This window comes from Pseudophryne corroboree, chromosome 9 (assembly GCF_028390025.1).
Source record: "Pseudophryne corroboree isolate aPseCor3 chromosome 9, aPseCor3.hap2, whole genome shotgun sequence".
Lineage (NCBI taxonomy): Eukaryota > Metazoa > Chordata > Amphibia > Anura > Myobatrachidae > Pseudophryne > Pseudophryne corroboree.
In genome coordinates this window covers 242,108,630-242,252,808 of record NC_086452.1, presented here as the reverse complement: position 1 = coordinate 242,252,808, position 144,179 = coordinate 242,108,630, and positions in this window count along the sequence as shown.

Sequence of the window (144,179 nt, the reverse complement as noted above, 5' to 3'; positions counted from 1 at the left end):
AAGTAGGCACGTCACACAATCCGTACTTATACTGGCAGGAAAAAGAGGCAATTTGGAGGCCCTTGCACAAACTGGCTTTATTCTACCTAAGTTGCCCTCCCACAAGTGTGTACTCCGAAAGAGTGTTTAGTGCCGCCGCTCACCTTGTCAGCAATCGGCGTACGAGGTTACATCCAGAAAATGTGGAGAAGATGATGTTCATTAAAATGAATTATAATCAATTCCTCCGCGGAGACATTAACCAGCAGCAATTGCCTCCACAAAGTACACAGGGAGCTGAGATGGTGGATTCCAGTGGGGACGAATTGATAATCTGTGAGGAGGGGGATGTACACGGTGATATATCGGAGGATGATGATGAGGTGGACATCTTGCCTCTGTAGAGCCAGTTTGTGCAAGGAGAGATTAATTGCTTCTTTTTTGGGGGGGGTCCAAACCAACCCGTCATATCAGTCACAGTCGTGTGGCAGACCCTGTCACTGAAATGATGGGTTGGTTAAAGTGTGCATGTCCTGTTTTGTTTATACAACATAAGGGTGGGTGGGAGGGCCCAAGGACAATTCCATCTTGCACCTCTTTTTTCTTTTATTTTTCTTTGCGTCATGTGCTGTTTGGGGAGGGTTTTTTGGAAGGGCCATCCTACGTGACACTGCAGTGCCACTCCTAGATGGGCCCGGTGTTTGTGTCGGCCACTAGGGTCGCTTATCTTACTCACACAGTCAGCTACCTCATTGCGCCTCTTTTTTTCTTTGCGTCATGTGCTGTTTGGGGAGGGTTTTTTGGAAGGGACATCATGCGTGACACTGCAGTGCCACTCCTAGATGGGCCCGGTGTTTGTGTCGGCCACTAGGGTCGCTAATCTTACTCACACAGCTACCTCATTGCGCCTCTTTTTTTCTTTGCGTCATGTGCTGTTTGGGGAGGGTTTTTTGGAAGGGACATCCTGCGTGACACTGCACTGCCACTCCTAGATGGGCCCGGTGTTTGTGTCGGCCACTAGGGTCGCTTATCTTACTCACACAGTCAGCCACCTCATTGCGCCTCTTTTTTTCTTTGCGTCATGTGCTGTTTGGGGAGGGTTTTTTGGAAGGGACATCCTGCGTGACACTGCAGTGCCACTCCTAAATGGGCCCGGTGTTTGTGTCGGCCACTAGGGTCGCTAATCTTACTCACACAGCTACCTCATTGCGCCTCTTAATTTCTTTGCGTCATGTGCTGTTTGGGGAGGGTTTTTTGGAAGGGACATCCTGCGTGACACTGCAGTGACACTCCTAAATGGGCCCGGTGTTTGTGTCGGCCACTAGGGTCGCTAATCTTACTCACACAGCTACCTCATTGCGCCTCTTATTTTCTTTGCGTCATGTGCTGTTTGGGGAGGGTTTTTTGGAAGGGACATCCTGCGTGACACTGCAGTGACACTCCTAAATGGGCCCGGTGTTTGTGTCGGCCACTAGGGTCGCTAATCTTACTCACACAGCTACCTCATTGCGCCTCTTTTTTTCTTTGCGTCATGTGCTGTTTGGGGAGGGATTTTTGGAAGGGACATCCTGCGTGACACTGCAGTGCCACTCCTAGATGGGCCCGGTGTTTGTGTCGGCCACTAGGGTCGCTAATCTTACTCACACAGCTACCTCATTGCGCCTCTTATTTTCTTTGCGTCATGTGCTGTTTGGGGAGGGTTTTTTGGAAGGGACATCCTGCGTGACACTGCAGTGACACTCCTAAATGGGCCCGGTGTTTGTGTCGGCCACTAGGGTCGCTTATCTTACTCACACAGTCAGCTACCTCATTGCGCCTCTTTTTTTCTTTGCGTCATGTGCTGTTTGGGGAGGGTTTTTTGGAAGGGCCATCCTGCGTGACACTGCAGTGCCACTCCTAGATGGGCCCGGTGTTTGTGTCGGCCACTAGGGTCGCTAATCTTACTCACACAGCTACCTCATTGCGCCTCTTATTTTCTTTGCGTCATGTGCTGTTTGGGGAGGGTTTTTTGGAAGGGACATCCTGCGTGACACTGCAGTGACACTCCTAAATGGGCCCGGTGTTTGTGTCGGCCACTAGGGTCGCTTATCTTACTCACACAGTCAGCTACCTCATTGCGCCTCTTTTTTTCTTTGCGTCATGTGCTGTTTGGGGAGGGTTTTTTGGAAGGGCCATCCTGCGTGACACTGCAGTGCCACTCCTAGATGGGCCCGGTGTTTGTGTCGGCCACTAGGGTCGCTTATCTTACTCACATAGTCAGCTACCTCATTGCGCCTCTTTTTTTCTTTGCGTCATGTGCTGTTTGGGGAGGGTTTGTTGGAAGGGACATCCTGCGTGACACTGCAGTGCCACTCCTAGATGGGCCAGGTGTTTGTGTCGGCCACTAGGGTCGCTTAGCTTAGTCATCCAGCGACCTCGGTGCAAATTTTAGGACTAAAAATAATATTGTGAGGTGTGAGGTATTCAGAATAGACTGAAAATGAGTGGAAATTATGGTTTTTGAGGTTAATAATAATATGGGATCAAAATGACCCCCAAATTCTATGATTTAAGCTGTTTTTTAGGGTTTTTTGAAAAAAACACCCGAATCCAAAACACACCCGAATCCGACAAAAAAAATTCGGTGAGGTTTTGCCAAAACGCGGTCGAACCCAAAACACGGCCGCGGAACCGAACCCAAAACCAAAACACAAAACCCGAAAAATTTCAGGCGCTCATCTCTAGTTTGTGCAAGGGCCTCCAAATTGCCTCTTTTTCCTGCCAGTATACGTACGGACTGTCTGACGTGCCTGCTTGGATGCTGTCACTCATATAATCCTCCACCATTCTTTCAATGGTGACAGAATCATATGCAGTGACAGTTGACAACATGTCAGTAATCGTTGGCAGGTCCTTCAGTCCGGATCAGATGTCAATTTTTGCTTCTGACTGCACTGCATCACCGCCAGCAGTTGGTTTTGGAAATCTGATCCTTTTCCTGGCAGCTCCAGTGGTGGTAGAAAATGATGGAGAAGCTGTTGGCGGGCACGTTCCGCTTGACTTGACAAGTGTCTCACCAGCAGGTCTTTGAACATGTGCTGACTTGTGTCTGCCAGAAAGAGAGATACAACGTAGGCTTTAAACCTAGGATCGAGCACGGTGGCCAAAATGTAGTGCTCTGATTTCAACAGATTGACCACCCGTGAATCCTGGTTAAGTGAATGAAGGGCTCCAGCCACAAGTCCCACATGCCTAGCGTAATTGCTCCGTTTTAGCTCCTCCTTCATCTCTCCAGCTGCTTCTGCAAAAGCCTGATGAGGTGAATGACCTGACTCAGGCTGGCAGTGTCTGAACTGACTTCACATGTGGCAAGTTCAAAGGGTTGCAGAACCTTGCACAACGTTGAAATCATTCTCCACTGCGCTTGAGTCAGGTGCATTCCGCCTCCTTTGCCTATATCGTAGGCAGATGTATAGGCTTGAATGGCCTTTTGCTGCTCCTCCATCCTCTGAAGCATATAGAGGGTTGAATTCCACCTCGTTACCACCTCTTGCTTCAGCAGATGGCGGGGCAGGTTCAGGAGTGTTTGCTGGCGCTCCAGTCTTCGGCATGCGGTGGCTGAATGCCGAAAGTGGCCCGCAATTCTTCTAGCCACCGACAGCATCTCTTGCACGCCACTGTTGTTTTTTTAAAAATTTTGCTCCACCAAATTCATTGCATGTGCAAAACATGGGACGTGCTGGAATTTGCCCACATGTAATGCACACACAATATTGGTGGTGTTGTCCGATGTCACAAATCCCCAGGAGAGTCCAATTGGGGTTAGCCAATCTGTGATGATGTTCCTCATTTTCCGTAAGAGGTTGTCAGCTGGGTGCCTCTTATGAAAAGCGGTGATACAAAGCGTAGCCTGTCTAGGAATGAGTTGGTGTTTGCGAGATGCTGCTACTAGTGCTGCCACTGCTGTTGTTGCTGCGGGAGGCCATACATCTACCCAGTAGGCTGTAACAGTCATATAGTCCTTAGTCTGCCCTGCTCCACTTGTCCACATGTCTGTGGTTAAGTGGACATTGGGTACAATTGCATTTTTTAAGACACTGGTTACTCTTTTTCTGACGTCTGTGTACATTCTCGGTATCGCCTGCCTAGAGAAGTGGAACCTAGATGGTTTGGTACCGGGGACACACTACCTTAATTCCCTGTGAACTAACAGCGGATACCAGACGCATGTCTAACACCAACACAGCTACCAAGGCCTGAGTTATCCGCTTTGCAACAGGATGACTGCTGTGATATTTCATCTTCCTTGCAAAGGACTGTTGTACAGTCAATTGCTTACTGGAAGTAGTACAAGTGGTCTTCCGACTTCCCCTCTGGGATGATGATCGACTTCCAGCAGCAACAACAGCAGAGCCAGGAGCAGTAGGCGTTACACTCAAGGATCCATCGGAGGAATCCCAGGCAGGAGAGGACTCGTCAGACTTGCCAGTGACATGGCCTGCAGGACTATTGGCTTTCCTGTCTAAGGAGGAAATTGACACTGAGGGAGTTGGTGCTGTGGTTTGCAGGATCTTGGGTACAAGAGGAAGAAGGGATTTAGCTGTCAGTGGACTGCTTCCGCTGTCACCCAAAGTTTTTGAACTTGTCAATGACTTCTGATGAATGCGCTCCAGGTGACGTATAAGGGAGGATGTTCCTAAGTGGTTAACATCCTTACCCCTACTTATTACAGCTTGACAAAGGCAACACATGGCTTGACACCAGTTATCCATGTTTCTGTTGAAACAATTTCACACCAAAGAGGTGATTTTTTTGGTATTTTGACCAGGCATGTCAATGGCCATATTCATCCCACGGACAACAGGTGTCTCCCCGGGTGCCTGACTTAAACAAACCACCTCTCCATCAGATTCCTCCTTGTCAATTTCCTCCTCAGTGCCAGCAATACCCATATCCTCATCCTGGTGTACTTCAACAGTGACATCTTCAATTTGAATATCAGGTACTGGACTGTGGGTGCTCCTTCCAGCACTTGCAGGGGGTGTGCAAATGGTCGAAGGAGCCACCTCTTCCCGTCCAGTGTTGGGAAGTTCAGGCATCACAACTGACACAATTGGACTCTCCTTGGGGATTTGTATATTTAGAAGAACGCACAGTTCTTTGCTGTGCTTTTGCCAGCTTAACTCATATAATTTTTCTAGCGGGAGGATGAGTGCTTCCATCCTTATGTGAAGCTGAACCACTAGCCATGAAAATAGGCCAGAGCCTCAGCCGTTCCTTGCAACTTCATGTTGTAATTGGCATATTGGCAAGTTTACGCTTCTCCTCAGACGCTTTTAATTTAGATTTTTGGGTCAATTTACTGAACTTTTGTTTTTTGGATTTTACATGCTCTTTACTATGACATTGGGCATCGGCCTTGGCAGACGACGTTGATAGCATTGAATCGTCTCTGTCATGAATAGTGGCAGCAGCTTCAGCACGAGGTGGAAGTGGATCTTGATCTTTCCCTATTTTACCCTCCACATTTTTGTTCTCCATTTTTTAATGTGTGGAATTATATGCCAGTAATATTATTATATCAATAGCAATGGCCTACTGTACTGTACTACTATATACTGGTGGTCACCACAATGCTGCACTGTACTACTATATACTGCTAACAACAATGCAGCACAGATATGGATACTAGAAGTGACAAAGAGCTGCAAGATACAGCAATGGCCTACTTTATTTTACTACTATATAGTGGTGATCACCAAAATGCTGCACTGTACTACTATATACTGGTCACAACAATGCAGCACAGATATGGATACTAGAAGTGACACAGAGCTGCAAGATACAGCAATGGCCTACTGTACTGTAGTACTATATACTGTATACTGGTGGTCACCAAAATGCTGCACTGTACTACTATATACTGATCACAACAATGCAGCACAGATATGGATACTTGAAGTGACATGGAGCTGCAAGATACAGCAATGGCCTACTGTACTGTACCACTATAATATACTGGTGGTCACCACAATGCAGCACACTGAGCACAGATATTGAGCTTTTCATGCAGAGAACGTAGCCACATCCTCTCCGCTCAATCTACAATGCACAAGTGAAAATGGCAGTGATGCACGGTTCTTTATATGGAATACGAATCTCGCGAGAATCCGACAGTGGGATGATGACGTTCGGCCTCGTTCAGGTTAAACGAGCAAGGCAGGAAGATCCGAGGCTGCCTCGGACCTGTGTAAAACACGTGAAGTTCGGGGGGGTTAGAATCTCGACTAACCAAACCCGCTCATCTCTATTTAATAGGGAATGTAGTTACATGACTGGAGGTCAGAATACCACCGGTCACAATACCGATCCTGACATCCCTTCGGCCCTCAATCCTAACAGGTGGCATGCCGACTAACAGGGACTATTCCCACTCTTGGGTGTCCACGACACCCATAGGGGTATATTCACTTAAAGTCAGAACCATTCCGACATGTATTTGTCAGAATGGATCCGACAACTTCTATTCAATCCCATCTAAAATTCGACTCTTTCAAGTCGAATTTAGATGGGACCCAGAGGAGGCGAGGGGGGCGAGCAGCGGGGGGACAGCCGGTGGCATCCAGAGGAGATCAGCGCTATGGAGTAGTGCTGCAGCAGGGTTTCACTCAGCCACCCGACCTCACGGCAGCTTCCACCCGGCTCCAGCAGCATGCTGGAGCCGGGTGGAAGCTGCCATGTGGTCGGGCGGGTGAGCGACATCCAGCTGCAGGTGAGTGACATCCAGGCCGACTGTCGGATTTGGTCACGTTTTCGACATCAACACGTGGATTGGCAGCTATTCCACCGATCCACGTGCTTTTTGACAAGTCGAATGCCTCGACTCTTCGAAATGCTTTGAATAGGTCGAATCAGGATTCGACCTTAAAAAGTCGAAAACTGCCGTCTTTTCGACAGATGGCAGTTTTCGACTGCAATTGAATATACCCCATAGAGTGGGAATAGAAACTGTGGCGAGTGCAGCGCAGCTTCATTGCACTCGCTCCCCAACCGGCATTTTGTGGCCAAGATCCCAACTCCAGTTGGGATGCCGACCACCAGGATCCCAGCCGCCGGTACCCCATACCCAACCCATTAATAGATATAGTTTCTGTCTGCTGTCTTTAACTCTGTGCAATCTAAAGAATCTAGTTCCACCAGGAACAATAATGGTGTCAGCAGGATTACAAGGGGTTAAAAAGAGGAAAAATCATTTTGGACTGTTTTTGCCTGCTATGTTTAACTCATTGTTAGGGGTTAAAAGTGGTTTTAGCTATTTTGAAGAAAGTGTTTAATGGTTCTGATGGTTACCTATAAATATCCTGATTGGTTTGATAACTCTGGACTTTGTCAGACCATTATGGTGAAGTATATTCATCCTATAAAATGTGACAATGCTTGTAAAGCAATGCAGAGTTTTGATTTGTCTGTATATTGTAGAAGCCAGCTTCAGTCAGCTGCGGCCATTCTCAGTATCGCGAATCAATGTGTCAGACAGTTTGAACTACAGATTCTGCAAATGACAGAGGAAGTTGAAGAAGTTGACATACTCAGGGGACAGAATGCTGTACTGTACTCAAGTGTAAAAAGTCAAGAGACTGATAATGAGAAACTGCAGCAGTAATTTTAATCATACAGTATGTTGTTTAAACCATGAACAGAAAACAAAGACGTAGAAAAGTAAAAAAAGTAAAAGTGCATACTTTTATTGTTAAACAATACAGCAGGTTTAGACAATGTTGACAATACATCAGAGGAACTATGAAGGGATTTGAGATTAATTATACCAAAACATTTTACCAGAGATACAGTATAATGGAAAGAGCTACGTCAAGGACAGGCAGGGGGTGTGGGTCCTAGTAGAGTCATAGCCCATGTCTGGACAGATTTTTTTCTCAATGACAGACCCCAGTATGGAGAATCTGGTTCAAGATGGTTTGGGAAAGCGTATTTGGAACAGAAAAATGTTCATTTAATCTAGAGGTGTGCGGCAGGAACTTTTCGGGTTTTGTATTTTTGTTTTGGATCTGTATCCCCACTCGTGTTTTGGATTTGGATTGATTTTGCCAAAACTATCCTTTTGGGTTTTGGATCTGGATGATTTTTGGAAAAAAAAACACAAAAACAGCTAAAATCACAGAATTTGGGGGTCATTTTGATCCTACGGTATTATTAACCTCAATAACATTCATTTGCACTCATTTCCAGTCTATTCTGAACACCTCACAATATTTTTTTTAGGCAAAAAGGTTGCACCGAGGTCACTAGATGACTAAGCTAAGCAACCCAAGTGGGTGGCACAAACACCTGGCCCTTCTAGGAGCGGCACTGCAGTGTCAGACAGGATGGCAGTTTTAAAAACGAAGTCCCAAACAGCACATAATGCAAAGAAGAAAAAGAGGTGCAAGATAGAATTGTCCTTGGGCCCTCCCACCCATGCTTATGGTGTATAAAAAGAACATGCACACTTTAACAAACCAATCATTTCAACAACAGGGTCTGCCACATGACTGTGGCTGAAATGATTGGTTTGTTTTGGCCCCCACCAAAAAAAGAAGCAATTAATCTCTCCTTGCACAAACTGGCTCTACAGTGGCAATATGTCGTCCTCATCCTTAGATTCCACCCCCACTCTTCAGTGTTTACATCCTCATCCTCACAGAGAAATAATATTCAAACAAACAAAACCACATCATTTAGGTGTCAGTCGACTGCTTACTTTATTACCCAAAGTCTCTAAACTTGACAATGACTTATGATGAATGCGCTGCAGGTGACGTATAAGAGAGGATGTTCCAAGGTGGTTAACATCCTTACCCCTACTTCTTATGGATTGAGAAAGGTAACAAATGGCTTGACACCTGTTGTCCGGATTTGTGAAGAAATAATTCCACACTGAAGAGGAGGCTTTTGTGGTATTTCGACCAGGCATGAAAATGGGCTTTTTCATCCCATAGCCAACAACTGTCTCCACGGGTTCCTTATTCAAACAAACCACATCACCATCAGAATCCTCATCATCAACTTCCTCTGCAGCGCCAGCTACACCCATATCCTCCTCATCCTGGTGTACTTCTACAGTGACATCCTAAATCTCAATATTAGCAACTGGACTGGCGGTGCTCCTCCCAGCACTTCCAGGGGGCATGCAAATGGTGTTAGGAGCCTCCTCGTTCCATACAGTGTTGTGAAGGTCAGGCCTAGACATTGCAACTGCGGACAGTGCCAGCATCCCTGTATTTTCACAACACCCCTGTAATTTTACAGCATACAAGACCGGGCCAGTGTACATTGATTTTCACTGCACACTAGAATTATTACAGCATACAAGACAGGGCCAATGTACATTGATCGTGTAGAGCCAAAATGCATCTACATTGACTAGGCACTGTGACACTTTTTTGCTCCCAAAGAAATAGAGACTAAGGTAACCCATTACCATTTGCTTTGTTGGTTATCTGGATAATTGTATGCTGGATATTCGTATATTTTAATGAACTTGGATATACCTTGATTAACTCAGATTTTTTTACTGGGATTTTTAATATACTTGTACCCTTTGTTGTCTTTTTTTGTGCATTCCACACCCCAATTATGGGTCTTCTGTGAATAAATTATCCTTTTTTATTGACGTGGATTGTTTTTAATTGCCCATTATTTCTGAATGGATGTGGAAATATACTGACTGGACATTTAGAAATACGGTGGATCACAAAGAAACCCAGATAGGGGTCTACTATTTAATAAATCTGTGAGTGTGGTAGGCACATTATCTTAAAACTATCTGTATAAAGAGAAAAGATACCTTTATGTGTTTCATCTATGTACCTTTATAGTGAGTCTGACATGCACTTTCACAGCTTTTTTCGGTGAAGACCACAAAGGGAGGTTTAGAAGACATAAAGATACCTTTACACACGTTATTATTGGGGTTCCACTGTGAGTTGAGGTACGCTCCTCTATGGCTGCATGTGTACTTATACAGTCTTAAAACATTAAGAAGATGTGTGTGATTTGAAAATTGTTTTAAAAGACTTTATTTTAAACAATACTACACATTGTTGTTTTGTTTAACTATTCTTTTACATGTCAATTGAAATTGAAATACATCATATCAAGATTCTGAACAAACAAAATAATTAAGGAATCGAGGAAGAACTACCTCCATTCACACAAGGGATGTATAATATGTAATTTTTCTTGATTTTTTTGTTATCATTGGGCAAATACTCTATACAGATATCAATCCCCGATCAACTTTAAGTCACATTTTTATTATATCTACATTCTACCCTGCTCTTGAAAAAGGAGAAATAAAACAAATTATTACAGTGCCCTAGATAAATGAACTTGTACAGCTGCACTACAAAGCTGCTCAGTGTTGTAACTGCTGCAGCCATGGTTATACGGTATACCTCTGGTGCTATCCATGTGAAGTAACATCTACAAATTTTTCCAGGGCCACTTTTAGTTCCCAAATCTGCCCATGTTCAACTTTGAAAGAAGTGCAATGGAAAATGCTAGCACTACATAAATGTTAATAAATAAATAGATGTTTAAGACAAGAATTATAAAACCTCTTGGTGTCACTGGGCCTTTCAAACAGCAGTGGAAACAAGTAGTAATACCAAATGCTCTATTGTACATTTATTTTTATTTTTCTTGTGGGGGCCAATTTGTTTTGATGTTTTCTGTGGGGTCCAATGTGTTTTATTTTCTTCTTGTGCAATATTTTCCATTCACACATGCATGTACCACAATGGTGTCCATACAGAGGTGTAGTACAGAGTTGAGTCAGACACACGCACACCAAGAAGTGTATTAGAAATGTATTGGACATTCTTGTGTGGTTACAGAAGGTTGTCTAAGCAAACTCAGATGTAACATAGTGTGGTCATGTTGTTGAAAGCAGTTGCATATAGAGATGTTGAATTGTTCCCTCTGGAGGCCATACTCAGGTAAATGATCTGCACTTAGCATAGGGCTGATGAAAGCGTCAATGGTGAGACCATTTGTGGCATCTGAAGATATATGTGTGCTATTCAGCATTTGTCTGTGTATTCTCCTTTCTTGAAGCTGGCGTAAATCTGTCCCCAGGCAGATTTTATAAACATATGATTCATGGCGCAAATATATGCTACATCTGTGGGTATGGTATGTTATGTCTACATTCAGAATGCCAATACCAGAATATAGACATGGTCTAAACATCAGCATTCAAAATGTTGACATGGTCATAATGTTTTCATTGAAGGATTGTTAGAAGAATGATCAAACACAGACTTTGTTGTTTTTTTCAAAAAGACGTTACTGCTATCCTTTAGTATTTTTTAAACGTAGGCTTCTTGTGAATCGTTATTCATCTACATTCCATTTGAAGGGATCATAGTGATTGGTGGGTATGAATGATAATCCTTTATTTAAAACCCATTTTTCCACTTCTATAAATGTACCTGGTGAGAGGTTGAAATTTGTGTCCTCCGTTTGTTTCCACCTGCCGATGATCTTCCAGATCCTTTTATTTTGACATCCCCCCCCCATCATGTTGTATAGCATCTTGATTTTCCAGCTGAGCTTTGGGTAGTGACCCTTTGAACTGAACCAGGGGGTACTTGGTTCATCTGAGTCATTGCTGTTAAAATCACTGTCACTGTTAGAGTAGATTCCTGGAATTTCTTGCTCTCCTGTCTCTCCATCTTTGACATTTTCTTAGATTCCATGAAGTGATGGTATCTGTATCTTATAACCAATGGTACACCCTGTTCTCTTCGAAATCCAAATTTATGGTGTGTAATTTAGATTTTTTTTTAAATGTATCAATTGTTGCTTTTAAGGAGTAAACTTGTGTTTCCAGTGTGTTCCATAATGTCGTATGTTTAGCATCATCAAGGACCTTTTTATTCTCCATTTTATATGTAATGATGTTGTTCCTGAACTTGTATAGATCCATTCCAGCCTTGTCTATCACAAGCAACGTTAAATTCATACTGCATTTATTTAAGATAAGAATCCATCGGTAGCAAAAGTTGGGGTTGTGACGACCTAATTTGGGTATATTCCTCACCCTGAAACCTCTGGGTATCCTCTTTGCTCTGTAGTAATCCGAAAGGGATGTCCTGTATAATAGGAAATCTGTTTCCTTTTTGGCTATTCTGAGTAAATCTCCTTTGGTGAAATGTTTTCCTGAATTGTAACAGTGTTATCCTGGAATAGGATGGTTTCTACATCCGCACCGTAACAATACGTGTAATTTAAGGCTGCAGCTATATCCATAGTGGCCGTTGTTTTCTTGATGGCAGATGTCGTATTGGTGCTGCATATTATTAGTCCAGTATATGTAACAGTTGTATGTACTGTAGTTTAGAAAGCCAATGAAATAAAATAATTCTGTCCTCTAAAGTTCAGTAAGCCTAATCAATCCAATAAATAAATAGCTGCACTGCCACAAATCTTCAGCCTGTATGTGCAGTCCCTTAAATGTATTTAAATTGGTAATAGGCACTCAGGTAACAAAGCAACAACTGTTTTGCCCTCCTTTTCTATAATAATAAAGGCCAGGATTCCCTAAGGAAGCTGTGCATGTCCCTCCATATCGATTAGGAACCAGGTGGCACTCATCAGATTTGTGAAAAAATCAAACTGTAATAATATTTAAACAGTTACAGTGCAAGCATAGTCCAATGTTTCAATTATTAGCAATGGTTAGATTTGGAAAAAAAAGTAGAACAGGGAATAACTCATAATGCATGCAGGGGCAGTACGGATGGTGTAATGGTTAGCATTACTGCCTCACAGCACTGGGTCATGGGTTCAATTCCCACCATGGCCCTAACTGTGTGGAGTTTGTATATTCTCCCCATACTTTCATGGGTTTCCTCCGGGTACTCCGGTTTCCTCCCACAATCCAAAAATATACTGGTAGGTTAATTGGCTTCCAACTAAATTAACCCTAGCATGAATGTGTGTGCGTCTACATTTGATAGGGAAGATAGATTGTAAGCTCCACTGGGGCAGGGACTGATGTGAATGGCTAAATATTCTCTGTAAAGCGCTGCGGAATATGTGTGCGCTATATAAATAACTGGTAGTAATAATAATAATAATCTTCATTTAAAATATGGGATATTGCCACATTAAGAAAAACAAAACAGTTTTTAAATATAAATACACTTGTGTGCCCATATCACACAATAGAGGTATAAAGAGTGACCAGTGTCAGATATTAATCTGTGCAGTGGACCAGGCTCCCAGTGCAGACTGCTAAAATGTTTCAACTAAGCAAACTATTTTTTAAAATATAGTAGACTAGAACCCTCACTTTTCCTTTTCCTTATATTCCTTCTAGGAGGAAAGGAAGAAAGAGAAACAAAATAAGAGTCACCTTTTCTGTTAAAGGAATTTCAAACAAAATTTGAAATATATTAAGTAGAAAGAAAAGCAAAAGAGGAAAAAGGGAAGGTGTACTGAAATTTATAAATAAGGAAAATAAAAGAAAGATTCAGGGAAATTATATACCATAATAGAGCCCCATAATGGATCACATTCATTTGATTATTTTACTGAGAATATAAAAAAAATTAAGTTCTCATGTATTAAGCAAAGAGGAAGTTAGTGTCCTGCCTCTTTGACCCTACTAATTATATAAATCGGTTTGGTGTATTCCAGGATATGTACAAATTCCTGAGGAATTTATCCATTAAAAAGTTCTTCCAGAATTAATTTTAAAATTGATTCCAGGAAATAAATACAATCCCCCATATTTAAGACCAAATTCATCTTCATCCATACACCCAATAGAGGCTTCATTTGTGACTTTAGAAAATTAATTTTGAATGAGATGGATGAAATATTTAATCAAAACAAATATAAAATTAGGTCCAATCTTACAAGAAAATAAAATTGTCCCTTTAGACACTACAAAAAAAAGATAATCAAGATAAGGGTAAGGGTTGGGGTGTAGTGTTGACAAAGGTAATTACAGGTTGAGTATCCCTTATCCAAAATTCAAAATCCCACATTTTTGGGTCCCCTACTGAGATAATGACATATATATTATATATTATTTGTCATTATCTCAGTAGGGGAACCAGAAATGTGTGATTTTGAATTTTGGATAAGGGATATTCGACCTGTATTTAAAATTTTAAAATATTTAAATATCAGAACTTCTTGTCCTTCCAAAGTTGAAGTTCCCCTAGAACAGGAACCCACTACTTGACTTAAAAAATCAAGTCTTGATTGATTACCATCTTCAACAATTAGTGGTGGAAAATAAATCACATTGAAAAGATACAATCTATATTATTTAACATTTATTTCATGTACAGAGGATAATTTATTGTTTTTGGTAATATCGGATGCTAAAGTGCTTTATACCACTATTTCACTTAACAAAGAGATCAATGGAATGTCAAAGGCTCTCGAGAAAAGTCATTTCCACCATCATCATCAGTGGTTACTCTTGGAAGGGGTGGAATTTATTGTGAAAGATAAATTTTTCTATTTTAATTGTATTTATTATATCAAGCAAATAGGGATGGCAATGGGGATAAAACTGTCCAGTTATTCCAGTATTTTTATGGTGGACTGGGAGAAAAAAGTATATAAAGGGCATCCATACTCGTAAATTTAATCTTTTAGAAAAGATGTATCAATTATATTTTGTTTGTTTGTTACGGGGAAGAAGAGGATCATAAAGAATATTGAAGTAACTTGAATAACAGTACTTTGGGGTTTAAAATCACAGTTGAGATTAGTAAACAAAAAGTAAATTTCCGGGAACTAACTTTGCTTATTAATGGAATTAACATACATACATAGTAACATAGTATCTAAGGTTGAAAAAAGACAATTGTCCATCGAGTTCAACCTATTTGTGGTCTCCTATGCACGATTATTTTGTAGAAAATTTTGACTGAAGTTGATGACTGTCGTTACGTTTTACCCCTCTTTTTTATAATAAACATAGTGCGTGACTATGCCCCGTAACCCTGGATATCCTTATCCATTAGGAATTTATCTAACCCATTCTTAAAGGTGTTGACTGAGTCCGCCATTACAACTCCCTCAGGCAGGGAATTCCAAACACGTATTGTCCTTACCGTAAAAAAGCCTTTACACCGTATTGTGCAGAATCTCCTCTCCTCTAACCTGAGCGAGTGGCCACGCGTTCGCTGTGTTGATCTAACCAAAAACAGGTCCTGTGCAAGATCTGTATAATGTCCCTTTATATATTTGTAAATGCTGATCATGTCCCCTCTTAATCTCCTCTTTTCCAGTGTAAACATGCCTAGTCTTGCAAGCCTTTTCTCATATTCCAGCGTCTCCATACCCTTAATTAGTTTGGTCGCCTGCCTTTGAACCTTTTCTAGCTCAAGGATATCCTTTTTGTAGAAAGGTGCCCAGAATTGTACACAGTATTCAAGGTGTGGCCTCACAAATGATTTATATAATGGGAGTATTATACTCTCGTCCCTAGCATCAATTCCCCGTTTTATGCATGCTAATATCTTATTAGCCTTCTTTGCTGCAGTCCTACTTTGGGTACTACTGCTTAGTTTGCTATCTATGAGGACACCTAAGTCCTTTTCCAGTACAGAATCCCCTAATTTTACCCCATTTAGTAGGTAGGTGTTATTTTTGTTCTTGTTACCACAGTGCATTACCTTACACTTGTCTGTATTGAAGCTCATTCTCCATTTCACTGCCCAAGCTTCTATTTTAACTAAGTCGTTCTGAAGCGACTCAGCATCCCCCTCCGCATTTATAACTTTACACAATTTGGTATCATCTGCAAAAATTGACACCATACTCTCTAGACCTTCTGTTAGGTCGTTAATGAAAATATTGAACAATAGCGGTCCTAATACTGAGCCTTGCGGCACACCATTTAGCACTTCAGTCCAAGTTGAAAAAGATCCATAAACCACAACACGCTGCTCCCTTTTATCTAACCAGTTTTTGACCCAAGTGCATATTGTGCTTCCTAGCCCTGATTCTTGTTTCTTGTAGATAAGTCTCATGTGTGGTACAGTGTCGAATGCTTTTGCAAAATCTAAAAAGATTACATCCACCTCTTTACCCTGATCTAGGTTTGCACTTACTGTTTCATAAAAGCCAAGTAAATTGGTTTGACAGGATCTGTCCTTCATAAACCCATGTTGATTCCTTTTAATGACCTTATTGACTTCAAGGAACTTCTGAATACTATCTCTTAGAATACTTTCCAATACTTTCCCCACTATAGATGTAAGACTAGCTGGTCTATAATTACCTGGTTCAGCTTTACTTCCCTTTTTGAATATAGGCACTACTTCTGCTATACGCCAGTCTTTGGGAACCATACCTGATATTACTGAAACCTTAAAGATCAAAAATAGCGGTTTTGCAAGTTCAGAGTGAAGCTCCATTAGAACCCTTGGGTGAATACCATCAGGACCTGGTGACTTATTAATCTTTAAATGTTTTAATCGGTCACAGACTACTTCCTCGCATAAATACGTACCTATCAGTGGGATATTCTCATTATTGAGATTATGTGTTAGTCCCTGAATTGGGTCCTCTCTAGTAAATACTGTTGAAAAAAACTAATTTAGTGTGTCCGCTATGTCATTATCATTTTTGCTTAAGACTCCCAACTTGTATTTTAAAGGGCCTATACTCTCCTTCTTTAATCTCTTGCTATTAATGTATTTAAAGATTTTTTTGGGATTCACTTTGCTTTCCTTTGCTACTAGTTTTTCAGTTTCTACTTTAGCTGCTTATTTCCTTTTTGCATATTTTGTTACATTCCTTATATTGCTGAAATGACTCTGCTTCCCCGTCAGATTTGTATTTTTTTAAATGCTCTCCTTTTCTTGCCCATAAGTTCCTTTATCTTTTTGTTAAGCCACATCAGTTTATGATTTTTATTCCTTTTTTTACTGCTCGTAGGATTAAATTTGAGTGTATTTTTAGCTAGCAGGAATTTTAGTACCTCCCATTTCTCCGTAGTATTTTTTCCTAAAAACAAAGTCAATATCCCTGAAAAATACCCTCATCTTTTCAAAATCCACTTTGCTAAAGTTTAGAGTCCTAGTTGAGCCAGTATAGGGCTGTTTATGAAAACTGATATTGAATGTGACCATATTGTGGTCACTGTTTCCTATGGGTTCCCCTACTATAATACCTGATACCAAATCCCCATTGTTTGTTAATACTATTAACATCTACACTAAAACCTAGAGGAAACATTTGGATTCTAATTCCTACATTTCAATTAGCATCACCATAAATTACTTGAAAATATTCCATCAGGGCAATTCAGAATTATAAAAGGAATTGCACTGAAGAAGAAATTTGTATTGGCCAAATTAATATATTAAGTGAGATGTTTGTTAAAAAGAGCTATGAATCAATGGTGATTGAAAATGGAAAAAAAATAGAAAATCAAGATCAGAAGTTGGGTAAAATTGTTACAATATAAAGATGAAAACATCTGCCGCACTTAAAACAGTCTGATATACTGTAGATATAGAAAAAGACTATAGAGAGAATTAGGGGATATTTATCAATTAACCATATTAAAATGTATTTACTCCCAACACACCAATTCACATTCAGTAGAGTCCCTAATTTAAAAGAGAAATTGGATTCATATACTTTACAGAACACCAGATAAATACGAGCTCAAACAACATCAAGGGCTTCCACAGAAAGCAATTTACTGTATAAGGAAATAACAGTAAATGTACAAGCTTTAGGGTAAAAGAGTACAGGATTAATCAGTTAATTTGAAGCAATAACAATGTTATTGTATAATGCCTTCGGAATGTGGATGTAAAATAACCTATATTGGACGCACCTCCAGATTGATAGAAAATAGTGCTGGAGAACACTTCATGTACATTAAGAAAGACCTGGAAACAAATTTAGACTCTTTATACTTTAAAGAGATGTTTAAGGGTAATACAAAATCCATAAGGAGTATCATAAGGATGGATAAACTTACAATATGGAGAGAAAGAGACGTTTGCTCGCTCCTTGCAAGAAAATAAATGGAATGAACATATAAACTAAAGACATTGAACCCAAAGGTATTAAATATAGATTATGAGCTGAATTGGATCATGACTGAAGATTAACATAATGGAAAGGCTCCTGTGGATTTAAATATTGTCTTTCTATGTAATATTTTATCTTGGGATTTTATATTGTTTTAGTTGTGTTGTTACAAAGGTGTATACAATATAAATTTTACCATATCAAATACATTTCTCTCTTAGTGTCCAGGAGATAAATCTGTAGGCTTAACTAATAGATAATAACCATTTAGTAAACATATTTGTCCGACATATTTTGCTTTTGGGATGTATAGTATGCTATGATTTATATTTACAGTATATATTTTAGTTTTTAAGTGTTTAATTATGTAGATAAAGGATCCCTGGATTTCTTAAACTTAATACTTTTTTCTACCTGAGAAGGAATATAAGGGGAAGTGATCTACAGTATTAGCCCACTATACCTTGAAGAAGACCTCACAGTGTTTAAACGTGATGTATTTTGCATTTTGGTGGTCAGGATGTCGGCGGTCGGTGCCAGGCCATCGACAGCCGACATCCTGAAGGTAAGTATTTGTGTGGGTATTATGGTAAGGGCCTTGTGGAAGTAGGGTTAGGACTAGGCATTAGGGGGGGGGTTAGTGTTTGGCACTAGGCGGTTGGTTAGCCATAACCACCACCACCCCAAAATTTAGCCCAAACTACCACCCTATATTTAGCCTTAACCACCAGAGGAGGCTTAAGGTAGGAGGGAACAAGGGATAGCCTACTTACACCAAAAAATGTGTCTGGATTCTCTGGTTCAGAATGCCAGGGTCGGTCATGTGACCACCGGCAACCCCAAACTTCGGGATATTGTACCCGTTCAAACCCATTGGCAGTTTGTAATGGAAGCCCACAGTACAAAAACAGCAAGCCGGCTGTCCCTTCTCTGACATTTTCATACACAGAAACCCAGGTTCACTGTGGTATCTGGTCGAATGGTCGACAGTAACTAAGTTGACATTCATAAAGTTGACACACAATGTAGACCACATAACATCAGAATAGTTAAAACTGTTAACAGGCTCTAGGTCAACATCTTCAAACTGTCAACAGATTTACAGTGTCAACATCTGAAATGTCAACATGTGAAATGTCAACAGTTTCAGGATGCCAATGGTTAGGGTTCAGGCAACGCTGGGAGGCTTAGTGTTAGGAAATTATATATTTCAACACTGCAAAACATATTAGGATTTTGTTACTCTAGTGCCCAGTGGATGTGTGAATAATACATTTGGTTTGTTTATCTAGCACAATTTACCAAAGTGTGCAAAATTAGGCAAGAAGGAAAATTAGAACACCAGTATAAAGAATGTTGATCAGAAGAAAAGAAAGCATATGAGGCTGAAGAGCCTGAGGATTACTTCTGCTTACTGGAGTATGAGAGAGACCACAATGAACCCTAGATCAGAGAGCATCCCTGGGTCCAGTTGTATGGAATGAGAGTGCAGATGCTCCTCACTTAACAACCTACCCGTTTAACAACTACTCGGACTTACAACCAGCTCTTTGACCAGCTGGAAACGGCACTTTAATAATTTTATAATTTTCAGTGATTGTATTTTTATGTTCTGTAATACTGTACATTATGTAAGAGTTTTGCAAAGTAAAAAAAAAATGATCAAGCTGAAATTTCATTTAAACATTTTGTTTATTCATAATAAATAAAAATGGTTACCTGTATTAAGTATGGGCTCCTCGCTTAACAACCAATTTGTGTAACTACCAAGTCATACAAACGGAACTTGGTCGTTAAATGAAGTGCATCTGTATAGGTATTTGCTGTCAATGAGGGTATAACAGGAAAAAAACCACTGTGTTTAATCAGAGTAGAATGTTACTCCATCCCTAGACTTAGTGTACTTGAACTAACATAGAATGTTAAGTTTATAAGCCATAGGAGATAAGTAACCAGGTTGTATAACTTTATTGTGAATGCCAGATTGTTGATCGCAAAGACTGTGATAGGTACAAACCCTATTTGCACACAACAGGGGAGCCTGATACAGAGGGATAGACAAGCAGGGGTGCCGACAGCTCCGCCGGGCCAAGGTAATGGGAGGGGAAAGGCCAACGGGAGAGATGTGGCCAGCCCCCTCCTTACAAAGAAGAGAAAATACTTTCAATGTGTGTGCACGAAGCGGCCGTGCGTGATGGCAGGCAATGCCTACATTAAGATTTGGTGGGTGGCAGGGGACAGGAGCACAGCAGGGGGCATGTGTGATCACCTCCCCACCACCCATCGAAGATAGGCTGACTGCTGCTGCTGCCTCTCTCCCTAGCTCAGCATACAGTAGTGTGTGCTGTGCTGAGGGAGAGAGGCTGCTGACGCAGCAGCAGTTAGTCCTCTCCCCTTGCCGGCCCGCTGTCTGCAAAGGTGAAAGGGAGGGGCCAAGGGACCCAGGGACCCTCAAACAGATCCAGGCCCACGGTAAAGAGTACCCCTTCCTCTGAGCCACTGCAGATAAGAGAGGAGGGGACCTGTGCATGCTCCATGTGGGTCCCCTCCTCTCTGTTAGCAGCCACAGCGATGTAAACTCTGACTTTGTGCAAGAGTCTATTGTGCATGCCCAGGTCTCCAGGAAATGGTGCCTGTGCCTTTTCCCAGGGACATATCTACTGCACAGGAGCAAACCACCAGGAAAATGGCCACCACACCAGTTTCCCAGTGATTCATTTGACCAGCACCAGTTGACACAGGACTCCAGAGAGGTAAGTATAATGATATGGGTGCAGGGTATGCAGTATGAGACCTCCTGGACCCAGGGGCCCCTAATCCCTGCACACTGTGCACCCTATATCAATGCTATGATGATGTTAGGAGTGATTAGTAACAATTCTACTATCCCCTAGCCCCTAATTGTCTCTTCAGAATAAACAATAATATGTGTTAAAATAATCAGCTCTATTGTTTTCTGTTGCTAGTGTAATAAATTGTACCAAAAATAAATACATTAAGTTTTATGTATCATTTATGTATCATTTTCTGAGATAAATTAGCATCAGGTCTTTTCTCCCCTATAATAATGCAAAGAGCATAGTGCTTTAGTTTACAGTATACTGATGGGTTATACAATAATGTTCTACTTTCAAAGCAAGATATGAAATAGTCAAATAAATGCCATTCCCCCCAGTAGGTCTGTGTAGTTTGACCGATACTGCATGGTTGATGAAATAATCAATAGATGTTGCCTCTCCTGGTCTCTGCTTGCAGTTGTATAACAGAGAAATGTGCAGCGAAAAAGACACTGGGGGTAATTCAGACTGGATCGCTGCAGCGGCAGCAATCGTAGTCTGAAGCCCTTTGTGGAGTGTGCATGCATAGCGGCCGCACTGTGCATGCGCATCCCGGGAGGCCCAGTGAGATGCTTAAAGCATCTCATGGCAGCAATTGGCAGGCAGAGGAGGTTGTGGGGCAGGAGCAGGTGTGCAATGGCATTAGAACGCTGATGACGGGGTGAGGTACAGACAATACAGGCGTGTCCAGACAATTGCAGGGGCAGGCCATGGTGGCTGAGTGAAATCACACACAGCCACTGGGACCCGGGACGCGGCAGCTAGCCGCCTGCCAGCACAGCTAGGATTCCCAGGCAGGGAACTACTAATTTGGTGCAAAAGCATCGCTGGTGTAATGCTTTTGCACCCTTGTGGGGGGGTGGGGGTGGGAGGGCCTGACATGTGGGGCGGAATAGCTCTGTGCTGACCCCCACATGTTAAAGAATCTGATCATAGATGTGCTAAATTTAGCACATCAATGATTAAATCTGAATTACCCCCATTGGGCCTGATTCAGACCTGATCATAGCAGCAAATTTGTTAGCTAATGGGCAAAAGAATGTGCACTGCAGGGAGGGCAGATATAACATGTGCAGAGAGAGTTAGATTTGGGTGGGGTGTGTTCAAACTGAAATCTAAATTGCAGTGTAAAAATAAAGCAGCCAGTATTTACCCTGCACAGAAACAAAATAACCCACCCAAATCTCTCTCTCTCTGCACATGTTATATCTGCTACACCTGCAGTGCACATGGGAGGTCATTCCGAGTCGTTCGCTCAGAAAATTTCTTCGCATCGCAGCGTTTTTCCGCTTAGTGCGCATGCGCAATGTCCGCACTGCGACTGCGCCAAGTAAATTTGCTATGAAGTTTGGATTTTTACTCACGGCTTTTTCTTCGCTCAGGCGATCGTAGTGTGATTGACAGGAAATGGGTGTTACTGGGCGGAAACAGGCCGTTTTATGGGCGTGTGGGAAAAAACGCTACCGTTTCCGGAAAAAACGCCGGAGTGGCTGGAGAAACGGAGGAGTGTCTGGGCGAACGCTGGATGTGTTTGTGACGTCAAACCAGAACGATAAGCACTGAACTGATCGCAGATGCCGAGTAAGTCTGAAGCTACTCTGAAACTGCTACGAGATGTGTAATCGCAATATTGCGAATCTTTCGTTCGCAATTTTAAGAAGCTAAGATTCACTCCCAGTAGGCGGCGGCTAAGCGTGTGCAATACTGCTAAAATCGCCTTGCGAGCGAACAACTCGGAATGAGGGCCATGGTTTTGACCATTAATTAACAAATTTTGCTGCTGCAATCAGGTCTTTATTAGGCCCATTGTTTTGATGAAACACATCAGTTGAAAAAGAAGACAAACTGGTATTTTCCTTAGTGATTATTTTTCTCCATTGGAGGCTTGCTTTCCAGCTTTGGACAAACGTATTTCCACATTGTGTGTACCTCAAAATTATGTATATTCACACATATGCAGAGTTGTTTGAATCTTGTGGTGTGCCCACCAAATATATATATATACATATATATATGTGAGCAATTGGTATAAGGGTTCTGGCGACCAACGGTGTATTGAAATATGTATCCGTCCACGTATAAAAATATATAACAATTTATTTGGTACAGATAAAGTACAATGGAGTAATAGTAAAAAAAAGTTTAAATACTGTAAAAAGATTTTTAAACTCTTAAAAAAGTAGGGAGAGGGGATGGATTGTACTTTAAAACCACATGAACATGGTTCTAAAACCAGAAAAGTTAATAATAATCAAAAATGTTAAAGTATCTAAAATGAATAAAGGAGAGTCTTAACTTGTAGGTAGAGGGTCACAGACGGAGAGACCAACGCGTTTCGTCCTATCGACTTGATTTTATGCTAGTTATTAATGTCAATGCACAACTTCATCAGCGCTCAAGGGCAAATGCAGTAATTCCAGAATGGGGTTTCTGTATGTGTAGTTATGAAGAAATTTTAACATTAAAACAAGGCAGATCCGAAGAAGCCGGGTTGGGGGGGTGGGAGGGGGGCTCATATAACACTTCTTGCCTGTCTATTACCACTGGCCACTGTATAGCAGTGAAGCAGCAGCACAGCTGACAGGGAGAGAGAGGAGACAACAGCCCTCCATCCCCTGCCCCCTACCCAGCCCATACTAATATATTCTGGGCTGTAGATGGTCCAGGTCCCTCAGCACATCGTGGCAGCCAGGAAGATGGCAGCCAGGAAGAGAGAGCAGCCAGGAAGACGGCAAGTATGATTATACAGTCACTATTTTATACTTCTTCTATACACAATAGCACAAACACCAATACATGCTACTTTCACACAATAAAAACAATGACATAGTGTACTACTGCTAAATACAGTATACTTACTGTACAACTGCATGCTGTAAGGTACACACCAATTCAGTCACATACTACTACTCACACCAGAACCTGAGAGAGATATATTTAAAATCACAGATACCGCAAAGGTGGGATTATGTATCAAAAGGGTTAGGAAAAGCACCAGGAAAAGGAAGCCAGTGTGGTTCACAAAAGAAGTATCAACTAGTGTGTGTTAGGGTCTCCTGCTCTGTGCTGCCACGTTGTCATGGCAACCGGGAGACAAGTGCTAGCGGAGTAACCTGAGCGTAGCTGATACTCTGGTTCGGGTCTTTTGCTGTGCAGTGGTTACAGGCTCTGTGCACGGCAGGGGATCCGGTGCTGGTTTTTGTGCTCACAGTCTGTGAGGTCTGAGTGGGGCATGGACAGCACCTGCTATATAAACCCTCTTCTCAGGTTAGGCAGATGCTGCTGAATCTTTGTTGGTTAGTCAGTTCCTGAAAGCTAGCTAGTACTGTGTAAACTTTGTATTTGTTTGTTGCTTACTGCAAATAGGCCTTGGGATTTGGTATTACACTCTGCCAATCCAGACCTAGCAGTAAGACTGGAGTCAGTCGTTTAACCTGCTGGGGTTCTTTTGCTACTCTGTGAACCTAGCAAGTTTGCGGCTGTATTCTCAGACTTGCCTGCCAAAATCCTTTCTCACTGTGCAAGGTGTTCAGGTGTCAGTTTAGTGGCAGTAAGCTGAACCAGTGCACTGCAAGTGAGGACTAGGATTGTGGAGACTCTCCTTGTGTCTATTATTCCATCTCTGACCAAGGAGTTTACTGCCACACCCATTGGTAACCCTTTAAGGTTTTGCTGTTGCCCTTAGCAACAGCATCTCGTGTTCTCTACGTATTAAATCACTACATCTCGCTTCTTTCCATCTGAGCATTCCTAATACTAGGGAGACACCCAGTTTCTTAGCCTTTGGGCTTCTCTGTTCACTTTGTGTTTATTTTGTTACCCTATCACCTTCTGTGTATGTAATGTCATATTCCCCAGTCTGTATGTGAGTTAATTTGTTTTGCATCCCTCACCGTTCAGACACCAGTACATTCCTGCTGGCACTGGTGTGCATAACATATTCAGCAGCCTAATACTCCTGTTGAAATTTTGTGGGAAAATACTTTGCAACAGGTGGTCGATCAGGTGCAGGTCCTGACTCGACAATTTAATGATTTGTCCACTAAAATGCACACCTCCCAGGCCGCTGGCGGAGCTCCCGCAGCAGCAGTACCTTCAGGGGTTAAGGAGCCGAAAGTAAATCTCCCGGATCGTTTTTCTGGAGATCGCTCGCAGTTCTTTTGTTTCAAGGAGAGCTGCAAGCTATATTTCCAGCTTAGGCCTCAGTCTTCTGGGTCAGAGATTCAGCGGGTGGGCATAGTGATTTCCTTGCTACAAGGAGACCCACAGGTCTGGGCATATGGGTTGCAGCCTGACTGTCCGTCGCTTAAAAGTGTTGATGTTTTTTTTACGGCACTGGGCATGTTGTATGATGACCCTAGCAAGACGGCCTCAGCCGAGGCTCAGATTTCGATCCTTAAGCAAGGGCGAAGGCCAGTTGAGGTTTATTGTACGGAGTTTCGGAGGTTGGCCCATGATACCCAGTGGAATGACCCAGCCCTGAGACACCAGTACCGAAGAGGTCTTTCTAACCAGTTAAAAGACCAACTGGTACAATATCCCTTGCCTGATAGCTTGGATCAGCTCATGCAGTTATCCATTCGGGTGGATAGACGGCTGAGAGAGCGCAGGCTTGAAAGGGAGACCGAGGTTTCCTTCTTTCCCAAGGGAACCTCAGACTCTGAGGAATTTTCCGAGGAGCCTATGCAGGTTGGGGCTACCCGCTTCTCCTCGCGTGAGAAGACGCGGAGGAGACAGCAGGGGTTATGTTTGTACTGTGGGAATAAAGGTCATGTGGTAGTATCATGCCCAGAAAAGCCGGAAAACTTCAGGGCCTGAGGGTGATGGGAAACATCCTGTCAGGCCAGAAGTCAGAATTTCCCAAGAAGACTTTTATCATTCCGGTGACCTTGAAGATCCTCGGTCAAACTGTCAAGACTGAGGCCTTTGTGGACAGTGGGGCCGACGGGGTTTTTATGGACCGCCAATTCGCCCTGAAACACTCTGTTCCCTTAGTACCCTTGGCATCGGAAATTGAGATTTGTGGGTTAAACGGGGAACCATTATCCCAGGGTAAAATTACCTCTTGCACTTGCCAGATTTCTTTGTTTATTGGAGCCACACACTCTGAAAAATTGTCCTTTTATGTGACTGTCTGTACTTTTGCCCCATTTGTGTTGGGGTTACCCTGGTTAAGGGCCCACAATCCTCAATTTGACTGGGTCTCTGGGGAGATTCTTAGTTGGGGTACTGATTGTTTTAGGAGTTGCTTGAGCCTTCCAGTCAGGCTTTCGCAGCTAAGTTTGCCAGGATTGCCAGGATGTTATGCAGATTTTGCGGACGTGTTCTCCAAAAGGGTTGCAGAGGTACTACCTCCCCATCGCCCCTATGACTGTGCCATTGATTTGTTGCCGAATGCTAAGCTTCCCAAGAGCAGGTTGTACTCCCTGTCACGTCCTGAGACTCAGGCTATGGCAGAGTACATTCAGGAGAACTTGGCTAAGGGATTTATCAGACCTTCACAGTCTCCAGTTGGGTCGGGGTTCTTCTTCGTGCTTAAAAAGGACGGTTCGTTGCAACCCTGCATCGACTTCAGGGAATTGAACCGTATCACTATTAAAAACTCATACCCACTGCCTCTCATTTCGGTCTTGTTTGACCAGCTTCGTACTGCCACCATTTTTTCTAAGATTGACCTACGCGGTGCGTACAATCTAATCCGAATAAGAGAGGGGGATGAATGGAAGACTGCCTTTAATACCCACTCAGGGCATTATGAATATTTGGTGATGCCTTTTGGGCTCTGTAATGCCCCGGCAGTCTTCCAGGACTTCATGAACGATGTGCTCAGGGAATATTTGGATAGATTCTTAGTTGTATACTTAGATGACATCCTAATCTTCTCCCATTCCCTGGAGGAACATCGAAAGCATGTACGCTTAGTCCTCCAGAAACTCAGAGACCACCGGCTTGGGGCGAAGCTGGAGAAGTGTGAATTTGAAGTTCAGCAAATCGCATTTCTAGGATATATTTTCTCCCCAGAAGGTTTCCAAATGGAGGGTTCCAAGGTACAGGCAGTCCTGGATTGGGTGCAGCCCACTAGTTTGAAGGTGCTTCAGCGTTTTCTGGGCTTTGCAAATTTTTATAGACGATTTATCGCTGGATTTTCGTCTATAGTGGCGCCCTTGGTGGCACTCACTAAGAAAGGGGCGGATGTTGCTCACTGGTCTTGTGAGGCCAAAGCGGCTTTTGCCCCTCTCAAAAGGGCATTTGTCTCGGCCAAGGTGCTGCGACACCCAGATCCAGAGCGTCCTTTTGTGGTAGAGGTGGATGCCTCTGAGATGGGTATTGGGGCAGTGCTCTCTCAGATGGGGGTGTCTGATAATCGCCTTCATCCCTGTGCTTACTTTTCCCGTAAATTTTCGCCTGCCGAGATGAATTATGACGTGGGTAACCGGGAATTGTTGGCTATTAAGTATGCACTCGAGGAGTGGAGACACTGGCTTCAGGGGGCTAAGTTTGTGGTCTCAATTCTCACCGACCATAAGAATTTGGCATATTTAGAGTCAGCGAAGCGCATCAATGCCAGGCAGGCACGATGGGCTTTGTTTTTTGCTCGCTTTAATTTTTTGATATCATATCGCCCTGGGTCAAAAAACATCAAGGCTGATGCACTCTCGCAGAGTTTTGCTCCAATCCAGGAGACCACCGAGGAGCCATTGCCCATTGTGTCCCCATCATGTATTAAAGTGGGCATTACCCAGGACCTCTTGTCATTAGTCCTTAGAGCACAGGAGCAGGCTCCTCCAGACCTTCCGGTAGGTCTTTTGTTTGTGCCTCCTAGGTTAAGACAGCGAGTGTTCCTGGAATTCCATGCCAAGAAGTCGGCAGGTCACCCGGGTATTGCCAGAACTCGGGAGTTGTTATCTAGGGCGGTGTGGTGGCCCTCGGTGGCTAGGGATGTGGATCAGTGGGTTCAGGCATGTGACATCTGTGCCCGAAATAAGACTCCTAGAGGGGTTCCTGTTGGCCCATTACATCCACTCTCTATTCCATCTAAGCCATTGACCCACATTTCAATGGATTTTGTGGTGGACTTGCCCAAATCCTCGGGGATGACAGCCATCTGGGTTGTCGTTGACAGGTTTTCGAAGATGGCGCACTTCATTCCATTGGTTGGGCTGCCATCGGCCAGACGCCTCTCTGAATTATTTATGCTGCATGTTGTGCGCCTCCACGGGTTGCCACTTGATGTGGTCTCTGACCGCGGATCCCAGTTTGTGGCCAAATTCTGGAGGGAATTTTGTTCCGATCTCCAGATTTCTGTCAGCTTGTCGTCAGACTACCATCCGCAGTCTAATGGGCAGACTGAAAGGGTGAACCAGTCCTTGGAGCAGTTCCTCAGGTGTTATGCCTCCAAGTGTCAGACTGACTTGGTTGCTCATCTGTCCATGGCGGAGTTTGCCTATAACAACGCGGCTCACTCTGCTACAGGGATCTCTCCCTTCCTTTGTGTGTATGGGCATCATCCTAAGACCAATTCTTTTGACCCCCTGGACTCCACGCCTGGTGGTTCCTCTGTGGTTTCGGTCATTAGAGGTATTTGGAGGAAAGTGAAGAAAGCCCTTGTGTCTGTGTCATTAGTGACCAAAAGGGTTTTTGATAAGCGGAAAAGACCCTGCAGCTTCAAATTAGGAGACTTCGTCTGGTTGTCTACCAAGAATTTGAAGTTGAGACAGCCATCTCATAAGTTAGGCCCCCGGTTCATCGGTCCTTATAAGATCACTAGGGTTATCAATCCGGTGGCATTTCAGTTAGATCTACCCCGTTCTTTGGGTATCAATAAAACATTTCATTGTTCCCTTTTAAAACGGGCGATTAGTAATCCTTCTTCCAGTGTAAGACCTTCCCCTCTTCTGATACGTGGCCAGAGGGAGTTTGTTGTTGAAAGGATTCTTGACTCCAAGATGGTTCGGGGTCGGCTGTCATTTTTGGTGCACTGGAAGGGGTATGGCCCGGAGGAGCAGTTGTGGGTGCGCAGTTGTGATCTTCATGCCCCCATACTGATACGCTCTTTCTTCTCGCAGTTCCCCGATAAACCCGGTGGTAGGGGTTCTTTGACCCCTCGTCAGAGGGGGAGTACTGTTAGGGTCTCCTGCTCTGTGCTGCCACGTCGTCATGGCAACCGGGAGACAAGTGCTAGCGGAGTAACCTGAGCGTAGCTGATACTCCGGTTCGGGTCTTTTGCTGTGCAGTGGTTACAGGCTCTGTACACGGCAGGGGATCCGGTGCTGGTTTTTGTGCTCACAGTCTGTGAGGTCTGAGTGGGGCGTGGACAGCACCTGCTATATAAACCCTCTTCTCAGGTTAGGCAGATGCTGCTGAATCTTTGTTGGTTAGTCAGTTCCTGAAAGCTAGCTAGTACTGTGTAAACTTTGTATTTGTTTGTTGCTTACTGCAAATAGGCCTTGGGATTTGGTATTACACTCTGCCAATCCAGACCTAGCAGTAAGACTGGAGTCAGTCGTTTAACCTGCTGGGGTTCTTTTGCTACTCTGTGAACCTAGCAAGTTTGCGGCTGTATTCTCAGACTTGCCTGCCAAAATCCTTTCTCACTGTGCAAGGTGTTCAGGTGTCAGTTTAGTGGCAGTAAGCTGAACCAGTGCACTGCAAGTGAGGACTAGGATTGTGGAGACTCTCCTTGTGTCTATTATTCCATCTCTGACCAAGGAGTTTACTGCCACACCCGTTGGTAACCCTTTAAGGTTTTGCTGTTGCCCTTAGCAACAGCATTTCGTGTTCTCTACGTATTAAATCACTACATCTCGCTTCTTTCCATCTGAGCATTCCTAATACTAGGGAGACACCCAGTTTCTTAGCCTTTGGGCTTCTCTGTTCACTTTGTGTTTATTTTGTTACCCTATCACCTTCTGTGTATGTAATGTCATATTCCCCAGTGTGTCTGTGAGTTCATTTGTTTTGCATCCCTCACCGTTCAGACACCAGGACATTCCTGCTGGCACTCGTGTGCATAACAGTGTGAAAGCAAAAAAGATGGCTTTTAGGAAATACAAACAGACTCAAAATACTAATGACAAAGAGGTGTATCTTGACAGACGGAAGGATGCTAAGAAAGTGATCAGACGTGCAAAGGCAGAAGCTGAGGAGAAAATGGCCCAGCCAGTAGATAAAGGGGGCAAAACTTTTTTTAAGTATATAAATGAAAGGAGAAAATCGAATGGAGGAATAATAAGACTTAAGACAGAGAGTGAGAATTTGGTGGAGGGAGACAAGACAATAGCAGATCACCTAAATAATTATTTTTGCTCAGTATTTACTACAGAAGGAGAAGGGAAGGGGCCCCAGTTATGTTGCAAGGACATTCATAAAAATAAGGTAGATGTAAGTACATTTACAGAGGAGAAGGTCCTAACTGAACTTTCAAAACTAAAAGTGGGTAAATCAATGGGGCCAGATGGGATACACCCAAGGATACTAAAAGAGCTAAAAGATGTGCTGGTGGCACCATTAACATAATTATTTAATCAGTCACTAAATACAGGTGCCATTCCAGAGGACTGGAAAAGAGCAAATGTATTTCCATTGTACAAAAGTGGAAGCAAGGAAGAAGCAAGTAACGGAAAAACTATTAAAAGAAAGAGTTGTGGAATATCTTAAATCAAACAACTTACAGGATCCAAAACAGCATGGATTTACTGGTGGGAGATCATGCCAAACAAATCTTATTGACTTTTTTGACTCTGTGATGAAAATAATAGATCAAGGGGGAGCTGTAGATGTAGCATATCTAGACTTTAGTAAGGCATTTGACACTGTCCCACATCGCAGACTGCTAAATAAACTTGAAAGTGTGGGGGTGGATTATAAAATAGTTAAATGGATAAGAACCTGGTTGCAGGATAGTAAACAGACAGTTATATTAAATGGAGTGCAATCTATGGAGGGAAATGTTACCAGTGGAGTACCCCAGGGATCTGTACTCGGACCAGTTCTCTTTAATATCTTTGTTGGTGACATTGCAAATGGTATTGAAGGGAAAGTATGCCTTTTTGCAGATGATACAAAGATATGCAACAGGGTAGACACACCAGGAGGGTAAAACAAATGATTGATGACCTAGCTAGGCTTCAAAAATGGTCAAGAACATGGCAACTACAGTTTAATGCTAAAAAATGCTAAATCATGCACTTGGGTCTCAAAAACCCAAAGGCTAAATATAGTATCAAGGGTACTATAATGGAAACTACTGAGGAGGAAAGGAATTTAGGAGTCAATATTTCAAGTGACTTAAAGGCAGGAAAGCAATGCAACAAAGCAATGTGAAAGGCAAGTCAGATGCTTGGTTGCATAGGGAGAGGAATCAGTAGCAGGAAAAGAGAAGTAATAATGCCACTGTATAGGTCATTGGTGCGGCCTCATCTGGAATACTGTGTCCAGTTCTGGAGACCATATCTCCAGAAGGATATAAATACATTAGAGAGTGTACAAAGAAGGGCAACTAAAATGGTGCATGGCCTACATCACAAATCTTACCCAGAAAGGCTAAAAGATCTTAACATGTATAGTATGGAGGAGAGAAGGGAAAGGGGAGACATGATAGAAACTTTCAAATATACCAAAGGTTTTAACAAAGATCAGGAGGGAAACATTCTTCAAAGGAAGAGAAGTATTAGAACTCGAGGACATACACTGAAACTGGAGGGAGGCAGGTTCAGGGGAAATTTAAGGAAAAATTATTTCACAGAAAGGGTAGTGGATAAGTGGAATAGCCTCCCATCAGAGGTGGTAGAGGCTAAGATTGTAGAGCAATATAAACATGCTTGGGATAGGCATATGAATATCCTTGCAAATAATTAAGGTACAAAAAGGGTTGCGATTACCTAAAGGATAAAAAAAATGGGCAGACTAGATGGGCCAAGTGGTTCTTATCTGCCATCAAATTCTATGTTTCTATGTTTCTATTATTAAATTACCAATGTTACTAATTTTAAAACTGATTCCATTTGGTGAATATTACTGTGCTATCCACATATTATGCACTAGTGCATTACATCTTTCAGCTACTGTAGATAATATTTATTGTTCTTAGTGTTACAATTGAGTGATAACAAAGCATTTCACTATAGTCTAAATTAGAGATGAGCGGGTTTGGTTCTCCGAGATCCGACCCCCCCGAACTTCACCTATTTGACACGGTTCCGAGGCAGCCTCGGATCTTCCCGCCTTGCTCGGTTAACCCGAACGCGCCCGAACTTCATCATCCAACTGTCGGATTCTCGCGAGATTCGTATTCTATATAAAGAGCCACGCGTCGCCGCCATTTTCACTCGTGCATTGGAGATTGAACGGAGAGGACGTGGCTGCGGTCTCTCCCTGAAAAGCTCTGTAATCTGTGCTCAGTGTGCTGCAAATATCTGTGCTCAGTGTGCTGCAAATATCTGTGCTCAGTGTGCTGAAAATATCTATGTTCTCTGCCTGAAAACGCTCCATAGCTGTGCTCAGTGTGCTGCAAATATCTGTGCTCAGTGTGCTTTATTGTGGGGACTGGGGACCACCAGTATATAATTATAGTAGTACAGTACAGTAGGCCATTGCTGTATATTGCAGCTCTGTGTCACTGCAAGTATCCATTCCATATCTGTGCTGCATTTTTGTGAGCAGTATATATAGCATTACAGTGCAGCATTTTGGTGACCAACAGTATAAAGTTGTACAGTAGGCCATTGCTGTATCTTGCAGCTATGTGTCACTGCAAGTATCCATTCCATATCTGTGCTGCATTTTTGTGAGCAGTATATATAGTATTACAGTGCAGCATTTTGGTGACCAACAGTATATAGTTGTACAGTAGACCATTGCTGTATCTTGCAGCTCTGTGTCACTGCAAGTATCCATTCCATATCTGTGCTGCATTTTTGTGAGCAGTATATATAGTATTACAGTGCAGCATTTTGGTGACCAACAGTGTATAGTTGTACAGTAGGCCATTGCTGCATCTTGCAGCTCTGTGTCACTGCAAGTATCCATTCCATATCTGTGCTGCTTTTTTGTGAGCAGTATATATAGTATTACAGTGCAGCATTTTGGTGACCAACAGTATATAGTTATACAGTAGGCCATTGCTGTATCTTGCAGCTCTGTGTCACTGCAAGTATCCATTCCATATCTGTGCTGCATTGTTGTGAGCAGTATATATAGTATTACAGTGCAGCATTTTGGTGACCAACAGTATATAGTTGTACAGTAGGCCATTGCTGTATCTTGCAGCTCTGTGTCACTGCAAGTATCCATTCCATATCTGTGCTGCATTTTTGTGAGCAGTATATATAGTATTACAGAACAGCATTTTGGTGACCAACAGTATACATATATAGTACAGTACAGTAGGCCATTGCTATTGATATATTACTGGCATATAATTCCACACATTAAAAAATGGAGAACAAAAATGTGGAGGGTAAAATAGGGAAAGATCAAGATCCACTTTCACCTCGTGCTGAAGCTGCTGCCACTAGTCATGACAGAGACGATTCAATGCCATCAACGTCGTCTGCCAAGGCCGATGCCCAATGTCATAGTAAAGAGCATGTAAAATCCAAAAAACAAAAGTTCAGTAAATTGACCCAAAAATCTAAATTAAAAGCGTCTGAGGAGAAGCGTAAACTTGCCAATATGCCATTTACAACATGAAGTTGCAAGGAACGGCTGAGGCTCTGGCCTATGTTCATGGCTAGTAGTTCAGCTTCACATGAGGATGGAAGCACTCATCCTCCTGCTAGAAAAATTAGATGAGTTAAGCTGGCAAAAGCACAGCAAAGAACTGTGCGTTCTTCTAAATATACAAATCCCCAAGGAGAGTCCAATTGTATCAGTAGTGATGCCTGAACTTCCCAACACTGGACGGGAAGAGGTGGCTCCTTCCACCATTTGCACACTCCCTGCAAGTGCTGGAAGGAGCACCCACAGTCCAGTTCCTGATATTCAAATTGAAGATGTCACTGTTGAAGTACACCAGGATGAGGATATGGGTATTGCTGGCACTGAGGAGGAAATTGACAAGGAGGAATCTGATGGAGAGGTGGTTTGTTTAAGTCAGGCAACCGGGGAGACACCTGTTGTCCGTGGGATGAATATGGCCATTGACATGCCTGGTCAATTACAAAAAAAATCATGGTCGAGAGGATGAAATGCCATCAACGTCGTCTGCCAAGGCTGATGCCCAATGTCATAGTAGAGAGCATGTAAAATCCAAAAAACTAAAGTTCAGTAAAATGACCCAAAAATCTAAATTAAAAGCATCTGAGGAGAAGCGTAAACTTGCCAATATGCCATTTACGACACGGAGTGGCAAGGAATGGCTGAGGCCCTGGCCTATGTTCATGGCTAGTGGTTCAGCTTCACATGAGGATGGAAGCACTCATCCTTCCGCTAGAAAACTGAAAATAGTTAAGATGGCAAAAGCACAGCAAAGAACTGTGCATTCTTCTAAATCACAAATCCCCAAGGAGAGTCCAATTGTGTCGGTTGCGATGCCTGAACTTCCCAACACTGGACGGGAAGAGGTGGCACCTTCCACCATTTGCACGCCGCCTGCAAGTGCTGGAAGGAGCACCCACAGTACAGTTCCTGATAGTCAAATTGAAGATGTCACTGATGAAGTACACCAGGATGAGGATATGGGTGTTGCTGGCACTGAGGAGGAAATTGACAAGGAGGATTCTAATGGTGTGGTGGTTTGTTTAAGTCAGACAACCGGGGAGACACCTGTTGTCCGTGGGATGAATATGGCCATTGACATGCCTGGTCAATTACAAAAAAAATCACCTCTTCGGTGTGGAATTATTTTAACAGAAATGTGGACAACAGGTGTCAAGCCGTGTGTTGCCTTTGTCAAGCTGTAATAAGTAGGGGTAAGGACATTTACCACCTAGGAACATCCTCCCTTATAAGTCACCTGGAGCGCATTCATCAGAAGTCATTGACAAGTTCAAAAACTTTGGGTGACAGCGGAAGCAGTCCACTGACAACTAAATCCCTGCCTCTTGTACCCAAGCTCCTGCAAACCACACCTCTAACTCCCTCAGTGTCAATTTCCTCCTTAGACAGGAACACCAATAGTCCTGCAGGCCATGTCACTGGCAAGTCTGACGAGTCCTCTCCTAACTGAGATTCCTCCAATAGATCATTGAGTGTAACGCCTACTGCTGCTGGCGCTGCTGTTGTTGCTGCTGGGAGTCGATCGTCATCCCAGAGGGGAAGTTGGAAGACCATTTGTACTACTTCCAGTAAGCAATTGACTGTCCAACAGACCTTTGCGAGGATGATTAAATATCACAGCAGTCATCCTGCTGCAAAGCAGATAACTCAGGTCTTGGCAGCTGTTTTGGTGTTAAAAGTGTCTGGTATCCACTGTTAACTCACAGGGAATAAGAGAATTGCTTGAGGTACTGTGTCCCCTGTACCAAATACCATCTAGGTTCCACTTCTCTAGGCAGGCGATACCGAGAATGTACACAGACATCAGAAAAAGAGTCACCAGTGTCCTAAAAAATGCAGTTGTACCCAATGTCCACTTAACCACGGACATTTGGACAAGTGGAGCAGGGCAGACTCAGGACTATATAACTGTGACAGCCCACTGGGTAGATGTATTGCCTTCCGCAGCAACAACAGCAGCGGCGGCACCAGTAGCAGCATCTCGCAAACGCCAACTCATTTCTAGGCAGGCTACTCTTTGTATCACCACTTTCCATAAGAGGCACACAGCTGACAACAGTACAGAGTTAGGTGCGCCAAATGGACAAGTTCTAATTGTTTATGAGGGATGATGTGGTTTTAATGATACTCAGACTAAATGTTATAGCTAACAAAAAATGTTTCTTTATTTAAACCAAAAATGGGGGGGTGAGGGGGATTTGGATACTGAAGGGAGAGGGGAGTGAAAAGGATCGTCAGTATCGGATTAGTAAAAATGTTTTTGTTGCTGTGACTTTTTGGAGGCACTCAGGTCGGTGGCGTCCCACCTCTGTAGTGCCTTGAATCTCGTTGTACTGTCCAGAGCCTAATACAGGTATTTGTATTTTGTAAAAAAAAAAAAGTGAAATAAGTAGAAACAAAAATGGTGGGGGTCCCCCCGGAGGGTCGGTGCGGCAAGGGATCCTAGTGGTCGCTAAATTGTCAGGTAATGAGGGCTCCGGACATACCGTCCTCCCCTGGGCTCTGACAGTACGCGGTGTCGTTCTTCTGAGCGCACCGTGACTGTCTGTGCCGATTGGGGAAGCGGTCACCGTCTTGGAGAGGGAGAAAGACAACTGCTTCTAGCCCTGCTGGGCTATCCGCCGTGTCTTTTCCTCTCCTACAGAGTCCCTTACCTTGTCCTCGTAGCTCCGTCTCGTCCCCACTTGCCGGCGGCCTGCTCCGGTCTCCTTCGGCGGCGTTGTCCTCCTCTTGCTTCCGGGTTGTCCTGATCACGTGATCGGGTTGTGAGGTCGCGATGTTCTTGATCCGTGAAGCGGCGGCTCCCCCTCGTCCTTCTTTGCTCCTCTGTTTCTTAAGGCTCTGTTTGAGAGTTAAAGTCAATGGTTGTAGTAGGTAGAAATTGGTGGTGTACTTCCAACGCGTATCGGCCAGTGCTGGCCTTCGTCAGGGAATCTTGTTCAGCCATGTTTGTTGTGGGCTATTTAGCCCATCTTAGGAAACTGTCTCTCTTTCTCATTGGTCCTATTTGGGGGCGGTGTTGGGGGCTGATTAAACTACTGAGAATGCATGGAGAATAGGGATAATAAGTTGCAGGGGAATGATGAGTAGGCATATAGATGTAATAGGGGATTTAAAAGGAGCACAGGATTGAACAATGTAGGAAAAATTCATTGAATAAGATTAATAAAAATTAATAAGGAAAGTAAATAGAGAAAATGATAATAAGGACTAAAAGAGGAAATAAAAAATATATATAGACATAATAGTCATAAAAATTATAAATGAAATAAAGGATAAATGATAAATGTGCGACTGACTATTATCCTGCAATGTATGGAGGACGAAAATCTAACATACTCTATCATTGGTTTTGGTTGTTCAGATTTGTTTGACATATAATGATCAATAGTGAGTAAGGGTTAGTGTGAATGAATGGATGAAACAAATAAATAGATAATAATAAAAAATATTAAATAAATAAATAAATGAATAAATAAATCAATCAACGAGGGTTATTTTCTCAGTGGATGGATAGATGAATGGAAATTTGTTATCTTTTGACATTGAAATGGGTGGAGCTTGTACTGTTTTTGCACTGGTATACCTATATACGTGCATAGTGTTGGCTGTGTATAATCCTGTTTTACCGTTTGCCCTTACTAATATGGTGAGGGGTTGTGTTTAAAAATGTTTCAGGTGCCTAATTGTTTGAGGTAAAAAACAGAATATTTCCAAAGATTTTTTTAAAATTATAGTTGCTGTTTCAAGGTCAAACTCCCATAATCACAGATCTTACTTCGTTATCTATATTGAGCCCATGTGGTTTCAGTGTTTTAAGTGTGAATATCCATTTGAGTTCTTCTTTGTTTATTTTCTTAATAAAGTCTCCTCCCCGCCAATTTTGTGTTACTGTTTTTATTCCTAGTACTCTCATCCCTGTAGGGTCTTGTTTATGTTTCTCCCAAAAATGGTCCGAGAGACTGTGTGTCTCTACACCCTTTCTTATGTTCCTTATGTGCTCTGCTATTCTGATCTTGAGGGGTCTTATTGTTCTTCCTATGTACTGTAAATGGCATTTGTGGTGAATACTAGATTGTTTTTGTTTGAATTGATATGGTTAAGGAAGCTAAGGAGCTGGTCCTCACTTCCTTTCTATATGAAAATTACGTTGTCTATGTAACGCAGCCAGAGGACTAGGTTCTCCCCAAAATCATGTCCGTCCCAAATTTGGGTACCCTCCCATCTACTCATGAATAAATTAGCATAACTTGGGGCGAACCTAGTCCCCATGGCGGTGCCGGTGATTTGTCTGTAATATGCATCCTGAAACCAGAAATAATTGTGCTGTAAGATGAAGTTCACACAGTCTAAAATGAAATCGGTTTGTGTGTTTGTCATTGTTTTGTCCTGGTCCAAAAAATATCGTAATGAGTCTAACCCTTGAGATTGATCTATGATTGTGTATAGTGAAGTCACGTCACTAGTGCATATCCAGTATTCTTCTGACCATTTGATGTCATCTAGTGTCTTTATAATGTCAGTTGTGTCCCTAATGTATGATTTCTGTTTCTGTACATAGGGTTGTAAAAAGCTGTCAATGTACTGAGACAAGTTTGCTGTAAGTGATCCTATCCCAGATATTATAGGGCGTCCCGGTGGGTTGGTTCTGTTTTTGTGTATCTTTGGCAGATAATAAAAGACTGGTATGATGGGATGTGTGTTGTCTATGTAGGAGTGTTCTTTCTTGGTTAGAATGCCCTGTCCTAGGCCTTGTTTGAGTAAGTTTTCTAACTTCTTTTTGTATTTTGTGGTGGGGTCTTCTTTTAGAATCTCATATGTGTTGGTGTCGCCTAATATTCTCAGTGACTCTTTTACGTAGTCACCTTTGTCTAGAATTACGATCCCCCCTCCCTTGTCTGCTGGTTTTACCACTATGTCCTTGTTCTCTATTAGGTCCTTTAGTGCCTCCTTTTCTTTAAGGCTCAGATTGAAGTTTTTAGTTTTATTGTCTAGTTTCTCAAGATCTCGCGTCACTAGTTGTTCGAATGTGCCTATTAGTGGTCCTCTCATATGTTGGGGATAAAAAGTGGACGTTGGTCTTAGGTTTGAATGTCTAAAGTGGTCTCCCGTCTGGCTCTGTTCTATTTCCCTCCCGGTGTTGTTGTAATATTTTGCGAGTGTGAGTTTACGGGTAAATCTGTGTAAGTCCTGATATGTCTCAAATTTGTTTAATTTTTTTGTGGGGGCAAACTTCATACCTTTGTTCAGTAGTGCTGAGTGTTCTGGTTTTAAGACTGTTTTGCTGAGATTGAAAATCCCTGTCTGACTTACTTCTGCGAGTGGTGCCGTTTCTGTCTGCTTGCCTCCTCTTCCTCTTCCTCCTCGTCTAGTTCGTCTAGTTTTCGTTTGTTCTGTGTTTTTGAGGTCTGGTTGCAGGTTCTCAGTCCTGCTACCTCCTCTAAAAAAAAACCTGCACATGTTGTCTGTTTTTCTCCTAAATCAAGGGATGGTGTAGCTTCCTCTAGATTGATGGAGACCTGAAAACCTTTCTCAAGTGAGACACGAGCTAGGTTTTCATAAACAAAATCCTCATCAATACTGTAAGTAGAGAAGTTGGTTTCTTGTGTCGTGTCGCAGTCACCTGTGGATCCTACCTTCCTAGATTCTATTCTCTCCTCGGACTCTAATATTTCTTTCTCTTTTCTTCCTTTATTATGTAGTTGTGTCATATATTGCTGATAGGTTAAGCTTAGTTTCTTATATATGGGTATGTTATTCTTTTCTAAGTGGTGTGGAGTGTTCTTTATTAATGTTTTCTTGTTGGTTTTCGTTTTTTTTGTTGTAGCCGTTAGTGTCTTTTTCCTATCTGTCCTATGTCTTCCCTCCTTCCCTATCTTGTCCCTTAGTATTTTTGATTTTTTTGTTGCCACAATTTCTTCCTCGATCTTCGAGTAGATGGGAGGGTACCCAAATTTGGGACGGACATGATTTTGGGGAGAACCTAGTCCTCTGGCGGCGTTACATAGACAACGTAATTTTCATATGGAAAGGAAGTGAGGACCAGCTCCTTAGCTTACTTAACCATATCAATTCAAACAAAAACAATCTAGTATTCACCACAAATTACAGTAGAACCTCGGTTAACTTTTTGGACATTACCATCTTTATAGAGGAGACGAAAATATGCACAAAAATATACCAGAAAAGCGTGGATAGCTATATCTTAACGAATAGTGGACACCACCCTAACTGGTTAAGAAATGTACCGGCAGGTCAATTCAAAAGAGTCAGAAGAAACTGTACGAGAATAGAAGACTACCATTCACAGGCAAAAGAAATGAAAAAACAATTCATGGATAGAGGATACAAAGAGGAACTCTTAGACAAGGACTTACAAGAAATTGCAGAGGTAGAAAGAAAAACACTCCTAACATATAAAAATAAAAAAGAACAGATAAAAGACCCAAAAGACTGGAAGATCACATTCCAAACCCAGTACAGCTGCAAAAAACGAAAAATAGAGAAGATCATACGCGATCACTGGCACATCCTTTTAGAAGATGAAGTACTAGGGACCCTTTTACCTAGACAACCAAGAATGATATATAGGAAGGCACCAGACATAAAATCCAGGGTGACCCACAGCTATCTAGAAAGAAAAGGAGTAGCACAAACCACCTTAACAGGTAACAAACTGAACAAAGGCTTTTTCCACTGTAACTGTTGCAAATACTGCAAGTCCACACATACCACGACAAAAGGCACACACAAATTTCAGTCGAATAACACAAAGGAATCATTTATCATTCAGGATCATATTACATGCCATACCAAGGGTGTAATCTACCTAGTAGAATGCCCCTGCCATTTACAGTACATAGGAATAACAATAAGACCCCTCAAGATCAGAATAGCAGAGCACATAAGGAACATAAGAAAGGGTGTAGAGACACACAGTCTCTCGGACCATTTTCGGGAGAAACATAAACAAGACCCTACAGGGATGAGAGTACTAGGAATAAAAACAGTAACACAAAATTGGCGGGGAGGAGACTTTATTAAGAAAATAAACAAAGAAGAACTCAAATGGATATTCACACTTAAAACACTGAAACCACATGGGCTCAATATAGATAATGAAGTAAGATCTGTGATTATGGGAGTTTGACCTTGAAACAGCAACTATAATTTTAAAAAAATCTTTGGAAATATTCTGTTTTTTACCTCAAACAATTAGGCACCTGAAACATTTTTAAACACAACCCCTCACCATATTAGTAAGGGCAAACTGTAAAACAGGATTATACACAGCCAACACTATGCACGTATATAGGTATACCAGTGCAAAAACAGTACAAGCTCCACCCATTTCAATGTCAAAAGATAACAAATTTCCATTCATCTATCCATCCACTGAGAAAATAACCCTCGTTGATTGATTTATTTATTCATTTATTTATTTATTTAATATTTTTTATTATTATCTATTTATTTGTTTCATCCATTCATTCACACTAACCCTTACTCACTATTGATCGTTATATGTCAAACAAATATGAACAACCAAAACCAATGATAGAGTATGTTAGATTTTCGTCCTCCATACATTGCAGGATAATAGTCAGTCGCACATTTATCATTTATCCTTTATTTCATTTATAATTTTTATGACTATTATGTCTATATATATTTTTTATTTCCTCTTTTAGTCCTTATTATCATTTTCTCTATTTACTTTCCTTATTAATTTTTATTAATCTTATTCAATGAATTTTTCCTACATTGTTCAATCCTGTGCTCCTTTTAAATCCCCTATTACATCTATATGCCTACTCATCATTCCCCTGCAACTTATTATCCCTATTCTCCATGCATTCTCAGTAGTTTAATCAGCCCCCGACACCGCCCCCAAATAGGACCAATGAGAAAGAGAGACAGTTTCCTAAGATGGGCTAAATAGCCCACAACAAACATGGCTGAACAAGATTCCCTGACGAAGGCCAGCACTGGCCGATACACGTTGGAAGTACACCACCAATTTCTACCTACTACAACCATTGACTTTAACTCTCAAACAGAGCCTTAAGAAACAGAGGAGCAAAGAAGGATGAGGGGGAACCGCCGCTTCACGGATCAAGAACGTCGCGACCTCACAACCCGATCACGTGATCAGGACAACCCGGAAGCAAGAGGAGGACAACGCCGCCGAAGGAGACCGGAGCAGGCCGCCGGCAAGTGGGGACGAGACGGAGCTACGAGGACAAGGTAAGGGACTCTGTAGGAGAGGAAAAGACACGGCAGATAGCCCAGCAGGGCTAGAAGCAGCTGTCTTTCTCCCTCTCCAAGACGGTGACTGCTTCCCCAATCGGCACAGACAGTCACGGTGCGCTCAGAAGAACGACACCGCGTACTGTCAGAGCCCAGGGGAGGACGGTATGTCCGGAGCCCTCATTACCTGACAAATTAGCGACCACTAGGATCCCTTGCCGCACCGACCCTCCGGGGGGACCCCCACCATTTTTGTTTCTACTTATTTCACATTTTTTTTTTTACAAAATACAAATACCTGTATTAGGCTCTGGACAGTACAACGAGATTCAAGGCACTACAGAGGTGGGACGCCACCGATCTGAGTGCCTCCAAAAAAGTAACAGCAACAAAAACATTTTTACTAATCCGATACTGACGGATAATCCCTTATATACATAAAGTATATATTCCTTTTCACTCCCCTCTCCCTTCAGTATCCAAATCCCCCTCACCCCCCCATTTTTGGTTTAAATAAAGAAACATTTTTTGTTAGCTATAACATTTAGTCTGAGTATCATTAAAACCACATCATCCCTCATAAACAATTAGAACTTGTCCATTTGGCGCACCTAACTCTGTACTGTATTATATCCCTATAGAAGTTTGAGGCACTTCTGAAAATAGGTAGCAGCCTTAGGACAATTTAAATACGCAAGTACATGAGCACTGGATTACCTTCTTTCTAAAAACACAGCTGACAACCTCTTACGGAAACTGAGGAACATCATCGCAGAATGGCTTACCCCAATTGGACTCTCCAGGGGATTTGTGACATCGGACAATGCCACCAATATTGTGTATGCATTACATGTGGGCAAATTCCAGCACGTCCCATGTTTTGCACATACATTGAATTTGTTGGTGCAGACTTTTTTAAAAAACGACAGGGGCATGCAAGAGATGCTGTCGGTGGCCCGAAGAATTGCGGGCCACTTTCGGCATTCAGCCACCGCGTGCCGAAGACTGGAGCACCAGCAAACACTCCTGAACCTGCCCCGCTATCATCTGAAGCAAGAGATGGTAACGAGGTGGAATTCAACCCTCTATATGCTTCAGAGGATGGAGGAGCAGCAAAAGGCCATTTAAGCCTATACATCTGCCTACGATATAGGCAAAGGAGGGGAATGCACCTGACTCAAGCGCAGTGGAGAAAGATTTCAACATTGTGCAAGGTTCTGCAACCCTTTGAACTTGCCACACGTGAAGTTAGTTCAGACACTGCCAGCCTGAGTCAGGTCATTCCCCTCATCGGTCTATTGCAGAAGCAGCTGGAGAGATTGAAGGAGGAGCTAAAATGGAGCGATTCCACTAGGCATGTGGGACTTGTGGATGGAGTCCTTAATTCGCTTAATTTACAGGTGGTCAATCTGTTGAAATCAGAGCACTACATTTTGGCCACTGTGCTCGATCCTAGGTTTAAAACCTATGTTGTATCTCTCTTTCCTTCAGACACAAGTCTGCACATGTTCAAAGACCTGCTGGTGAGACACTTGTCAAGTCAAGCGGAACGTGACCCATCAACAGCTCTTCCTTCACATTCTCCCACAACTGGGGCTGCGAGGAAAAGGATAAGAATTCCGAGCCCACCCACTGGCGGTGATGCAGGGCAGTCTGGAGCGAGTGCTGACATCTGGTCCGGACTGAAGGACCTGCCAACGATTACTGACATGTCGTCTACTGTCACTGCATATGATTCTGTCACCATTGAAAGAATGGTGGAGGATTATATGAGTGACCACATCCAAGTAGGCACGTCAGACAGTCCGTACGTATACTTGCAGAAAAAAAGAGGCAATTTGGAGGCCCTTCCACAAACTGGCTTTATTTTACCTAAGTTGCCCCCCTTCCAGTGTGTACTCCGAAAGAGTGTTTAGTGCAGCCAGTCACCTTGTCGGCAATCTGCGTACGAGGTTACTTCCAGAAAATGTGGAGAAGATGATGTTCATCAAAATGAATTATAATCAATTCCTCCTTGGAGGCATTCACCAGCAATTGCCTCCAGAAAGTACACAGGGACCTGAGATGGTGGATTCCAGTGGGGACGAATTAATACTCTGTGAGGAGGGGGATGTACACAGTGAAAGAGGTGATGAATCGGACGATGAGGAGGAGGTGGACATCTTGCCTCTGTAGAGCCAGTTTGTGCAAGGAAAGATTGCTTCTTTTTTGGAGGGGGCACAAACCAACCAGTCATTTCAGCCACAGTCATGTGGCAGACCCTTTGGCTGAAATGATGGGTTTGTTAAAGTGTGCATGTCCTGTTTATACAACATAAGGGTGGGTGGGAGGGCCCAAGGACAATTCCATCTTGCACCTCTTTTTTTAAATTTATCTCTGCATCATGTGATGTTTGGGGCTAACTTTTTAAGTGCCATCCTGTCTGACACTGCAGTGCCACTCCTAGATGGGCCAGGTGTTTGTGCCGCCCACTTGGGTCGCTTAGCTTAGTCATCCAGCGACCTCGGTGCAAATTTTAGGACTAAAATAATATTGTGAGGTGTGAGGTGTTCAGATAAGACTGTAAATGAGTGTAAATTATGGTTATTGAGGTTAACAATACTATGGGATCAAAATGACCCCCAAATTCTATAATTTAGGCTGTTTTTGAGTTTTTTTTTAAATACCCGAATCCAAAAAACACCCGAATCCACCCAAAAAAATTTCAGGGAGCTTTTGCCAAAATGCGTCCGAATCCAAAACACGGCCGTGGAGCCGAATCCAAAACCAAAACACAAAACTCGAAAAATTTCCAGTGCACATCTCTAGTAAATTTAGCTGGATTATTTTATTATTTGACACTCAGCAGGGACAAAAGTCACAAAAATTTGCTTTAACAAATACAGCCTACTGCAGCACAAGAGAGTAGTCAACTGCACTAAAATAAAGAGCTAAGGCCCTCATTCCGAATTGATCGCTCGCTATCTGCTTTTAGAAGCAGTGCACACGCTAAGCCGCCGCCCTCTGGGAGTGTATCTTAGCTTAGCAGAAGTGCGAATGAAAGATTAGCAGAATTGCGCGTGAAAAATTTCATGCCGTTTCTGAGTAGCTCCAGACCTACTCCTATCTTGCGATGAATGCAGTCTGTTTATTTCCTGGTTTGACATCACAAACACGCCCTGCGTTCGGCCAGCCACTCCCCCGTTTCTCCAACCACTCCTGCGTTTTTGCCTGGCACGCCTGCGTTTTTTAGCACACTCCCTAAAATCGCAGAGTTGCCGCCCAGAAACACCCACTTCCTGTCAATCATACTACGATCACTCGAGCGACGGAAAAACGTCACTCGAGCTTGGGTAAAACTACAAAGTTTTGTGTGAGAGTACTTAGCGCATGCGCGCTGCCTACCATGCGCAGAATTGCCGTTTTTTCATTTGATCGCTGCGCTGTGAAAATCGGCAGCGAGCGATCAGCTCGGAATGAGGGCCTAAAATTTCTGCTTTCATTTAAAACCTACAGTAACCTAAAAATCTGCTGTTTCAACAATTGTATTAAATATCACAAATGGTGAAGCTCATCCAGCTTCTTTAACCTAATATAACTTTTATGTGTTTACATATTTATTTTTTATGAATACCAAAACTTACAGTGCTACTACAAAATATAGGCATTATATTTAGTCATTTAATATAAACTACTGTACAGTACAAAAAATGAATATTGCACAATACATTAATGTTCTATAGTAATCTGTTTCAAGGCAGACATAAACTTCATATTAGAAGCAATTTGGAATATACAGCTTCCCATTATTGAGGAAACACAATGACGTTAGCAACCATGAAGAACATTCTCATTTGATTGGTATGTTTCTTTTAGTTGCTTAATGTGCTGTGACAAAGGGATTGAGCAGCATGTCTAATAATGATCAGTTCAAGTCTGAAAATATATACTTTTTTTTTTAGTCTACTGATTCAATGAATATTTCTACTGTTTTCAAGCAGCAGGGGAACTGACTCATTTGAACATTACTACAGTAAAAGTGAATTAAATATAAGGTGCACAGGAAAAATATGAAATGTACTAGCATTTTAAAAGCATTCCACTACCAATAGAAGATAATTTATTATTATAATTTTTTTTTTCTGAATAATAGCCCAATTTAAAGAAGTTGCTTAACTAGCATAAAATACTAGAATAAAATACTAATAGAAAAATAACGTATTCATAGACCTAAGAGTACAGCTTTTGTTTAAAGCATAGCTAATTTTATCACTTTCAAAATAGACTTTGCAGTGTACTACTGATTCTGTCTGTCTGTCTATCTATCATCCCTTAGCTAGCACTAGTTAACAATCTACATGGCATGGTGCCCCCTGGTGAGCTCACGTACAAATCACATCCTTAGTATACAGCAGCACTTATTTGTCTTTTTAAAAATAAATTCACTTGAGAACCGTGTATATCAGTTTGACGTTTCAGTTGGAGGACCTTTATCAATTGCAATTTTTTGAGAAAAGTCTATCTGACCAAAACGTTGAACTGAGACTGAACTACACGGTTGTCCAGTAAATTTCTTCTTATATGTGTGTGTGTATATGTATATATATATATATATATATATATATACATATAGTGGTAGGGGGTACTGGCGGCACTCAAGCAGTCTCAGCAGCAGAGATGGTATAAAGTGAATTTATTAGACCAACATGTTTTGGGGACAGAACCCCATCCTCAGGGCCAGACGGGGTTCTGTCCCCGAAACATGTTGGTCTAATAAATTCACTTTATACCATCTCTGCTGCTGAGAATTGAGTGCCACCATTAGCTCTAACACTGCATTTTGGAATTTGCTATATCCACCGGGAGGGAACCGCAGCTGTTACTTTTGAAGTGAGGAGTAACTTTGAGATGTCTTAATGTAAGTAAATATTAATCCATGTATTTTGGCGTTACCCGAGGAGCACACATAGCAGATATGGTAAAAAGTGACAGGGCCATTTTTGTAGTTTATTTAATTGTACACATTGGAGGTGTTATCTCATTTTTTTTTCCAATTGTCCATTAGGGCGTTATTGTTCACACAACGCAAGCCACACATCGGTAATGTCGTCATCATGTCAACCCCCTTTTCATCCCCTTAGGGGAGGTTTATTTAAATTAAAATTACATAGTTTTCCTGTATCCCACCTGCAGAATACCTATGTTAACTTTCATCTTCCTAGCGTATCGACAAGTAAGAGAATTAGTTATGAGTCAGTCAGTGAATGAGTGATGGCTTTCAAATTTTTGTAGTTAAATTCTACACACTGGAGGTGCAAACCTAATTTTGATCCGATTGTCCATTAGGGCATTATGTGCATCTAAATTTATTATCTATTTAATTATTTGGCATGTGGCAAAGGGTATGTAGGCAAGACTATGAGGACAATGGGAGAACGAATGGCACTGCATCAATCAGCAATCATTATAAATACTGTGATTTGCCCCCCATGTCACAATCACGGGAAATATAGTGATGGAGTCTGTGATAGAATAACCCAGCATGTATCTCTGATGCTCCCTACTAAATTTTACATTCCTGTTATGTGTATCTTGAGTATTAGAGGTGGCGGGGTCTATAATTTTTTAACAACACTTTTCTATCACCTGCAGCCCCAGCCCGTGTGCAATACCCAGTGTCTGCTGCTCCCATGGTAACCGGACGTGGAGCATGCTGGAGCTGTGTGATGTCAGACGCCAGGGATCCCGGAAGCAGCGGGACCTGGACTGAGATGGCGGCGCCGGGCTGCACAATCTAGGCGGGATACTTCACCTGTACTTAAGGTAAGCACTATTTTATTTTCATTGTACACCTTGATAAAGGAGCTACGGGCCCCGAAACGTCAGAATGCTTTTGTGTCCTATTTCAATACAGTTTCTGTTTTAATGAAAGCCGCGGAGTGCCGCTGTCTCTTTGTTCTATATCTCCCTACACCACAGAAGTCACCTGGGAAGCAATTGCTTTGTTTGGGGAGTGCTGGACCTCCCAAGGACTTGGAAAACCAATGTGGTGGCTGCCCACACATTTTCTGGAGACTGGCCTCACCCCTAAATATGGGTCCCTACCACTGTGTTCCCCCAGTGTGCCCTTCATGCCCCAATCCGACACTGCAGACAAGAGAGAACCATATACTGTATAATTGAATATACTTCATGCTTTTAGATTTCTTAGATTTTAACATTTGACTATTAAATCTTTAGAGTTAAGATCCTAACACAGCAGACAAGTGTCAGAGAACATATATGAGGGATGAGATGGGCTGACTGTTATGCTCCTAATTATTAGTTACAGTAAATTCAATTCTGCACCTTATTTTTGAAGCAGGAATTACATCACTCAACAGCATCCTGTATAGCAGCTGTATCCTACTAAATAACCACAAAGAGAACATCAGCTGTTTTTTAAATTTGGTCATCATTTTATTGATAACAATATAATTATAGATTGTATGGTTGCAAGCAGATCGGACTTCTCTCTGAGACCCTGCAATCCAACGGCGGCCTCCCATACACCCAGTGGTGCAAATAATAGTTTTCTGCCTAATGCAGATGTATCCTATTACATCCTTGCTGTGGGTGATAGTGTGTCACAGCACTGCTGCGTTCATTCGCATCATGGCATAGCGCAATCTCCCGCAGCCAGCAGTTCTCCCATTAACTGGACAATCCAGAAAACCTATACCTGCTTTTAATCCCGTGTTCATCTGTTCCTGTTGCTACTGTAACTGTTTAATAAACTTTCACCTCATTAAGTCATCAGCAATGTGGACAAAACACAATTTGCACACTGCTTCCGCCTACCATTGTAATATCTGCCAATAGTTTTGGGGGCGGATATCATCGGTGTCCCCAGACTGTCAGCATGTAAAGGACAGCAACACCAAGAAAAAGGTTACAACAACAGTATGATCTGAGTGAGTACAGAAAATTCTTTATTCACATACTGCAGGTGAAAATACACAGTGCAGGGGCAATTATGAGCTTCGTTAAATTAGCAATGTTGAGAATTTAGTTCTGCTGTCAAAGAGTGCAAAACCTAAACAGCCACAGTACAAATGTATCAAGTATAGCAAGTTGGGGCATAAGTTCAGAGTGTAAATAAAGTGAGCTAAGTTTTATTTCATCACATAATAAGCATGAGAGAAGGGATGTTAGTGGTGAATGTAGAAAAAGATCAGGACTGCTTATACATGGACTCAACATCACAAAGAGTTGGTTCAATTTACTAAAACCATGTAAACCTGAAAACATCGGGGAAATAGGAAATAAGGTCCTAATTGCCATGAAAATGAGGACAATTTCCATATGCTTAAGAAATTAAAAACAAAACAGTTGTCACAGACTTAGAAGATGTACTATTTTTGCTTGCTCTAGGAACCAATCTGATTGCCATTAGTGTACTAGAGAAGAAGGGGTTCACTACGGCTGGCCGGCGGTCGGGCTCCCGGCGACCAGCATCCCGGCGCCGGGAGCCCGACCGATGGCTTACCGACAGCGCGGCGAGCGCAAATGAGCCCCTTGCGGGCTCGCTGCGCTCGCCACGCTACGGGCACGGTGGCGCGCTACGCGCGCCACACTATTTTATTCTCCCTCTATGGGGGTCGTGGACCCCCACGAGGGAAAATAAGTGTCGGTATGCCGGCTGTCGGGCTCCCGGCGCTGGTATACTGAGCGCCGGGAGCCCGACCGCCGGCATACAGAAGACCACCCGAGAAGAAGGGATATTGGGAGTAATTCAGGCCTGAGTGCAGCAGCAAAATTGTTCTTTAAAGGGCAAAACCATGTCCACTGCAAGTGAGCAAATATAACATATGCAGAGAGCGTTAGATTTAGGTAGGTTTTATTGTTTTTGTGCAGGGTAAATACTGGCTACGTTATTTTTACACTGCAATTTAGATTTCAGTTTGAACACACCCCACCCAAATCTAACTCTCACTGCACATGTTACATCTGTTCTACCTGCAGTACACATGGTTTTGCCCATAAGAAGAGATGCCGGTGAACAATCCTGAAAGACAAGAGTGTAACATTTGTATAAAAGGCAGGCAAATATGTTACATCTCACCCAAGTCAGCATCCAGAGCTAGAGCACAATTGGAATTAGTGCATATAGATGTATGTGGACCAGTGGAAGTGGAATCCATGTGTGGGAACCAGTATTTCATGGCAGTCATCAATGATGCTATGAGGATAACACACATTTACTTCATGAGAAACAAAAGTGAAGTTACAAGAAAGACTGTAAAGAGCCTGATAAAAAAAATAAGACTGATCTGAAGATAAAAGTAATAAAGTATGATTATGCCAGAGAATATGAAATGAAAGATCTAGCCATCTAACTCAAGAGATATGGCATTTTGTTTCCCCCAGCACACTGAATGATAACAGTACCCAAATGTAAATGCCACACAATATTAGAATTCAGAGATCTCGGTTACATATATTTGCGCAAATGTATGAATAAGCCCTAGAGCTTCATCAAGGCATCTCTGTATATTTGGGGTCTCTAGCGCTATATCTAGGTGCAGGGTGTGGCACCCCAAAACACTAGCATACGCCAGAAAGCCCAGGGCAGCATACCAGTGAAAAAAACTATCTCTCTCACAGCTGCCGCTCGAGGTCTCGCTTGCTGGAGCCAGGTGGATGCTGCTGCGAGCAACGGCTGTGAGATCCTCCAGCGCTGCTCACCCCATCCCCACCTCGGCTCTCCCCATCCCTGCCTCGGCTCTCCCCTTCTCTGGTGCTGCTCTCCACATCTCACTCGACTTTTCTGCCAATCCACGTGCTTTTCGACAAGTCGAATTCATCGACTTGTCAAAAATGTTGAGGTTATATTGAATAGGTCGAATCAATATAACCTCAAAATGTCAAAAACTGACGTATTTTTTTGACAGACGGCAGCTTTCGACTTCAATTGAATATACCCCTAAGTCTCATTGCTATGCGAACAGGATGCTCAAACAATTGATGCTGATTAAAATTATACACAGAAATATAATATATATATATATATATATATATATATATATACACACATATATATATATATATATATATATATACATATATATACACCTGGCGCCGTCACCAATCAAATGTTTATGCTAATACACCCCTTAAATTGCAGTTTCAAACTATAATGGCTTTAAAATACTTTTTTCATATCCATGATCAGAAAGTTCAACTTAAGGTTCTTGACAATCCCCTACGAATGACAACTTCACACCTCTGGCATTCTCTACATGACAAATCTTGCTTTAATGCCCATAAATTGATCCACCGCCTGTTCTTGTGTAATTTGAGGGGTGTCCTATCTTTTGGAGGGGTGGCCTTTCCTTTTACAGTGTGGAGGGGTACACAGTTTAAGTTACCTACTTGACTTCACTGCAAAGTGACCCCTGACAATCCTTGAGGCAACTGCTAAATTTGAGATGTTGCAGGCTTATCCCCTAGCTTACTATTAAGGCACAACATTACATGCCTCCCTTGTGCTGGCATTCTCAGATGCCTATTTGGATAATCTGTTAGAACAATGTATTTCTAGATATAGAAGGGAATTTAATTGCACTAAATAATTTGAGCAGCTCAATAATGTTATTAATATTAAAGTAGAAAATGAGCGCTAATTGGTATGACGTGGCACCTGTTGAGAAAAATATTTGGTTAAAAATGTTTACAAATACATTGGGAGAATTTGTGGTGGGGAGTGAATGATGTTTCCTGTCCCTACCTCTAAGAGGATTCGTCGGTGAGTCCAGTAAGCAGTCTGGGATCAGTTGATCAAGGCAGAAGTTCAGGAATTCTTTTTAGATGTTTGGGATCAGAGAAAGGCAGATTATGTGTGTTGAAAATTTATTGGATTATATTCAAACAGCGTCTTTGCACCCGTCATTGCCGATTGCAGCCTGTCGAGGTGACATCACCAGCCGGAAGAGCTGTCGCCAGACGCGGCGGCAGCTTCACATGCAGCGGGAGCCAGACACTACAACTGATCCCGTACTGCTTACTGGACTCACCAACTAATCTTCTTAGAGGTAGGGACAGGAAAAGCATATGAACTGTGCAAAATTCTGGAAACATCATTCACCCCCCACCACAAATTCTCCCAAAGTAGTTGTAAACATTTTTAACTAAATATTTTTCTCAACAGGTGCCACATCATACCAATTAGCGCTAGTTTTCTACTTTAATGTATTTCTAGAGCAATACCCTCCTATAAGGCCATTTCTATCTATTATTGATTCCAAAGTGAGGACCTGCAGGTCAATGTTGTCAATGTTGGATAGCAACAATGGAACTGATTCTTCATCTGTCTCAAATTGGCCACATGTGCGGATTGCTGTGGAAGCCAGAGTCATTACCTTATACCAGTGTTTCCCAATCACAATCCTTAAGGTACACTAATAGTGCAGCTTATGAGGATATCCATGCTTGAACACAGATGGTTGAATCATATTAACTGAGGTACTAATTAAGTCACCTGTGCTCAAGTATAGCTATACTTAAAAACTGAACTGTCAGTGTGCAATGAGGACTGAGGTTGAGAAACATTGCCTTATGCAGTGGAAGAATCCATATTGTCATACAACATGTGTTTTTGTGTCTGCAGGCATCATCATTAATATAGGAATCTACTGTACTATGTTGATGAACTATAAGGAGCAGGCATCCCTTTGTCATATGCATGCCTCAACATAGAAGGAAGTTTGGCTATATGCCCATGACACTCCCATGAAATAGTTCTCTTGGGCACATTCACATGATAGCCACCCATTTGACACCAAGAAATTCCCATTTATTGGACAGAAAGAAGCAGCAACATATGAAGCCTCCATCAAAGTGCAAATGCATGCATGTATATCTTGTGTTGTGTATGAATAGTTTGCTAAACATCACAAGATGTACAGTATGAGAGTTGCATCCAGCTCAGAACCAAGCCCAATCATTAAATAATATGCTGAGCAAGTTTACTATTTTATTCTGCAGACATCACTGATCAAAACATTGTACCTAGGCAGACACTAATGCCAATGTAGCTAATGTGCATGTTTGGCTTGTACAGTCTTTGTTGAAGTTGATGGGACAGGTAGTAGGACATGTTTTATTTGACCAGTGGATGAGGCTGTATTTGAGGTCAGTCCTCTGTATTTAACTGTATTAATTACAATAACCATTTAGATTAGGGTGGAATCAATGCATATTTTACTATATTATATTGCAAAGGGAGTGGAGAATTCCATATTTCAGACCTTTGTACATGTGACTTGTTTGTGCATTCATTACATTTTTTGGGACTGTGTATGGCTAGCTGTAGCAATAAGAGGAGCAGGTTAAGGTTGGTATGTACAGTATAATAGATAGAGTAGCAGACTGTGTGGTATGCAGCCTTTCATAATGTACAGGGGACACATAGGGCCTCATTCAGATGTGGTTGGAGGTGTACTCAGTGGTGCAAAGTCCTGATTTTCAGTACTTTGTGCATGCGCAAGACCCGTTCTGCATGTGAGCAATTGGATTCTGCAACATGTCAGTGATTGACATTCTGCCGCCATCTGGGGAGCTGCGAGGGGGTGGTCACGGCCTACATTTGTGAAAATGGTGGTTTTCCATTACCATTTAGGCGTGGGAAGAGGTCAGGGATCTCTGTCATAGAATGGAGATTTCCTGGACTCTGTGATTGGTGGGTTTAATGGCACCAAGGAATCCTTATACTAACTGATGGTGACTGAGTAATGCGATGCTGCTTCCTAGGACTCAGCTTAGATTATTACTGTGGCAGGAGGCATCTGCATGTAATAGATGCCTCCTGTTGCATCATGATACAGTGCTATCACTGCTGATTTCAAAGAAGCAGCAGTGGTAACACCTCCAACCACATCTAAATTAGGTCCATAGTCCTCCTGTAGAATGACACCTGTTTCATCTGCTGCTAGTGCTGCTATGGAGCAAAAAACATTTGTGTAAGCATTACAGTTATGGACAATATCTAGATTAGAAGACCTGAAAACAAATAAATTAACAGCACACTGACATCACTAGCTTTCCTCTTAATTATCAGCAGAACCAGGAGCCAGAATGTGAGCAGGACAGTATGCAGCACGGGCAGAGACACAGGAATATCATGTTTCATGAGCTACCAATAGAGCTTTTGGACCAGAGGAGAGATAGGAGGGTGGACAGAGCTGATAGTGACACAGGGATCCTAGCTTTTCCTCCTCCCTGCCTGGGTGTCTGAGTCCTGTGTAAACTGTTATGCAACTAAACCACTTGGGTCTAGAGATAGAGACACACAGAGTCCTCCTGAGTCCTGTCCCAGTTTGTAAGTAGTACAGAGGCTACTGCTATTCTTGCATGTGACAAGATAAATTATTTTATTTTTCTATGTGTATTTTAAGGTTAAGTTGTCTTTGTTACAGTACAAGAAATGTTTATAAAATAGATGTCTTTCAATTAGGAGGCACTGTAAACAGTACCCAGGTATTATTAAACTATTAGTTAAACCTAATCTACACCATTGGTTTAAATCCATACCTACCACCATGACCCATTTCAGGAGGGAAAAAATGCTCTCTACCTGGACTTCCTTCTTAATTTAAGATTGCAATCACCTGTGTTGAAGTACCTTTCTTATCAAATAAAGGTTCAACACAGGTGATGCCAATCATATATTAAGTGGGAAGTCCATGTAGAGAGCATTTTGTCCCTCTTGGAATGGGACATTTTGAGAGGTATGCACAATTAAATATGCATCCCCCACCTTCCATCGGGGCCCCCCTGTCTTAAGTGCCCCGGGCACCACCAAGGCTTAATCCAGCCCGGATGTTACATGTGCAGAGAGAGTTAGATTTGGGTGGGGTATTTTCAAACTGAAATGTAAATTGCAGTCTAAAAATAAAGCAGCCAGAATTTACCCTGCACCGAAACAAACTAACCCACCCAAATCTTACTCTCTCTGCACATGTTATATCTGCCTCTCCTGCAATGCAGCTTGGTTTTTTCCATTTGCCTGCTTATTTGGTTTGCAAATAAACCTGAAAAAGGCCCTGCAGGGGAGATGTGCTAAGCCTTGAAAAGTGATAAAGTGGAGAGTGATAAAGTACCAGCCAATCAGCTCCTAACTGCTATGTCAATGGATGTGTTTGAAAAATTACAGTTAGGAACATCCACTTTATATATGTATATTAAATCTTTATCATTTGATTACTGCAATATCCTTATTATATTAATTTGATACTACCAGTGCTGTATCTTCTTCTGTTTTCTTTGTACTGTGTTTGATAAACACATAAACGTGATTGTTTGGTATAACATAAAAACATAAATACAGCAAAAATGAATAGACTTCATGAATCAGAAACCAATTTTGTCACACATGGTTTAAGAAGGGAGAATGACATCATAATGACATCAGTTAGCAAATTGATCTAGTATTAAAACACGTCTTTAAATAATAATGCTAATAAAACAATATCAAATAAACTACTCAAATAACTTCTATTATTGAGGTATACTGTATATGTAATATGGTGAAAATACATATCTTTGTTTTTGGCAGAAATGCTGGCATTTTCTTGAAAATCATCTGTCATAGCTTGAGTATAATTTAATATTTTTTTTCTTATTAAAAAGATACCAATCAAATCTGACCTTTTTCACAGCAGTTACAATTCACGAATAAGCAAGTCTATCAATGCAGACAAATCATTTTTGATGAAGGTTTGTTTTCATTATTATTTGAAACAGTACTTATCTTAATATCCCCCTATCAGTCTGCTGTACAGTATGTGTTTGCCTAACCACAACCTAAAACCTGTGGTTGATGTATTACATTGTAACTCTTGGAGCACCGAGAACATAGCATTATATTTAAATTAAATCAGATCTACAGTATAAATACAAAGAATAATCTTGACCCTATAGATGCCAAGTCATGAAGCAACGTTAACAAACCCCATTATAGCATATTCCTAATTTATTGTATATTTTATCTTTTTTTACTGATCGTTATAGTAACATATTTTGTATCAAAAAGGTACACTATAAAGGAAGAGTTACAAATGTCTGTAAAATAACTATTGTATGCTTCAACTATAAATGTTTGGTCCACTTAGCATTCATTATTCCTTTGTCATTTCCTAATAATTCCCTTTTTAATCCTTAAACTTTAGAAACTGATACTGAGGTGCAAATTTACTAAGAATTATGTCTTACTTCTAAACCAAAACACTGGACATTACTTTCAGTTTGGAGAGTCTAAATGCAGTATTTACTAACCATCGTTTTTGAATGTCTATAGAATTTTTATGCTGTTACCCATTTTTTACTGTCTAGTTTGTGCAGTCAAATAGTCTGAAATGAAACCGCTGAAAATTGATAAAAAACAACAGAAATCAACAAATATTTTTTAATCTTTTTGCTATTGGTAGAAGCAAGGGGTATAGCCAGAACTTTGTGGGCCCCATTGCAACATTTTGGAGGGGACCCCATCCCAATGCTTCTAGAGAGACACTTCTCTGTAGCAGTTGTTAATTTTACTCCCTATAATAGTGCCCTAGTTCATTTTCTGAACCATAGTAGAGCATTATTTAATGTTATGCCTCAAAGTAGTGCCCTAGTTTATTTTCTGAATCGTAGTAGTGCTTAAGCTCACCCTATGTCACATTTCAGAGCTGCCAGTACACAATATGCTGCACAGTACCCCCAATTCACATTATGATATACTGTATAGTGCTCCCCATTCATATTGTGCCTCACTGCAGTGCCTCGGTTCATGTTATATAATATTAAAATGCCCTCCAGTTCATTTTATCCACACTACAATGAGCAGTTCCAGGGTTATACCTAGATATATTGCAGAACACAAGGAAAAAGTTTGAAATTACCCCTACGTACCACCTAATGGCTAAAAATGGATATAACACATTTAACTTTGACAGGGAAGGTGGGCCCCTCACAGCTCTGGGCCCCATAGCAGATGCACTGCCTGCACCTATGGTAGCTACGCCCTTGGTAGAAGCATCACATGCAACTGTGTCACCACAAAGCCCTTACAAAATCTCCCAAAACATGTGAAGGTGGTGGAGTGCTCTGCACCTTGGCTAACTATTCAGTACAGCCAAAATGCCAACTTCTGCCATATTCAGATTATTAATGCGCAGATTTATTAAGCCTTGGAGAGTGATAAATTGCACGGTGATAAAGCAACCAGCTCCTAACTGCCATGTCACAGGTTGTGTTTGAAAAATGACAGTTAGGAGCTGATTGGTTGGTACTTTATCACCTTGCAATTTATCGCTCTTCGGGACTTGATAAATCTGGGCATAACATTGGTGCAGATGAATGTGTCCACTCTTATTTGCATGGATGAATGGCAGCACTTTCGACACACAAACCATTCATTAATTTGGTAGTTTTTTTTATTCTTATATTGTTCTGCAAATATACAGCAGTTTCTATCAGTTTTACTTACAAGGTGCAAAGTAAATCTGGGATTTGTATTCCTGTCTATGTAAAGTACAGTATTTGATGTTTACACTGATGGTCTAATGCTGTCTACTGCAACCTAAAGTCATGTTTTCATGATAATTCTCTATTGGTTTGCCTTTAGTTAATTTCTTAATTGTAAAATTGATGGAATTTCACAGGAAAACACCAAATCAATTGGTGATTTGTTAATTTTGCCCCAACTTACATACAAGAACTCCCATTGTTAAAGTGAGTATATTTAAGTTTAGCTGTTGCCTTCTCTCTGATAGGATTAGTGGCACTGTGGGATATTCAAAAGTTTAATGGAATCCAACATGTCTTTCTTGGATCCTGCTAGTGTTAGTGATTCCAAAGTAAATAGGAATAATTTAACCAAAATAAACTCATTAGTACATGAATAATGAATGTTTCAGTAGGAGGTCTCCCAGTATATGTAATGGAAATTAAGTTTTTACCCATCCTTCTTCTGCACTTATCTGGGCATAACCAGTGAGTACAGTTTTGCTTTTATGTCTTACCATTAGAAATGTGCGGCGGGCACTTTTCGTGTGTTGTGTTTTAGTTCAGGTTCTAATTCCCTGATCATGTTTTAGTTTTGGATTGGTTTTGCCAAAACCACCCTTTCGTGTTTTGGTTTTGGTTTTGGATCTGGATGATGTTTGAAAAAAGCATAAAAACGGCTAAAATCACAGAATTTGGGGATCATTTTGATCCTATGGTATTATTAACCTCAATAACATTCATTTCCACTCATTTTTAGTCTACTCTGAACACCTCACACCTCCACAATATTGTTTTCAGGATAAAAGGTTGCACCGAGGTGGCTGTATGAGTAAGCTAAGCTACACAAGTGTGCGGCACAAACACCTGGCCAATCTAGGAGTAGCACTGCAGTGGTAAACAGGATGGCAAATTTAAAAAATAGGCCCCAAACAGCATATCATGCAAAGAAGAAAAATAATTGCAATGAGGTTGCTATATGACTAAGCTAAGCAACACAAGTGTGCAGCACAAACACCCGGTCCATCTAGGAGTGGCACTGCAGTGTCAGACAGGAGGGCAGATATAAAAAAAGACAACAAACAGCACATCATGCAAAGATGAAAAAGAGGTGCAATGAGATAGCTGTATGACTAAGCCAAGCGACACAAACAATTGGCCCATCTAGGAGTGGCATTGCAATGTCAGACAGGATGGCTCTTTAAAAAAATAGTACCCAAATAGCACATCATGCCAAGAAGTAAAAGACGGCAATGAGGTAACTGTATGACTAAGCTAAGTGACACAAGTGTGCAGCACAAACACCTGGCCCACCTAGGGTTGGCAGTGCAGTCCCGCTGCACTAATGGCGGATACACGTCTAACACCAGCATAGTTGTTATGGCCTCAGTAATCCGTTTTGCAACAGGGTATATATATATATATATATATATATATATATATATATATAGCAGTATCACTGGAATTATATGGCAGTACCACTGGACATATACGGCAGGATCACTGGACTGGTCTTATACGCATGTAGAACTGGAATGATATGGCAGGATCACTGGACTTATACGCCAGGATCACTGGAATTATACAGCAGGATCACTGGAGTTATACAGCAGGATCACTGGAGTTATAAAGCAGGATCACTGGAGTATATGGCAGGATCACTGGAATTATACGGCAGTACCGCTGGACATATACGACAGTATCACTGAACATATATGGCAGTATCACTAGACATATACGGCAGTATCACTGGACTGGACTTATTCGCCAGTACCACTGGAAATATATATGGCAGGATCACTGGAATTATACGGCAGGATCACTGGAATTATACGGCAGGATCACTGGATTTATACGGCAGTACCGCTGAACATATATGGCAGTATCAAAGGAAATATACGGCAGTATTAATGGACATATACGGCAGTATCACTGGACTGGACTTATACGCCAGTACCACTGGAATTATACAACAGGATCACTGGACTTATACGCCAGTATCACTGGAATTATACGGGAGTATCACTGGAATTATACGGCAGGATCCCTGGAATTAGACGGCAGGATCACTGGATTTATACGGCAGTATCAATCGACATATACGGCAGTATCACTGGACATATACAGCAGCACAGGGACACCACCACTGGATTGATGCAGGACAACACAGCACCATTGCAATGGACTGGACTTATACAGCAGCACTGGACATTTGGCAGCAGAGGACACCACCACTGTGACTGGACTGATGCAGCACAACACACCACCACTGGACTGATGCAGCAAAACACAGCATCACTGGACTGGACTTATACAGCAGCACTGGACATATGGCATCAGAGGACACAACCACTGTGACTGATGCAGCACAACACAGCATCACTGGACTGGACTTATACAGCAGCACTGGACATATGGCATCAGAGGACACAACCACTGTGACTGGACAGATGCAGCACAAGAAACGGACACTGAGGACACTGAGGATGGAGACACATCCTCTCTCTACACTCTCCAATGCCGGAGTGAAAATTGTGGGGACACGCTGCTCCTTATATGAAATCCAAACCCCGTGAGAATCCGACAGCGGGATGATAAGGTTTTGCCTCATTCTGGTTTCCAAATCCTGTGAAAAAACCCGAGCCGGGCTCGGACCCGGGCTCAGGTAGTGAAGTCCGGGGGGGTTCGGTTCTCTGAGAACTGAACCCGCTCTGTCTGTATCCGGAGCCTTACCTCTGGTGCAGTCTCCCGGGGGTTGCCATCCTGGTGGTTGGCACGGCTGTGACGGCAATGGCTTGGGCATGTGTGCGGCTTCCAGAGTTCGGGGTCTGGGGTCTGGTGAGCCGGGCACTGCAGTGGGTAGTCGCTGCATCAGAGCCCTCTGGCGGTTACTCTGTTTCAGGGAGTCGGGGCTGGAGCTGGGTTAGCTAAAGTTCTGCAGCTGAGAAGTGTCACCAGTGCTTGGGCGGCCATGTTGGAGACCAGAGATCTGCCATCTGCTTACAGCCAACCTGGTGCAGTTTTCCCATATAAAAGGGAGCTGGCTCAGGGAGAGAGTGCCAGTGCTTCAAGTTACTTTCCTGTGAAAGGTGCTCCAGCTCTGTGCTCCCAGGCTGCTTCTGGTTCCCTGGTTTTGGTTGCTATCATCAGTCCGTGACCTATCGCTGCTGTTGTCCTGTCGCTTAAACCCATCGCCACTCGTGGAGGCACTCACGGGCTCCCGGTCGTTAAGGGTCTTCAGGTGCTAAATGGTGGTTCCTGCGGGCATCTCGCTAGCCCAAACCACAGTCTTCATTTCTTCAGAATCTGAGTTCTTCAGCCTTGCTCTCCAAGCTCAAGCCATGGTCTTTCAGTTCTTCAATACCAGCCTCCTTCAGCCTTGTCTACCAATCATAAACCACAGTTTTTCAGTTTCTCAAATACCGGTGATCTTCAGCTCCAATCCTCAAATTGTTTAATCATTGACTCCAATTCTGTTCCCCTGTCTTTCAATTCCTCAAGTATCGGTGTACAGTTGTTTCTTCATTAAAGATACATTTATCCTCCTACAGAGTCCTCACTCTTTCTTCTGCTCACCAGCCAACTCTACACCTACTAGGCCTCCACCTCATGAGGAAGATTTGCATTCAACCACCTCGTTTACGTCCTACACCGTCAGCTGTCCTCTCATCCCAAGATCGGTTGTCGGAACCTCAATCTTCGCCGAGCGTGACACGCTCAATTCTACTTGCTATTTATCATTATACTTCTTCTTAATGCTGTGCATATATTTGAACTCAAATTTCATCCTCTTTTTTTTCAAAAACAGTAATTTCATTTTGATTTATGTGTTTTGAATTTCTCTCTAGGAGGGTGAAAGCAACAGATAAAAACATTCTTAAAATAATTGTATTACATTTTTGTATATTTTGTTACATTTTAACATTTTTGTATAACATGTCATCTTAATGTTTTACTGAGAGCTTCAGGTCAATAGAAATTCGATAATGAACTACTAAATGTGTAATTAGACAGCTTATTTTACAAAATGTTCTATATAGTATTGTACATTTATGCAAATTAGTTTGAAATTCCATGTATGTCAGCTCATGGCTCATTATGCATACAGTATCAAACCATACGGTGCAGTATTTAGTACTACATTTATCCTGTAGAAGATGATCAGAATATATTTTATTTGTTAACCTTTTGCCACATTTAACGTAGTGGAAACTTTTTTTTGTTTAATATGTCTTGTCAAATGCACTGTAAAACATTTTAGCAACAAGGAAAACATCTGTTTTGCCCTGCTGCACAAATTTGCTTGACTTAACACAAAGCCATCTTTTAAGTCGGATGGTACCTACAATTATTATTCATATATTGAAAACCTGATCAAAACCAATAGTCGTGACAAATTCCGTTGATAATTATTGTGATTAAACAAAGGATGAAAACCTGATCCAAACCAATAATCATGACAAATTTCAGTGATAATTTTTGTAGTTAAACAAAAGATGAAGTATCATTGAAGTAGGTTGTGCAGCTACTGCAGGGAAAACAGCCACAAGGGTCCTTCCAATCAAAGCCCTCTATGGTAGGTTATTGGAAGGCTAACTTCATATTAAAGGGCATGAGCAATGCCAAAACAAGACAATAAACCTATATATTTTTTAAATCAAATATTTTGACAAGCTCAATTATGCCTAAGGTATTAAAGGCCTGATTCCAAACTCATGCAATATTTTTTGCCCAAGTTAATAACAATTATCAGCATAATACACATGCGCTATATTGAAAGCCATGCGCAAGCCATAAAATGTTCCATCTCAGAAATCATGTGCTCTCAGTGGACTATTATGAGCAGGAATGTTGGACATACCCTTGGTGAGTCAATGCTTAGTGAGCACATGCTAGAAGTCCTGATTGTGGGCTTGTTAGGGGCAGAATATGGAAATCTGTACAGAAGAACACTTGTGATGTCACATCCTGGCATCTCAGGCAATTCATTGTATCTAGGGGGGTCATTTAGATCTGATCACTTGGCAGCGATTTTTGTTGTCCTGTGATTAGATAGTAGCCGCCTACAGGGTGAGTGTATTTTTGCTGTGCAAGTGTGCATTTCTATGTGTTATCAGAGCTGCTAACAATCAGTTTGTGCAGTCTCTGCGCAGCCCAGGACTCAGCTGCTGCGATCACATCAGCGTGTTCGGGACCGGATTTGATGTCAGACACTCTCCCTGAAAATGCTTGATCCCGCCTGTGTTTTCCCGGACACTCTCTGAAAATAGCCAGTTGCCAACCACAAATGGCCTCTTCCTGTCAATCTCCATGTGAGAGCCCGTGCGAATGGATCCTTTGCACAATCCCATTGCTGACTGGCGATCCCCATTGCAGCTGTGCGACGCTCCAGCACAGTGCGGTACATATGCATGCACAGTTCGAATCTGATTGCCTGCTGTGTTAAAACACACAGCAGCGATGAGATCTGAATAATCCTTCAGGTGGGGACTGGCAAAAGCGTAATACTAATGATGACATATTGTATCATTCTTCACTAGCCAGAACATGGTGAACACCATTTGTGTCAGGTGAGATGTTTCCTAATGCTTTATTAGCTCATTTATATGTCAGGCTGATGCATTGCATTTCTAACACACATCAATTAACTTCATTTAATACATAACAACATGTGTCACAACATTTACATTTATTACTAAAGCTGGGTTCACACTTTAAAGGGGGTACACACGGAGAGATCCGTGCTTAAAATCTAAGCAATCTTGCTAGATTGCTTAGATTTTAAGCACGGATCTGCCGTGTGTATGCCCTCCAGCGGTAACGATGCCCGGCCCCGCGCATCGCTATTGCCGATGCTACATTGAGCCTGCAGGCAGGCTCAATATAGCGGGTCGCTCACTTCACCGTTGTTTGAAGTGAGCGGCCCCCCGTCGGCTTTCCCCCTTGCTCAGCACATCACGCTGTGTTGAGCGGGGTGAGAGATGTGTGCTGAGCGGTCTGTGTTAAGATCGCTCAGCACACATCTCTCCCGTGAGTACCCCCCTTAAGAGTATCTGTCCAATCTGTTTTTTTGGAATAAAAATCTAATAATGTATGGGAGCAACTAACAATTGCCCATTTGCTCCCATACACTAAAAAAAAGTTAAAAAAGGTAATTCAGACAAATTGTTGAATTCATTTGATTTAAACAATTTAGCAGAACAATCTTTTTGTCCATTTTCTGGCATTTGGAACCAAAAGGTTGATTGTCATTTGCTCCCATACTATACCAGATTTATGTATCAACCAGCCAGATTGGACAGATAATAAGTGTGTACCCACCTACTTTTGACTGTAATTCCCAGATAAACTTGAGGTGCATACACATTAAATGATGTAAATGGACGATATGCGCAATAAAGATAAAGATATTATTGTGCACATTGACAAGTGTGTATGCAGTATAACGATAATGATGTACACTCCTGCAGGTCGTTATCATATATCTTTATCAACTGAACATGCAGTCAAATTTACATTATATCTTTCATGACTTCATGTTCGGGATGGTTGGGGTGACATCACTGAATGATTTTGTTCACTATATCGTTCAGTGTATATGTTCTATATTTTTCATTCTGCTGCTGGGGACATTTCAAGGGAAGTTTTTATTTTTATTGTTTCAAAATAATCTAGTGTGTAGTGTACCCACATTTTGTATCTTAAACCCTACAACTACACCTTCTAATTTGTTCAGGTCTCTGTAATTCTCCCAAAATTATTTCATAGTCTGTATTACACCAGATTTTGCATTTTTTTATCATCAATATTTTTTGATTGAGTTTATGCAATGTAAGTGAATAAAAAAACATAACAAGAACAACAAATAAATGGGTAGGGATCACGTTTTGCATTTTTAAGTCCCTAGTCAATATAAAGAATGGATTTACATAAACATACTACAAATACACTTTGGATTTATTATACAGTATTTATTTATCTTGATAATTTACAAATAGACTAATTGTGTTTCAATTTAATATAGACAGCTGCTTTATCATAATAAATAAAAAAGTTTGTTTTTTATACTATATTAGTAATTATATTTATTTTATAAAAGGTGTGTAATATTTTGTTTACATTGTACATAATACCCTTTAATGAACTTTAAAATACAAATATCTGCACCCTTAAACTAAAAAACTTTTTGGCACCACATACATACCTTTTATTATATGAGCTGGTGTTAAGCTTCATACAAAACAAGACCATTATACTGTATTTAATTAAATAATATTTAGCTACATATATCATAGGACCTTTTTTAGCGTTTTAACAGAACAAAAACCTTAGAGAATATTGTACATTTTGCAAGTTAGACATGGACAACAGTTTCACCATTAATAAATTACATTTATTTTATTAACAAATTAAAAAAAATGAGGCTCATTCTAACAACCTGGTTTGCAGGGGTGGATTCTCTATCCTATATTCTGTGTTGGTCTCCCCAACCATGGCAGACAAGGAGTTGTTTGAATGAGCCTGAGATCAAGATCTAAGGATTTGTTTAACTGAGGAGTGATTGCTAAAAGTGTCAATATGTAGCTAAGGACTCCATTATTACAATACTAATATTAGAGAAAACGCTTAGATTATCTGCACTTGCTTTTATTTGGTCTCTAGACAAATATATTACATGTATCCACTTTATTTCACATCTGGTGGGATTGCCCATGTATTTTGGAGTTTTGGGATAAGGTCCTGACCTTGATTACACTTTGCCTTGCAAACTGTTGCATAGGGTTTATAGAGCACATGATAAACTTTTCAGTCATATTTGTAATACAGCTAACTTTCTAATAGCACAAAAAGCAATCAGCCATGGTCTGTACCACTGCTTTTATGATTAAGGTATATTAGAGTGTATTACTTCAATGAAATATATTACAACCCTCTTCCATGATAAATTTCTGGTGTACCAAGTGGTATGGGAACCCTGGTTTACCCAATACAACCATCCTCTACCCGGATTACTATAGAATGGTTTAGCTGTGGCTTCTAACTGTATGTTTTCTTTTCTCCCATAAGACATTCTGTACTTTGGTGTCATCTTTATTTTATCCTCATCTAGATACTTCTATCCACCTGCAACCATTGTTATATTTATTATAATAAAAACCAGCAGTTAGACATATTTTTCTTTTCTACAGCAATGAGATTTTAGCCATCTTGGTATATGGCTGGCACTCCATTACATTTACTAATGTTTTATGCTGATGTTCTATTATAAAGTCTGAGTGGATGCTGTGTTTAACTATGTAGATTGATTACGTATTTGTACTGGACCCTGTATTTATGATGGTCACCTGTGATGTCTCAATCATAAATGGACATTTGTGTGTTTACTGCTGTTATGAATAAAGAGAATGCAAGTAAACCAATATCCAGCAGTACAAGTGTACAGAAATAAATGGGATACTCCAAGGACAAGCTGCCTGGGAACTTTCTGTCCAAGGAGGGCCCAAACCAAAAACATATTGCCACATTTCTGCATCAAGAAGGTGAACATATTGTGACCCTTTTATTTGACAGACTACATGATACAAACACATAATTGTTAACTTCAACTAAAATCCAGAACTGGGACAAGATCAGTACTGAAGTTACTTGCATGTGACATGCTTAATAGCAGGCTAGGGATGCCCCTTTATGCAGGATACGTTTATGTGACACCGTTCACACTACCAATTTTGGGATCCCAGCATCTTAAAATCCTGCTGGTCGGCATGTCGACCACCAGAGACAATTCCCACTCGAGGTGTCCACGACACCCATAGAGTGGGAATAGAACTTGTGATGAGTGCAGCAAGCCTCCGAGCCCACTGTGTGGTGAGTGAAGCAAGCCCGCAAGGGGCTTTATTGCACTTGGCCCCCCCACCAGCCATCTAGCAACTGGGAACTCACTGTTGGTATTGTAACTGGCGGTCACACATACCCAACACCTTTATACACATATGCACATGGCCAGTGATGGGGGCAGCCAGACCAGGCCTGGGCAACTGCTGATCAGAGGTTGACAGCTCAGCAGCAAGTGGTGATGCTGATTGTGGCTGAGGGTCTGGCATCCTGGCTGAAATCTCCCTCAATCCTTAGACTTGAGTAGCAGAAGACTCATGTACATACCGTAGGTGTTGTTACCCTCTGTCTACTTCTCCACGGTAGATAAAGAGAGAAATTAATTTGCTCTAAAGTGGTGCACAATTGCAGTACATACTGTATTAAAATTGTATGGGATCAGCATTTGGAAGGAATGCTGGTTCCTGCAGTGCGACTGGGAGTTCAGAGGGATGGCTCCTAGGTAAGTTTGCCCTCATTTTGGATATATTTTTGTGTGGCCCTTTAACATAAGGCCTTACAATAGACAATCACATGACCCTAAGTGGACAATGTTATCATGCAGTGTAGGGACTGCTGGCAATTGGATAAGCCTTGAAGGGGCCCCAGCAGCTTCCAATGTATTTGCAAATATATGCAACAAATATCTCTGAATTTCTATTACCAAATACCTTTAGTTTTCAAGTAACGTTGCAAGGATTATTTAGTGTGCAGGGGATACCAAGTGAGAAAATAACACAACCTTTCTGTTTTCTAGTTACTGTAAAACAAACAGTCTCCTGGTAACCAGTCACTTATGCAGGCTAGAATTCATTGCACTGGGATTCGATCTGACTCCTGATTGTTGCAGCTGGAGTTAGAGTATTGCTTAGTTATTTGACTGATGCTGATTTGATGTTCACCACTAATAGGAAGTCTGTCTGGACACTTTGTTGTGGGTTGTAATCAGTCTGATCCTGTCTTGTCCTAGTGCATACATGAATTCTGCTCTGAACTGCTCATCAAAAGAAGAAAGTCTGTTTGCTGATATTTATTTAAGCCAACCTGAACTCTGTGAAATATCTGCTAAGTATCTCGCTACACTGATGATTTGTGCCTGTTAAAAATAACTGTAGCATTTTATTATAGTGCAATTAATATGGAGTATTCTGAAGATCTACTAAATAGCTTGCTTCTGTGCAATTTACTTGTGCTGTTTAGAAAATCCTTTAGATATTAGCAAATATCTATTGTGAAATTTACTGGTGCTATTGGAAATAACTGTGCAGTATTTCTCTACAAGGCATTTACTTATGCATATAGATTGGTAAATGCTCAATTAGCTTAGTGATATCATTCAGGTGCTCGAAAGGAAGGGGTATTTCTGAGCAAGAAAAAAAGCAATTGTTTCCCCAGCACACTGAATGGATAACAGTAACCAGATATAAATCCCACATGATAATAGAATTCAGAGATCTTCGTTACACATATTTGCGCAAATGTGTGGTTAAGCCCCTAAGCCGCATCAAGGCCTCTCTGTATATTTGGGGTCCCTAGCGCTATATCTAGGTGCAGGGTGTGGCACCCCAAAACACCAGAATGAGCCAGAAAGCACAGCGTGACATACCAGTGTAAAAAACTATAGTGTTAATAAATTAGTATTTAGGAAGCCGAAGCTATAGAGGGGGTGATACAAACATGAAATGTAATTAAAATAGAGAAATAGTGTTAGAAAATTAATAAGTGAAAAGTGTTAATAGAATGTAAAGGTATGCCACACTAAAGCCATCCAGCTCAGCCAGTCCAGAGGCACCACACCTCACACCTCCATTACCCCAATCTGGGTCTAATATTAACCAGCAAGGAGTCACATGATAATGGCTCCTTACTAAAATATGTCTAAGCTAAGAGCTACTTACCTTGGAGCAACCCCATAATGCTCCATGTGGCATGTCAGGGCCTGCACCTCCTCCTAATGCAGAAACCTCTCTGCCTCTCACAACAGACATATAGATTGGTAAATGCTCAATTAGCTTAGTGATATCATTCAGGTGCTCGAAAGGAAGGGGTATTTCTGAGCAAGAAAAAAAGCAATTGTTTCCCCAGCACACTGAATGGATAACAGTAACCAGATATAAATCCCACATGATAATAGAATTCAGAGATCTTCGTTACACATATTTGCGCAAATGTGTGGTTAAGCCCCAAAGCCGCATCAAGGCCTCTCTGTATATTTGGGGTCCCTAGCGCTATATCTAGGTGCAGGGTGTGGCACCCCAAAACACCAGAATGAGCCAGAAAGCACAGCGTGACATACCAGTGTAAAAAACTATAGTGTTAATAAATTAGTATTTAGGAAGCCGAAGCTATAGAGGGGGTGATACAAACATGAAATGTAATTAAAATAGAGAAATAGTGTTAGAAAATTAATAAGTGAAAAGTGTTAATAGAATGTAAAGGTATGCCACACTAAAGCCATCCAGCTCAGCCAGTCCAGAGGCACCACACCTCACACCTCCATTACCCCAATCTGGGTCTAATATTAACCAGCAAGGAGTCACATGATAATGGCTCCTTACTAAAATATGTCTAAGCTAAGAGCTACTTACCTTGGAGCAACCCCATAATGCTCCATGTGGCATGTCAGGGCCTGCACCTCCTCCTAATGCAGAAACCTCTCTGCCTCTCACAACAGACATATAGATTGGTAAATGCTCAATTAGCTTAGTGATATCATTCAGGTGCTCGAAAGGAAGGGGTATTTCTGAGCAAGAAAAAAAGCAATTGTTTCCCCAGCACACTGAATGGATAACAGTAACCAGATATAAATCCCACATGATAATAGAATTCAGAGATCTTCGTTACACATATTTGCGCAAATGTGTGGTTAAGCCCCAAAGCCGCATCAAGGCCTCTCTGTATATTTGGGGTCCCTAGCGCTATATCTAGGTGCAGGGTGTGGCACCCCAAAACACCAGAATGAGCCAGAAAGCACAGCGTGACATACCAGTGTAAAAAACTATAGTGTTAATAAATTAGTATTTAGGAAGCCGAAGCTATAGAGGGGGTGATACAAACATGAAATGTAATTAAAATAGAGAAATAGTGTTAGAAAATTAATAAGTGAAAAGTGTTAATAGAATGTAAAGGTATGCCACACTAAAGCCATCCAGCTCAGCCAGTCCAGAGGCACCACACCTCACACCTCCATTACCCCAATCTGGGTCTAATATTAACCAGCAAGGAGTCACATGATAATGGCTCCTTACTAAAATATGTCTAAGCTAAGAGCTACTTACCTTGGAGCAACCCCATAATGCTCCATGTGGCATGTCAGGGCCTGCACCTCCTCCTAATGCAGAAACCTCTCTGCCTCTCACAACAGACATATAGATTGGTAAATGCTCAATTAGCTTAGTGATATCATTCAGGTGCTCGAAAGGAAGGGGTATTTCTGAGCAAGAAAAAAAGCAATTGTTTCCCCAGCACACTGAATGGATAACAGTAACCAGATATAAATCCCACATGATAATAGAATTCAGAGATCTTCGTTACACATATTTGCGCAAATGTGTGGTTAAGCCCCAAAGCCGCATCAAGGCCTCTCTGTATATTTGGGGTCCCTAGCGCTATATCTAGGTGCAGGGTGTGGCACCCCAAAACACCAGAATGAGCCAGAAAGCACAGCGTGACATACCAGTGTAAAAAACTATAGTGTTAATAAATTAGTATTTAGGAAGCCGAAGCTATAGAGGGGGTGATACAAACATGAAATGTAATTAAAATAGAGAAATAGTGTTAGAAAATTAATAAGTGAAAAGTGTTAATAGAATGTAAAGGTATGCCACACTAAAGCCATCCAGCTCAGCCAGTCCAGAGGCACCACACCTCACACCTCCATTACCCCAATCTGGGTCTAATATTAACCAGCAAGGAGTCACATGATAATGGCTCCTTACTAAAATATGTCTAAGCTAAGAGCTACTTACCTTGGAGCAACCCCATAATGCTCCATGTGGCATGTCAGGGCCTGCACCTCCTCCTAATGCAGAAACCTCTCTGCCTCTCACAACAGACATATAGATTGGTAAATGCTCAATTAGCTTAGTGATATCATTCAGGTGCTCGAAAGGAAGGGGTATTTCTGAGCAAGAAAAAAAGCAATTGTTTCCCCAGCACACTGAATGGATAACAGTAACCAGATATAAATCCCACATGATAATAGAATTCAGAGATCTTCGTTACACATATTTGCGCAAATGTGTGGTTAAGCCCCAAAGCCGCATCAAGGCCTCTCTGTATATTTGGGATCCCTAGCGCTATATCTAGGTGCAGGGTGTGGCACCCCAAAACACCAGAATGAGCCAGAAAGCACAGCGTGACATACCAGTGTAAAAAACTATAGTGTTAATAAATTAGTATTTAGGAAGCCGAAGCTATAGAGGGGGTGATACAAACATGAAATGTAATTAAAATAGAGAAATAGTGTTAGAAAATTAATAAGTGAAAAGTGTTAATAGAATGTAAAGGTATGCCACACTAAAGCCATCCAGCTCAGCCAGTCCAGAGGCACCACACCTCACACCTCCATTACCCCAATCTGGGTCTAATATTAACCAGCAAGGAGTCACATGATAATGGCTCCTTACTAAAATATGTCTAAGCTAAGAGCTACTTACCTTGGAGCAACCCCATAATGCTCCATGTGGCATGTCAGGGCCTGCACCTCCTCCTAATGCAGAAACCTCTCTGCCTCTCACAACAGACATATAGATTGGTAAATGCTCAATTAGCTTAGTGATATCATTCAGGTGCTCGAAAGGAAGGGGTATTTCTGAGCAAGAAAAAAAGCAATTGTTTCCCCAGCACACTGAATGGATAACAGTAACCAGATATAAATCCCACATGATAATAGAATTCAGAGATCTTCGTTACACATATTTGCGCAAATGTGTGGTTAAGCCCCAAAGCCGCATCAAGGCCTCTCTGTATATTTGGGGTCCCTAGCGCTATATCTAGGTGCAGGGTGTGGCACCCCAAAACACCAGAATGAGCCAGAAAGCACAGCGTGACATACCAGTGTAAAAAACTATAGTGTTAATAAATTAGTATTTAGGAAGCCGAAGCTATAGAGGGGGTGATACAAACATGAAATGTAATTAAAATAGAGAAATAGTGTTAGAAAATTAATAAGTGAAAAGTGTTAATAGAATGTAAAGGTATGCCACACTAAAGCCATCCAGCTCAGCCAGTCCAGAGGCACCACACCTCACACCTCCATTACCCCAATCTGGGTCTAATATTAACCAGCAAGGAGTCACATGATAATGGCTCCTTACTAAAATATGTCTAAGCTAAGAGCTACTTACCTTGGAGCAACCCCATAATGCTCCATGTGGCATGTCAGGGCCTGCACCTCCTCCTAATGCAGAAACCTCTCTGCCTCTCACAACAGACATATAGATTGGTAAATGCTCAATTAGCTTAGTGATATCATTCAGGTGCTCGAAAGGAAGGGGTATTTCTGAGCAAGAAAAAAAGCAATTGTTTCCCCAGCACACTGAATGGATAACAGTAACCAGATATAAATCCCACATGATAATAGAATTCAGAGATCTTCGTTACACATATTTGCGCAAATGTGTGGTTAAGCCCCAAAGCCGCATCAAGGCCTCTCTGTATATTTGGGGTCCCTAGCGCTATATCTAGGTGCAGGGTGTGGCACCCCAAAACACCAGAATGAGCCAGAAAGCACAGCGTGACATACCAGTGTAAAAAACTATAGTGTTAATAAATTAGTATTTAGGAAGCCGAAGCTATAGAGGGGGTGATACAAACATGAAATGTAATTAAAATAGAGAAATAGTGTTAGAAAATTAATAAGTGAAAAGTGTTAATAGAATGTAAAGGTATGCCACACTAAAGCCATCCAGCTCAGCCAGTCCAGAGGCACCACACCTCACACCTCCATTACCCCAATCTGGGTCTAATATTAACCAGCAAGGAGTCACATGATAATGGCTCCTTACTAAAATATGTCTAAGCTAAGAGCTACTTACCTTGGAGCAACCCCATAATGCTCCATGTGGCATGTCAGGGCCTGCACCTCCTCCTAATGCAGAAACCTCTCTGCCTCTCACAACAGACATATAGATTGGTAAATGCTCAATTAGCTTAGTGATATCATTCAGGTGCTCGAAAGGAAGGGGTATTTCTGAGCAAGAAAAAAAGCAATTGTTTCCCCAGCACACTGAATGGATAACAGTAACCAGATATAAATCCCACATGATAATAGAATTCAAGCTAATTGAGCATTTACCAATCTATATGTCTGTTGTGAGAGGCAGAGAGGTTTCTGCATTAGGAGGAGGTGCAGGCCCTGACATGCCACATGGAGCATTATGGGGTTGCTCCAAGGTAAGTAGCTCTTAGCTTAGACATATTTTAGTAAGGAGCCATTATCATGTGACTCCTTGCTGGTTAATATTAGACCCAGATTGGGGTAATGGAGGTGTGAGGTGTGGTGCCTCTGGACTGGCTGAGCTGGATGGCTTTAGTGTGGCATACCTTTACATTCTATTAACACTTTTCACTTATTAATTTTCTAACACTATTTCTCTATTTTAATTACATTTCATGTTTGTATCACCCCCTCTATAGCTTCGGCTTCCTAAATACTAATTTATTAACACTATAGTTTTTTACACTGGTATGTCACGCTGTGCTTTCTGGCTCATTCTGGTGTTTTGGGGTGCCACACCCTGCACCTAGATATAGCGCTAGGGACCCCAAATATACAGAGAGGCCTTGATGCGGCTTTGGGGCTTAACCACACATTTGCGCAAATATGTGTAACGAAGATCTCTGAATTCTATTATCATGTGGGATTTATATCTGGTTACTGTTATCCATTCAGTGTGCTGGGGAAACAATTGCTTTTTTTCATTTACTTATGCATGCAGAAAGTGTGTTACTTATCAAATCTCTATTGTGGAAAATACTTATTATTTAAAAGAATTGTCTAAGAAAACATTTATGGAATAAAATTGTGCTATTTGAAATAATGGTGCCCTATTTCTATGCTAGGCATTTACTTATCCATAAAAAAAATCTGTTTCGTCTCATCAATTCTCTATTGTAGAAAAGACTTGTATTATTTGAGAGAATTGTCCAGGAAAACATAGTGTTATTTGGAAAATTGGCAAGCATACTCTTCAGTGAAGATTGCCCATACTACACTGAAAATCTGGTATGCTGTTTTATGCATCTAATTTAGTCTCCGAGATGACCTGTTTCCTTTAAATATGCAATATGCATCTGCAATTTTGAGCTTACACCACTTAGAATTGAAGTCCTAGATAATGGTTTTAGTTCCAGGAAAGGGGGCTATTATAGGTGAAGTAATCAGCATGTGGGTTTTATAAGTTCAAAGTCATGGTAGGCATTCATAACAGAGACCAATCAGAAATAACATAGCCAAAAAAGTAACAGTGAAACAAATAATGGCTAGAGGCAAAAAGCTTGTGTATACATATACCTATGCAAGAAAAAAAACTGTACAAATTACATTTGAATATCAAAATTTCATTAAAACAAAACTCAGAATAAAAGAAGGAACATAGATCTAAGTATATTATACATAGCCACATGAGCAAAGAGGAAAAAGTAAACAAAAACAAAATTCAAAGGTATAAAAGGATAAAAAGAATAAAAAACTAAAAAAAAGTAAACAAGACAAAAGGAAAAAGGATAAATAAAAACATATTATCAATAACCAGAGAGCCGTGATGATGATGTACCCCAATAAACAAAAAATAACATGCACAAAAGAAGAATATAATCACATATGATAAAAAACAATAAAATTGTAGCACAAAAATTAAAGGAGAAGTGAGAAGACACATGGGGGGTATCCAATTTGGCACAAGGTTTTGACCGCAAAAAAACCTTGTGAACCTCACACCCAATTTTAGAATACTAAGGTTATGCATGATCCTGGTACCAGTAGTATACAATAAATACAATGCACACAAGGTTTTCTTCCTCAAAAATCCTTCAGGTGTGAGGACAAAGTTTGATACTTACCAGTCTGGTGGTCTCCACAATGCCCGGTCATCTACCCTACATCTTTCCACTGTGAAGGTGGATGCTGGGAGGGGAGGTTGCTACTGGGAAATGGCTTCTGGGAAGGGAAGTAGTTGCTGGGAGATTTACTACTCCCTGCTGCTGACTCTGGAAACACATGGGGAGGTTACACACACATGGGGGGCTGTTATCACATACCTGGAGTCACACACCAGACAGGGGTTTCATACATACTCACACAAACTCACACTAACCCCTGCTGCAGAAGTCCAGATCCCATCAGGCTGGAAGAAGAATACATTGCTTTAGAAGATAAGTAATTAAGGACTAATTAAGCTACAGTGATTGGAAATTTGCAACTGCTTAAGTAGTCATTAGCGGTTGTGCCGCAGGAGTGTCTTAGGAAGTCCAAATGTTTTTCCTAAAAATAATTATTTCAGGACTTCCTCTGGGGCTGTGAGAAAAAAGATGCCTGTATCACCCTTTGCTCATTTTCTCTCCTTCAATTGAATAGGAAAACCCTGCAGCTGCAGAAAAACCCTGCGCCATGGGGTTTTCAAAACTGCACAGAATTGTATGTGCCCCATGGTATCAGGAATCTCCCAGAATTGAATTATATAGTTACTAAGTAGTTAATTAAAACAATATGAGTATATGCAACTGAATACATCTAATTGAGAGGTATAAAAACCCAGTTCTGATTAAAGCTTTCTACACCACTTTTTATTATCTGGTAAAGTAGATCTGTCAAAATACAAAAGCTAGAGTAAGGAAAGCTTTAGGGAATGTAGATAACGAGAGTCAAGAATGGTCTAAAAGATCAAAAATAGTTTTTCTAGATAACAAAAAACTAAAAAATATCTCCTTTTTTTTTAGAACCAAAGCAAATTCTCAAACTTTGGCTATAGCATAGCTAAAGGGTCCTTATCTAGACAAAAATTAAAAACTTTTAATTTTAAATGGATTCAATACATACAAATAAAACATTGATTTAGATTGATTTAAAACTAATGGAAATCAAATTTCTAGAATTTGATCTGCCCTTGTACTGTTCAGCAGCTCAACACAGTTTAAAATCAAAGCTAAAAGAGACAGTGCTATATTGTAGGTAATGTGCTTATGATAGTGTGTAATTAAAGCCCAACTTTATATAAGTTTTTAAAAATGCAGTTTAAAATAAACATACACAGTACACTGCAATGGTAATGATGAAGGCTGGGGGAATATAGAAGGGATAGGAGGGTGCTTTGAGAAAAGGGAAGAGTAGGGAAAGAAAGCCATAATGTTTATATTCTGATTTGACTATTTGTGGGCAGACAGTGAGTCTGGTTAGCTTAGAGGGGATTCATGTGCTGTGAGGCAGGTGTGGTGCCTGGTGCTCTTATTGTTGGGTCAGCTTCTTATGGAATCCTGTATACACCTACCTTTCCCTAAGCTTCCATACTTTATCAGCAACTCTCTACATTCTAAAGTGATCTGCAGAGTGTGTCTGGCCAGAGGCACTAGCTGATGACACCACTCCAGCTCAGGTGTTTTCTTCCGCTCTATTCCTTTCTATTTGCACTCCCACTGTGCAATGCAACATGTTTGGTGCACTATAAAGCACTTTTTCAAGGATAGGCTATGGTCCTCAGGCTGGGGTTTGAATACTAGAAACTTTATTAGTCAGTGATTAAACAGGATGTAGTCATTAGAGCAGGGCTGGCCAAACCAGTCCTCGAGATCTACCAACAGGTCATGTTTTCCAGGCCTCCTGGAGATCTGTAGGCTTGTTAGTTAGGAATGAATGCAGCACATCTTAATTGGTAATGACAACACCTGTGTACTAGCTAGGTGGTCTGGAAAATGTGAACTGTTGGTAGATCTTGAGGACTGGTTTGGCCAGCCCTGCATTAGAGGATGTTCATTAAAAATAGGAAGTTCTCATTCCAGGATGTGATTAAAAGGTGTTAGTCTCATGGTGGCAAATAAGATTGTATGACATTTTTTGAATATGGAAAAAAATATACTATAAGTATACAGAAAATCACTGTTGTGGTGTTCATGAATGGTGCAGTGCCCACCCAATGGTTGAGCTGTGTGCAGCATGGTGTTGCAAACGTGCATATAGGTGCTCCTATGCATGACTTTATTGCAATATCTGTAATGCTTTAAATACAGTTCTTTGGCAGAACTTCAGGATAAGTGAATTTAATTCTTTAGCCATACTATAATGCTTTTAGCAACAAACTACTCTAGTATAAAATCAATAATAAAAAAGAGTGTTGATGTAATAAAATGTTTATAAAGTTGCCTGGCTAGGAATGCAAACCTGTTATATTATGTACATTTAATAAACACAAACAAGTACATGCATTATTGACGCTGGCACCCCTCAAAACATGGAGTAATTGATCACTATATTCATAGCCTTAAAAGAACAGCAGGCCTCTTCTAACCCGTTCAGCAATTTTAAATACAATTATTAAATTATGCAATTAATCAAATAAATCACATAAGCTAATATATTAGTAAGACACATAATTATCTTCAACATCATATACCTAACACCTTAAATAATGACTACTCTATGTGAAAAATACATTATATATAATGTACATTTGGAAACCCTGTAAAGGTGGGCATATCAATGTGTACATTCTAAAGACTAGGGCATAGCTACCATAGGTGCAGGCAGTGCAGTTGCTATGGGGCCCAGAGCTGAGAGGGGCCCACCTTCTCTTTCAAAGTTACAAGTGTTATATATATTTTTCACCATTGGATGATACATAAGGGCCCTTACAAACTTTTGCCATGTGGACTACATATATATATAGTTATGCCCCTGAACCTGCTCATTGTAATGTGGTATAAAATGCATTGGAGGACATTATAGTGTTACATAATATGCACTGGGGCACTGTAATGTGGTACAATATGAAGTGGAGGTACTATAGTGTGGTGTAATAAGAACTATGGCACTGTAATGTGGCACAATATGAAGTGGAGGTACTATAGGGTGGCATAATAAGAACTGTGGCACAATATAAAGCTGAGGTACTAGTGTAAGAAGTGGGGTCACTGCTGCAGAGAGCGTCTCTCTCGAAGCATTGGGACAGGGGCTATGGGGCCCACAAAGTTCTGGCTATGCCCCTGTCTAAAGTATAAATAAAATAAAATGAAACAATACAGTACATAGGCTTTTTATTACCTGTTACAAAAGTGACATGCTCTGCATGTGTTTTAAGCATACCATACCAAATTTATTACATTGTACATGTAAAATGTAATAAATATTCCACAATTATCAAATATGAATAGTTTATGTATATACAGATGTAGCCACACTCATCGTTGCTACATTTCGGTGAAGTTGCGCCTTATTAGACAATCATGCATCCTATTCGCAATGACTGGGGTGGCTAAATATAGAGCTCATCTTAGCTAGGCATGCTAAGAGTGCCCGACTGCCAAAGATGTAGCCACGATGTGTGGCTATATCTTTATTAGAGATGTGCAGCGGGCATTTTTCAGGTTTTGTGTTTTGGTTTTGGATTCGGTTCCGCGGTCGTGTTTTGAATTCGGACGCGTTTTGGCAAAACCTCCCTTAAGAATTTTTGTAGGATTCAGATGTGTTTTGGATTCGGGTGTTTTTAAAAAAAAAAAACCCTCAAAAACAGCTTAAATCATAGAATTTGAGGGTAATTTTGATCCTATAGTATTATTAACCTCAATAACCATAATTTCCACTCATTTCCAGTCTATTCTGAACACTGAACACCTCACAATATTATTTTTAGTCCTAAAATTTGCACCGAGGTCGCTGGATGACCGAGCTAAGCGACCCAAGTGGCCAGCACAAACACCTGGCCCATCTAGGATTGGCACTGCAGTATTAGACAGGATAGCACTTAAAAAAATAGTCCCCAAACAGCACATGATGCAAAGGTAAATAAAAAAAGAGGTGCAAGATGGAATTGTCCTTGGGCCCTCCCACCCACCCTTATGTTGTATAAACAGGACATGCACACTTGAACAAACCCATCATTTCAGCGACAGGTTCTGCCACATGACTGTGGCTGAAGTGACTGGTTGGTTTGGGCCCCCACCAAAAAAGAAGCAATCAATCTCTCCTTGCACAAACTGGCTCTACAGAGGCAGGATGTCCACCTCCTCCTCATCGTCCAATTCCTCGCCCCTTTCACTGTGTACATCCCCCTCCTCACAGAGTATTAATTCGTCCCCACTGGAATCTACCATCATAGGTCCCTGTGTACTTTCTGGAGGCAATTGCTGGTAAATGTCTTCACGGAGGAATTGATTATAATTCATTTTGATGAACATCATCTTCTCCACATTTTCTGGAAGTAACCTCCTACGCCGATCGCTGACAAGGTTACCGGCTGCACTAAACACTCTTTTGGAGTACACACTGGAGGGGGGGCAACTTAGGTAAAATAAAGCCAGTTTGTGCAAGGGCCTCCAAATTGCCTCTTTATCCTGCCAGTATACGTACGGACTATCTGACATGACTACAGTGATGCAGTCACTCATATAATCCTCCACCATTCTTTCAATGGTGACAGAATCATATGCAGTGACAGTAGACATGTCAGTAATCGCTGGCAGGTCCTTCAGTCCAGACCAGATGTTTTGGAAATGTTATCCTTTTCCTGGCAACTCCAGTGGTGTGAGAAAATGAAGGAGGAGCTGTTGGCGGGTCACGTTACACTTGACTTGACAATTGTCTCACCAGCAGGTCTTTGAACATCTGCTGACTTGTGTCTGCTGGAAAGAGAGATACAACGTATGCTTTAAACCTAGGAACGAGCACAGTGGCCAAAATGTAGTGCTCTGATTTCAACAGATTGACCACCCATGAATCCTGGTTAGACGAATGAAGGGCTCATCCACAAGTCCCACATGCCTAGTGGAATCGCTCCGTTTTAGCTCCTCCTTCAATTTCTCCAGCTGCTTCTGCAAAAGCCTGATGAGTGGAATGAACTGATTTAGGCTGGCAGTGTCTGAACTGACTTCACGTGTGGCAAGTTCAAAGGCTTGCAGAACCTTGCACAACATTGAAATCATTCTCTACTGCACTTGAGTCAGGTGCATTCCCCCTCCTTTGCCTATATCATAGGCAGATGTATAGGCTTGAATGGTCTTTTGCTGCTCCTCCATCCTCTGAAGCATATAGAGGGTTGAATTCCACCTCGTTACCACCTCTTGCTTCAGCTGATGGCACGGCATGTTCAGGAGTGTTTGCTGGTGCTCCAGTCTTCGACACGTGGTGGCTGAATGATGAAAGTGGCCCGCAATTCTACTAGCCACCGACAGCATCTCTTGCACGCCACTGTCATTTTTAAAAAAATTCTGCACCACCAAATTCATTGTATGTGCAAAACATGGGACGTGCTATAATTTGCCCACATGTAATGCACGCACAATATTGGTGGTGTTGTCCGATGTCAGAAATCCCCAGGAGAGTCCAATTGGGGTAAGCCAATCTGCGATGATGTTCCTCAGTTTCCGTAAGAGGCTGTCAGCTGTGTGCCTCTTCTGGAAAGTGGTGATACAAAGCGTATCCTGCTTAGGAACGAGTTGGCATTTGCGAGATGCTGCTACTGGTGCCGCCACTGCTGTTGTTGCTGCGGGAGCCAATACATCTACCCAGTTGTCTGTCACAGTCATGCCCTGCTCCACTTGTCCACATGTCAGTGGTTAAGTGGACATTGGGTACAACTGCATTTCTTAGGACACTGGTGACTCTTTTTCTGACGTCTGTGTACATTCTCGGTATCGCCTGCCTAGAGAAGTGGAACCTAGATGGGATTTGGTACCGGAGACACACTACCTCAAGCAATTCTCTAATTCCCTGTGAACTAACAGCGTATACCGGATGCACATCTAACACCAACATAGTTGTCAAGGCCTGAGTTATCCGCTTTGCAACAGGATGACTGCTGTGATATTTCATCTTCCTCGCAAAGGACTGTTGGACAGTCAATTGCTTACTGGAAGTAGTACAAGTGGTCTTCCGACTTCCCCTCTGGGATGACGATCGACTCACAGCAGCAGCAACAGCAGCGCCAGCAGCAGTAGGCGTTACACTCAAGGATCCATCGGAGGAATCCCAGTTAGGAGAGGACTCATCAGACTTGCCAGCGACATGGCCTGCAGGACTATTGGCATTCCTGTCTAAGGAGGAAATTGACACTGAGGGAGTAGGTGGTGTGGTTTGCAGGAGCTTGGGTACAAGAGGAAGAAGGGATTTAGTTGTCAGTGGACTGCTTCCACTGTCATCCAAAGTTTTTGAACTTGTCAATGACTTCTGATGAATGCGCTTCAGGTGATGTATAAGGGAGGATGTTCCTGGGTGGTTAACGTCCTTACCCCTATTTATTACAGCTTGACAAAGGCAACACACAGCTTGACACCAGTTGTCCGCATTTCTGTTTAAAAAATTCCTCACCAAAGAGGTGATTTTTTTTGTATTTTGACCAGGCATGTCAATGGCCTTATTCATCCCACAGACAACATGTGTCTCCCAGGGTGCCTGACTTAAACAAACCACCTCTCCATCAGAATCCTCTTTGTCAATTTCCTTCTCAGCACCAGCAACACCCATATCCTGATCCTGGTGTACTTCAACAGTGACATCTTCAATTTGGCTATCAGGAACTGGACTGTGGGTGCTCCTTCCAGCACTTGCAGGGGGCGTGCAAATGGTGGAAGGAGCCACCTCTTCCCGTCCAGTGTTGGGAAGGTCAGGCATTGCAACTGACACAATTGGACTCTCCTTGGGGATTTGTGATTTAGAAGAACGCACAGTTCTTTGCTGTGCTATTGGCAGCTTAACTCTTTTCATTTTTCTAGCGGGAGGATGAGTGCTTCCATCCTCATGTGAAGCTGACCCACTAGTCATGAGGAACATAGGAGAGGGCCTTAGCCGTTCCTTGCTACTACGTGTCGTAAATGGCATATTGGCAAGTTTACGCTTCTCCTCAGACGGTTTTAATTTAGATTTTTGGGTCATTTTACTGAACTTTTGTTTTTTGAATTTAACATGCTCTCTACTATGACATTGGGCATCAGCCATACCAGACGACTTTGATGGCATTTCATCGTCTCTGCAATGACTAGTAGCAGCAGCTTCAGCGCTAGGTGGAAGTGGATCTTGATCTTTCCCTATTTTACCCTCCACATTTTTGTTCTCCATTTTTTAATGTGTGGAATTATATGGCAGGAATACATCTGGCATAAGATGGCAGTAATGTCTGGAATTAGATACCACTAGATAGATACCAGATACCACTGTGACTGGAATGATGATGACCTATGTACAGTGACAGTACACTACCACAGCACCCTACAGCAGCAAGATGCAGCACAAGACACTGGACTTTTAGTCACCACTATGCAGCACAAGACAATGAGTAGTGATACTGACCACTGATGAGGATGCTAGAACTGACACTGGGCATTGAGAACAGCACTGGACTACTGTAATGTAGTATTATATACTGGTCACCACAATGCAGCACAGATACTGAGCACAGATATTGAGCACTGATGAGGATACTAGAACTGACACGGAGGAGCAAGATACAGCAATGGACTACTGTACTGTGCTACTATATACTTGTTACCACAATGCAGCACTGATACAGAGCACAGATATTGAGCACTGTTCAGAATACTAGAACTGACATGGAACAGCAAGATACAGCAATGGACTACTGTACTGTACTGCTATATACTGGTCACCACAATGCAGCACTGATACTGAGCACAGATATTGAGCACTGTTCAGGATACTAGAACTGAGACGGAACAGCAAGATACAGCAATGGACTACTGTACTGTACTACTATATACTGGTCACCACAATGCAGCACTGATACTGAGCACAGATATTGAGCACTGTTCAGGATACAAGAACTGACACGGAACAGCAAGATAGAGGAATGGACTACTGTACTGTACTACTATTTACTGGTCACCACAATGCAGCACTGATACTGAGCACAGATATTGAGCACTGTTCAGGATACTAGATCTGACACAGAGCAGCAAGATACAGCAATGGACTACTGTACTGTACTACTATTTACTGGTCACCACAATGCAGCACTGATACTGAGCACAGATATTGAGCACTGTTCAGGATACTAGAACTGACACGGAGCAGCAAGATACAGCAATGGACTACTGTACTGTACTACTATATACTGGTCACCACAATGCAGCACTGATACTGAGCACAGAAATTGAGCACTGTTCAGGATACTAGAACTGACATGGAGCAGCAAGATACAGCAACAGACTATTGTACTGCAGTATTATATACTTCTTACCACAATGCAGCACTGATGCTGAGTACAGATATTGAGCACTGTTCAGGATACTAGAACTGACACGGAGCAGCAAGATACAGCAGTGGACAATTGTACTGTAGTATACTGGTCATCACAATGCAGCACTGATACTGAGCACAGATATTGAGCTGATATTTAGCTGATATTGGGCTGTTCAGGCAGAGAACGTAGCCACGTCCTCTCCGCTCAATCTACAATGCACGTGTGAAAATGGCGGCGATGTGCGGCTCTTTATATGGAATCAGAATCTCGCGAGAATCCGACAGCGGGATGATGACTGTTTCCCCCGTTCGGGTTTTGTGAGTAAGGTGGGAAGAACCGAGGCTGCCTCGGACCCTTGTAAACCACGTGAAGTTCGGGGGGGTTCGGATCTCGACGAACCAAACCCGCTCATCTCTAAGCTATATATATTTAAGATTTATTACATAAATTATGTGCTAGACATACACACACATGAATACATAGAATATACAGCATTACAAAAAAAACACACATTTGAAATTTATAAAATGTACTAAAATGGTTTTTTGGAAAACACATAAACTGAACATAAATAATAGTAAAAATAACAAGCTTTTGAAATGTAAAATTGAAAATCTGTTCCGAACTGCATTTTACATGTTGCTCAACAATCTGGTTTATGACACCCAGCTCCCTGGCCAGTGCCTCCTGATAAGATAAGCATATTAAAATAAAGCAAAAAAAATCCTTGATCCATGTAATACCACTCGTCGGAATGTGAGTGGTCACTTGACTGACTCCGGCATCCCGACATTGAGGATCCCGACATTGGAGGGGTGTTTGTTTTTACCCACCCTCACTATTCTAACCCTGCAGGGGAGGCATGAAGGGCTAACTCTGCAGGGGTGGTTGATAAGGCTAACCCCTCATAGTGGCTAACCCAAAGTCCCCTAGTGCCTAAACCTAATCTTCCCCCACCAGGCCCTAACCCTAACAGTTACCTCAATGCTTACCTTTGGGATGTAGGCTGTCAGTGTTCCAGCGCCAGTCATTTGAGTGATGTGGGATATCGCCATCGGCCACAAGGCCACCGGCTAAATGCATCCTGAAAACCCCCCAAATTAAACCATATTTATAGCAGTTTGTTACCTACTGTACTGCTTTATTTGAACCACTGAAAAACATTACTGCATACTGTACCTGCCAATGTGCAAGTTCTACTTTAGAAAAAAATTGATTTTACTACATCTTGTTAAAAGCACAAGCTGTACTGAATTGGATATGTAAAGAAAATTTGCTTTAAAAAAATAATATATATATATATATATATATATATATATATATACATATATATATATAATTGTCACAGAAAAGAGATCCGGGAAGCCGCACTGACACTCTCAGAAATATGTCCCAGGTGTCCAGTCAATAAAGTTGATATAGCATCACATGTCCATCCCGCAACAAAGTCACTAGTATAGACAGGACCAGTACACTGTAGTTTAGTCAAAATGCAATATTTACACCATATGTGTGAATGAAGTTACAAGGCTCAATGTATACTCATCGTTAGCAAGCACAGGGAAACACAATAGACCTCCCGAACAGCCGTTTTCGGACTTAATCCATCATCAGGGGAACAGTCATCAAAAGTGCCATAGTGCCTTGTGCAAAAAATGCCTGTATAAAGTGCCAAAACCAAGCTCACTAGTGTGCTCTATTTAAGCACACCTAATGGCGCTTACCTGCCGCACCTGTGATCTCCACCACCGCCCCCTGATGATCAGATCCACCACACTGCCTGTCTGAGTCCCCCGCCGTTGGAACGCACGCCAATGCTCCACATGGCCGGAAGTCCGGGTTCGCGACACGCACGCGTCGCCTAGCCGGAAGTCCGGACCTGTGGACCGCATCATGCGTTCCACCAATAGCGTAGTCACCTGTTCTGCAACGTAGCGGTATTCCGAGCACCCAGGGCGCATGTCCGAGATCCGGCATCCGCAGGTTACGCCCATAACAGTATATCAATGTTATTTAACACAACCATAACCGTGCTCACCACATTAATATCTAAGTGAACACCCCTCAATGCTGTCATGCATCTGGTTAATTAATTAATGAAAGGTATCACCCCTCAATCTCAAAAAGGGGGGAACCAGAAAAATACCACGATGCCGGACAGCATTGATGAAGTTAACATTATATACAATCTAAAACATAGAGAATGACTTCGAAACAACCTATTAGTTAAGCCCAAAATAAACACATGTGCTCATTGTATATAGCGATCTATCATGCTACGTTGCAGAACGGGTGATTACGCTATTGGTGGAACGCATGATGCGGTCCACAGGTCCGGACGCCCGGCTAGGCGACGCGTGCGTGTCGCGAACCCGGACTTCCGGCCATGTGGAGCATTGGCGTGCGTTCCAACGGCGCGGGACCCAGACAGGCAGTGTGGTGGATCTGATCATCAGGGGGCGGCGGTGGAGATCACAGGTGCGGCAGGTAAGTGCCATTAGGTGTGCTTAAATAGAGCACACTAGTGAGCTTGGTTTTGGCATTTTATACAGGCATTTTTTGCACAAGGCACTATGGCACTTTTGATGACTGTTCACCTGATGATGGATTAAGTCCGAAAACGGCTATTCAGGAGGTCTATTGTGTTTCCCTGTGCTTGCTAACGATGAGTATACGTTGAGCCTTGTATCTTCATTCACACATATGGAGTAAATATTGCATTTTGACTAAACTACAGTGTGCTGGTCCTGTCTATACTAGTGACTTTGTTGCGGGATGGACATGTGATGCTATATATATATATATACGCTGTATATGGCTTGTAGCAGTGGGAGACAGCCCTCTGTTCCCATGGGACAAACACAGGTGGCACTCCACGGATTTAAACAAATGGTGATGTTTTATAAATGAAATAAATCACAGCATGACGAGTCCGACGTTTCAACACCACGCAGGGAGTTTTTTTCAAGGACACATGGTGAGCAAACAGTGTGTGTAATAAAACCCTTACCTTAAATACACAATACATACCACATGAGACGGGGGAACGCGGCGGGCCTGCGCAGTGTTGAAACGTCGGACTCGTCATGCTGTGATTTATTTCATTTATAAAACATCACCATTTGTTTAAGTCCGTGGATTGCCGCCTGTGTTTGTCCCATGGGAACAGAGGGCTGTCTCCCACTGCTACAAGCCATATACAGCGTATACTTGTAAGGAGGGCACCCCGGCCATAGGTATACTATATGAGTGCCTACTGCAACACACGGATATGAAATTTGGGTTGTGCCATCAGCCCTAAAGAAGTGTGGCACCATAGATCTTTCGTCATTTTGATCAGGAGAGACTTATGAATTATTTGCTAGTTTTACAAGCAAGCATTGTTGTTTTTATTTACCTTGCTGTTATATTCAGCGCACTATGGACACCACATTTATTATTCATCATGGATCCCATGGAATCCACCACCACTACTACACCAGATTCTTAATATGCTCATAGCTACACGGAAGCGGAGGCTTCAGCTATTTTGTTTAAGGAAGATTTCCTCACCAATCAAGACAATATTTTCAGCAGATGAAGTTTATCACCATTTGCTAAGGTTAAAGAAAAAAGAGTCCGATTATTTGCTGCATGGAACCTCATTATCGGATTACTATCGTGCCAAAAAAATCCCAGTGGGTTTTCGGGTGAAAAACATCCCCACAATTGGCCGTAGCAACACGGAATTCTGTAAAAAATGGATTTCGATATTAAATAAGTGCAGCATGGATCTAATGCTTTTGGTCATCGAAGAATCCGGCAAAGAACTTACTCGATACCATTCCAACATTGCAGCTTATGAGGTGGCCAATAGATCACTTTTGGAAGATGCCTCTCATCAGGCGAAATGGGATAAGTTATTTGTACAAGTCAACAATTATAAACGCGACCTGATCCAGTACAAAAAGAGTAAACTGCAAGTCGTATCATCCGACTATGAAGAACATAAGGTATATCGCTGGTTACATGGTTCAGAAACAGTCAATCCATGATTTGCCAATAAGCGACAAACTTGGAGAAATAAACAACATAGGAATCCTAAATGACATGATTCTTCTAACAGTGACAGCGATTTTTTAGTACAGGATTCGGACGACGCACATTCACCCAACACATTCAAGCAAGGAGTGACGACCCGGGCAAAAGCAGATGCCCCTGTCGTCAGTACATGCGAAGAGGTAAGCAAAATGAAAGGATCTACAAAACCACCGGCCGGCAACAAAAAGAAGACACCAACTTAATCTTCAACCTATCATCTAGACCATTATCCGTTGATGAAGAGAGATTATTAAATAAGGGGTTATCATTCATATCTACAAATAGACATGATCCATTTAAATGGCGCACCGAGCAGTATCGGTTTGAAAGGTCATTGAGACTCCGTGAATTTTTCCAGCACCAACCCAGTGATGGCTCACAGAAACCTACATTAATTAAGTCGACTTCTACATTTGATCCACAGAGCACAAATGCATCTATTAAATCCTTTTCCAGGCTGTTGGATGGAGCTGTGAACAAATTTGAGATGGCGCAGCCAAACATCTTTTCAAATCTATCCAAAGGCGAGCAAATTGCTCTTAAGACACTGAGACAAGATCCTTCCATAATCATCCGCCCAGCCGATAAAGGCGGTGCAATTATAATCCAGGATAAGGTACAGTACATCAAAGATCTGGATGATATATTAGCTGACAACACCACTTATAAGTGGTTACAGAGTAATCCCACAGCTCGGTACAAACTGGAAGTGGAAAGGATCTTACATACAGCATATAGCCAAGATAAAATTGATGAAAAAAGTTAACTGGGACTTATCAACAAACATCCTATAGTGCCCGTGATTTATTCGCTACCTAAAATTAATAAAGATGCCTTTAGGCCGCCCATCAGACCAATCATTTCAGCCAGGGACTCTTTAAACTCCCCGATTTCCAAGTTCTTGGACCTCATGGTGCAAACCTTGGTCACGAGGCAGTCCACACATTTGAGAGACACATCAGACCTGTTAAAGATCTTGTCAGCAATAGATGAATTGCAATCATGTGCACCATGGATGTAAAGAATTTATACTCTGTGATTCCGCATATGGAAGGGTTGGCTATTATGAAATCTTTTTTAGAAAACAATAATTTTCAATCGCTGGACATTGAGTTATTTATCACGCTTCTTCAGTTGACCTTACAGAGAAATTATTTCCTACACAATGGCAAATATTATGAACAAATCACCGGCTGTGCGATGGGTTCTTGCATAGCACCGTCGCTGGCAAACGTATACATGTTTGCAAAAGAAAAGGAATTATTTTTTTCAAATCCTGCGATTGTCTCCAACATTCTTCTATACAAAAGATATATTGATGATCTGCTGCTATTCTGGATTGGGGACGAAGACAGCTTGAAACAACTGCTTGTGTCAATTAATATCGCCAATTCACCCATCAGGTTCACATATCAATATAGCAAAGAAGTGATCCATTATTTGGATATTGCCATTACTATCAAAGATCGGCATATACATACTACGGTCTACAATAAAGTGACGGACCGTAAAACACTGCTTGAACACTCCAGCTTTCATCCACCAGCTTTGAAAGCCGGGCTACCCAAATCTCAGATGACCCGGGTGGCACGGATCACTAGTAATCCAGAGGAGTTGGACAGAGCATTGACACAGGTGGTGGACAAATTCAAAGCTAGAGGTTATCCGCACAACAGGTTACTACAAGAGAAAGAAGTCATCTTAAAGAAGCGTAGAGACTCCTTACTACAATCAAAAAATGATCAGACTTTGTCTTCAAAAATACCGCTAGTGACTGAATTCACTACGGCCAGTTCGGTCATCCCCAGAGCGGTGAGCGCGCTTTGGCCCATTGTGAAAAGTGACAGTGCGTTACCTTGCTTTCACAAGATGTCCGTTATGCCTAGCTATAAACGCGGATGAAATCTACGTGACCTGTTGGTAAAAACATACGTCTCCCCTAAACCAGTTATGTCCACCAGGAAAGGGGGTTATAGATGTCCTTCTTGCACTACGTGCAATTATCTAATTGCTGGACCAGCATTTATACATCCGGTAACTGGTAAGAAGTATACAATCCATAACTTTGTAACATGCAGATCTCAGTTCATCATTTATGTTATCATCTGTCCTTGCGGACTATTATATGTGGGCCAGACTATCAGGAACTTTAAAGAGCGCATGGCTTTACATAGATCGGCCATAAAAGCAGCCATAGAAGGAAAGGAGAATGACCAGCCAGTGGCACGCCACTTTAAGTTGTGCCAACATCCACTATCTAGTTTAAAATATCAAACAGTGGATCACATCCCCGCCCCTATCAGAGGCGGTGATAGACAAAAGCTATTGTTAAAATGCGAAACACGATGGATTGTGCAGCTGAACACCTTAGCGCCTCATGGACTGAATGAAAAATTACAATTGAGCATATTTTTATAATGATGCATCTTTGTTTGTTTTTTTCCCCTCTTTTTAATTTTGCGTTTTATGTTCTCTCTTCCAACGCTTTAATGAGTCCAGTTGTGCGATGTATGCTTGGCGTTCATGTTTTGAGTAATATATTACATTATGCTAATGCCATGAGATTTTGCGCACAGGTATATCTATGCACACTATCCAGGTATTTTTATTGAAGTAGGTGTCCTAGTCCCTGTTATATACAGCGATTTTTAACACACTCTTGCACTTTCTTGGAAACTATATTTTGTTTACTCTTAATGAGTTTAGATACATCACGTATCACTTTGTATGGTAACACTGATATTGTCACTTTGTATTTTTAGTGCGTCTGTGGGACGCGCCGGGAGGTATGTTGATCGGTAGCCTAGCAACGGCTACGTCATTGTTCTGTGACCAGATGCTGGTGCCGCCGGAGGCTCCCGCCCGCCGCGTTCCCCCGGCTCATGTGGTATGTATTGTGTATTTAAGGTAAGCGTTTTATTACACACACTGTTTGCTCACCATGTGTCCTTGAAAAAAACACCCTGCGTGGTATTGAAACGTCGGACTCGTCATGCTGTGATTTATTTCATTTATAAAACATCACCATTTGTTTAAGTCCATGGAGTGCCGCCTGTGTTTGTCCCATGGGAACAGAGGGCTGTCTCCCACTGCTACAAGCCATATACAGCGTATACTTGTAAAGAGGGCACCCCGGCCATACATATACTATATGAGTGCCTACTGCAAAACACGGAGATATATATATATATATATATATATATACAAAAAGAAATACTCATATTATTGCGCTATGTAAAAAAGCAGCACTGGAGATGGAACCCCTGTTAGTGGGAACCCTTAATATATATATATATATATATATATATATACAAGCACAACAATACCTCTGTGCGCTAATATATAAGGCCATGATTACAGTTCAGAAAGAAGCTATTCACTCCAGTAGGTCAATCCAATATTCAATGTGTTGAGGATTCGGATGGTCAGATCAAGGTTCCTTAAAAAATAGACCCTCTCACCAAAAATCACCCAAAGAATGAAAAATCAGACATAAATGATACAAGATTTTCATTAACTTCTTTTTTTTTTTTTTAAATGACATACAATTCATTTTAAAACCAAAAATTCCATATACATGTCTGACAACAAGAAGTTGGAATGGGTTCCACATTCACCTTTAGCAAAAGGTGTGAGCTCTGGGTGGAATTCACATACAACCGAACACAGTGGATATTGATTGGTGAACTCTACGCGTTTCATCTTAATGACTTCATCAGGGGTATACAGTTTTAGAAATTAAAGAGAGGGGGAGAAACATCACAAAAAATGGAGATAGATTCAAGTGAATTTTACATTTGAGTAATTACGAATAGTCACATACTAACTGAATTTCAGGTTTACTGTATGGACACACTCATTTCTTGAGTTAGTCTTAAAGACCTTAAATCTATGATAGATAGGGGTTGTATTAAGTATGCCGGCTATTGGGATCCAGGTGCTCAGTATACCGCACCGGAATCCTGACACCCGGCATACCAATATCTATTCTCCCTCTTGGGGGTCCACGACCCCCCAGGAGGGAGAATGAATAGCATGGCGTGCGTAGTGCGCCACCGTGCCCGCATCGTGGCGAGTGCAGCGAGCCTGCAAGGGGCTCATTTGCACTCGCCCAGCTGCCCGCATGCCTGCGGTCAGGATCCCGGCACCGGTATGCTGGGCGCCGTGATCCCAGCCACTGGTATAACATACTATACCCAATAGATAGGTCCAAATTATGAACCAATCAATATGGCGTAACATCGTAATATAAAGAAAAGAGGAAAATGCATAGAGATTTGATAGAGATTTGCTTAGATGAAATTTGGAAATGGCATCCCGAGGAGATGCCCTAAAAGAAGGAGGGATTATAATATAGATTCATTAAAATAACAAATAGATATTATTTTCAGAAACAACAATAAGGTACTGAGTACCTCCCAGCGCCAATTAAAATGCTCAGTAATTAATAGTAGTTTGCCTGCCGCTCTCTTATACCAAAGGGACTACTCTGCCCTTCAAATAGAGAACACTGAAAACAAAAGATGTTTAGAAAGTGCTGACAAACTATCTTGTAAAAGTTTTTTTATTTTATTTTTACATTTAGACATAAAATTATCTAATATATATATATATATATATTATCTATCTATCTATCTATCTATCTATCTATCTATCTATATATATCTTGTTGTAAACCGTAATAGCTGGCTTTCATAAAAATATGTATACAGAACAATTAGTAGTCTCTAGCTATTTTCAGTCTCAATATACTGCTTTATATATCTGCACACTTTCTCCCAAAACACAGACTTTTGAAAGTCTGTATCCAAAGGGTGTTAAGTATTAGCCACCCTTTGGATACAGACTTTCAAAGTATTACAATTATGCTGGATAAAGGAAATTCTATTGCAATAGCCTGCTAATTTACAAATGTCTGGGATAGATGTTTTATGCTGATACAGAAACTCTTCTTTGTGTTGCAACAAGCTTACTAACATCTACTACTGAGCAAATGCTTTGATATAGATATAAAATAGCTTTTTTTCTGTAGAGGTATAGCCATTTGTATAATGAATATGTGTTGCCCTCTGTGTATTGGGAGAAAGTGTGCAGATATACTGTATAAAGCAGTATATTGAGACTGAAAATAGCTAGAGATTATTAATTGCTCAGTATACATATTTTTTATGAAAGCCAGCTATTACGGTTTACAACTATATATATATATATATATATATATATATATATATATAAAATTTTATGTCTAAATGCAAAACTAAACTTTTAAAAGATAGTTTGTCAGCGCTTGCTAATCTTCTTTCCCCTTTTTTCAGATATTATTTTCACATGGGGTTCACCACAAATTATGAGAATTTACATACCTATGTAAATATAATACTTCCAAACTGATGACAAAAAAGTTCACTGGTACACTAAAGTGAATACACACTGATATATTTTTACTGTGGTTTAGAACGTTAAAACAGAAAAAATGCCATACAGTATTTGGTCCTTATTATGTTTATACATACATTGGGTCTACATTTTAAAAATACATACAATTAGTTATATTTTCAATATTAGACCCAATATTTCTAGATATACACAGGGATTTTCTATACAGATGATGGTTTAATGAATACAAAGACAAAAATAAAAATAATATAAAGCATGTTTTACATTTTAGATTTACTTATATCTTTAGCTCCATCATAGAGAACAATACAGAACTTTAACATTATAACAGTGGAAGAGATGGACAAATTTAGTCAATGATACTTACAATTCCAAATAGCAGCAAGTGCACCAGTCACCAGTCTGTATAGAGTTGTATGTGAATTCCACCCAGAGCTCACACCTTTTTCTAAAGATGAGGGTGGAACCCATTCCAACTTCTTGTAGTCAGACATGTATATGGAATTTTTGGTTTTAAGATGAATTGTACTGTATGTCATTTAAAAAAAATTAAGAAGTAACTGGAAAATCTTGTACCATTTATGTCTGATTTTTCTTTCTTTGGGTGATTTTTGGAGAGTGGGTCTATTTTTAGGGAACCTTGATCTGACCATCCGAATCCTTATAAAACCTCAACATATTGACTATAGGATTGACCTACTGGAGCAAATAGCTTCTTTCTGAACTGTAGTCACAGCCTTATATATTAGCGCACATATCCATCAAAGAAAGAGGTGGCACTCAGAGACTCGTGCAAAAAAATTCAAATATGTATTAAATTCACAGCATCACATATCGACGTTTCGGGGTCCATCAGTAATATACCGTTTCATAGAAGACAGAATTCTTATGTGTAAAATTATTACGTTGCAGAACGGGTGATTACGCTATTGGTGGAACGCATGATGCGGTCCACAGGTCCGGACGTCAGGCTAGGCGACGCGTGCGTGTCGCGAACCCGGACTTCCGGCCATGTGGAGCATTGGCGTGCGTTCCAACGGCGCGGGACCCAGACAGGCAGTGTGGTGGATCTGATCATCAGGGGGCGGCGGTGGAGATCACAGGTGCGGCAGGTAAGTGCCATTAGGTGTGCTTAAATAGAGCACACTAGTGAGCTTGGTTTTGGCATTTTATACAGGCATTTTTTGCACAAGGCACTATGGCACTTTTGATGACTGTTCACCTGATGATGGATTAAGTCCGAAAACGGCTATTCAGGAGGTCTATTGTGTTCCCCTGTGCTTGCTAACGATGAGTATACGTTGAGCCTTGTATCTTCATTCACACATATGGAGTAAATATTGCATTTTGACTAAACTACAGTGTGCTGGTCCTGTCTATACTAGTGACTTTGTTGCGGGATGGACATGTGATGCTATATATATATATATACGCTGTATATGGCTTGTAGCAGTGGGAGACAGCCCTCTGTTCCCATGGGACAAACACAGGTGGCACTCCACGGATTTAAACAAATGGTGATGTTTTATAAATGAAATAAATCACAGCATGACGAGTCCGACGTTTCAACACCACGCAGGGAGTTTTTTTCAAGGACACATGGTGAGCAAACAGTGTGTGTAATAAAACGCTTACCTTAAATACACAATACATACCACATGAGACGGGGGAACGCGGCGGGCCTGCGCAGTGTTGAAACGTCGGACTCGTCATGCTGTGATTTATTTCATTTATAAAACATCACCATTTGTTTAAGTCCGTGGATTGCCGCCTGTGTTTGTCCCATGGGAACAGAGGGCTGTCTCCCACTGCTACAAGCCATATACAGCGTATACTTGTAAGGAGGGCACCCTGGCCATAGGTATACTATATGAGTGCCTACTGCAACACACGGATATGAAATTTGGGTTGTGCCATCAGCCCTAAAGAAGTGTGGCACCATAGATCTTTCGTCATTTTGATCAGGAGAGACTTATGAATTATTTGCTAGTTTTACAAGCAAGCATTGTTGTTTTTATTTACCTTGCTGTTATATTCAGCGCACTATGGACACCACATTTATTATTCATCATGGATCCCATGGAATCCACCACCACTAGTACACCAGATTCTTAATATGCTCATAGCTACACGGAAGCGGAGGCTTCAGCTATTTTGTTTAAGGAAGATTTCCTCACCAATCAAGACAATATTTTCAGCAGATGAAGTTTATCACCATTTGCTAAGGTTAAAGAAAAAAGAGTCCGATTATTTGCTGCATGGAACCTCATTATCGGATTACTATCGTGCCAAAAAAATCCCAGTGGGTTTTCGGGTGAAAAACATCCCCACAATTGGCCGTAGCAACACGGAATTCTGTAAAAAATGGATTTCGATATTAAATAAGTGCAGCATGGATCTAATGCTTTTGGTCATCGAAGAATCCGGCAAAGAACTTACTCGATACCATTCCAACATTGCAGCTTATGAGGTGGCCAATAGATCACTTTTGGAAGATGCCTCTCATCAGGCGAAATGGGATAAGTTATTTGTACAAGTCAACAATTATAAACGCGACCTGATCCAGTACAAAAAGAGTAAACTGCAAGTCGTATCATCCGACTATGAAGAACATAAGGTATATCGCTGGTTACATGGTTCAGAAACAGTCAATCCATGATTTGCCAATAAGCGACAAACTTGGAGAAATAAACAACATAGGAATCCTAAACGACATGATTCTTCTAACAGTGACAGCGATTTTTTAGTACAGGATTCGGACGACGCACATTCACCCAACACATTCAAGCAAGGAGTGACGACCCGGGCAAAAGCAGATGCCCCTGTCATCAGTACATGCGAAGAGGTAAGCAAAATGAAAGGATCTACAAAACCACCGGCCGGCAACAAAAAGAAGACACCAACTTAATCTTCAACCTATCATCTAGACCATTATCCGTTGATGAAGAGAGATTATTAAATAAGGGGTTATCATTCATATCTACAAATAGACATGATCCATTTAAATGGCGCACCGAGCAGTATCGGTTTGAAAGGTCATTGAGACTCCGTGAATTTTTCCAGCACCAACCCAGTGATGGCTCACAGAAACCTACATTAATTAAGTCGACTTCTACATTTGATCCACAGAGCACAAATGCATCTATTAAATCCTTTTCCAGGCTGTTGGATGGAGCTGTGAACAAATTTGAGATGGCGCAGCCAAACATCTTTTCAAATCTATCCAAAGGCGAGCAAATTGCTCTTAAGACACTGAGACAAGATCCTTCCATAATCATCTGCCCAGCCGATAAAGGCGGTGCAATTATAATCCAGGATAAGGTACAGTACATCAAAGATCTGGATGATATATTAGCTGACAACACCACTTATAAGTGGTTACAGAGTAATCCCACAGCTCGGTACAAACTGGAAGTGGAAAGGATCTTACATACAGCATATAGCCAAGATAAAATTGATGAAAAAAGTTAACTGGGACTTATCAACAAACATCCTATAGTGCCCGTGATTTATTCGCTACCTAAAATTAATAAAGATGCCTTTAGGCCGCCCATCAGACCAATCATTTCAGCCAGGGACTCTTTATACTACCCAATTTCCAAGTTCTTGGACCTCATGGTGCAAACCTTGGTCACGAGGCAGTCCACACATTTGAGAGACACATCAGACCTGTTAAAGATCTTGTCAGCAATAGATGAATTACCTGCGGATACAATCATGTGCACCATGGATGTAAAGAATTTATACTCTGTGATTCCGCATATGGAAGGGTTGGCTATTATGAAATCTTTTTTAGAAAACAATAATTTTCAATCGCTGGACATTGAGTTATTTATCACGCTTCTTCAGTTGACCTTACAGAGAAATTATTTCCTACACAATGGCAAATATTATGAACAAATCACCGGCTGTGCGATGGGTTCTTGCATAGCACCGTCGCTGGCAAACGTATACATGTTTGCAAAAGAAAAGGAATTATTTTTTTCAAATCCTGCGATTGTCTCCAACATTCTTCTATACAAAAGATATATTGACGATCTGCTGCTATTCTGGATTGGGGACGAAGACAGCTTGAAACAACTGCTTGTGTCAATTAATATCGCCAATTCACCCATCAGGTTCACATATCAATATAGCAAAGAAGTGATCCATTATTTGGATATTGCCATTACTATCAAAGATCGGCATATACATACTACGGTCTACAATAAAGTGACGGACCGTAAAACACTGCTTGAACACTCCAGCTTTCATCCACCAGCTTTGAAAGCCGGGCTACCCAAATCTCAGATGACCCGGGTGGCACGGATCACTAGTAATCCAGAGGAGTTGGACAGAGCATTGACACAGGTGGTGGACAAATTCAAAGCTAGAGGTTATCCGCACAACAGGTTACTACAAGAGAAAGAAGTCATCTTAAAGAAGCGTAGAGACTCCTTACTACAATCAAAAAATGATCAGACTTTGTCTTCAAAAATACTGCTAGTGACTGAATTCACTACGGCCAGTTCGGTCATCCCCAGAGCGGTGAGCGCGCTTTGGCCCATTGTGAAAAGTGACAGTGCGTTACCTTGCTTTCACAAGATGTCCGTTATGCCTAGCTATAAACGCGGATGAAATCTACGTGACCTGTTGGTAAAAACAGACGTCTCCCCTAAACCAGTTTTGTCCACCAGGAAAGGGGGTTATAGATGTCCTTCTTGCACTACGTGCAATTATCTAATTGCTGGACCAGCATTTATACATCCGGTAACTGGTAAGAAGTATACAATCCATAACTTTGTAACATGCAGATCTCAGTTCATCATTTATGTTATCATCTGTCCTTGCGGACTATTATATGTGGGCCAGACTATCAGGAACTTTAAAGAGCGCATGGCTTTACATAGATCGGCCATAAAAGCAGCCATAGAAGGAAAGGAGAATGACCAGCCAGTGGCACGCCACTTTAAGTTGTGCCAACATCCACTATCTAGTTTAAAATATCAAACAGTGGATCACATCCCCGCCCCTATCAGAGGCGGTGATAGACAAAAGCTATTGTTAAAATGCGAAACACGATGGATTGTGCAGCTGAACACCTTAGCGCCTCATGGACTGAATGAAAAATTACAATTGAGCATATTTTTATAATGATGCATCTTTGTTTGTTTTTTTCCCCTCTTTTTAATTTTGCGTTTTATGTTCTCTCTTCCAACGCTTTAATGAGTCCAGTTGTGCGATGTATGCTTGGCGTTCATGTTTTGAGTAATATATTACATTATGCTAATGCCATGAGATTTTGCGCACAGGTATATCTATGCACACTATCCAGGTATTTTTATTGAAGTAGGTGTCCTAGTCCCTGTTATATACAGCGATTTTTAACACACTCTTGCACTTTCTTGGAAACTATATTTTGTTTCCTCTTAATGAGTTTAGATACATCACGTATCACTTTGTATGGTAACACTGATATTGTCACTTTGTATTTTTAGTGCGTCTGTGGGACGCGCCGGGAGGTATGTTGATCGGTAGCCTAGCAACGGCTACGTCATTGTTCTGTGACCAGATGCTGGTGCCGCCGGAGGCGTTCCCCCGGCTCATGTGGTATGTATTGTGTATTTAAGGTAAGCGTTTTATTACACACACTGTTTGCTCACCATGTGTCCTTGAAAAAAACACCCTGCGTGGTATTGAAACGTCGGACTCGTCATGCTGTGATTTATTTCATTTATAAAACATCACCATTTGTTTAAGTCCATGGAGTGCCGCCTGTGTTTGTCCCATGGGAACAGAGGGCTGTCTCCCACTGCTACAAGCCATATACAGCGTATACTTGTAAAGAGGGCACCCCGGCCATACATATACTATATGAGTGCCTACTGCAAAACACGGAGATATATATATATATATATATATATACAAAAAGAAATACTCTTATTATTGCGCTATGTAAAAAAGCAGCACTGGAGATGGAACCCCTGTTAGTGGGAACCCTTAATATATATATATATATATATATACAAGTACAAACAATACCTCTGTGCGCTAATATATAAGGCCATGATTACAGTTCAGAAAGAAGCTATTCACTCCAGTAGGTCAATCCAATATTCAATGTGTTGAGGATTCGGATGGTCAGATCAAGGTTCCTTAATAATAGACCCTCTCACCAAAAATCACCCAAAGAATGAAAAATCAGACATAAATGATACAAGATTTTCATTAACTTCTTATTTTTTTTTTTAAATGACATACAATTCATCTTAAAACCAAAAATTCCATATACATGTCTGACAACAAGAAGTTGGAATGGGTTCCACATTCACCTTTAGCAAAAGGTGTGAGCTCTGGGTGGAATTCACATACAACCGAACACAGTGGATATTGATTGGTGAACTCTACGCGTTTCATCTTAATGACTTCATCAGGGGTATACAGTTTTAGAAATTAAAGAGAGGGGGAGAAACATCACAAAAAATGGAGATAGATTCAAGTGAATTTTACATTTGAGTAATTACGAATAGTCACATACTAACTGAATTTCAGGTTTACTGTATGGACACACTCATTTCTTGAGTTAGTCTTAAAGACCTTAAATCTATGATAGATAGGGGTTGTATTAAGTATGCCGGCTATTGGGATCCAGGTGCTCAGTATACCGCACCGGAATCCTGACACCCGGCATACCAATATCTATTCTCCCTCTTGGGGGTCCACGACCCCCCAGGAGGGAGAATGAATAGCATGGCGTGCGTAGTGCGCCACCGTGCCCGCATCGTGGCGAGTGCAGCGAGCCTGCAAGGGGCTCATTTGCACTCGCCCAGCTGCCCGCATGCCTGCGGTCAGGATCCCGGCACCGGTATGCTGGGCGCCGTGATCCCAGCCACTGGTATAACATACTATACCCAATAGATAGGTCCAAATTATGAACCAATCAATATGGCGTAACATCGTAATATAAAGAAAAGAGGAAAATGCATAGAGATTTGATAGAGATTTGCTTAGATGAAATTTGGAAATGGCATCCCCAGGAGATGCCCTAAAAGAAGGAGGGATTATAATATAGATTCATTAAAATAACAAATAGATATTATTTTCAGAAACAACAATAAGGTACTGAGTACCTCCCGGCGCCAATTAAAATGCTCAGTAATTAATAGTAGTTTGCCTGCCGCTCTCTTATACCAAAGGGACTACTCTGCCCTTCAAATAGAGAACACTGAAAACAAAAGATGTTTAGAAAGTGCTGACAAACTATCTTGTAAAAGTTTTTTTATTTTATTTTTACATTTAGACATAAAATTATCTAATATATATATATATATATATATATATATATATATATTATCTATCTATCTATCTATCTATCTATCTATATATATCTTGTTGTAAACCGTAATAGCTGGCTTTCATAAAAATATGTATACAGAACAATTAGTAGTCTCTAGCTATTTTCAGTCTCAATATACTGCTTTATATATCTGCACACTTTCTCCCAAAACACAGACTTTTGAAAGTCTGTATCCAAAGGGTGTTAAGTATTAGCCACCCTTTGGATACAGACTTTCAAAGTATTACAATTATGCTGGATAAAGGAAATTCTATTGCAATAGCCTGCTAATTTACAAATGTCTGGGATAGATGTTTTATGCTGATACAGAAACTCTTCTTTGTGTTGCAACAAGCTTACTAACATCTACTACTGAGCAAATGCTTTGATATAGATATAAAATAGCTTTTTTTCTGTAGAGGTATAGCCATTTGTATAATGAATATGTGTTGCCCTCTGTGTATTGGGAGAAAGTGTGCAGATATACTGTATAAAGCAGTATATTGAGACTGAAAATAGCTAGAGATTATTAATTGCTCAGTATACATATTTTTTATGAAAGCCAGCTATTACGGTTTACAACTATATATATATATATATATATATATAATTGTATGTCTAAATGCAAAACTAAACTTTTAAAAGATAGTTTGTCAGCGCTTGCTAATCTTCTTTCCCCTTTTTTCAGATATTATTTTCACATGGGGTTCACCACAAATTATGAGAATTTACATACCTATGTAAATATAATACTTCCAAACTGATGACAAAAAAGTTCACTGGTACACTAAAGTGAATACACACTGATATATTTTTACTGTGGTTTAGAACGTTAAAACAGAAAAAATGCCATATTTGGTCCTTATTATGTTTATACATAAATTGGGTCTACATTTTAAAAATACATACAATTAGTTATATTTTCAATATTAGACCCAATATTTCTAGATATACACAGGGATTTTCTATACAGATGATGGTTTAATGAATACAAAGACAAAAATAAAAAATAATATAAAGCATGTTTTACATTTTAGATTTACTTATATCTTTAGCTCCATCATAGAGAACAATACAGAACTTTAACATTATAACAGTGGAAGAGATGGACAAATTTAGTCAATGATACTTACAATTCCAAATAGCAGCAAGTGCACCAGTCACCAGTCTGTATAGAGTTGTATGTGAATTCCACCCAGAGCTCACACCTTTTTCTAAAGATGAGGGTGGAACCCATTCCAACATCTTGTAGTCAGACATGTATATGGAATTTTTGGTTTTAAGATGAATTGTACTGTATGTCATTTAAAAAAAATTAAGAAGTAACTGGAAAATCTTGTACCATTTATGTCTGATTTTTCTTTCTTTGGGTGATTTTTGGAGAGTGGGTCTATTTTTAGGGAACCTTGATCTGACCATCCGAATCCTTATAAAACCTCAACATATTGACTATAGGATTGACCTACTGGAGCAAATAGCTTCTTTCTGAACTGTAGTCACAGCCTTATATATTAGCGCACATATCCATCAAAGAAAGAGGTGGCACTCAGAGACTCGTGCAAAAAAATTCAAATATGTATTAAATTCACAGCATCACATATCGACGTTTCGGGGTCCATCAGTAATATACCGTTTCATAGAAGACAGAATTCTTATGTGTAAAATTATTCTTATTCTGCAAGTCTCAATCCAATAATGGTTTCTCTAGGGAATACCCTCACACCAAAAAAAAAAGAGCTCACCCAAAGAAAGGGCCAAATGGCCAATCAGTTTAAAATACCAAGCATTTATTTTTCAGTTATTTATAAAAAAAATCCAGTAATCTTTTAAAACAATGATCTTTACATATATTAAAATCCATATGCCATGACCAGTACAGAAGAGTGTGATACAGTAACCTTCCTCCACCTTATTCAGGTGTGAGCTCTGGGAAAGGATCCTCACTGGATTAGACAATGGACTTTTTACCGTACCTGTTTTGTCCTACGCACTTCTTCAGGGGTAGGTATTAGAGGGCCTCTGAAAAGTAAGTATGGAATAATTCCTAATATGGCTTTATCCAGTGGGTAGATTGACAAGATAAAATCCCAATCAATAAATTTTTTCTTGGGTACGGACTGTTTTTGTCTAAAAGCAATTGAATCCTAATATTGGATCATTTGTAGACAATAGGGTATTTTCAAAACTTGAAATAACCTAAAACTGGTAGTAGAATTACCCTACAGTGGCTTTAGATGTTTATCTAACAGTAGCCATATCTTGCTAGTAAACTATTTATGGATAAAATTGGACTTCTCTGGATGCAATGAGCCAAAACAAAACATGATATTTAACAAATGTATTTGAAGTGGAAACTTTCAAAGGACCTCAACACTGCAAGCTATTTGTCTGAATTAGTGCTGTAAAGCTGTGTATTGGTCTCCAGCTCCAAAGCCATATAAATATATATATATATATATATATATATATATATATATATGTACAATGATGAATAGTCAACTCCAGTCCTTCTAGAAATCTCAATCAGGGTTCTATTCCTCTCAATGTAGATGATTAGTGCTGCCTCCTCGGTTTTGAGCCTTAACCACAGGTTCAGCGACACACATGTAAAAGATAAAAGTGAGGGGCACACCAAGTGAGAATTCAAACATCAACAATTTAATAGCATAATAAAAGCTCAAATACATCTAAAAAAGAATTCATCAGCCTTACGCTCCTCCTATGACACCTCTGGATGGCTCACAGTGCAAAAGCTACAGCAGCTGGTAAAAGTGGCTCTTGCTTCAGATCTCCCACTTTTAGGACTCACACCTCTGCAGTATATTCATGCGTTCTTGGCCTCGGATCTCTCACTCTCCAAGGACACAGGCTTTGACTTCAATCTGTCTCTGTCCACAGAACATGCCCAACACGTTTCATCTTTAGACTTCGTCAGGGGGTGTGGCCTCACTACTACCCGCTCGATATTTATATGCATACCAATTACATATGTAAATATACACACTCGTGAGTTATTAAACATAACAGTATCGTAAAAACAAATTGATTGTTATCCATTACCAATCATCACAATATTATTACAAAACTATATAATTGTACATACATACATCACAACTGGTTACCACCGACAGCAGTAACAAATCATACAGCCCATATTTTATGTTATATGATATATAACTAGATACAATGAATCCTACATTACTTATATATCTCTCACCATTCAATCTTGCAACATTGAATATATTTACCTGTTTTCCAACATAAAGTTACAAAATAAGTGAGCTATTTATTTTGGTACTGCACTCATGGTTCACATAAAAAACATATTATTCAATATATACACATAGGATTTATATAGGATTTAAAACCAAGGAAGAAAAAGGCACAAGAAACAAGAGATTATTAACTCCATATTAGTTAAGCATTATTCTCAATATAATGGTCCTCCGTGATCTAAACTTATAAAACTAAGACATTACAATCTACACCATCTCCAGTCTCGATAAGTCACTTTATGGGCAGATTAAAAGGAACCTATTGTTCAAACAACAGTACACTACCAAGTAACCTGCCATATCTCCATGTCTAGTGTAAAAAGGGGGTGATGTCTTAATTTTTCATTCAAACCATCAGGGTTTATTGTTTTTAATGTATGGATCCAGATAGTTTCCCTTCTACTTAATCTATTTAAGATATCCCCACCCCTGTCATCAAGTAGCTCATGTTCAATTGCTTTAAAACTAAACTTATTTAAAGGGCCTCCTCCACAATTAGAAAAGTGCACAGGAACACTAAGATTATTGACTTTATTAACAATACTACGTTTATGCTCTAATATTCTTATTTTGAGTTGACGTTTAGTTTTCCCCACATACCGGGCTACGCATTCACATTCTAATAACTAGATAACACATGTGGTCTGACAGTTTATAAAACCTTTTATATCCCATGACTTGGATTTATCTATATTCCAAATCTTTATTTATATCCCGACATACTTTACAATGATTACAAGCAAAGCATCCTTTAACATTACTCAGCCATTTTTCTTCATTTACTTGAGGTAAATTACTAGGGGCAAAGGTATTTTTCAAGGTTCTAGCTCTTCTAAAAATAACACGAGGTGTTTCAGACAGAATGCCTTTTAAAACAGGGTCTAAACTTAGTACATTCCAGTGTTTTTTTAATATATTTCTTAAAGCTCTACTTTTAACATTATAACCTGTAATAAAAGGCACAAATGATTTATCCATTATCTTATTTTTCTGCTTATACCCCAATCTAGTTTTTCTGTTCTCTCATTACATTTGTCTATCAGTTCTTTAGGCTATTTCTTTTCAAAGAAACATTCTCTGTAGAGATCAACTTATTTCCCATACACAGAGGCATAACCACCATTCCTTTTTAACTTTATAAATTGAGAATGTGGAATATTCGTCAACCGTTTTCTTAAGTGACAACTATCATAGTGTATGTAATAGTGTATAAAATTATTACTGTCCACCTTTTTTATATAAGGACCTCAAAACTGCTAGCTATTTGTCTGAATGGGTGCTGTAAAGCTGTGTACTGGTCTCCAGCTCCAAAGTCATATATATAAAATTTTGCTTGCAGCATCAGGCACCACTTCTGGCCCATGTTTCTGGCAAGTGATTTCATAGTGTGTGGGTGGGGTAGACAGGGAAAACAGACAGGGGAGGGATAGCAGAAAGTGCTAGGAGATGGGCAGGTGAGTGTGGTGGGTCAGGGGAGAAAATATGGCAGGGCAGGGTGCAGGTTTAAGACATACCTCCCAACTGTCCCAATTTTCAAAGGCTACACCCATTTTCTGGTACTGTCCTGCAGTCCCATGCAGGGACCTATGTGTCCCATGGTGTGGCAGGGGGGGTGGGAGTTTGGAGGCCTCCTCTCACTCGCTGCTCTACTGAGCAGTAGTGAGTAGATGCTGTGCACATGTACATAGTATCTATTCACCAGGTGAGAGAGACTGGTGCCATAGATGAAAGCTCTCACAAGTAGGGCCCTCTTCCCTCGTGTGCTTATCTTTCTCTTACTTTAACCATCTCAAACTGAACCAAATCATGCAGTTTTCTGCCACCCTAATACTTATTTCAGTGTCATTTACTGATGTAGCTATGTTAATTTACCTTGTATTTGTCCTATATTGTCCTCAACTTTACTGCAAGACACTTTTTCAAGTTCTATTATTTGTTTATGTACTCTGTGATTGGGCGCTGCAGATCCCTTGTGGCACCTTATAAAGGATAAAATTAATAATAATAATAGCCAGCAACTCACAGAGTGCTGGGCATATCCCCACAGTGATGAAAATGGGAGGTGTGGCTCATCCCCTTGAAGCCATGCCCCTTTTTACAGAGGCCCCCCTTTTTGGACAGTCACTGTTGGGAGGTATGGGTAAGGGAGTGTTTAGGCTCAGGGGAAAAGTAAGGGGATATAATGTAACCAAGGTCTAAGGAGTGGGGGGATGGGGTGTGGGAAAGGGATGGCACTTCTTCATCCTCTTCTCCAGAAGCCCTCTCTTCTTCCTAAACATGGCTGTTACCTGTGATGATAAAAACAGAAATATGACTGTTATACATAAATAGATTTATGGCCGGATGTAATGGCTTGTGAGACGACTGGAGCTCCGAGATTCTGGCCAAACTTGTGCGTTTTTTTTAAAGCAGCAAATATTTACAAGGCAAAACCAACCAGGTTTTGGAGCTCCATCTGTCTCGCAAGCCATTACATCCGGACAGTAAAATGAACTGTCACAAGCACAAGACGCTTGTTTTTGGTAGTAAATGCTGATTCTGGCCTCAGGTGTACTCAGAAACCAGAAGTTCAGGTGGTTTTTGTTTCTAAGGAAACCAAACCACACATCTCTACTCAACAGTAAAAATGAATAAAGTAATAATAAAAAAAATTCTACCCCCCAAAAAAATAAAAAAAAACCCTCTATGCTTGTGCTTGGACAATACATGGAATTTAAGGTTATATCTGGAAGCTATGGAAAAAGAGGCATAACAGCATTGTGTGGGTAGATGAAGAAATGTTACTTTTTTCCGATTTACACCCTTGTACAGAAGATACGGAATATTAACCATAGTTAATACAAAGCTCCATATAAGCTTACATTTGCATGAAGTATAGTACTCATGCCAAGAGAGTTTTCATTTAGATCAATTTGTGACAAAACTTTGTTTTTAATATAGTTATCAAAAAAATGAGTTTTTAATTATGTTTGCATCTTTACATTTTTCCTGGCAACATTTTCTTTCTGTAATTCTCGTACTAATAAATTAATGTAATGACAGGAAGAGAATTTTTACCTACACAGTATGACTATTAAATTAATACCCTCCTACACAAAATCTGCGTGTTCCATGTAATGTCACTCATTTTTCAGTTTGCCATACATAATATTTTTCAGGTTTGGTTCCCTGTGATTAACAAGCCTGTGAAGACATGATAAGGTCACATTTCCTTCTTGTTCATTAGAGAAAATGAGTTAATTAATTTTATGCCATAAGAGAAGTTCCCTCCTTTAACTGTATTAACCCCATGGGTGTCTACAGTACATGGAATTTAGCATCAGTCTATGGAAAGATTTAACTGAGGCAATGCAATAAAAGAATTGGATATTTTATACTCTTTAAGGAAATGTCTATTTTAGTATGACAGTATACTGTAAATAATGATCTAAGAGACTACAAACTACATAAAGTGTAATTTACTTACGTTATGTTAAAGTATGTTAATGACCATTTCTTTGTATTTACTGTTTTAATTCTTTTTGCAAGAATGTATGGGCAATTCTTTAAACAGTAGCATAACACTGTGTCAGCAAAATCTGCCTTGTGTTTGTAATGTTCAGTAACATTCTGTAGTGTAAACAATGGTATTTGACTATTTTTGATTCACTTAAAAATGTTTTCAAGTTTTATGCAGTATTGCAATGGCTTGTGTGCAGAGCGGGCCTTACCCGTTTTAGTGCCATAGGCAAGATTTTGGCTGGTGCCCCCAGCAGATAATCCTAGGCTCCATACACAGCACACTGCTACAACTAAAGAAAAAAGGGACAGGTTTTGGGGGAATGTCCCTTTTACTCCCACCTCAGAAGATGTTATATAGGGCACATTCTTCCCTCACAGAACAGCACCCTAGGCTCTACCCTCTCTCGACATACCCCTCTCTCCGCACAGCACCCATCACCCAGTACCCCTCACCCAGCACCCCTCTGGTCAGATATAATCTGCATTAGTCTGTGTCTTCCTATCCATGCTCTAGTTGCCATGCCTGACTCACCTCCATGCACAGCAAGAAGCACACAACCCTGCCCCTCATAATTCCCTGATTATTACATCTCCCACAGCAGCAAAAAAATCTTGCCCACCCAAAAAGAGTGTTTCACTTTTTTCTGCATATACATTTTATAGTTTGTTTTTGCTCCCTACCACCTTCCATCCTGGTGACCAGTGGCTGATTTTACCTATGGGCTGCAGGGCTGCAGCCCCCCCAGTAAAATCCGCCACTGCAGGGAGTGAGCAAGTTGCAGTCTGTGAATGCACTGACTACACAGTGACTGCCAGTCAACCCCAGTACAGGCAGTCCCATTGGGAAGGGTTTCCTCCCTCCAGGACTGCCAGACCGGGCTGCGATCCCTTAGCAGCAATTGGCGCATGCGTAGTTAAATGCTTAGGCATGCTTCCGCTACACAGTAAGGGAAAATTATTTGTGTGAACACAGGCAGCGGAGGGTGTGATGCTCCAGATGCCCTAAATAGCAAGGTGGAGCTGGTGAGAATTAGTAAGAATGGGTAGCGGGGAGCTATGCTCCCACTATCCATAGTTAACAGTAGTTCATCTCGCCAGCTTTTGCATTCTCCCGTGAACAGTAGCAGGACAATAGAATGCTGTGGCTGTGGGAGGGTGTGCTATATGCATTGCAGCAGCACCACAATAAGCCCACAGCAAAGTTGTATAGGGACACACCTGTACATAATACACCATACACACACACTTATTGCATAGATAGCACATCACACACACATATGCATATACATAGCATATACATAGGACAAAAAACACATTGCACATACATACATACATACATACATAGCAACCAGTAGCAAATTTCCCATTCGACGCGTGAGGCACATGCCTAGGGGCACCACTTGTTTGGGGACAACACCTGGATGCTTGTGTTGGTACTGTCAGCCCAAAGAGTATCAGTACCTCCAAAATATTTCTACTGTGCTGTACCATGGCCCTCATTCCGAGTTGTTCGCTAGCTGCTTTCGTTCGCAGCGCAGCGATTAGGCAAAAAAATGGCAATTCTGCGCATGCGTATGGGGCGCACTGCGCACGCGCATAATACTTTCACAAAAGGCGATGCAGATTTACACAAGCTCTAGTGACGCTTTTCAGTCGCACTGCTGGCCACAGAGTGATTGACAGGAAGTGGGTGTTTCTGGGTGGTAACTGACCTTTTACGGGGAGTGTGTGATAAAACGCAGGCGTGCCAGATAAAAACGCAGGAGTGGCTGGAAAAACGGAGGCGTGACTGGCCGAATGCAGGGTGTTTTTGTGACGTCTATATAGGAACTAAATGGTCTGAAGTGATCGCAAGGTAGGCGTAGGTCAGCAGCTACTCTGAAACTGCACAATTTTTTTTTGTAGCAGCACTGCGATCCTTTCGTTCGCACTTCTGCTAAGCTAAGATACACTCCCAGAGGGCAGCGGCTTAGCGTTTGCACTGCTGCTAAAAGCAGCTAGCAAGCGAACAACTGGGAATGCGGGCCCATATTCCATCTTGAATGGTGTGTAAACAGATAGGACCCTGTAATCTGTCCTACTTAGTAAATAAGTATATCTAAAAAAATTATTTCAGTGTTTTTTTTTATTATTCTATTATATTGACTATCATCAAATGAAAACTTATAGCCAATCAATAAAAATAAAAAAATTAGGCAGGCACACAAATATATATCGCACACACACATATACACTGCACACATACAAAGCACACCATACATACACACATACATACAAACTGCACACATACATAGCATATCTTATATACACACACCCTGCACACATACATAGCACACCATATGTACACACTGCACACATTCAGAGCACATCTCAAACACATATACCGTGCACACATACACAGCACACCATACACACATACATAGGACATCTCACATACATACACACTGCACACATACATAGCACAACTCACACACATACACAGTCCACACATACACAGCACACCATGCACACATGCATAGCACATCTCACATACATACACACTGCACACATACATAGCACACCATACACAATGCACACATGCATACAGTAGCACACAATACACACCACATCTCACACACACATACAACACCTCTTTCACTTAAAAATATGGACACAAATGCAGGCAAATAAATATTGCTGGCATCAATTATTAAGCAGTGTCATCAGCTCCCACACCCCATGTCACTTCACTCCCATGTAAACCAATTGAAAACAGGATGGTAAACATAAAGGGCCAAGAAAGGCATTGATATAATGGATCACATCTATGGTGTGCCTCATATTATCTGAGGTCTGGTAAGTGGGAATGAAACATACCTGGTCAGTATGTATTAGGTACAGGAACACTCCATTCAATCTATTAGCCAAAATCGTTGGTAATTCATTTAACCACTTTTGTCTATAGGATGAGAATAAATGTTCATAATCATAATCCCTCTAGGGATGACTAATGCATCATGCCATATATTGGTGGTAATTCAGTCCTGATCGCTCGCTTGCTGTCTTTTGCAGTCCTGCGTTCGCATAGTCACAGCCAACCGGGGAGTGTATTTTAGCTGTGCAAGTGTGCGATCGCATGTGCAGCCGATCGCACTTTGTGCAGTTTCTGAGTTGCCCAGGACTTACTCAGCTGCTGCGATCACTTCAGCCTGTTCGGGGCTGGAATTGATGTGGGACACCCGCCCTACAAACGCTTGGACACGCCTGCATTTTTCAAACCACTCCCTGAAAACGGTCAGTTGACACCCACAAACACCTTCTTCCTGGCAATCTCCTTGCGTTCGGCTGTGTGAATGGATTCTTCGTAAAACCCATTGCACAGCAACAATCCACTTTGTACCCATGCGACGCACCTGCGCATTGCGGTGCATACACAGTTCTGACCTAATCACAGTGCTGCAAAAAACACTAGCGAGCAATAACGTCTGAAATACCCCCATTGCTTCATACTGTAATATCATTCTCAAGCTGCTCTGAATTTTCATTAGTATTTAATTGTAATTTCATATGTAGCCTTCTTTGGAGTCAACATTTCTGGGACCTGGTATATTGTTTTTAATGATAAAAAACACATGCAGGGACAGTGAATCTGAAAGGTGCCCTTCCCTGAGATGTGTTAAAAGTTAGCTCTAAGGTCATGGGTTCAATTTCCACCATGGGCCTTACTGTGTGGAGTTTGTATATTCTCCCCATACTTGCGTGTGTTTCCTCCAGGTAACAAAAATTAACCCTAGCGTGAATGTGTGTGCATGTACCTGTGGTAGGAAATATAGATTGTAAGCTTCACTGGGGCACGGACTGATGTGAATGGCCAAAATATTATATGTAAAGCACTGCAAAATATGTGTGCCCTATATAAATTTGAACAGAGGTCAGCTGCACTTCACTTGTTTTAATGCAAAGTAGCTGCTGTTGGAAACAGGTTGGGGTTACTCCTCCCCCTAACAATTCATATATCATAAACAAAAAGGAATTTCCAGCACTTTCTTTGGATTAAATATTGGATAATAAATTTCTAAACACAAAATTGTCTCTTTAAGATTTTTATTTTTATATATATCCGTTCTTTTAGGTATATTTTAAAAGTTAATAAATTCTCATGCAGTGTTCTATAAAAACTTGTATAGCTATTCGTAAAAAATATGTAAATACTTGTGATCACAGTATTTTGCTACGTTCTACTTTAGATATATCTGTATTTTCAACCTAATTCACAAACACTGATACATACACACATTGACACAATTATAACACATCTCCCGAAATTAAACAAGAACCAACAAGAGCCACCTGGAAGACCGATAGTGGCAGGTATAGGGTCCCTCACAGCAAAATTATCGGGATATATAGATCAATTATTACAACCGATAGTGATACAACAATGGAGCCATCTCAAAGACACCACACAAATATTGAAGATACTCAATGAAATAGAGTGGAAAAATACCTACTGTATGGCAACATGCGATATAAAATCGCTATATCCATGCATCGAACACGAGCAAGGATGCAATAACATCAAGAAAATCTTGGAGGATGACTCCAAATTACATACATTACAGATAGAGTTCATTGTGTGTGGGATAAATTTCATCTTGAAACATAATTATTTTTGGTTTGAAAATAATTTTTATAGTCAAGAGAAAGGAACCGCTATGGGGACGAAATTTGCTCCGGCGTACGCAAATCTATTCCTGTCACAGTGGGAGAAAGAAAGAATATGGAAAAATAACATCTATGAGAAGAATTTAAAATTGTGGGCCAGGTACATAGATGATGTGATTATCATCTGGGATGGTGAACTGAAAGATCTGGAAGATTTCATCTTTACCTTAAATGTCAATCAAGAGAACTTAGAATTTACAAGCGAAATCAGCAAAGACACCATCAATTTCCTGAATCTCACAATCTATGTAGAAGAAGGACAGATAGAAACAAAGAATTATACAAAACCAGTGGATTGTAATAACACTTGGATGCTAGGAGCAACCATCACCCTAATTGGTTGGCAAACATTCCCAGGGGCCAATTACGACGGATAAAGAGGAACTGCTCAAAAGAAATAGAATATAAAAAACAATCTGAAGTCCTAATTAAAATTTTTGAAGAAAAACACTATAAGAAGGATAAAGTCGAAAGAGATAAGAATTATGTCGACACCCTAAGGAGGGATTCACTTCTAGAATACAAGAAAAAGGAAACTCAGGCAAATCCAGAATACAACTTGAATTATATAAATGAATATTCTGCTCAGAGCAAGAACCTAGAAACTATCCTGAAGAAACATTGGCACATTCTCTTGATGGATGAAGAACTAAAGGAGATAGTACCGAAAAAAACCAAGGATAATATATAGAAGACCTTCCACCATACAAACAAATCTTGTAAGGAGCCATATCACCAATAAGAATGAAGATAAAAACACTTGGTTGAATTACAATATGGAAGGCTTCTATCACTGCAGAACATGTATAGCATGTAAAAAGGCATGCAATTCATCAAACAAACCGACCACAACAATTACAGCAACTTCAAATCAAAACATTTATACAATACGCAATAAAATCACTTGTCATACGAAAGGAGTGGTCTATTTGTTATCCTGCCTGTGCGGCCTCCAGTATATAGACAAGACATCAAGGAAACTAAATGTAAGAGTTAATGAACATTTATGTAATATTAAAAACAAAAAAGAAAACCACAGCATACCAGCACACTTCAAAAAATACCATGGGAGTGATGCTTCGCTAATATATTTTGTGGGACTTAAACAAATTAAACGACCATGGAGAGGAGGTGATTTGGACGATTTACTTTTAAAAGAAGAAACAAAACTCATTTATGAACTTGGGACATTAAATCCAAATGGGCTTAATATTGACTTTGAATTAAAACCCTTTTTGAACGACTGAGGTTTTTTATATAGGGTAAATCCATCTATGTATCAGTCACAATTAATTGTAATATATAGGTAGAAAAGATTACAGAGGAAATTAATTAATCAATTTATTAAGTATATGGGGGAATAAGGATTTAAAAATCTTAATGTAAAAATCTTAATTTATGTTTTATGTTTTATGTCCTGTGTCTCATGTTTTATGTTAATTGTAAGTCCTTTGTAACTGCCTGCATATAGTGCTCACAATTTAAATTACATAAATCACATGCTTAATGAATTAAACACATCAACAATGATGTCCACATGAGATAAAAGCAGCCCCAAAAGAGAATCGACCATCTCGCGCATCCTGACAAAGCCGCAAGGTGAAATGCGTAGATCGCAGAGAGGATCGATCTCCGTCAGCCCGCTGTTCCTTGCCTGACACCGGACACCCGAAAAAGGAAAGTCCAGAAAGAAGGAGGAGGAAGACGTGACTAACGGAGACCAAAGTCTGCCGGCAGACCACTTCTCATCTTGGAGCTGCAGCACACAGGACGTGAGGGAAAAAAACAAACTTGTTGGAGCCGCCGCTGCTGACAAAAAGGTGATTATTATACTCACAAAAAGAACTGACAGGGACGGTAATCCCTATCCTTAAAAAGAAAACTGACTGTGACAGAGAATTTTATATTTAAAAGGACCCGTTTCAAAAGCCGTCATTTAAATTGTCCTAATTAAACAAAAGGACTTCATATTTTAAGACATAAGGGAGAAAAGTAAAGCGCTGTTAAAGTGTATCAACTCCCCTGCAAATTGTTACAAGTGTGTCTGTTTATGTGTTGTAATTGTGTCAGTGTGTGTATGTATCAGTGTTTGTGAATTAAGTGGAAAATACAGATATATCTAAAGTAGAACATAGCAAAATACTGTGATCACAAGTATTTACATATTTTTTACAAATAGCTATACAAGTTTTTATAGAACACTGCATGAGAATTTATTAACTTTTAAAATATACCTAAAAGAACGGATATATATATATATATATATAAAAATAAAAATGTTAAAGAGACAATTTTGTGTTTAGAAATTTATTATCCAATATTTAATCCTAAGAAAGCGCTGGAAATTCCTTTTTGTTTATGCCCTATATAAATAACTGGTAATTAATAAATAATAAATTACTTTACTACTTCTTCAGGACCCTAGCACACTATCGTGCATGTACAGTTAGCTGGCCACATGTGTCAGCCATTGCCAGGGATTGATCCTACAAATCCCTCTTCCAGCAAATTGTGCATTATGTGGCCCATATGCTACAATGGCTAATGCCATCTGGAATTGTGTTAGTTACCAGAATCAAACTGCTTGGTAAAGTTGACAGTAAAGCAACCATCACAGAAACCTTTTCTGATTGAAAATGTAGGACAACAAGAGATATCTCCAACATCTTCTGTGATCCCCTGTACAAACATCCTAGGGATACATAATATTTGTGCGTACACCTGAAAATGTTTTATTCTTTTGCCAGGATAGCCCAGAAATATGCATTAATAAAAAGGTCACTTAAACACATATATGGGCGTACAAATAAAATGAAATAATGATTTTTATATATTTTTTATATAATAAAAAGGAAGTAAAGTAAAACATGATAATGATTTTAAAATGTTTTAAATTATTCAATTAAATTAAAAAAGTAGTGACATGAAGATATGGACAATTTGTGCAATGGAAAATGTGCACACATGTATAAGAGTCCACAATGTGTGACTACAGGGCTAATTAAATAGAACAGAAAATTAAAACAGAAAATAATTGTGCTATGTACCAAGTGTGCACAGAATGAAAATGGAAATATAGTCAAAGGACAGGCCACTGCAAGTTCAAATGACAAGTCATAACCACAAAGAGCATTCACAGAGACTCCCCCCTAGGGGGGAAAAAGAGGACCGATGAGTACAATAGTGACTGTTATGTCCTGTTATGAGGAAATAAATGTGGAACATTTCTCATCACTTTTTGAATGGATTTTTATATCCAATAAACTCTGTCTGACTTTATTATCCATGGAACAAAGAGTATTTAGAAAATTTCTGGTGAATTGTAAATATCAGCTCAATTTCAGAAATTCCCAGATTGAATGGCCTATCAATAAAATTCTTCATAAACTGCTAAAATGACAAACCACTGTAACACAATTTGCAACTAGTTGGTATTGTCAATTCCATAGTTATTTTCATACATTTACTGTTTATAGTCAAGTATTTCTTCATTATCTCTGGACCTATAGGAAAACAAATTGATCAGAAATATAATATACAGTAAACGATAATATAACTTTACTTATTTAGACATGAAAACAGACCGAAAGATCTCACTACTACTCATAAGGAGTGCAATCTGTCATTTCATCATAGCTATACTATTTTAATCCTCACCAACAGACAGCAGCACCTTATTGAATTTTTGGTGTATTATTTATCATAATAATATGGCATTAGACAAAGAAGACAAATGAAAATATTTAGACAACCTCTTTAACCTAGATGAACCAGAAGAGAAAAATCTAATTAATGTTTCAGAAGAAAATTTCTGCACATTGTATTTAAAAATGGAGAATCTAGAGATACAAGAAATAAAAAGATGGTGGAAAGCACTACCTTATCAAATATTTAGAAAGAAATATGATACCTAGAGGTCTAAGGATTTTTAAAGATCCATCTTTTATTTCTCACAACAAAAAATGACATCTCAATGGAACAAAGTGCTAGATACGTGTTCATATAATTTAATGAGACTAATTATAGAAGATAGAAATCAAGCAATTAAGAAAATAGAGAAAGAGATTGAGACTATACGTCACCAACTAAAGCCTTTAAATGGCATGGAAGAGTTTGTTAATCTGGAAAAGCTGACCAATAATAAATTAAGAAAAATAGAACAAGAAACCACTGATCAAAAGAAGAAGAAACTACAGAGGGATATAGACAGTGCCGTTTCCAGCGGCGGGCGAGCCGTGCAACCGCACTGGGCGCCCGCCGCAGCACTTTGCGGGTCCTTTTCCCCCTCCTCCCCCTTCCCGAGTACTCCTGTTCAGGGGGCGGAGTTTCGTGGAATGACGCCGTTGCGTCGTGACGTCACGACGCAACCGCGTCATTCCGCGTCATTCCACGAAACTCCGCCCCCCGAACAGGAGTACCGATGACAAGAGGAGGGGGAGCCAGCTGGAAGGAGGAGGCGGCCGGCACGGGCCGAAGAGCGGGAACTAGAGCCACTTCATACTGTGTGTAAGTAGTCTCTCTCTCCCTCCCTTCCTCTCCCCCCACTTGACACTTGCCTGCCGTACTGGATAAAATTGGGACTCTTGCGTGCAATACTATGTAAAATGGGGACACTTGCCTGCAATACTGTGTAAAATGGGGACACGTGCCTGCCGCAATGTGTAAAATGGGGACACATGCCTGCCGCAATGTGTAAAATGGGCGCACGTGCCTGCCGTATTGTGTAAAATGGGGACTCTTGCCTTCAATACTGTGTAAAATGGGGACACTTGCTGCAATACTGTGTAAAATGGGGACACTTGCCTGCAATAATATGTAAAATGGGGACACGTGCCTGCCGCAATGTGTAAAATGGGCGCATGTGCCTGCCGTACTGTGTAAAATGGGGACTATTGCCTGCTGTATTGTGTAAAATGTGGACTCTTGCCTGCCACAATGTGTAAAATGGGGACACGTGCCTGCCGCAATGTGTAAAATGGGGACTTTTTTTTTACCTGAGGTGGCCGTGATGATGAGATCAGATGAGGCCCCGCCCATTTTTTTTTAATGTCAATGGGGGGGCATATTTTTTTTATGTCAATGGGGGGGCGCATTTTTAAATCTTGCACTGGGAGCCAAATTGGCTAGAAACAGCCCTGGATATAGAGGACTATAAAATAGATTATAGCTACTGGCAGAGACCATATATCTCCAGATCTAATTAATGTGAGATGGATCAATACTCTCAATTGTATTTTAAGAGAGAAGAAAAAAGAGACCAAAGACATAAAGAATGGAGAACCTATGAAGAAAAGACTAACAATTATCAACAAAAGGAAGATCCCCATCGATTCAACAAATATCACAATAATTACAGATCTTATGAAGATCAAACAAATTATCAATCACAGGATCAAAGAAGAGCAAGACCAGCATACGGCAGTAGATCAGAACATTCAGCACATACTTACCACCCTAAAGAATATTCATCTTATACCGACCAGTCCAAAACTAAAGAGAATTGGGATGAAAGAAGAGAAAGTCATTACAATGGTATGAAGGATCACCAGCACGATATGGATCAGTCAGCAAACACCTTAATGAACAGAATAGCAGAAACTAAACTGCAAAGAATACCGAAGATATAATTGCAAATTCAGAAGCTAACGAATGTATGGATAATATTTTAGAACTAGTCCAACAACATCACTCAGTCGAAATAGGGACAATACCAAAACACAGTCAGACTAAGCCAAACTCCACCTGCAGAAGGAAAATAAGTTTGTCTACAAGCTGGGAAAGTGAGGTGGAGCCAAAGTATCAACAATAAAAGAGAAAAAGAAGATGGGAACAAAAGAAACACAAGTAAAGAATATCTTTAACATCAGCAAACATCAAGTTTCGGCAGATGAACTTAAGATACTGAATAAGGTACTGAACTGTGCACCAACTAACAGTCTATATAAATTTGAAACATATATTTTGATCTGCAGAAATATATTCGTAAGATCACTCTGAAAAACTACTCTGCTAGAAAAAGAAAGAATGAAGAACTGGAGGATGAGAGTACTGAGGATCCCAGTCAAGAGACCATCAAATATCGTAATCAAGATCAACCTTTTATACATTTCACCTGTAAAGAAAAATCCAAGTTCTATCCATCTGACCTAAAAGGGAATATTATCAATACATTCGAAAAGTTAGTTGAGAATGACATTAGAGCTATACCTAAACAATCAAATATATGGAAATCAAACATTATGTGGAATGAGTGAATGAAAAGCCATTAAAGAATTGAGTAAGAATGGAGAATTAGTGATCAAATCTACTGACAAAGTCGTAGGGGTGGTGATCATGAATACAGAAGAATATGAAAATAAGGCAGACAGACTACTAGCTAAAGAAGGAACATATGATAAACTCAAAAAAGAACCCACCATAGATTATCAGAAATAATTACATATATTTCTCCAAAAAGGTAAAGACAAGGGCATATTACTAAAAAGAGAATATAAATACCTAATTCTACCTCATCCAAAAATGTTGACTTTTATCACCTCCCCAAGGTGCACAAATACCTACCCACTATTCCTGGAAGACCCATTGTAGCCATCTGTGATTCACTGATGGCAAACTTGTCTAGCTACATAGAATCTTATCTGCAACCAGTGGTTGTGAAACAAAGGAGTTATCTGAAAGATTCTACCCAAGTACAGTAAGTTGTCAAAGACAAAGAATGGAAGGTTGATTATCTCCTAGCAACTTGTGATATCAAGTCTCTGTATACGTGCATCCAACATACTGCAGGCTTCCGAAAAGTAAAGAAAATCTTAGAAGATTCAACAGAGATGCAACAAATCCAGATTGCTTTCATTATGGAAGAAATATTATTTATCCTTTCACACAACTATTTCTGATTTAAAAGAATGTTTCAGACAGAATACTGGTATGACGATGGGCACCAAATTTTCCCCGTCATATGCCAATCTTTTTCTGGTACAATGGGAAAATGAAACCATTTGGATGAACAATAGATATGCAGATGATTTGATTGTATGGGCACGCTACATAGATGATGTCCTAATCATATGGAAAGGTGATTTGGATACTTTGGAAGATTTCATTAATTTAGAATTTTCCAGCAAAATTAGCAAAACAGAAATTAATTTTCTTGATCTTATGTTTTTCATACACAACAACAAAATAGAAACAAAGATTTATAACAAACCGGTGGATTGCAATAACTTTTTACATGCATCAAGCAATCATTATAAAAAGTGGATTCACAATATACCAGGAGGACAATTACAACAAATAAAACACAACTGCTCCAGAGATTGTAATTTTCAGATCCAATCATCCAACCTAGTTTCATATTTCAAAGAAAAAGCATATCCTTCTGAATTACTATAAAAAGAAATAACAAGAATAGAGAGAAAAAATCTTCTTAAATATAGGACCAATAGAACAGAGGAGATGAGAGATGTGATACTTTTCATCACCAACTTTTCTGGACAAGGCCGGTATATAGAACAAAGTATCAAGAAATGTTGGCACATTCTTCAGGCAGACGAGGAACATAAATCAATTTTACCAAATAAACCGAGAATTGTATATAGAAGGGCACTAACTCTAAAGAACAAACTTGGCAGACGCCATCATAAACCTACCTACAACAAAGATAATGGAAACTCTTGGTTAGGATCCAACACACCAGGTTTCTAAAATTGTGGAAGATGTGCAGCATGTAGAAAGACAGACCAAAGCAGTAATAAATCAAAAAAATTGTAACTTCTGCAACTAACCAATACAAACTTGTTATAAAAGATAAAATTACATACAACACAAAAGTAGTGATATATTTACGCCAATGCCCATGTGGCCTACAGTGCATTGGAAAAACAAAACAAAAATTAAGTATACGAATAAATGAACATTTGTGCAATATTCAAAACTGAACTTCTGGACTTTGTAGGGAATAAACTTGTAAGAAAACATTGGATAGGTGGAGACCATGATGCATTAATCTCAAAAGGAAACTCTAGACTCATTTTTTTAATGGATATGTTAACCCCAAAGTGTCTTAATATAGACTTTGAGATCAATAATTTATTATAATCATAACATATTATTCTTTGAATGTGTCCTGAATAGGGTAACACTATCTAGTGTTATCATATATAAATTTAAATATGTTCCTTTAATGTTGTTATATCCCATCAATATATCCTCATGTTCCTACCTGTCTTGTCCCACCACTCATCTATATCATATTAAAATTCAATTTAAATTTTTAATCATTATTCTCTATATATTGTAATTATTTTTTCACTTAGATTCTCCATACATATTTTATATACAGTATGTAAAATTATAAATTTACATATTTACATGTCTGAGATAAATATTTATTCTTCCTTACCTTTATTTTAATATATATACATATATTTATTTTTATTATTTTTACTTTAAATATATATATATTTAATATTCATATGTAAGTAAAATTTTTCAATATTTTTTCTTACTATAGTTTATATATATATATATATATATATATATATATATATATTTTACCTAATATGGTATTACCAGTGCTCATTCACCCAGCGTGATGAAAGCTTATCTATTATCTACTTATCTATTATCTACTATTATCTATTATCTATTATGTACAAAGACTATGTCCAGATTCTAATTCAGCAACGGGAAGTTTAACCAACCCAATAAAAACAATGTGATGATGTCAGCTTGGTCCCAATACAATACAGTGGGATGGTCTGTCAATGATATGAAGTAAAATAAAGTATGGGCAGAAATGAAGTAAAGACCATAGTGCAGCACCTGGTGGAAGTGACCTGACTCTAGGAATGTGATGCCAGGTGGCCCAATAGTGACCGTGACAAAATGGGCAAAAGTGATGTGGGACATAGCGCCTGGCGGAAGCAACTCAGCCCAAGTAACGTGATGCCGGGTGGTCCGGTAATGACATGGCTCCAATGGACAGCAGTGATGTGGTGCTACCCGGCGGAAGTGAATCACCAACACCATTTTTTTACACTAGGTGAATCCAGGTGTGTGCAGAAGTGATGCAGATTTTGGTCAAAAATGACTCGCCCGCCGGGAGCAGGATACAGAAAGCGGAAGTAATGCAACCATTAGCTCCCATGATGCTATTGGATGGATATGCATAGGTATATAAGGGTGATCTGGGGAGAGGGTCAGTACATCTCAAATTCCCTGAGAAAGCCTCTTAGCAGGAGAAATGCATTGGCGGGAGCAAGTGCTGCGGGTCAGGTTTACTTTTCACAAGGTAACCCCACCCATCCCTTGCTGGCAAAACCTATCCCCATTCACTCATATACCTAATGGGAGAAGTCTCCACATTTTCAGAACCTATACACACAGGATTCCTTTTAGGACATACCACTTGGGACTAACATACTAACTCTATATTCATTTATCCATTGAAGGACATTCGTAATTTTTAGAAAATATTTTCATTTTATTTTACTTTTAATTTTTCCCTTTTTTTTTTTTTTCCCCCTCTCTCTCTCTCTCTCTCTCTAGTTTCCCTCCTTCCTTTTTTCACCCTGTTCTATCCACCCCACGTGTTTTTACCGGTGTTAGCCACATATAGTCATTTTAGAACCTTATTGAAGATTATATTATTCCCCTGTTGGTCTGCCACTCCCAATCTGCAGACCGACATGTTCTCACCACTACTCATAAGGAGCACAGTCTGTCATTTCATCAAAGCTATGAAAACCTAAGTCTCTTGCTTTCATCGGAGGAACAGCCCTGATTGCTTTATGCACAATAACACTGTTTTACTTGTTTTAGGATTGTTGAAGGTTTTTATGCCTCATATATTTCCCTTTTAATAATATTATCATGACTTTATAATATTTTCTAATGTTTGCTTACATTTATGTGAGAAAACAATAACTAAATATTTGCATTGAATAAACTCCTCATCCCATATGATTAACAAATGCAAATGTAATTAATCTAAATTCAGAGAATCCAAGCCAATGCTCAACTATTATTGTATATACATTTTTGCAAATCAGTATTTTTTTGAAGAAATTCATGAATTTATACCATGATTACTGACTTTCACTGATCATTGTCTGTTATTGAAAAGGTGCTTTGGTTGTCTGATATTGGTGTAAATATTGAAATGAATTTCAGAGCCTAGATTTTAATTGAGAAAGTGCAAGAAGGAAACACACAAAATCAATAAACTCATAAAAACAAATTAATGTTTTATAGAAGTTGCAGTATAGTTTCTGAGATGCAAGATTGTGTTTCCTTGAATCAGTGTCCTCATAACTCATTACTCCTTTGCATTTCCTGTACTTGTTTTACTAGATCGTGCTCTGAATACTGATTTTACAATACTTTGCTGATTTAATAACATAAAAAAGAAAAAAAAAAGTATTGGACCTATGGTAATACAGATACCAAACTAATATTGTGCGATGATTGTTGGAGACTATAGCAACACTGATAGTAAATCTGCAAAGACTCAAACATATAAATACTAAAACAAATTCGTGCAGTAGGTTCTCTAAATGATACATTCAAATAAAACAAGTTTAAATACAGGATAGTACTTTGTATCTTAAACCAAATTCCTGCTAGTTGTTTATTGGATCACTGGCATCCAACTCAATACATTCACAATCAACAAAATGAACTATTACTGAAGTTTAAGAGTTTAAGATTAAATCCTTTATGATATTGTTTCTACAGCATGTCTACAAGTGACAACCAATCAGACCATGATACTAATGACTCATTATGTTGCTATGAAAATTTACACATTGTCAAATTATTTCCATGCTACTGCTATCTAGCTAGAGTACAGTAGATGATAGCAAGTTTGATGTGGAACAGCTTCTAAATAAGATAAATATTTTCAACAAATATTATTGCCACCATAATTGACATGGGATTAGTTTCCCCTTAACAAATATTTTGATTTCTATATGTTCTAGAAAGCCAGATTTCAGCAAAAATGTGGAAGTACAGTATAGTACTGTATACTGCCTTTAAGAACCATTGCTAAAGCTAATAAGATTTCCTTTCATGTAAAACTGCAGCTTGATTTTAGTTTGAATTTGTATGCTTTATATAATTAACATTTTGAATGGTTGTTTCAGAACTGGCATTTTAAAATAAAACAATTTGATGAATGAATAAGCTTTAACAAATTTAGTACATTTCACTGTTTACAAGCTTTACATAAAATAGCCAAAACCATTCTGTTTGGTAAAGCTGTACTTTAGCATATCTTTCCCAAAGTATGACTAGACCAGACCTCATGGGGAGAATTTATCAGGTTAATTTCATAAGTGATTTTTGGGTTAAAAAAAAATTCTATTTTTATGGAAGAAAAGTGTTCATTGGGGGTGATTCCGAGTTGTTCGCTCGCTAGCAGATTTTAGTAGCATTGCACACGCTAAGCCGCCGCCCTCTGGGAGTGTATCTTAGCTTAGCAGAATTGCGAATGAAAGATTAGCAGAATTGCGAATACAAATTTCTTAGCAGTTTCTGAGTAGCTCGAGACTTACTCAGCCATTGCGAACAGCTCAGTCCTTTTCATTCCTGGTTTGACGTCACAAACACACCCAGCGTTTGCCCAACCACTCCCCCTTTTCTCCAGCCATTCCTGCGTTTTGCAACTCAAACGCCTGCGTTTTTCCGCACACTCCCATAAAACGGCCAGTTTCCGCCCAGAAACACCCACTTCCTGTCAATCACACTACGATGAGCACAGCGATGAAAAAGCTTCGTTATGCCGTGAGTAAAATACCTAACTTTTGTGTAAAATAACTAAGTGCATGCGCTCTGTGAACCTTGCGCATGTGCAGTAAGCGACTAATCGCAGTATAGCGAAAATCGGAAACGAGCGAACAACTCGGAATGACCTCCATTGTTTTAGTTTGAGTTCAGTACTTGAAATAAAATTGTAAAATACATTTTAGTTAATAACAAAATATTTAAAGAAAATGTCACACAGCATTTTGTGCCAATATTTGTGAAGCATTTCATTATTCAAGGAGCGTGTGTAGAAATGACAATAATGTTAAAGCTTATTTTGCTGAAATCTTCAAAACCTAATGTTAAAACATCATCACATTTTTATTTATCAATTTTCATGGAGCAGAACCTTTCATTTAATAATTGAAATAATTCCATAAACCAAACCTTGGGTATTTCCATTTCCAAAGATATTCACTGAATTTGTACCACACCTGTCTCAGCTTTCCCACCTTTCATGCTTCTGGAATATTTTTTATTTTTTTTAAGTCAATAAACTTTTATTGAAAAAGAGCAATACAGAATATACACGATCATTACATACAAATAAACATTAACTTTTATATAATATAAGAAAGAATTAGGGAGCAGAAGAGAAGGAAAATTAACACCAGATGCGGGAAGTAACAGGGGACATCAGTAAACATATGAACAAATTGTTGCACTTCACGCATTAAAAGCAAGGCCAGGTTCACACATGGAGATCTGATGACACCCAGGTTCTCCAAATTAAGTACAGTAGATAAGCTCCTGTTAAGAGCCTTTTCAAAGTTGAGTGGTGGGCAGCATATTAATCATACCAGAGACTCCATTTTACAAAAGAAGATGAAGGTCCTGAGGATCTAAAACCTAAAGTATCCATCTCATACCTAAATTAAATATAGTAAATAATTTTCAATGTGGGAGGTGTGCCAGGTGTTTTTCAATATTGTGCTAAGGCCAGCATTGTGGCTATAAGAATATGGGCAATAAGACATTTGCCATGCGCTTGTAAAGATGGATCAAAATAATGAAGTAAAGCAATTTTAGGTAGGTAAGGGAGAGACTGCACCGTAACCTGAGAAATTTGGGCAAAATGTGCAAGCCACAGGGGTAGGACAACTGGGCACGGCCAAAATACATGCAATGGGAAACCCAGAATTCCACAATTCTCCAACACATCTTGGAAATAAAAAAAACGAAAGTGGGTGCTAGTGTTCTGGCTGTGAGACACTCAGTAACCACATTTGCAGACACTTGCCACAGACTGCTGCTTCGCACTTTGAGGAGCTGAACGTCAAAAATTATTATAGGCTAAAGAAAACAGGAGGGGAAGTGCTGTCCATGAAAGTATCGCGCAATCCAATGTTTATTATAAATACAATACATAAATTTTACTTATTACAATGAACACAGTAAAAGGACTTAAAAATAATTAAAAAGAAAATAAAAAGTAAAAAATCACACTTTCCTGAGTCAAATAGTAGTCTGCAGACCCTGGGATAAAAGTCAAATCAATTTGTAACCATTTGGTAATAAGAGAAGAACAGGTTTGTATTCAAATCACTGAGTTCTCCTCATTTATTTGTACCAACAGTTAATTGTTAGCAAAACGTCCCATTTGATATTAATGTAACAGCCAGTTGGAATATTATTATTATTATTATTAGGGGAGGGGTACACAAACAGGGGTGACACAGATGGGGTAGAAAGTGAGTATGGGCACTAGAAGGCTTAGGATGAGAGATGGCTGGTTTGGTGAAGAAGTTTGTCTTGAGAGCCCATTTTAAGTTTTGTAGAGAGGTGGAGCATCTGAGGGGAAGAGGTAGAGAATTCCATAAAAATGGAGTAGCACATGCAAAATCTTGGAGGTAGGAGTTAGGAGTGGAAGGAGGAAATCAGAAGGCAGGAGAAGTGTCATGCATTAGCAGACCGAAGAGGATTGACGGGAGTGTAAAGGGAGATAATGTCAGAGATGTAACTGGGAGAGGAGTGGGTGAGTGCTTTGTAAGTGAGTGTGAGAAGCTTGAAATGGATTCTGAAGGGGAGCCAGTGAATGGCTAGTAAGAGAGGGCAGGTGGATGTAGTTCGTTTGGTGAGGAAGATGTTCAGGCAGCAGCATTGAGGATAGATTGGAGTGGAGAGATGTATGTGTTAGGGATGCCAGTCAGAAGGAGATTACAGTAGTCCAGTCTGGAGATGACCAGTTAGTGGATAAGGATCTTAGTGTTATCCTGGGTGAGAAAAGGTCTGTTCCTGGAAATATTTTTTAAATGAAAATGACAGGTGCTAAATGTGTGGTTTGAAGTAGAGGGAGGATTCAAGGATTACTACAAGTTAGGGCACTTGGGAGCTAGAGGAGTTGTTAGTGCTATCTATAGATAATGAAATTGTGGGAGGTGAGGTTGTGTGGGAGGGTGGAAAGATGATCAGCTCACTCATAGACATGTTAAGTTTAAGAAAGCACTGGGACATCCAAGAAGAGATAGCAGATAGACAGTTGGATACATGAGTGAGGAAAGTAGGAGAGAGGTCAGGGGATGAAAGGTAGATTTGAGTATCATTAGCATTGAGATGATATTGTAAGTTAAAAGAGCTAGTGAGTTCTCCTAAAGAGGGTGTATAGAGAAAGAAAAGGAGAGGACCAAGAACAGAGCCCTGTGGGACACCTACAGTTAGTGGAAGTGGGGCAGAGGTGGAGCCATGAGATGAGACAGAGAACGAACAGTCAGAGAGGTATAAAAACAGCCAGAAGAGGGCAGTATCATGCAGAACAAGGGAGTGAAGGATTTGCAGAAGGCGAGGGTGGTCCAGTGTGTCAAAAGCAGCAGAGAGGTCAAAGAGAATACGCAAAGAGTAGTGACCCTTCGATTCAGCAGATAGGAGGTTATTGCAGACTTTTGTGAGGGCAGTTTCAGTGGAGTGAAGAGGATGGAAGCCAGACTGGAATGGGTCAAGTAGTGAGTGGGAAGGAAGGAAGAAAGGAAGGCAGTCAGGCAGTTATAGACAATACACACAAGGAATTTGGAGGCAAAAAGAAGGAGATAGATGGGTTGATATTTGGAGAGTGTGTGGATCAAGGTTAGGTTTTTTAAGAATAGGGGAGATGAGTGCATGCTTGAAGGCAGAGGGGACAGTGCCCGATGAGAGGGAGAGATTGAGAAGGTGGGCAAGATGGGAGTAGGCAGAGAGAGAGAGATAGGTAGCAAAGTAGGTGGGAGAGGTTAGGTTCAATTGGGGAGATGGAGCGTGTGGGGAATGGTTGAAGGCCATGATTTCCTCACAAGATACATGGGAGAAAGATGTCATAGTTGGTAAGAGGGAAAGGGAGGGGTGGTCAAGGGATAGGAGGTAGCTGGTTGCTGATTATATGGTGGGATGTGATGTCCTAATGTATGGAGTCAATTTTGGATGTGAAGTAAGTGTCAAAGTCAAGAGCAGAGAGTGAGAGGGGAAGATGAGGTGCTCCGCAATATTACAACCAATTGGTTCAAGACCACCAACTTGAAGCAATTGTAAAGGCAGCTTGGTGCAAAACTAGACCGTTTAGGTAAGAAACTTGGCCCGCTGCAGTCCACTGACAAACATTGGTCTAGTAGATGGACATGCTTACCAAAGCCTCTATACAGAATGGTCCGTGTGGTCTATCCACATGTTGCTGACCATGCATATTAGGAGCGGTGACTGGAGCTGTCTGGACTAAATGCAGTGAGTCAGCCTGCAGCCATTAAAGTACTTAGCGCATTTCTCAGCCACTGGAGTGGGGCTGTTTCCTCAGAAGTCTTCTGAGGAAACAGACCCACTTCAGCCCCACTCCAGGAGAGAAGTAGGAAAGCCAGTCCTGTACCTTGGTGAAGAGGCATGCATTTGGTAACATTTTAGGTCCAGGGCTGCCAAACCACCCAAGGATTTGTACTAAAAAAGTGACCTAGACAGTTTTTGTCATTTTCAACTCCAGACATAGCTTGAGATAGAAGTTTAAAATTAGTTTAATAGAGGTGTGGAGAGTATAGAGGGAATAGCATGAAATAAACAAAATTTTGTAATAACATAATTTTAATGGATAAGATGCAACCTAGATGAGATAATAAATTATATGGTGAGTCTGGAAAATTGACGTAGAAGAGGACAATAGAGTAGTTACATTCTATGGTGTCATGGAGGGTTGATAGATTCTTGATGCCTAGGTATTTATGGCTAGAGCTTTACCAGGAGTTTGGAAATTGTGATTGCAGAGAAAGCAGTTGAGACTGACCTCTGGCCAATGCTTCAGTTTTGAAGGTGTTTATCTTGTAATATGAGGCTGCCAAATATGCATGAAAAACATCATAAAGGGCAGTTAAGGAGAAAGTTGGGTTTGTGGTGGAGAGAGCCAATGTGTACACCAGTTATTATAGGGGAGGTTATAATTTTTTCTTCAAAGTGCTCTATCACTAGGGTAAAGATTAAAAGGGAGAGTGGGCACCTGTAATGTGTACAATTAGATATATCAAAACTCCTAAACAAGAATCCATTATTAAAGATAGGGGCAGAGGGGTTGGAATAAAATGTGAGGATTGCCTTGAGTAATTAACCAGAGAAACCAAACCTGGCAAGTTCCTTGCAACATTTATAGATAATGGAGCATGTCAAAGGCTTTCTCTGCATCTAATTAGAGCAACACCAAAGGGATAGTGCCTCCAGAATGTTAATGTTCAGTTGCAAGGGTCTCTAGTACAGATGGAGCCATGCTAGTCATGGCTCCATCTGTGCCTGGGTGCACCCGCCTTAGTGCGCCTGAAGATGAGAGTGTCTCCATCTGGCCAGGCACATGCTCCCATGACGGAGATGCACTCCATTCACTAGAATGGGAGAGCGTCTCCAACTGGGGTGCGTTTGCATCTGTGATGGAGATGTGCCCCATTCTAGTGAATGGGAGAGCGTCTCTGTACACTTCTTGCATGACTAGGTGGATGGATCACCTAGTCATGCCGGGAGTGCATGCCTGCAATGGAGATGCCTCAGATGAGCATGGCTCCATCTGTATTTTAAATACACACCTAGCATAATCAAGAGCTTGCCTACCCATTTAGTCAATTTGCTGTTTGTTTAGCGAGTAGCTTGACATCAGTATTTAGGAGGGCAATTGGCCTGTAATTTTGACACATAGAGGGGTCATTGCCAGGTTTGTGGATCATAATAATCTGAGCCTCTAACATTTCTCTTGTTATAGGACCTGATGGGTCCTATAAGGCTGCTTATTATTTTTATTGTTATGATGTGATACCATTTGTGCATGATATTTAAGATTGAGAAGACTCTGCTCTCCTTTTTGAGAGATGGTCCTGGATTATATACTGTCCACTATGACAGTATTATTAGAGGTTGACTAGCAACTGCATTTTGTTTATTTGTTATGGGCACCAGTGAGCTGTGCACTAGTAATATTTTTAGACACATAAGTTAGTTATATTTATAAATGGTATTTCCAATAACATCAGTATCATGATTGTGTTCCTTGATATGTGATATTTGTGATTGAGATCCCTGGTCCAGGCCCATTGTGCATAGCCGCGCTGTGACAGCCACTGTCACTCATTATTTACATCCTGAAATGGGCTCACGCATACCCTGGACGCGCCCTTGGTTGCCTGGGAAACGGGGGAGGTTCCTCTGTGTGGGGATGACATCATACATCATGTCACTTCTGGGTGCGGACACTAGTTGGTTGTTGCCCATTGCTGTGAGCCTGAATCCAAGTTCCAGATACTGGAAGTATGTGTCCATGGGACTGCGGTGCTAAACTCTGGTGTGTGGTGAGTAAGACATGCTGCTATGGACAAAGTACAGATGAGTCCATGATTATCTTTCTAAAAACAGTGCCATGGCACTCAATTTGGCAGGACATCAATTGATATTGTGCTATGATATTGTGCCATGACAAATCATAGTCATCACATAACGTAGCTTTCCACCTACATTTGTTGTAGACCAGATTTTTTCCAAGTACAAGAAAGAGGACAAATGAAGAATGTTTACTAGACATCAAGGTAGTCTAGTGGACTAATGCTTTGATTTAGTAAACCAATTACCCAGGTTCGAACCCCAAGCAACTTTCTTTTATATAAATTTGAATTCTTAAAAAAAGTCGCTTAAATATAAGTTGGTTTGTTCAAAGGACATTTTTTTTCTGGAATGGCAAACAGGGTATTGTGATTACTTTCACTCTGCTTATGGTGGTGGAGGGGTACACAGAGCCACTGCAGGCTGTGATCAGGGAGGAAGAGATCTGCTTTGAATTCATTGCTAAAGCTGTCCATACTGCACATTGAATGATATTGTTCCAACCAGCCAACTCTGACTCTGTCTCTCAGTGTCCCTCTCCCTCTAACTTTGTCTCTCTCCATTTTGACTCAACTATATCTCTCTCCTCCTGACTCTTTCTCCCCCTTGACTGACTTTTAGTGTCTCTCACACTCTAATTTCATCTTTCTCCCAACTCTATTGCTATCCCCTTGACTCTATCTCTCTTCCCTTACTCTGTCTGTGTCTCTCTGAATTTGTCTCTCTCCCTGCCTCTATCACTCTCCACTGACGATATCTCTCGCCCTCTGACTCTACTATATCTCTCTTTTCCCTGACTCTCTATTATTATTATTATTATTATTATTATTATTATTTTTATTTATTATCCTTTATTTATATGGAGCCACAAGGGTTCCGCAGTGCCCAATTACAGAGTACATATGCACATAATCAAAACAGGAAAACAATGACTTACAGTTGAAGACAATGCAGGACAAATACAGGGTAACTAGACATAACTACACCAGTAAACAACATAGATATAAGTTCCAAGGTGGCCAAAAAACTGCGGGATTTGGGCAGTTGAGGATTATTAAAGTAAGAAAAGAATAAGCACATGAGGGAAGAAGGCACTACTCATGAGAGCTTACATTCTGAGGGGAGGGGTAGACAGACAGGCGTGACACAGATGGGGTACATAGAGAGCGTGGAGAGCGTTAGGATGAGATTTGGCTGGGTTTGGTATAGAATTGGGTCTTAAGAGCCCGTTTGAAGTTTTGTAGAGAGGTGGAGAGTCTGAGGGGGAGAGGTAAAGAATTCCAGAGAAAGGGAGCAGCACGTGAAAAATCATGGAGATAGGAGTGGGAGGAAGTAATCAGAAGACAGGAGAGTCGGCTTGTATTAGCAGAGCAAAGAGGACGGGTGGGAGAGTAAAGGGAGATAAGGTCAGAGATGTAAATGGGAGAGGAGTGAGTGAGTGCTTTGTAAGTGCAAGAAGTTTGAATTGGATTCTGAAAGGGAAGGGAAGCCAGTGAAGGGCTTGTAGGAAAGGGTAGGTGGACGTAGTGCATTTGGTGAGGAAGATGAGCCGGGAAGCAGCATTGAGGATAGATTGGAGTGGAGAGAGGTAATTGTCAGGGAGGCCAGTTAGGAGAAGATTACAGTAGTCCAGTCTGGAAATAATCAGTGAGTGGATATTGATCTTAGTGGCATCCTAAGTGAGAAAAGGTCTGATCCTGGAAATGTTTTTGAGATGAAAATGACAGGTTTGTGAGAGGTACTGAATGTTTGGTTTGAAGGAGCGGGAGGATTCAAGGATTACGCCAATACAGCATACTTGGTGGCTATAGGAGATAGGCATGCCATCAATGGATAATGAGATTGTGGGAGGTGAGGTTGTGCAGAAGGGTGGGAAGATGATCAGCTCAGTCTTAGACATGTTGAGTTTAAGAAAGTGCTGGGACATCCAAGAAGAGATAGCAGAAAGACAATTGGAGGTATGAGTGAGGAGAGCCATGGAGAGATCAGGGGAGGAGAGGTAGATTTGAGTGTCATCAGCATAGAGCTGGTATTGGAAGTTAAAAGAACTAATGAGTTCACCTAAAGAGGACGTATAGAGAGAGAGAAAAGGAGATGACCAAGAACAGAGCCTTGGGGGACACCAACAGTTAGTGGAAGTGGGGGAGAGGTAGCATCATGAGAGGTGATAGAGAAAGAACAATCAGAGAGGTAGGAGGAAAGCCAGGAGAGGGCAGTATCACACAGACCAAGAGAGTGAAGGATTTGCAGAAGAAGAGGGTGGTCCACAGTGTCAAAAGCAGCAGAGAGGTCAAGAAGAATAAGCAGAGAGTAGTGGCCCTTAGATTTGGCTGCATTGATGTCATTGCAGACTTTTGTGAGGGCAGTATCAGTGGAGTGGAGAGAACGTAAACCAGATTGGAATGGGTCAAGCAGTGAGTGAGAGGAAAGAAAGGCAGTGAGGCGATTATAGACAATATGCTCAAGAAGTTTGGAGGCAAAAGGGAGGAGAGAGATGGGTCGATAGTTGGAAAGAGTGTTAGGATCAAGGGTAGGTTTTAAAGAATAGGGAGGACAAGAGCATGCTTGAAGGCAGGGGGGCCAGTGCCTGATGAGAGGGAGAGATTGAGAAGGTGGGCAAGATGGGAAAAGGCAGAAGGAGAGAGGTAGCGGAGGAGGTGGGAGGGGATAGGGTCAAGTGGGGAGGTTGTGGGGGGAGGAACGGATAAGGGCCATGACTTCCTTGCCATATACATGGGAGAAAGATGTCAGCGTTGGTAAGAGGGAAGGGGTGGGGTGGCAAGGGATGGGTGGTGGCTGGTTGCTGGTCTGGTGGGATGTGATGTCCTGACATATGGAGTCAATCTTGGATGTGAAATAAGTGGCAAAGTCAAGAGCAGACAACGAGGAAGGGAGAGGAGGTGGTGGTGGGCAGAGGAGGGAGTTAACAGTGGCAAAGAGGCGCCGAGGGTTGGAATGAGGATTTTGAAGTAAGATTGTTTAGCGAGGGAAAGGGCAGCACTGAAGGATGAGAGCATGAATTTGAAATGGAGGAAGTCTGCTTTAGAGTGTGATTTCCTCCACTGTCACTCTGCAGTACGTGAGCATTTTTGTAGATATCTGGTGCATTTGGTGTGCCAGGGTTAAGGTGTTTATCTGCGAGGGTGAATAGTGGTTTGCAGAGCAACAGAGTCATGGGCAGAAATAAGAGATGCATTGTTTAGGGATGTGGCTTGTTCAGGGCATGTGAGAGAGAGAAGAGGAGAGAGATGTGAGACAAACAGGAAGGATAGGGATGAGGTGTCAATAGCCTCAATGTTACACTTAGTGATGGTAGCCTTAGGAGGGAGAGATGGGGAAGCAGAGATAGATAAGTTAAAAGAGAGAAAGTGGTGGTCAGAGAGGAGAAAAGGGAAATTGAAGAAATCAGAAATATCATAGCGGTGAGTGAAAACTAGTGATGAGCGGGTTTGGTTTCTCGGAAACCGAACCCCCCGAACTTCACCCTTTTTACACGGGTCCGAGCCATACTTGGATTCTCCCGTATGGCTCGGTTAACCCGAGCGCGCCCGAAAGTCATCATCCTGCTGTCGGATTCTCGCGAGATTCGGATTCTGTATAAGCAGCCGCGTGTCACCGCCATTTTTACTCGTGCATTGGAAATGTTAGGGAGAGGACGTGGCTGGCGTCCTCTCCATTTATTCATTGTTGAGTTAATGCAAATATTTGTGCTTGCTTATATCATTGTGGGGACTGGGGAGCAGCTTTATATTAATATAGGAGGAGTACAGTGCAGAGTTTTGCTGATCAGTGACCACCAGTTTTATCCGTTCTCTGCCTGAAAAACACTCCATATCTGTGCTCAGTGTGCTGCATATATCTGTGCTCACACTGCTTAATTGTGGGGACTGGCGAGCAGCTGTATTATATAGCAGGAGTACAGTGCAGAGTTTTGCTGACAGTGACCACCAGTATACGTTGTCTGCCTGAAAAACACTCCATATCTGTGCTCAGTGTGCTGCTTTATTGTGGGGACTGGGGAGTCGGGACCACCAGTATAATATTTTATAGGAGGAGTACAGTGCAGAGTTTTGCTGACACAGTGACCACCAGTATATATAGCAGTACGGTACGGAAGGCCACTGCTGTACCTAACTCTGTGTCGTCATTAAGTATACTATCCATCTACATTCTATACCTGTGGTGCATTTTAGTTTTGCAGTTTGCTGACACAGTGACCACCAGTATATATAGCAGTACGGTACGGAAGGCCACTGCTGTACCTACCTCTGTGTCGTCATTAAGTATACTATCCATCTACATTCTCTACCTGTGGTGCATTTTAGTTTTGCAGTTTGCTGACACAGTGACCACCAGTATATATAGCAGTACGGTACGGAAGGCCACTGCTGTACCTACCTCTGTGTCGTCATTAAGTATACTATCCATTTACATTCTATACCTGTGGTGCATTTTAGTTTTGCAGTTTGCTGACACAGTGACCACCAGTATATATAGCAGTACGGTACGGAAGGCCAGTGCTGTACCTACCTCTGTGTCGTCATTAAGTATACTATCCATCTACATTCTCTACCTGTGGTGCATTTTAGTTTTGCAGTTTGCTGACACAGTGACCACCAGTATATATAGCAGTACGGTACGGAAGGCCACTGCTGTACCTACCTCTGTGTCATCATTAAGTATACTATCCATCTACATTCTATACCTGTGTTGCATTTTAGTTTTGCAGTTTGCTGACACAGTGACCACCAGTATATATAGCAGTACGGTACGGAAGGCCACTGCTGTACCTACCTCTGTGTCGTCATTAAGTATACTATCCATCTACATTCTCTACCTGTGGTGCATTTTAGTTTTGCAGTTTGCTGACACAGTGACCACCAGTATATATAGCAGTACGGTACGGAAGGCCACTGCTATACCTACCTCTGTGTCGTCATTAAGTATACTATCCATCTACATTCTATACCTGTGGTGCATTTTAGTTTTGCAGTTTGCTGACACAGTGACCACCAGTATATATAGCAGTACGGTACGGAAGGCCACTGCTGTACCTACCTCTCTGTCGTCATTAAGTATACTATCAATCTACATTCTATACCTGTGGTGCATTTTAGTTTTGCAGTTTGCTGACACAGTGACCACCAGTATATATAGCAGTACGGTACGGAAGGCCACTGCTGTACCTACCTCTGTGTCGTCATTAAGTATACTATCCATCTACATTCTATACCTGTGGTGCATTTTAGTTTTGCAGTTTGCTGACAAAGTGACCATCAGTATATATAGCAGTACGGTACGGAAAACCACTGCTGTACCTACCTCTGTGTCGTCATTAAGTATACTATCCATCTACATTCTATAACTGTGGTTCATTTTAGTTGTGCGCAGTATATATAGTAGTAGGCCATTGCTATTGATACTGGCATATAATTCCACACATTAAAAAATGGAGAACAAAAATGTGGAGGTTAAAATAGGAAAAGATCAAGATCCACGTCCACCTCGTCCTGAAGCTGCTGCCACTAGTCATGGCCGAGACGATGAAATGCCATCAACGTCGTCTGCCAAGGCCGATGCCCAATGTCATAGTAGAGAGCATGTAAAATCCAAAAAACAAAAGTTCAGTAAAATGACCCAAAAAGCAAAATTGAAAGCGTCTGATGAGAAGCGTAAACTTGCCAATATGTCATTTACGACATGGAGTGGCAAGGAACGGCTGAGGCCCTGGCCTATGTTCATGGCTAGTGGTTCAGATTCACATGAGGATGGAAGCACTCATCCTCTCGCTAGAAAATTGAAAAGACTTAAGCTGGCAAAAGCACAGCAAAGAACTGTGCATTCTTCTAAATCACAAATCCCCAAGGAGAGTCCAATTGTGTCAGTTGCGATGCCTGACTTTCCCAACACTGGACGGGCAGAGTTTGCGCCTTCCACCATTTGCACGCCCCCTGCAAGTGCTGGAAGGAGCACCCGCAGTCCAGTTCCTGATAGTCAAATTGAAGATGTCACTGTTGAAGTACACCAGGATGAGGATATGGGTGTTGCTGGCGCTGGGGAAGAAATTGACAAGGAGGATTCTGATGGTGAGGTGGTTTGTTTAAGTCAGGCACCCGGGGAGACACCTGTTGTCCGTGGGACGAATATGGCCATTGACATGCCTGGTCAAAATACAAAAAAAAAAATCACCTCTTCGGTATGGAATTATTTCAACACAAATGCGGACAACAGGTGTCAAGCCGTGTGTTGCCTTTGTCAAGCTGTAATAAGTAGGGGTAAGGACGTTAACCACCTCGGAACATCCTCCCTTATACGTCACCTGCAGCGCCTTCATCATAAGTCAGTAACAAGTTCAAAAACTTTGGATGACAGCGGAAGCAGTCCACTGACCACTAAATCCCTTCCTCTTGTAACCAAGCTCCTGCAAACCACACCACCAACTCCCTCAGTGTCAATTTCCTCCTTACCGAGGAAAGCCAATAGTCCTGCAGGCCATGTCACTGGCAAGTCTGACGAGTCCTCTCCTGACTTGGATTCCTCTGATGCATCCTTGAGTGTAACGCCTACTGCTGCTGGCGTTGCTGTTGTAGCTGCTGGGAGTCGATCGTCATCCCAGAGGGGAAGGCGGAAGACCACTTGTACTACTTCCAGTAAGCAATTTACTGTCCAACAGTCCTTTTCGAGGACAATGAAATATCACAGCAGTCATGCTGCTGCAAAGCAGATAACTCAGGCCTTGCCAGCCTGGGCGGTGAGAAACGTGGTTCCGGTATCCACCATTAATTCAGGGGCAACTAGAGACTAGATTGAGGTACTGTGTCCCCGGTACCAAATTCCATCTAGGTTCCATTTCTCTAGGCAGGCGATACCGAAAATGTACACAGACGTCAGAAAAAGAGTCACCAGTGTCCTAAAAAATGCAGTTGTACCCAATGTCCACTTAAACACGGACATGTGCACAAGTGGAGCTGGCCAGACTCAGGACTATATGACTGTGACAGCCCACTGGGTAGATGTATTGCCTCCCGCAGCAAGAACAGCAGCGGCGGCGGCACCAGTAGCAGCATTTTGCAAACGCCAACTCGTTCCTAGGCAGGCTACGCTTTGTATCACCGCTTTCCAGAAGAGGCACACAGCTGACAACCTCTTACGGAAACTGAGGAAGATCATCGCAGAATGGCTTACCCCAATTGGACTCTCCTGGGGATTTGTGATATCGGACAATGCCAGCAATATTGTGCATGCATTACATCTGGGCAAATTCCAGCACGTCCCATGTTTTGCACATACATTGAATTTGGTGGTGCAGAATTATTTAAAAAACGACAGGGGCGTGCAAGAGATGCTGTCGGTGGCCCAAAGAATTGCGGGCCACTTTCGGCATTCAGCCACCGTGTACAGAAGACTGGAGCACCACCAACCAATCCTGAACCTGCCCTGCCATCATCTGAAGCAAGAGGTGGTAACGAGGTGGAATTCAACCCTCTTTATGCTTCAGAGGATGGAGGAGCAGCAAAAGGCCATTCAAGCCTATACATCTGCCCACGATATAGGCAAAGGAGGGGGAATGCACCTGACTCAAGTGCAGTGGAGAATGATTTCAACGTTGTGCAAGGTTCTACAACCCTTTGAACTTGCCACACGTGAAGTCAGTTCAGACACTGCCAGCCTGAGTCAGGTCATTCCCCTCATCAGGCTTTTGCAGAAGAAGCTGGAGACATTGAAGGAGGAGCTAAAACAGAGCGATTCCGCTAGGCATGTGGGACTTGTGGATGGAGCCCTTAATTCGCTTAACCAGGATTCATGGGTGGTCAATCTGTTGAAATCAGAGCACTACATTTTGGCCACCGTGCTCGATCCTAGATTTAAAACCTACGTTGTATCTCTCTTTCCGGCAGACACAAGTCTGCAGAGGTTCAAAGACCTGCTGGTGAGAAAATTGTCAAGTCAAGCGGAACGTGACCCGTCAACATCTCCTCCTTCACATTCTCCCGCAACTGGGGGTGCGAGGAAAAGGATAAGAATTCCGAGCCCACCCGCTGGTGGTGATGCAGGGCAGTCTGGAGCGAGTGCTAACATCTGGTCCGGACTGAAGGACCTGCCAACGATTACTGACATGTCGTCTACTGTCACTGCATATGATTATCTCACCATTGAAAGAATGGTGGAGGATTATATGAGTGACCGCATCCAAGTAGGCACGTCAGACAGTCCGTACGTATACTGGCAGGAAAAAGAGGCAATTTGGAGGCCCTTGCACAAACTGGCTTTATTCTACCTAAGTTGCACTCCCTCCAGTGTGTACTCCGAAAGAGTGTTTAGTGCAGCCGCTCACCTTGTCAGCAATCGGCATACGAGGTTACTTCCAGAAAATGTGGAGAAGATGATGTTCATCAAAATGAATTATAATCAATTCCTCCGTGGAGACATTCACCAGCAATTGCCTCCAGAAAGTACACAGGGATCTGAGATGGTGGATTCCAGTGATGACGAATTAATAATCTGTGAGGAGGGGGATGTACACAGTGAAAGGGGTCAGGAATCGGAGGATGATGATGAGGTGGACATCTTGCCTCTGTAGAGCCAGTTTGTGCAAGGAGAGATTGATTGCTTCTTTTTTGGTGGGGGCCCAAACCAACCAGTCATTTCAGTCACAGTCGTGTGGCAGACCCTGTCGCTGAAATTATGGGTTCGTTAAAGTGTGCATGTCCTGTTTAAACAACATAAGGGTGGGTGGGAGGGCCCAAGGACAATTCCATCTTGCACCTCTTTTTTCTTTCATTTTTCTTTGCATCATGTGCTGTTTGGGGACAATTTTTTTGAAGTGCCATCCTGTCTGACACTGCAGTGCCACTCCTAGATGGGCCAGCTGTTTGTGTCGGCCACTTGTGTCACTTCGCTTAGTCACACAGTGACCTTGGTGCGCCTCTTTTTTTCTTTGCATCATGTGCTGTTTGGGGACTATTTTTTTGAAGTGCCATCCTGTCTGACACTGCAGTGCCACTCCTAGATGGGCCAGGTTTTTGTGTCGGCCACTTGTGTCTCTTAGCTTAGTCACACAGCGACCTTGGTTCGCCTCTTTTTTTCTTTGCATCATGTGCTGTTTGGGGACAATTTTTTTGAAGTGCCATCCTGCCTGACACTGCAGTGCCACTCCTAGATGGGCCAGGTGTTTGTGTCGGCCACTTGTGTCACTTAGCTTAGCCATCCAGCGACCTCGGTGCAAATTTTAGGACTAAAAATAATATTGTGAGGTGTGAGGTGTTAAGAATAGACTGGAAATGAGTGGAAATTATGGTTATTGAGGTTAATAATACTATGGGATCAAAATGACCCCCAAATTCTATGATTTATGCAGTTTTTTTAAGGTTTTTTGCAAAAAACACCCGAATCCAAAACACACCCGAATCCGACAAAAAATTTTCGGTGAGGTTTTGCCAAAACGCCTCCGAATCCAAAACACGGCCGCGGAACCGAATCCAAAACCAAAACATAAAACCCAAAAAATGTCCGGTGCACATCATTAGTGAAAACCAGTTCCAGTGAGCTCCCGTTTACATGAGAGGGTGAGGTGGTCCACTGGGAGAAACCAAGTGAAGAGTTGAGGTTAAGGAGTTTAGAGGCAGGTGATTTTGTGGTGTTATCGATAGGGATGTTGAAATCACCTAGAATAATGGATGGAATGTCAGAAGAGAGGAAGTGAGGTAGCCAGGAAGCAAAGTTGTCAAGGAATTTTGAGGAAATGTCAGGAGGATGGTAAATGATAGCAACTCGAACATTAGTAGGTTGGTAGAGGTGTATTGCATGGACCTCAAATGTAGAGAATGTAAGGGATGGTTCTAGAGGTATAAGTTGATATATGTACAGTAGCTCTAGGATAAAAGGATCCCAACACCACCCCCATGGTGACCCCCGGGTCAGGTGTGTGTGTGAGAATGTGAGGCCCCCAGCAGAGAGAGCAGCAGGAGAAGTGGTGTCACAGGGAGTAATCCAGTAAAATTCTATCTCAGTGTCTCTCTCCCCCTTGATTTTGTCTCTCTCCCCGACTCTATCTCTCTCCCCCTGACTGTCTCACTCACATAACTATGTCTCACTGTCTCTCTCCCTCTGAATTTATCTCTCTCCCACTAACTCTGTCTCTCTCATTGACTATCTCTCTCCCCTTGACTATCTCTGTCTCTCTCCCCTGACACTCTTGCTCTCCCCCTGACTCTGTGTCTCAGTGTGTCTTTCCCTCTTACTTTGTCTCTTTCTATAGGACTCTATCCATCTCCTTCTGACTATCTCTCTCCCTCTGATTCTACTGTATCTCTCTCTTCTCCTGACTCTCTCTTTCCTGACTCTCTCAGTGTCTCCCATCCTCTGATTTTGTCTTTCTGCTAGACTTTATCTTTCTCCCCCTGACTCTATCTCTCTCACATGACTGACTCACTGTCTCTCTTTATCTGACTTTGTCTCTCTCCCTCTAACTCTCTCTCTCCTTGACTCTCTCCCCTTAACTATCTCTCTATGTCTCTGTCCCATGACTTTGTTTCTCTCTCCTCCTGACTCTATCGCTCTCCCCCTGATTCTGACTCTCAGTGTGTCTCTCCCTCTGACTTTATCTCTCTCCATATGACTCTATTCCTCTCCCTCTGACTATCTCCCTTCCTCTGATTCTACTGTATCTCTCTCCTCTTGACTCTCTCTTCCCTGACTCTCTCAGTGTCTCCCACCCTCTGATTTTGTCTTTCTCCTAGACTTTGTCTCTATTCATCTTACTCTATCTCTCTCATATGACTCTTTCTCACTGTCTCTCTCTGTCTGACTTTGTCTCTCTCCCTCTATCTCTTTCTCTCCTTGACTCTATCTCTCTCCTATTAACTATTTCTCTAGATCTCTGTCCCCTGACATTGTATCTCTCTCTTCTTGACTCTATTGCTCTCCCCCTGACTCTGTCTCACAGTGTGTCTTTCCCTCTTACTTTGTCTCTTTCCATATGACTCTATCCCTTTCCCTCTGACTATCAGTAATAGTTACAAACTTCTCCCTCCCTGTACAGAACCATGTGCTTGGGTACTTAAAAAAATGGCTATGGGTGTGTGTTTCAAAATTTTGAAAAAAATCTAGCTTCTATCACAAAGTAAGTCTGTTGCTGACCTACAGCGATCAGTGGGTTTTTACAGCCATTAATATACAATGACATTGAAATCGTGGTTTGCTATTACAATGATAGTTTATTTTAATGTAAGTAGCCACACAGCAAAACACAAGCTAAAAAACAAACATTCTCCATAAAGGAGCTGCACAGTAAAGAGCATATTACCCCATATTAATAAAGATCTTTTTACAGACTACAGTGAGGGTCCAATTAAACACAGGAAAGTAGCAATCATGCCATAACTTTAGAGTCCAATTCCTAATTGTGTAGGTGTGAAAATCTCAGTGTTTGAGGCCTTTGAAGTAGATTCGTTGGGGGGTAGAGATAGCATGTATCCTGTCTGGAGGATGGCTTGGGTCCTGGGATTTGAAATGAATAGTGACCCTTAAGCAATACAGAGCCTGTTTATTAATAAAAAAATTGGAGTTACAGGCCCTCATTCCAAGTTGATTGTAGCTGTGCTAAATTTAGCACAGCTACGATCATTCACACTGACATGTCGGGGGATGCCAGCACAGGGCTAGTCCACCCCGTATGTCAGTGCCGGCCCCTGTCCCGCAGAAATGCACAGTGGCAATGCCTTTGCACTTCAAGAGTAGCTCCCGACCAGCGCAGCTTTAGCGTGCTGGCCGGGATCTACTCGTCAATCCCAAGCCTGCAGTGGCTGCATATGATGTCACGCAGCTGCTGTGGCCTGCCCCCCACAACGTCCGGCTATGCCTGCATTGGCCGGACCATGGCCCCAAAACGACGGCCAAACACCACCGTTCCGCCCCCTCCTGCCCAGTGACCACCTCTGCCTGTCAATGAGGAAGAGGTGATCGCAGCCGAGCTATGTCCTTTGGCCGTCTGGCATGCGCCGGTGCACTACAGCACCGGTGCATGTGCAGTGGGTACCCGTTCGCTCGGCTGCGATAAAAAGCAGCAAGCAAAGGGGCAGAATGACCCCCACTGTACTTGTTGCACAGAGGTGAATGAAGTCTAAAGTGACATTAAAGAATTAGTTAACAAAAACCTAATAGTGCTACAGAGTAACACAACATATTATAAGATTTTGCAATGATAAAATAATTCCAAATAAAGAGAATAAACATACTGTAAGTGGAGAAAATGAATGCAATCACTTGGATGCTTTGTACAATCCATACACAATTACAGTATACAGTGTTGCAGAGTCACTTTACTTTCTTTTAAACAATTTTCAAGATTCCATAACAAATGTAATACTAGGGTGAAGAACATGTTACAGATAAAATATAACAAATGAATTAATTTAAGCAGGTAGTCTAATTTTGATATTTCAAGCATTTGCAGAAAGGATGATTACGGTAAAGGGCCCTTTATGCAAATTCTATGCATTATTCGTTTGTGTACACACATCTGATGATGCAGCCCACAGGAAGAGATTTGGCAGCCTGAGGAATGAGGTTGGCATTGGAACTGATGGTGATACTGGCATTGATGTGGATGGTGGAGTGGCTGCTGGGTGCAGCATTCTGGAGGTACTGTAGCAGTGGACTGGAGATAATTAACTGGAGTTGTCGAAGTCAATAGGTCTACCACTATTGGTCAACAGGCCATAGGTCAACTCATGAAAGAGGTCGACATAACTTAGGTTAACGTGGTCAAAGTTCAACAAAAAAAGAAAAAGGTCAACATGAGTCTTTCCCTTTTTATTCCAAACCAGGTGGTTTTACATAATTTACTATCCAAGTGGACTTAGAGTTAGATTACAATAGTGTGCCGAGCATAGCTCAGCACTATGCCAGATGCATGGTGAGCGAAGCGAGCTATGTTAGGGGACGCGGTACACTTATGCGGTGTCCATGATGACATATGTCAACATAGACACCAAAAATCATGAAAAACTCACGGCGACCTTTTCTATGTTGACATATTGCTTGTGTCGACCTTTCAATGCTGTCTACCTAAGCCATGTTGACATTTTTAATATGTTGACATATTGCCTGTCGACAAATATTGGTTGACCTAATGACTGTTTCAGCTTCCTTCATTACTGGTCAAATAATGTAAAATGCTCAGGAAATTCACTCTTGGCTGTGAGGGGAGCCTGTGCCATGCTTTAGAGGAGAGTAGGGAGAGGGTATCACAGCATCTACTGTATAAAGGGGCCTACATACGGGGTGACTGTGCTGAGCGATCTGAGTGATGTTAGATCACTCAGCAAGATCACTCTGCACACAGCTCTGCACAGCGATGTGTCAATGATGTGTGCTGAGCGATCTGTCAGTGCCAGTGAACACTGGCACTGACAGGTGATCTGACTAGATTTATCCTTCATGCAGGATCTTAATCGCCGGGCGATAGCGACATCTGAACATATGTGTACTTGGGATATGCAGTACCTGTCAGCCACATAATCACTGTTAAAGTCTGGTTCCAGTTTAAGATACATCATACTTGCCTACCTGACCCTCTCCATGAGGGAGAAAATGCTCTGTTCCTGGACTTTCCTGGTAATGTATGATTGCCATCACCTGTGGTGTAACACCTTTCTTATCAATTAACTAGCTCACCACAGGTGATGGCAATCATACATTACCAGGAAAGTCCAGGAACAGAGCATTTTCTCCCTCATGGAGAGGGTCAGGTAGGCAAGTATGACACAGAGCTGCATAATGCATGGTACTCAGACCTGCATTAAATGCATAGCTCACTACAAGGATACTAAAGGTTATGATCTGTGACATGTATAGACAACGATGGAAAAAGTAAAAAAAATATGAAAAAAATCCAAAAACCTTGTTTCGACCATATGTGTGTGTCGACCATTTGTTGCTGTGAGTAGTTGTTTCCTGATTTGGGAACAGCCGGTTTATAATGAGCTGTCCAGGCTCATGGTAGTATTATGTAGTTTCAGGGGTGGTGAGACCTGTGCTCAGCTCACCTGATGTCTAGGTGTATGTGTCTTACATTATTACCCATTATTTATATAGTGCAAACATATTCCTAAGCGCTTCACAGAGAATATTCAGCTATTCACATCAGTCCCTGCCCCAGTGGATCTTACACTCTATGGGGCAGATGTATTAAGCCTGGAGAAGTGATAAAGCAGTGTTAAGTGGAAGGTGATAATGCACCAGCCAGTCAGCTCCTGTCAATGTACATATTGGAGCTGATAGGCTGGTGCATTATCACCTTGCACTTATCATTGCTTTATCACTTCTCCAGACTTAGGCCCTCATTCCGAGTTGTTCGCTCGGTATTTTTCATCGCATCGCAGTGAAAATCCGCTTAGTACGCATGCGCAATGTTCGCACTGCGACTGCGCCAAGTAACTTTACTATGAAGAAAGTATTTTTACTCACGGCTTTTTCTTCGCTCCGGCGAACGTAATGTGATTGACAGGAAATGGGTGTTACTGGGCGGAAACACGGCGTTTCAGGGGCGTGTGGCTGAAAACGCTACCGTTTCCGGAAAAAACGCAGGAGTGGCCGGAGAAACGGTGGGAGTGCCTGGGCGAACGCTGGGTGTGTTTGTGACGTCAACCAGGAACGACAAGCACTGAAATGATCGCACAGGCAGAGTAAGTCTGGAGCTACTCTGAAACTGCTAAGTAGTTAGTAATCGCATTATTGCGAATACATCGGTCGCAATTTTAAGAAGCTAAGATTCACTCCCAGTAGGCGTAGGCTTAGCGTGTGTAACTCTGCTAAATTCGCCTTGCGACCGATCAACTCGGAATGAGGGCCTTAATACATCTGCCCCTGTATTCTCTACCACATCTACAGATACAAATTTGCGCAAGGGTTAATTTTGTTAGGAGCCAATTAACCTACCAGTATATTTTTGGATTGTGGGAGGACACCGGAGTACCCGGAGGAAACCCACTCAAGTACGGGAAGAATATACAAACTCTGCACATTATAAGTAGTGTACAATGGTGTATTTGTAGTGTTCTTTATTGAGACACAATGCTCAGGTCACATGCATATTAATTAGACAGGTAAAAAGAGAGGTTTTTGAAACCACACAGGACCTGTGTTTGGTTCACACTATGATTAGTTAGAAATTAAAAGAAAAACAAGATAAAGGCAATAAAGGGTCAAACACTCCTGGCACCTGGTTGATGGTGCTCCCAGAAAAAGTAGTTCAATAAACTGTATAAATAGAAAATCTTTACATAGGAGGTAAAGACAAAAGGAGACTTTAAGTCTATCCTGGGGCACAATTGTCAGAAACTATTAATAAAATATAACTTAATATTCACAATTACAATAAATCATCTCACAAAGCGACATGGCAACATGTAAAAATTGTAATCATAAACTTTTGATACAGTAATCAAAATTTGTAATCACATACTTTTTGATACAGTAATCCAATGTTTCATAGCGAAATATATGTGGTATTAAAATACCCAAAAATCTCTCAGAGGTGTATTACCTTGTTACAATACTTTGAGAGGATTGGCTTCTCTATACTCACACCTTAACCACCAAACAATTGCAAAAAATGACAAGTATCAATAGTGCCTTTTAATTAGTATCATAATTTCCATATCTTATCTCT